General features: G+C 48.1%; 5 protein-coding genes and 1 pseudogene across 10 annotated transcripts; 4 read left to right on the forward strand and 2 right to left on the reverse strand.

Moving 5' to 3' along the window:
* The first annotated feature begins 13,431 nt into the window (after nucleotides 1–13,431).
* LOC124524725 (olfactory receptor 10H3-like) lies at nucleotides 13,432–14,385 on the forward strand. The gene has a single exon (XM_047097113.1). It carries the CDS (start codon nucleotides 13,435–13,437, stop codon nucleotides 14,383–14,385), a length of 951 nt encoding a protein of 316 aa, XP_046953069.1. The 5' UTR covers nucleotides 13,432–13,434.
* An 8,213-nt stretch (nucleotides 14,386–22,598) lies between these two features.
* LOC124524437 (olfactory receptor 10H1-like) lies at nucleotides 22,599–23,759 on the reverse strand. Its single transcript, XM_047096715.1, has one exon. The coding sequence runs from the start codon at nucleotides 23,757–23,759 to the stop codon at nucleotides 22,800–22,802; it is 960 nt and encodes a 319-aa protein (XP_046952671.1). The 3' UTR covers nucleotides 22,599–22,799.
* Nucleotides 23,760–28,104: 4,345 nt separating this feature from the next.
* Nucleotides 28,105–42,051, reverse strand: LOC124524490 (C-type lectin domain family 4 member G-like). 3 transcript variants are annotated; one of them, XR_006965246.1, is made up of 8 exons: nucleotides 41,298–42,051; nucleotides 40,857–40,964; nucleotides 40,296–40,349; nucleotides 40,110–40,199; nucleotides 37,422–37,573; nucleotides 36,448–36,551; nucleotides 29,584–29,744; nucleotides 28,105–28,318 (listed from the first exon to the last, which is right to left on the reverse strand). XR_006965246.1 is itself a non-coding variant. In XM_047096786.1 (7 exons), exons 1-7 carry the CDS (start codon nucleotides 41,377–41,379, stop codon nucleotides 29,711–29,713), a joined length of 624 nt encoding a protein of 207 aa, XP_046952742.1. In that variant the 5' UTR covers nucleotides 41,380–42,051; the 3' UTR covers nucleotides 28,780–29,710. The 3 variants fall into 3 exon arrangements, 2 of the variants coding, with proteins under 2 accessions (XP_046952742.1, XP_046952741.1); XM_047096786.1 differs by lacking the exon at nucleotides 28,105–28,318 and having other exon boundaries at nucleotides 28,780–29,744; XM_047096785.1 differs by lacking the exons at nucleotides 28,105–28,318; nucleotides 29,584–29,744 and adding an exon at nucleotides 33,831–35,038.
* A 10,215-nt stretch (nucleotides 42,052–52,266) lies between these two features.
* Nucleotides 52,267–53,211, forward strand: LOC124523038 (olfactory receptor 2Z1-like). The gene has a single exon (XM_047094781.1). The coding sequence runs from the start codon at nucleotides 52,267–52,269 to the stop codon at nucleotides 53,209–53,211; it is 945 nt and encodes a 314-aa protein (XP_046950737.1).
* A 27,342-nt stretch (nucleotides 53,212–80,553) lies between these two features.
* Nucleotides 80,554–81,502, forward strand: LOC124523565 (olfactory receptor 1361-like; annotated as a pseudogene).
* A 12,664-nt stretch (nucleotides 81,503–94,166) lies between these two features.
* On the forward strand, nucleotides 94,167–116,010 carry TPM4 (tropomyosin 4). 4 transcript variants are annotated; one of them, XM_047095388.1, is made up of 9 exons: nucleotides 94,167–94,402; nucleotides 99,804–99,929; nucleotides 105,002–105,135; nucleotides 107,231–107,348; nucleotides 107,785–107,855; nucleotides 108,749–108,824; nucleotides 110,351–110,413; nucleotides 110,499–110,568; nucleotides 111,583–111,850. In XM_047095388.1, the coding sequence occupies exons 1-9, from the start codon at nucleotides 94,289–94,291 to the stop codon at nucleotides 111,663–111,665; spliced, it is 855 nt and encodes a 284-aa protein (XP_046951344.1). In that variant the 5' UTR covers nucleotides 94,167–94,288; the 3' UTR covers nucleotides 111,666–111,850. The 4 variants fall into 4 exon arrangements, with proteins under 4 accessions (XP_046951344.1, XP_046951343.1, XP_046951346.1 ...); XM_047095387.1 differs by lacking the exon at nucleotides 111,583–111,850 and adding an exon at nucleotides 114,583–116,010 and having other exon boundaries at nucleotides 94,178–94,402; XM_047095390.1 differs by lacking the exons at nucleotides 94,167–94,402; nucleotides 99,804–99,929 and adding an exon at nucleotides 100,279–100,506.
* The last annotated feature ends 1,938 nt before the right edge of the window (nucleotides 116,011–117,948 follow it).

Raw genomic sequence — 117,948 nt, forward strand, 5'->3', positions numbered from 1 at the left:
ACAGGGCTGGAACTCACAGAACTGTGAGATCATGACCTAAGCTGAAGTTGGACGCTTAACTAACTGAGCCACCCGGGCACCCCTAAATAGACTATTTTAGAATCAGAAACAAGCCAAGGTTACTCACTGTCTCGGCTGTTCATTAGCAGGAGACTGAAAGCCAGGAGAGGTGCTTGAGGATTGTTAAAGAAAGAAGGAATACCAGGATTGGAAGCAAAGAGACGTGATCATCTACCTAGAAAGGTGCAAGAATGAAGGCAGAAAATCTTTGAGCAAAGACAGAACACATGCTGTGGAAGACAGATCAACTTCCCAAACTCATAGCATCTCCCATAGAATTGCACTCATAGTAATCATGTGAAAGACAGAATTCAAGGAAAAAGCAAGGTAACATTCCCAATAGTGACACAAACTATAAGGAGACAGTTGTCAAACATGTTGGTTGCAGTATTTCTTTTCTTTTTTTAAGTTTCATTTATTTTTGAAAGAGAGAGTGTGCCCAGGGGGAAGGGGCAGAGAGAGAGAGGGAGACAGAGGATCCACAGTGGGCTCTGTGCTGACAGCATAGAGCCAGATGTGAGGCTTGAACTCAGGAACCAAACCATGAGATCGCGACCTGAGCCAAAGTCAGACCCTTAGCCAACTGAACCACCCAGGTGCCCCCATTTGGTTGCAGTATTTCTTTATGTTAAAAAAAAACTATTGAGTCCCCTTGAAAGCTTTTGCTTGAGTGAGTTAGAACTCTCCATTCTTACTATATTAGTAATTTAAACTGAGATTCTTTGAAAATATTGAATTCTTAACCCATTCAAAAGTGCAATAATCAACCCGGGCGCCTGGGTGGCTCAGTCGGTTGAGCGTCCGACTTCAGCTCAGGTCATGATCTCACAGTTCGTGGGTTCGAGCCCCATGTTGGGCTCTGTGCTGAGCGTGGAGCCGACTTAGGACTCTCTCTCCTGGGGCGCCCGGGTGGCTCAGTTGGTTAAACGTCCGACTTCAGCTCAGGTCATGATCTCACGGCTCGTGAGTTCAAGCCCCATGTTGGGCTCTGTGCTGGCAGCTCAGAGCCTGGAGCCTGTTTCAGATTCTGTGTCTCCCTCTCTCTCTGCCCCTCCCTCACTCACACTCTGTCTCTCTCAAAAATAAACATCAAAAAAAATTTTTTTTACTATCTAGAAATTAACCAAACACATGCAATACTTCCAAGGACAGAAACTGTAACCACGGATAGATATGTGGAAGATGGTCTGGCTACATGGAAAGCTATAAATCCATGTGTACTCTTAGATGGGATGAGCTAATATAGCAGTTATGTCAGTTCCTCCCCAAATTATGCTCAGTGCAGCTGCATTTACAATTAGAGAAGTTAAATTTAAGAACTATCATAAGCCTACTTCTGAAAAATAAAGTCAGTGAAAAACTGTACAGGTCTCCTAAAAAACAAAGCACACAAGAGAGACAGAGAGATGTCCCTCATGGCGTTGAGACTCACTACCAAATCAGAATCATTTGTTTTTTTATTTTATTTTTTCCAACTAGCCATTCTTCTTCTTTTTTTTATGTTTATTTATTTTTGAGAGACAGAGTGCAAGCAGGGGAGGGGCAGAGAGAGAGAGGAAGACACAGAGTCTGTAGCAGGCTCTAGGTTCTGAGCTGTCACACAGGGCAGGGCTCAAACTCACAAACCATGAAATCATGACCTGAGCCGAAGTCAGATGCTTAACCGACTGAGCCACCCAGGTGCCCCACAGCTATCCATTCTTCTATTGATACAGCATCATTTTTTAAAGTGAGACCCTGGGGCAGACAGGTGATGTGTGTGATGCCCAGATTGGATACCTAAGAAAATATCCCTGCATGATTCAAAACTGGGAGCACAAACCAAATGAAAAAAAGGAAGGATGGTTTACTGATTTGTGGTGGGAAAACTGGTCATTTTAGGAAGCAGTGTAAATCTGAATTCTTGCCTAAGGCCCCATGCAATCTAGATGGATTTCACACATAAAATGAAATATAACATTAATAGGAGAAGGATTCAGGAGAATAACTTTGCTATGTAAGAGTGAAGAAGGACTTCTCAACCAAATCTCAAACACAAATGTTAAGGTGAAGTGGAGAAAAGGCAACCCTCTTGCCCTTTGCTGGGAATGCAAACTGGGTAGCTCTCTGGAAAACAGTGTGGACATTCCTCAAAAAGTTAAAAATAGATCTACCCTATATCCAGCATTTTCACTACTAGGTATTTACCCAAAGAACATTAAAATACCAGTTAAAATGGAAATAGGCACCCCAATGTTAATAGCAGCATTACCTACAGTATCCAAATTATAGAAGCAGTCCAGTTGCTTGATAAAGAAGATGTGGTTCATATGTACAATGGAATATTGCTCAACCATAAAAACGACTGAAATCTTGCCATTTACAAAACATGGATGGACTGGGGCACCTGGGTGGCTCAGTCGGTTATGCTTCTGACTGCGGCTCAGGTCATGATCTCGCGGTTTGTGAGCTTGAGCCCCATGTTGGGCTCTGGGCTGACAGAAGCAGTCTCTGTGCTGACAGCAGGAGCCCAATATAGGGCTCAAACTCACGAACTGTGAGACCATGACCTGAGCTGAAGTTGGACACTGACCCAACTGAGGCACTCAGGTACCCCAAATTCCATTCTTAGTACATAAATGTTAACTCCTTGGGAAAAAAATAGACATAAAAACTTCCCCAAGGATTTTGTTCAACAAAGGATATCCAGGATACATGAACAGGCAGATGGAAATTTGGGAAAGGAGCTGATGCATTGACTAAAATTGACCAGGGAATACTGTCTAGAGTAAATAAGAAACGACTCACATTAAGAAGTAGAGACTCCATACAGAAACGAGTCCAGGACATGAGCAGAGAACTTACAGAAGGGGTTACACAGGCACGTGAACAGATGTTTTTTTTTTCGCAGAAATTTTTATTTTTATTTTTTTAATATATGAAATTTATTGTCAAATTGGTTACCATACAACACCCAATGCTCATCCCAAAAGATGCCCTCTTCAATACCCACCACCCACCATCCCCTCCCTCCCACACCCCATCAGCCCTCAGTTTTGAACAGATGGTTTAAGACAAGGAAAGGGAAGGGGAAAACGACCCTGAGATTTCCCTGTACACCTATTCATTTCCCCAGATTAGGAAGTGCCCAGTGCCCACAGCTATACGGGGAGGGAGCAATCCCGCGGCCTGCGGGTGAGAACCGAGAATGGAGAAGTGCAACCTTCACGTGCACCTGAACCTCTATCTCCATGGCGCACACCTACCTGGACGGAGCCTGTGGGATGAAGCCCCGCTTGTAGTGCGGGAATGGACAAGCCTGCTTGGGAACCGGAACTGGGAAGGGGGCAGGTCCCACGGGCCGGATGCAAACCCTGGAGCCCCAGCCAGGAGTTCCATGCACACACAGCAGCATAAATGAAGCCGTAAAATGACACCGAGTGAATGAGGCAAAAGGCAGCTCAACTCTCCAGCATAATTGCATTTGGGCGCATTAAAAACAGAGCACCTGACACTATTCTGTGGGATGCTGGAACGCTGTATACATGCCACCATCCACTGCTCCAAACCCACAGGCTGCAACACAGACAGTGAGCCCTAGTGTAAATGTGGGCGGAGTTACTATAACGTGTCCTGATTGGTTCACCAGTGGAACAAACGCCCCACACTACTACCAGATTGTACAACGTTTAGCAGCATCCCTGGCCTCAGCCCTCCAGATCCCGGTAGCATCCCTCCCTCCCCATGAGCTGTGACAACAAAAGGGCCTCCAGGCATGTGCAAATATTTCAGGGGGACAAAATCAGTCCCAATCAACAATAGTGACCTAGAAGCTGCAAAGGTCACTAGGCTGAGTGAGGAACCCAGGACCCAGCAGGGGCAACCCGAGAAAAGTCCCATCAGCTCCCAAGGCTAAGAGCCTGTCTTACCACCTTTCTCCCCAGTCCTGTTCCCACCCCCAACCGGGGCTTGCTCCCCACAACTGCCTAAATATTGCCACCTACCCTGTCCCTCCTGGTCCCCTCGTGCTGGGCTGCCTCTTCCAGGAAGCAGCCAGCAGGGGAGGACAGAAGACGCTCTCTTGGGTTATTCTGTCAGCAGCACACAGGGGCAGGTGTGGGGCCAGACCTCTGGGCTCCTGGAACTGATGCTGTGTGCTTTATCCCTGCTGCAACTTCCCATCCTGCTGCTCCCCAGGGCCTCCTTGGGACACCAATCTGGAAGGCTGTCCTCAGGGTCTGGAGAGGCCAAGAGGATCATCAGAGGGCCTCTGGGGACCTGCAACCTCTATCCTTCCTCCAACTCCCCAACACAACCAAGACTCCCTGCTGTCTCTGGTGCCCAGAGAGCCCCAATCCCTACTGAGGACTAGGAGCTCCCAGTCTTGGGGGAAACAGGGCTGGAGTAGATGCCCTCAATCCCTTAGGGTCAGGGCAGGGACAGGAGGAAGGCAGGAGCTGGAGCAGCCCAGAGTGGAAATCCACTGGGAATCCAGTGGGAATCCAAGGCTCTGCCCTGGGGTCAAGGCAGCTGGAGGGCTTCCCACAATGAGGGTAATTTAGAGCTGGGTCATAGGGAGCGATTTCTCCTTGTCAGTAGAAGTGCTCACTGTCTCCTGGACACACTGGATTGCCCCACCTCGCCTCATGGTCAAGTTCGACCCTATCCCTGTCATCCTGGTGATCCGAGCCTGAGGGTCCACATCAAAATAAGCCTCTCTATGATATAACCAAGCAAATATTTGCTCTCCTGTGTTGTCCTTGTTTATTGACCACCGAGGAGAGTTTTGTATGCTCACGAGGTGACTGGTAGCTGTGGGTTTAACATTATATCACATCTTCTGCCTCCAACTCAAACATCTGGCCTCACCTTTGAGTAGTAGTTTAGATCCACAGAAAGCCCCCTTCCTGGATCCTCAGACCTATGGTTTCCCAATCCCCAGCATGGGAGTCAGACAGACCTCAATCTCCATGTGACCCTTTCCTTCACATGTTGTGTGACCTCCACCAACTGTTCTCATCTGCATAAAGGGGGTACCCATACCCTTGACCTCTCTTTGTGCATCTTGAGATAGCACTGTGCCTACAACAAATCCCCCAAATAGATTCTTCCAAACTCAGGAATGAGAAATTGATGTTTATGGAAAGTAATGTGGGGAAAAAGGGAAAAGACTTTCCATAACCTGTCAGAAAGCAAAACTCTTTTAACATGCCTTATGTTCTTATCTAAGCACTGCTCCCCCTCCCCTTTCTCTCTCTTTTCCTCCCTATTCCTCTCCCCCTCTCTTCCTCTCTCACTCTCCCTTCCCTTTCCCTTCCTCTTATGAAAAATGCCTGTTACCAACCTCCTTCTCATTCTTTATGCCTTTCCCAGATTTTGCCCTGTATGCACTTTATCCAACTTCCTGTTCAGATCCCACTAGTCTGTCTGTCTCTGTCTCTCTGTCTCTCGCTCTCTCTCTCCCTCCCCCCTTCACCTTCTGAACCAGCTTAGCATAGAAAATCACCATTAGGGTCTATTACTTCAAGGCAGTGAGGAATAATAAATAGGAACCATCATCTTGAAAACAAATGATTTGTTTTCTTTTGTGCATTTCTTATAATTAAAAAAAAACAATACTATCAAACACTGGATACAGTGCTTGATAAGACAAGGCCCAATGTTGGTGGCACTTATTATTGTTCCTACTTTTGTTTAACCACCTGATGGATGAGGGGAAAGTCTTCCCTTCCTTGTCTAGTCAAGAAGAACCATGTGCACCAGTGCCCAGACACATCCATGTGATGTCCCCCACCTGCCCATAAGAAGATAACACACTCTTAGATAGAACTGATGGGATGGAGTTCATCACACAGGGTCAAGAACAAGAGATCATGACCACTAGAATCTATGCAAGAGGGAGGCAAACAAATTGGGGAAAAACAAATACCCAGCATGCGTCCAACAGCTATGGATGTGTGTATTTTCATATAATGAATCCTTACAACAGTCCAATAGAGACAGATGTTTTATCCCCAGCCCTTCTGTCATATTTCTTCACCACCAAACTGGTTGTCAGGAGGTTAGGGAAATGAATTTTCTTTGGAAGTTCCTCCTTATGGTGTTCTTGAGTTCCTTATTCCAGAGGCCACCAGTCCAGAAACAAGACACAAGATGGGCACAGCCACAGGGACTCATGTGCACATTGTAGCACATGGGATGGCGGGTGGCCAGGTGGTGATCATAGCCCATGATGATGAGCAGAAAAGAGTGCCCTATGTGTTCATGGCACTAGGCCCTCATTTATATATATATATATATATATATATATATATATATATATATATATGAAGTCAAGTGTGGGTCAGAAGCCCAGCCTGCAATTTAGAGACTTGGGTGATACGTGGTGGCTACATTGAGACCCGAAGGGAGAGTAGGTATGATTCAGATGACACAACAGGTGGAAGACGGGCTTCCAGCAAGAGCAAAGGCTCAGGGTGACAGAGGCATGGTGCATTTGGGGCCGATGGCTGTCCAGTGCACCCTGGAGAGTTGGAGGTGGCTAGGGGGATTCTGGATTGTGAAGGCAGACAGGTGGGTAGGGCAAGATCATGCAAGACCATGGCATCCACTTAAGGAGTTTGTTCCAAGGACAATGGGGGTACTCTAAATACGTTTAAAATACATACAGAAAAGACCTGTATGGTATTCTATTATGTAAATATATTCACAGATGTTTCCACTTGGGGGTCCTATGACGTCTACTACATGTTCCTCCGTGGATTAATACTTACATGTTGTGTTGGGTCTGAAGCTAGCAGTGTAAATGCCGAGTCATAGGGGATACCCATGTTCAGCTTGAATAGATTCTGCCAAATGGCTTTCCAAAGTAATTATACCAAGAGGTACATTTTAAGCCCATGCACCATGGTCAGATTCCTGTTTGTAGGGAGTCCCCCTGGCTACTGTGAGGGAAGCAGGCTGCTGAGGGCCAGCAGGGTGGGCAGACGCAGGAAGACATGGGCAGAGGTGCGCATGGGCATCCTGGACTGGGTCGAGTGGCAGACTGGAGGTTGATTTCAGAGGCAGAATGGACTGTGTTGCTGATTGGACAGAGGGACACAGGAAGTGAGCTGTTTCTACGCCTAACACTTAAGACCGAATGGGTGAGTTCTTCCCACAACAATGAACAATTCTTCAGCTTCCCAGACACCAACCTGCAGTCCCATAATTCAGTTCACTTCTGACACGAACTACCTGGAGATGCCAGTGACAAGTTTTCAGTGTTCAGGGTACCTGCACTTTTGTCTGGTGGGACTTCACAGTTGGGGTTTCTAAATTCCCCCCTTTCATTTGGGATACTTTGCTGGAATGACTCACAGAAATCAGGAAAATGCAACACTTACTCTTCCCAGTTTACTATAAAAGACACAAGTCAGGAACAGCCAAGTGAAACAGGTGCATCAGGCAAGGTGTGGAGGAAGGACCGAGGACCTTCCATGCCCTCTCCGGACACACCACCCTCCTAGCACCTCCACGTGTTGACAAATGGGAAGGTCTCTGATTCCCATTGCTTTGGGGGTTTTTGTGGAGGTTTTGTTACACAGACATGATTGATTAAATCATTGGTCCTTGGAGATTGAATATCAATCCATAGCTCCTCTCCCCACCTGGAAGTCCCAGCTCTCTGATCTCACCTTGGCCGTTCAGGGGAGCAGCCTCCTTCCTAGACTATCCAGGAGCCCCCAACCACCACGCATCTCCTTAGCATGCAAAATCCAGTATCATCACTCCTGAGACAAGGGCTTTAGGAGCTGTGTGTCATGAAGTGGACAGAGACCAAATGTGTTATTATAGCCCAAGGATGCACGTACTAATGGAGATGTTCTGGCTCGGATCACCAGGACAACAGGGATAGGGTAGAACTTGACCAGTGGGGGGAGGTGGGGCTATCCAGTGTGACCAGGAGACACTGAAAACTTCTATTGACCAAAGGAAATTAGTCCCCAAGACCCAGCTCTAAATTACCCTTATTTTGGGACACCCTCCAGCTGCCCTGACCCCAGAGCAGAGCTCTGGATTCCCACTGTGGGCTGCACCAGCTCCTTCCTCCCCTCTGACTCTTCCCTGACCCTAAGGGATTGAGGGCATCTACTCCCGCCCTGTTTCCCCCAAGACTGGGAGCTCCTAGTCCTCAGCAGGGACTGGGGCTTAGGGCAGACAGAGACAGCAGGGAGTCTTGGTTGTGTTGGGGAGTCCAGGATGCCCACGTGTACTTCTTCCCATCTCTTTCTGTGTCTGCCCACCCCGCCGGCCCTCAGCAGCCTGCTTCCCTCACAGCAGCCAGAGGGGCTCCCTACAAACAGGAATCTGACCATGTTTCTTGGGCTTAAGACGTACCTGTTGGTATAATCACTTTGGAAAACCGTTTGGCAGAATTTATTCAAGATGAACATAGGTACTCCCTATGATTTGGCATTTACACTGCTAAATAGAGGCTAAATAGAGGAGTAGAGGCTGCAAGTCCCCAGAGGCCCTCTGATGATTCTCTTGGCCGCTCCAGACCCTGAGGGCAGCCCTTCCCAGTTGGCATCCTGGGGAGCCCTGGGGAGCAGCGTGCTGGGAAGCTACAGCAGGGATAAAGCACAGAGAATCAGTTCCAGGATCCCAGAAGTCTGGCCCTACACCTGCCCTTGTGTGCTGCTGACAGAATAAGGAGCCCTGCTGGCTGCTTCCTGGAAGAGGGAGACCAGGAGGGACAGGGTAGGTGGCAATAGTGGGACACATTTTGGGAGCAAGGTCCAGACAAGGGATGGGGACAGGTCCTGAGAGAAGGGTGGTAAGACAGGCTCTTACCCTTGGACAACTGCTGAAAGTCTTCTCAGGTACCTGTTATGGGTCCTGGGTTATTTACCTAGCCTAGTGCCTTTTGTAGCTTCTAGGTCAGTGGTCCTTAGCCCAGGGTAGTTCTGCCCCACGGGAGACATGTGGGCATGTCTGAAGACATTTTTTTATTGTCATGACTCATGATCGGTGGGGATGCTACTGACATCTGATGGGTTGAGACCAGAGATCCTGTTAAATGTTATATAATGCACAGGACAGCCGCCACCCCAGAGAATGATCATGGTCCCAAATCCCACACGTACCGAAGTTCAGAAACCTTGCATCAGGTGTGTATCTTGCCTTGGCCGTTGTATCCTGGGTTGGCTGAAGGTGGCCTTTGCTAACCTGGAGGTGATCCTTGAGGGGAGGCAGAGAGGTTGAGCTGGATTCACTCCTGGATGCAGGTGTGTGACATGAGCTCAGCACCTGTGGGTGAGCCAATCTCTGTGAGACCAGAGTAGATGAACTCTCTCCTGCACCTGCCGGAGGAGATGAGGGAGCCCAGCCCGGCGAACTGCAGCCACTCCACCAAGTGGCAGGTGGGAAGGCAGACAGAGTGAGGCAGGGGCCAGGCGAGGGGGTGGAGGTTGGACAAGACCCTAATGGAGCTGTGTTTTCAGGTCACCAGAGATCCTGAGAGCCCCAGTGGGGAGACCATGAGTTTATAATGGGACCAACTGGTGCCATCTGGTACAGACTGATGACAGAAAAGCAGCTCAGAGGACAGGGAAGATATCAGCATCAGGGATAACCCCCCATGTTAGGTAAACATGGAGCCCTTTCCATGAATCCTCTGGACCTTCTGAAGATAGTTGTCTGCTTACTCCCATTTTTCAGTTGGGGAGAGGAGGCTCAGGGCTAGAACATTCTTTCTCAGACACACATACCAAAGCTGGGGCTTGAACCCTGGCCCTGATGACTGCACACCTGGGGTGTGTTTCAGACAGTTCTCTCTGGAAGCCAGAGTGCAGTGGGAGCAGAGGAGGGGCTGGGGCAGTGAGCAGTGCAGGGAGGGAGGTGGAGCCATGCATATGGATAGGAGGAGAGCACACAGACAGCTATTTAGCAGGGGGAGAGGGTGCTGAGTGATGGGGGTTGAGGCACAGAAGGGGGCTGACACGGGTGTCTCCGTTCCTGGTCTGGGGAGGGGGTAAGGTTGCATGGTCAGAAGGCTTTATTTCCAGCTCACCAGCCCAGCCTTCCTCACTCCGGGAAAGTCCCTCCCTGTCCTGCTGGTTCAGTGTCCTCTAGGCTCCAGGTTGACCCCTATTGTGAAGGATCCTTCAGAACAACACATCAGTAAGATCAGGGGGTGCAATTATGGCTGAGTTCTGCCCCAGAGCCGAGGGTTTCAGGAGCTGTGGGTGGCATCGAGGCTCAAGTTATTCATAAAAACATTTTTGTTTTGTTTTATGGTGGACGTCAGGTGCAGAGGTTTGAGTCAATGACGTTTCTGGGTCGCTGCGCTTGACAAGCATTGGTTTTCATCACGTCCTTCTCTTATTTTGCTCACGTTCCCTTTCGACCACTTGTTCCCTCCAGTGTCAACAACCCTTCTCCCATACTAAAGGTATGCTCTTTGATTTGCATGTGCTCTTGTACATGCGTACTGTCTTCTCTGTGCATATATGTGCTGTGAATTATTTGTATCCTTTTAAATTTCATAGAAAAATTTTTACTTTTTGATTTTATAGAAATATAAGTTTGCAGGAAAACACATACTTCCTCTCTCCCTCACACTGTTTCCTCTTTTACCTCTTGGAATAGTGTATTTGTTCCTGTTGGTGAGCCAATATGGCTACAACCAGAGCCCACGGGATACATTAGGGTTCACTGTCTGTGTCGTGGGTTCTGTGGATTCTGACAGATGCATAATGGCATGTATCCACCGTTACAGCATCCTACAGGATAGTGTCAGCTGTTCTGTTTTTAATATGCCGAAAGGTTATTCTGCTGGAGTGTTCGTCTGCTTTTTGCTTCATTCATTCAACACATTTTATGGGTTCATTTATGCTGCTGTGCGTGCATCGAACTCCTGGCTGGGGCTGCAGGGTTTGCATCCAGCCCACGGGTCCTGCCCCCTTCCAAAGAATGGACAAGCAGGCTTTCCAGTTCCCCAGTAAAAGCAATGCTACAGAAATACCCTCTGACATGCTCCCCTGTAAATGCCTTTGAGCAATCACGATAGATGTTCAGGAGCACATGTGCTGGGGCACAGAGTGCGTGCACTCCTAATTTCCACTATTCTGCGCTCTCACAGGCTGTACACGAGGGTTGTGTTCTCTTGAAAACTGATCAACACCGGGGAGTTTCTAACTTGGGGCATTGAGTAGATATACACTGAATTTCACTGACGTTTCCCTTCCTTTCTCTCTCTGTCCCTCTCTCTCTTTTTTCTTATTAGTATGTTTTTATTGGCTCTTACTACACCCTCTGTGAGCTATCTCCTCATACCTTTGCTAAATTCTGTTTTATCCCTTGCTCATTTCTGTATCAAGTTTTCTGCTCTTGTACACGTAATCGGTCTCTTGTTAAATCTAGATTATATTCCCTGGTTAAATCTAGATTATATTTTTTGTAATGAAAATGATTTTTCTCACCTTTCCATCTCCCATTGACGGGATCCAGGATATTTTGTTGAATAGAAACCCATCGTGCTGATGTTTTCATGTCTTTCAAAACCACCTCATGTTTGTGCTTCTGAAGTTTGTTTAAGAAGTCCTTCTCCACTCTTACATCAACAGAAGTATTTTCTGACACCTTCTCCTATTACCTGCAGGGCATTGTGTTTCATATTTAAGTCTTGAATCCACCTGGATTCCACCCGTGTGTAAGGCCTTAGGCAGAAATTCAGATTTGCTTTGCTTCATAAAAGGGCCAGTTTTCCCACCACGGACTCCTAAACCATCCATCTTTTCTCTTGGATTTGTGCTCCCACCTGTATCAAGTTTTGAATCACGCTGGGGTACTTTCTGAGGTATGTAGCCGACTTGATCGGTGTCTGTGGCTGCTCCAGGGTCACACTTGAAAATGACAACGATGTGTATGAGGTCTATCATGGGTCTCCACACCTGCCAGGGCAGTTCTCTCCTGGTTAACCCATTTTTTTTAGAAGACTGGTATGGTTTTGCACTGACTTTATTTTCCAGAAGGAACTTAAGGAAACTTTTATCAAATGTACGTTTGATTCACTGTAGCCGAACATGCAGGTATACTGACGATGTAATCATTACCATATTCGCTCATCCACCCGAGAGAGTGGATTGTCCTTCGTGTATTCAGATAGCCATCGACATTTTTACTAATGGTTAACATTTCTGAATCTGGAGGTATTGCTTGTGTTTGATTAGTTCCTAGATATCATATAACAGAAGTTGTCAAAGTGTGATATGAGGACCCTGGGGTCCCGGAGACCCTTTCTGGGGGACCATCAGGTGCTTACTTTTCCAATGAAGGTGAGGATGTATTTTCATCATATGCTCGACTAAAACAACATGTTGCCACAGGCTGAATGAAGAAGCAGAATGAGCATCAATTGGTCTCCAATCCAAATTTGTTAAAATGTTTTTTAAAGCCACTCTTCTCACTAAATGTTAATTTTGTAAATGTACTTACTTTCTTAAAAACATGTTACTTACATTGACAGTTTGACTTATATTACAGTTTGAACAGGTTGACCTTTCTTTCTTTCCTCTCTCCCACCTTCCCTCCCTACCGCCCTTCCTTCTTCCTTCCCTCTTTCCTTCCTTCCTTCCTTCTTTTTTTCTAGGGAGAAGAGAGAGAACATGTGCAAGTGGGGAGTGGGTAGAGAGAGAGAGAGGATATCGTAAGCAGACTCAATGCTCAGTATTGATGCCAACATGGGGCTTGATCTCACGACTGTGAGATCATGACCTGGGCAGAAATCAAGGGTCAGACCATTAACCGACTGAGCCTTCAGGTGTCCCATGAATGTATCCATACTACATATTTTCAGACAATCTCAGTGTTAACTTCTAATATGGTGAGAACGGAGAGTTGTACTGCACCCAAACAGGAACCCATCAGAGTCTCATATTTTCTTGAGTGTTAAGAAATCACCAGACCACAATGTTGGCGAGCCGTGTCTTTACAGTTTGTGTCACCGTTGGGAATGTTATCTTAGTTTTGCTTAAAGCTTATACTTTGAATGATTACTGCTGGAGTAATTCTGTGAGAAATACTGAGTGTTGCGAGCCGATCTTGTCTTCTGCAGACTGTGCTCTCTATTGCTGTGGTACCTTATGTCTTCATTCTTTACTTTTTCTGGGTGAAGGAGCATGTCTCTTTCCTTCCCATCCGTACATACCTTCTTTCTTGTTCTTATTTATAGCACCGCTCATGACTTTCAGTTCCATGCTAAAGAACAGCAGAACCAGTGAGTATCTGGGTCACTTTCCCAATCCTAACATACTGTGTCTGTACTCTCCCCAGGGTATATTGTTGTATAGACTCATGATTGCCATGCTGGTCACCTTCATTCCCTTTCTGATCTCACCAGATGTAGCACCCATGGCTGGTCAGAACTATAGCATGGTGACTGAGTTCATCCTGGTGGGATTCTCTAACTTCCCAAGGCATCTCCTGCCCGCTTTCTTCCTGCTGTACCTGCTCATGTACCTGTTCACGCTGCTGGGGAACCTGCTCATCATGGCCACAGTCTGGAGCGAGCGCAGCCTGCACACGCCCATGTACCTCTTCCTGTGTGCCCTGTCCACCTCCGAGATTCTGTTCACCGTTGCCATCACCCCTCGCATGTTGGTTGACATGCTCTCCACCCACCACACCATCACTTGGGCGGCCTGTGCCAGCCAGATGTTTTTCTCCTTCACATTCGGCTTCACCCACTCCTTCCTGCTCATGATCATGGGCTACGACCGCTACGTGGCCATCTGCCACCCCCTGCGCTACCATGTGCTCATGAGCCCCCGTGGCTGTGCCCGCCTTGTGTCCTGGTCCTGGGCCGGTGGCTCAGTCATAGGGATGATGTCGACCCTGATAGTTTTTCACCTCACCTTCTGTGGGTCTAATGTGATCCACCATTTTCTATGCCATGTGTTTTCCCTCTTGAAATTGGCCTGTGGGAAAGAAACAGCCTCCGTCACCTTGGCTGTGATCCTGGTGTGTGTCTCAGCTCTGATGGGCTGTTTATTCCTCATCGTCCTCTCCTATGTCTTCATCGTGGCCGCCATATTGCGGATCCCCTCTGCTGAGGGCAGGCACAAGACCTTCTCCACGTGTGTGTCCCACCTCACGGTGGTCATTGTGCACTACAGTTTTGCCTCCATTATCTACCTCAAGCCCAAGGGCCCCCATTCTATGGACAGTAACACCCTAATGGCCACCACCTATATAGTCTTCACCCCCTTTCTCAGTCCAATCATTTTCAGCCTCAGAAATAAGGAGCTCAAGAATGCCATAAAGAAAAGCTTCCAGAGAAAATTCAGTCCCCTAAGCTCCTGATGGCCAGTTGGTGGTGGGGAAAATGACAGTAGGGCTGGGGATGATAATGTCCATCTCCATAAGACTGATGTAGGGATTCAATGTAAGAAAATACTGAGTGTGTATTGTTGGATGCGTCAATAGGTGTTGGATACCTGCTGCGTATTTGCTTTTTCCAAGCTGTTTGTGCCTTTCTTGCATAGGTTCTAACAATGATGATCTCTTGTTTAAGACCCCATGTGATGAACTCCATCCCATTCTGTTTAAGAAAGTGCTATCTAGCTATGGTTTTGAGGGAGATTCACATGGATGTGTCGGGCACTGATGCCCATGGTTTTTCTTGAATGGAGGATCAGGGGAAGACTTTCCTTTCTCTACCATAAGGATAAATAAAAATAAGCATAATAAAAAATGCCACCAGAGTGGGGGCTTTTCTTTCAGACACTGGGTCCAGTGTTTTATATACCCCTTAATATAAAAATGTACAAAAAGTAAATAAACTATTTCTCTCCAAGAAGCTGGTTGACTGTGTATAATTGCTTCTGCCTTTGTAAGGGATAGAGTCTAAGGGATATTTTCTATCTTGATCTGTGTTGAGTGAAGGATGTCAGAATGTGAAGTGAAGGGAAAGAGGAAGAGACAGAGGAAGGGAGGAAGGGAGAGGAAGAGAGAGAGGGGAGGAGAGGGTTCAGTGCTTGGATAAGAACACACAGAATGTCAAAAGGGTGTTGCTATCTGGCATCTTATGGAAATCCTTTTCCATTTTTCCCCAATTACTTTCAATAAAACATAGATTTCTCATTCCCATATTTACTTGAATCTATCTGCGGGATGTGTTGGAGGGCACAGTGCTATATCAAGATGGCACAAAGAGAGGTCAAGGGTGTGGGTACCCCTTTAGGCAGATGAGAAATGTTGGTGAAGGTCACACAACATGTGAAGGAAGGGGTTACATGCAACTTTAGGTCTGTCTGACTCCCATGCTGGGGTTTGGGAAATCATATGTCTGAGGATCCACAAGGGGGTCTTCTGTTGGTGTAAATTCTTACTTAAACTGTAGCCAGATATTTGAGCTGCAGGCAGAGGATGCTTCATAATAATAAACCTAAGGAGGGTTGTCACATATGAGTGCCTGCTGTTTGCCCAATGTTGTGTGAAGGGTTTCTGATGCATTCATTCTTCAGACTCTCAAATTATTCTTTCTCCACATTTATTTTTTTTTCAACGTTTATTTATTTTTGGGACAGAGAGAGACAGAGCATGAACGGGGGAGGGGCAGAGAGAGAGGGAGACACAGAATCGGAAACAGGCTCCAGGCTCCGAGCCATCAGCCCAGAGCCGGACGCGGGGCTTGAACTCACGGACCGCGAGATCGTGACCTGGCTGAAGTCGGACGCTTAACTGACTGCGCCACCCAGGCGCCCCTCTTTCTCCACATTTAGATATGACTCACATCTATGCCTATTCATGTTTTTGAAATGCAGAAAATGCAAATCTGATGGATAATTTGTCCCAGGCCACAATGTACATGTGTGTGCAGTTGGTGATCAGGAACCCACCTCTCAGGTGTCTACAGAGAGAAGTGAGGTCATGACTAGGAGGAGAAGGCTGTCATTAGAAGGAAGAGAACCCTTTCAGGGAAGGAGGGCAGGTGCAGCCCTAGGTACACACCCCTTTCACACAGCCAGAGGGAAACACAGACTCCAGAGGAGTTTATGAGACACTTTGTCTCATGAACACTGACAACGAGAGCTTGGCAAAACCGGCTACGGCAGTTTTGGGGTTCCATTCATTATTTTGCTCATTATCGTTGTTACTGATGGATGCCCCCACCATTCCTAAGATGTGCTTCTCCAGAGCCCGTGGCTGCGTTCCCTGACCCAGCAAGAGGGAGTGTGCAGATGAGATGCAGTTAAGATCTGAGACAGGGGAATTACCCTCATCACCCAGATGGGCTGCTATAATTGCAAGTGTCCTTATACAAGGGGGCAGGAGGGACCAGAGACAGGGAGCAGCAGGGGATGTGACACCGGAAGGAGGAATTGGAGTAGCTGAGGCAGGAACCACGAGCCAGGGGATGCGTGGTGCCCTCGAAGCTGGGAAAGCAGGAGACACATCCCTCCCCGGATCCCCCGAGGGACACAGGCCTGCTCACACACCTCATTGTGCCCAGTGCTTGCAGACCTCTGGGCCTGGGGCAGGCGGGTGCAGGGGGAGCCCAGCTTTGTGTGTGGCTATGACTGTTCCTGTGTACAGGGGTCATTTATTTCCACAGAGTGTGCGGGATGTTGCTAAGTTTGCGGGGGGGGGGGTAAACCCTTGGCTCTTGATTCTCTTAGCACTGGCACGTGGTGCAGAGACCTTGTGTGTGCGCTGCAGGGTAGCTTGTGTGAGTTATTTGTACTTAGCAGGATTGCCATACAGGACAGCACACATCGGTTCTCCTTTCCCCGGTTAACCTCCCCACTAGGATGCAAGCTCCTGGGGGCAGGGACTCTGTCTGGACACCATCACAGCTCCGCCATGCTTCGCACACAGTAGGTTCTTAATAAATGTATGTCAACTGCCTGGAAAACTCAATCTTGTGAGTAACTAATGTTCTAGTGCGATTACAATGCATTATAGATTATAGTATTATAAAATACAATATGTATTGAACTATATATATTTTATACTGTGATATTGTATATAATATATATAATATACAATATTATATGGCAAATGTCAACACAATATATAATATACTATATTAATATGGCCTATATTAACATAATATATAATATAGTATATATTTCATATATTGTATAATATATATTATATTTCCATATATAAATATAATTAACATAATTACATGACATGATAATATAAAAAATAAAAATATATTTGATGTAATAATATATTAAATAATTTAATATGTATTTTATATATTATTATTATTTTATTATTTTTATATTATTACACACTTTTAATATTAATAAATCATAGTATTTTTCATACATAATATATATACTTATGTTATGTATAAAATGTAATATAATTAAATTTTATAATTGTATATTATTATTACATGCTTTTAATATTAATAAATTATAGTATTTTTCATATGCAATGCATATACTTATGTTACATATAAAATGTAATATAATTTAATTTTATAAATGCAATGATAATATGTAATCAGTAATATATCATATAATAAAAACACAGTATATATTTTTATAATATATATGATTATATATTAATGTGATATTATATATAATACATTATCTGTTATGTACTTTATATAATGTTATATAATATATTGTACAATAATAATTTTTAAAAATGTAATGCAACATAACATATAATATCATATTACATTATATTATTGATTCACATGAAGATGTTTATTACAGGAAGAAATAAGGAACGAACCCAACATTGGTTTGGAGTTTTGGGGAAGTACTGTTCTTTTTTTAAGTTTATTTATTTATTTTCAAAGAGAGAGAGAGAGAGCAAGGTGGGAGGTGCAGAAAGAGAGGGAAAGAGAGAGAATCCCAAGCAGCCTCCACACTGTCAGCACAGAGCTGATGTGGGGCTCAAATTCACAAACTCTGATGTCATGACCTGAGCCAAAAATCAAGAGTCAGACACTTAACTGACTGAGCCACCCAGGCACTCCTAGGAGCACTGTTTTAAAAACTACACAAATTTGGGGCGCCTGGGTGGCTCAGTCGGTTAAGCGGCCGACTTTGGCTCAGGTCATGATCTTGCGGTCCGTGAGTTCGAGCCCCGCGTCGGGCTCTGGGCTGACAGCTCAGAGCCTGGAGCCTGTTTCAGATTCTGTGTCTCCCTCTCTCTGACCCTCCCCTGTTCATGCTCTGTCTCTCTCTGTCTCAAAAATAAATAAACGTTAAAAAAAATTTAAAAACTACACAAATTTATTTAACTCATGTGGATAACATGGTAGAGTTTTGTATAAAAAGTGGAAAGCCACCACACAATACTTACTAAGCTTGCACACAGCTCAGAGTTGATGTAGCATACAGGACATAGTGATTGTAAGATTTACAATATCCTTTCAAAAATGGAATGTCAACCAACACCAGATTGTTCCAATTCAACTTAAAAAAAAATTTTAACGTTTATTTATTTTTGAGAGACAGAGATAGAACACGATCGGGGGAGGGGCAGAGAGAGAGGGAGACACAGAATCTGAAACAGGCTCCTGGCTCTGAGCTGTCAGCACAAAGCCCAACACGGGGCTTGAACTCACGAACTGCAAGATCATGACCTGAGCCGAAGTCGGATGCTTAACCGAGTGAGTCACCCAGGCACCCCCCAATTCAACTTTTTAAAGATCCTAGCATAATTTTTTTTAACAAAAGACTAGACTTGGGTTTTTTCTTTATTTTTCCATTCCTACTTAGAAAAATGACTACAGGTACTAACAAGCTCTGAAGTGGGACTCAACCCAGGTGTGTCTGCACAGAGACCCTGAGCTCCTTCCACTTGGATTTTAAATAGTAGTCATAAGAATAATTATTATTATTTTGAATTCTTACTATGCACCAGGACCCGTTTACTAAGCACTTGAGGGGCATGATCTTACATAAACCCCAAGCAGCTCTGTGAAGCACAGACCATTATCATGAACAGCATGTGGCCAAGGGACTGGCCATGGCCTGGGGGGTTGAGGGAGCCCCTCGAGGAAGTCCTTCCAGGCTGGGCTCCATGGAGACCCTGAGTGATATCCACTGAGCTTTCTTCCTTCCTTTCCCAGAGGGACTGCCGTCATGCTGGGGCTACACCACAGTTCCATGTCTGAATTCCTCCTCACGCATTTCCCAGTCCACTGTAGTGGAAAATTCCAACGGAATCAATATAAAGGGGGGTGAGCTGTCAGCGAGATCACATGCCGCTAACCTTTGGCAAGTTACCAAGCCAACTAGACATTGCACCAGTAAAAGTTGGGTAATTAGGGAGAAATGGGTACTCTGCGTGAAAGGAAAACAAAATGTTCAAAATGCAGATAGAAAGTAAAATGTGAGAGAAGATTCATTTCAGGAAATGGGAACCAGAGAGATAGGTATTGCTGTGCTGATTTTTGAAGCTCCCTGAGTAAGAGTGGGTAGATCAGAGAGAGTATCAGTGGCACGTTGGAAATACCATCTACGTATTTTCTCTCTTCCTTGGTTTCCTTGCCTATAGCAAACAGGCAGCTCGTTAGAGGGAATTCTACCTGTTGCGTGGTGATGCCCCCTCGCGTTTGTTTGCTCCGCTCCACATCAGGGTGACCCAGGGGGAAGAACAATAGACTCCCAAGGCAGCAAGCCTGGTTCCTCCTGGGTCCACTTTGAAGTCAGGTCTGACCAAGGTGCATTCAGCAGACCAGTGCAGCTCAGCAAGGTCATGACAATGCCACACATTCGTGGGCAGGTAAGGAAGAAGCCTTATAGTCTATGTCACGTGGAAACTGTCTAAAACCTAACACCTGTGTTCTCTGCACCACGTTCGCGTCCAGGCTCTGAGCCATCGGCTGTCCCTTTCCCCAAAGATACCATCACTACCAACAATAGGGTCTTCTCCTCTCTCCCACTCGTTTCCCCACCCAGCGGAGCCCACAGCCCCATCAGGTGAAGCCACCGCTGCTTTCCTTGCCTTGCCTGGCTTCCTCTCTCTGTTCCACTGCTAATGTACAGAAAGAAACCTCTCTCTCTCTCTCTCTGTCTCTCCCCTCCATTCCCCTCCCCTGCCCCCTCTTGCCCTGCATCTTCACACCTAGTGCTCCATTCAGAAATAAGTTTATTCCTATGACTTCAAAGGCAGCAAGAAATTATAAATAACAAGACATTGTTTGTTGGCACAAATTGCCTTCCTCCCCCCCCCCCATTTTCAGGTTTTTAGGAGTAAAGAAATGCTATCTTAAAAGTACTCAATATAAGGGCATTAGGGTGGTTCAGTCAGTTAAGCGTCCAACTTTCGGCTCAGGTCATGATTTTCAAGGTTTTGTGAGTTCAAGCCCTGAAAAAAGCTCTCTGTTGTCAGCACAGAGCCAACTTTGGATCCTCTGTCCCCCTGCCCTCTCTGCCCCTCTCCCACTCACAGACATGCTCTCTCTCAAAAAAAAAAAAATTAAAAAAATACAAAAGTAATGAATATAGCATAATGCTCAACACATAGTATATATTCATATAGTGACTATGACTAACTGTTACCATTGCTAGACCAGCATCAGTGACAGCAGCCCAAGAGCCAGAAATAATGCTACTGTTTGCTAATTCAATCCCACACATATGCGTGGGGTGACTTCCCTTTCCCCACATCCTTATATAACCACAGGTATGGAGAACCGATGAAAGTTCACAGACATGGTCATTTTCAAGGAGATGAGCCCAGCCAAAACTAACATTCACCCCTACTTCACATTATGTTCAAAAATTAACTCCATGTGGACCAAAGACTTAAATGTAAGAACTGAAATTATAATGTTCTTAGAGACAACATAGCTGTGAATCTCCGTGACCTTGGACTAAGCAATAGTTTCGTAGACATGACACCAAAAGCGTAAGCAACAAAAGAAAATGCATAGATTGGATGTCATCAGAATAAAAATCTTCTGTCCTGCAAAGAATACCAACAGGTTCGTGAAAAGACAAGTCAGAATGCGAGACAATATTTGAAACTCACAGATCTGCTAAGGGCCTTGTAACCAGAAACTCTAAACAATTAGCCACAACTTAACAAAGAGACAAACAACCTGATTTTAAAACTGGGTGAAGTATCAAGGGCATTTCTCCAAGAACACACAGAAATGGGCACCAAGCATGTGATGAGATGCACAACGTGATTACTCATTAGGGAAATGCAAGTCAGAACAACCAAGAGAGAAACTTCACAGCACAGAGATAGCTACGATAAACAAGACAGATAATAACCAGTGCTGGCAAAGATGTGGAGACATTTGAACCCTTCTGCACTGCTGGTGAGGATACAGAATGGTGCAGCCACTTTGGAAAAGAGTCTGGAACATTCTTCATAATTAAACATAGAGGTACCATTGCATCCAGAAAACCCACTCCTTGGTATATATGCAATAGTACGAAACTATATATTCAAGCAAAAACCTTGTACTCAAACATTCATAGTGGCAATATTCAAAATAGCAAAAGTAGAAACCCTGAGATGTTCACCAAGCGATGAACAGACACATGAAGTCCAGTATGTCCACACAATGGAATAGTGTCTGGCAATAGAGGAATGAGGTTCTGGGGCGCCTGGGTGGCTCAGTTGGTTAAGGGTCGGACTTCAGCTCAGGTCATGATCTCCAAGTCCATGACTTCGAGCCTCACGTTGGGCTCTGTGCTGATGGCTCAGAGCCTGGAGCCTCCTTCAGATTCTGTGTCTCCCTCTCTCTCTGCCCTTCTCCCACTCGCCCTCTGTCTTTCTCTCTCTCTCTCTCTGTCTCTCTATCTTTCTCTGTCAAAAAAAATAAATAAATATAAAAAAAAAGATGGGGCTCCTGGGTGGCTCAGTCAGTAAGCATATGACTTCGGCTCAGGTCACAATCTCATGGTTAGTGAGTTCAAGCCCTGTATGGAGTTCTGTGCTGACAGCTCAGAGCCCAGAGCCTGCTTCAGATTCTGTGTCTCCCTCTCTCTCTGCCCCTCCCCAACTCGTACTCTGTCTGTCTCTCTCAAAAATAAACATTAAAATTTTTTTTATAAAAAGGAATGAGGTTCTGATACGTTCTACAACATGGAAGAAACTTGACATTATGCCAAGTGAAAGAACTCAGTCAAAAACATCCCCTAACATATACTTCCATTTGTAGGAAATGTCCAGAACAGGCAAAGTAGATGAGTGAGTCCTGGGGATGAAAGGTACAACATAGGGAATGTGTCAATGGTGTTGTAACAGCATTGTGTGATGACAGATGTATACAATTGGCTGAGCATATGTTGTATAATTGAAACCAAGGTAACACTGTGTGGCAACTCTACTGCAATTAAAAATTTAAAAAATACATATTTTTTTGAAAAAAAAGTGGTTTTCTAGGGCTGGGGGTTAAGGGGGTTGGGGAGGAAATGGGGAGTGACTGAATGGGAATGAGTTTCTCTTTTGGGTGACAAAAAAATGTTTCTAATTGATCGTGGTGAGGATCGCATAACTGTGAATATACTAAAACCAACTGAATCGAGTACTTTAAATAGATGAATTATACGGCACATGGACTATATCTCAGTAATGCTGTTTAATTATAAAATAAAATTAATATCCAAGACACAAACCAAGGGAGGAAGAAGCGGAAAAGTTCACATTAGTACCTGCTATGCCATGGGTGTCATCACACAAATCTATACCATTCTTACTAGGTTGGCATTATTAAGCCCACTGTACAGATGAGGGTATGGTCATCCTTCCCCTTCTTCAAAAACTGCCTCCACACTGGCCACTTAGATGCTGGAGGGATGGAGTTTTCTGAGGAAGGTCTTGGTCATGGCAGTCTTTAGCTCCTTGTTCCTGAGACTGAAGATGATGGGGCTGAGGAAGGGGGTGAGGACCGTGTAGGTGATGGCCATCAGGGTGTCTCTTTCCAGAGACTGGGGGCCCTTGGGCTTGAGGTAGATGACAGAGGCAAAGCCGTAGTGCACAATGACCACAGTGAGGTGGGACGCACAGGTGGAGAAGGCCTTGTGCCGGCCCTCAGCTGAGGGGATCCTCAAGATGGTGGCCACGATGAAGGCATAGGAGAGGAGGATGAGGAGACAGCAGCCCAGTAGGGCCATGATGCACACCAGCCCCACGCCCTTGGCCACTACTGGTACATCAGTTCCACAGGCCAGCTTCAAGAGAGGGGGCACATGACATAAAAAATGGTGGATCTCATTGGGTCCACAGAAGGTGAGGTGGAAAACGGCCGTGGTCACCACCAGCCCCGTGACCGAGCCACCTACCCAGGACCAGGCCACCAGGCAGGCGCAGCCGCGGGGGCTCATGAGCACATTGTAGCGCAGGGGGTGGCAGATGGCCACGTAGCGGTCGTAGCCCATGACGGTGAGCAGGAAGGAGTGGGTGAAGCCGAACGTGAAGGAGAAAAACATCTGGCTGGCACAGGCCGCCCAGGTGATGGTGCGGCGGGTGGAGAGCAGGTCGGCCAGCAGGCGCGGGGTGATGGCCAAGGTGTAGAGGATCTCGGAGGTGGACAGGGCGCACAGGAAGAGGTACATGGGCGTGTGCAGGCTGCGCTCACTCCAGACTGTGGCCATGATGAGCAGGTTCCCCAGCAGCGTGAACAGGTACATGAGCAGGAACAGCAGGAAGAAGGCGGGCAGGAGATGCCTTGGGAAGGTGGAGAAGCCCACGAGGATGAATTCGGACACGGAGCTGTGGTTTCGGCCCAGCGTGGCAGCCATCCCTGGGTGGGGAGAGAGCAAGGGCGGCCAGGTGGGCGGGAGCTACGGGTGTGTGCTGAGCCCAGCCTGGGAGGACTTCCCCGAGGAGGTACCCCCTCACCCCGCAGGCCATGGCCGGTCCCTCGGCCACAGGCTGCTCGTGAGGACGGTCAGCGCTCCTCTGAGCTGCACGGGGTTCATGGAAGATCCTGGGCCTCAAGTGCTTAGCGCTGGTCCTGGTGCGTGGTAAGAACTCAGTAAAAAATAATACTGACAATTATTATGACTACTGCTATTACCATTATTGACCCCATGCACAACCACCAGAACTTTCTGTCTTTGAGCATGCAGGTCACTCCATGTTCTCCCCAACTTGTGACTCCAAATCCTTCCTGATTTTAAGAGCGAGCTACTCCCTAACAGCCAGCTCAGCTGGAAGTCTCGTCTCCTGCGTATCATGGAGAGGACGTAGGCTCTGGTTAAATCTCAGCAGAATCCCTTACTAGCTCACCTGGAACATGGAATAATAATGCTTATTCCACACGGCTGCCATGGCACGTAGGTGAAGGGATGCACATTCGGTTCTTAGCTACTGTGGTTGTTGTGCGGCCTGACTTGCATGAGTCCCTCACAAGGACATGGCCTGACTGGCATCACCAGAGTCGCATTCTCTGACCCCTGCTGTATCGCTGATCATTTCGCGATGCCATTCTCTGAATACCCGCCCCCCCTTGAGTCCTAGCCACGCCACTATCCCCAACCTCCTGCTTCCTGGAGCAAGCAAGGCTCCCAGCTACAGGTTCTCCCACATCCTTCCCCAAGTGACAACAGACTCACATCTGGCCCAGCTCCCCGTGAAGGTAGCTTTCCTTCCAAACACCTGCTCCATCTGGTGTCCCCTCTCTGTCTCTCTGCTTTCCTTTCTGCCTCCAACAGGCTTGATGCAAAAACGCAACATTTTTTTTTTTAATCGCAGGATGGATCAACAGATGAGTGGGTAAATGAAAAGTGGCATGCCCATGTAAAAGGATACCAAAAGCACAACACGTGGTCCATGCTACGACACGGTTGAACCTCAAAGACATTATGCTGAGCGAAAGAGGCTAGCCACAAAGACCGCACGTTGTAGGATTTCGTTTATTAGAAATATCCAAAGGAGATAAATGCATCAAGACGGAAAGCAGACCCGTGGTTGCGGTGCGGGGGGGATGGGAGCAGGATAAGCGGAGGGTGACTGTTAATGGCTTGTAGATCTCCCTTTGTGCTGGTGACATGTATGGAACCAAACAGAGGTGCGCATGTCATGGCATTGTGAAAGTTTAAATGGCAAGGATGGAGGCACCTGGGTGGCTCAGTCAGTTGAGCGTCAGACTCTAGATTTCGGCTCAGGTGATGATCTTGCGGTTCGTGAGCTCGAGCCCCACACTGGGCTCCACACTGAGGGCACAGAGCCTGCTTGGGACCCTCTCTCTCTCTCTCTCTGCCCCCCCCCAAAATAAATAAATAAACATTGAAAAAAAGATTCTCTCTCCCTCTGCCCCTCTCCCCTACTTGTGCATGCACTCTCTCTCCCTAAAATAATAATAATAATAATTAATAATAATAAAAGAAAGCCAAGTGGGCCTTCCTTGGCCCCCTTCTACTTCTGCGCTGTCGCTCCCCTGGTTCGCAGCCCAGCCTGTCCCCAGAGAGGGAGAGGGAGGGTCTGAGTGCCCAGGGCCAGTCAGGAGCAGAAGGAGGAAGGACCCGCCACCCCCCTTATGCTTTCCTGTTCCTTCTGGCAGAAGACCCTGAGCCTCTGCCCAGGTGTGTGTGAGAGCAGAAGGGGAGGCCCTCAGGGCCGCTCTGCTCAGGGGTGGGTGGGGGGGCCTCCCGTTCCTAAGGACGGGGACCCCGGTGCCCCCTGTGTCTCACCAACACCTACACGTGGGTGGGTGTGTCCCCCCATCTCCACGTACCTGTACTCCACCTCCCGTCCCCTCCCAACCCGCACAGCGGCTGTGAGCTCTCACACCAGATATGCACACAGGGGGCCCACATGTACCTGCTGCGATCAGACCCGGGCAGTTACACAGATCAGAGACCCTGCCTGGGGAAGGACTCACGCACCCGCGGAGTCGCGGCTATAGGCAAGCCTGCAGGCACACACAGACAGACGCTCTCACAGTAGAAGCCGGAAGACGGTGACTGACGCCCGTGTCCCTGACAACCTTCACCCTAAGATCTACCGCCACAGCCAGGATGCGCATCGGATATGCGTGCTCTGTGTGTACGCGGCCAGCCTGGGTCAACAATTCGGGAATCAGAGGCCTCCGCTCAGATCCTGTTTGCCTCGGACTTCGGCTAGGCTCTGGGTCCCGAGATCCACCCCAACACTCTGATTACCCACAGTCCTTCCCCACAACCCGGGCTTGCATCACCTCCTCCGGGGAGACACCCAGGGGCACACCCTCCGTTGGCGGCCACGGGAGCACTCTGAGGGGGTAGCAGAGGGAGCCCTGGGTCTCCCCACTGATGCTCAACACCAGGAGCCCCAAAGTGGGGTAGGCAGGGCGGGAGGCTGCTCCTGCAATTTTTAAGCTCTTCTCCAAAGGCATCCCAGAGGAGACCTGTGCTGGGGTTGGGGGGGGGCGGGGGGAGGGCACCCTCAGGGCCCCAGAGTCAGGAGGGGGCCTCAGGGAGACAGCCAGAGGCTTCCCTGAGATTAGCCCACAGGGGTACATGTGGCCTCCAAACCTTCCCTGAGGCCCTCTGTGCCCAGTTGGGAGCTGGGCTGTTCTGAAACCCCGCAGAGGAGGGTTAGGTGGGGACAAGGAGGTACGAAGACGACCTCTAAGGGGACAGGGCAGGGAACACAAAAGGAGGTGATGCCCCTCCCCTTCCTTCTTAGGGAGTGTGGAGTGTGGACACTCCATTCCCAGTGCCCGAGCTCCATCCACACCCCACCAACAGGCACCCCGGGGCCTCCCAGAGAGGATGCCTCCCAGAGCAGGCTGGTGCCCACTTTGGTGAGGAAGCCCAGTGTCCCAGACGCTGGCAGTGGTCCAGAGGAGGGGCTGACGTCCGGCCTCTGCAGAGGCAGAGGCACCGGGCCAGAGATGGGCTCTCCACAGCATGGCCCTGCTCTGGGCCCAGGCTGCCCCAGGCTGAAGGACTGAGGAGGGAGGAGACAGTGCCAGGCCGCCCCAGCCACCCGCAGCCGGGCTGGCCTCGCTCTCGGGCCGCAACACAGCTCAGCCTCCACTCTCCTCCTGGATCCGTGTTGTCACTTCCGACACGCCCACCTGGGGCGGGCACGTGTAACCTGGAACATGGCACCAGCCCGTGTATTCGTTTCTTGGGGCCGGGGAGACAAATGGCCACAAACTGGGTGGCTCAAAACAACAGCGGTGTGCTGCCTCACAGTTCTGGAGGTCAGGCTTGGGCAGGGGGACCCCCTTCTGGAAGCTCTGAGGGAGGGTCAGGCCTACGCCTCTCTCCTGGCTTCTGGTGGTCACCGCACCTTGACTGTGTCACTCCAATCTCTGCCTGTGTCTTCCCATGAACTTCTCACGTCTGTATATCTTCTCCTCTCCTTGTAAGGACACCAGTCATTAGACACCAGCCATATCGGGGGCCACCACCCAGGATTTCATCTCGAGATCCTTATCTATTTACGTCTGTAAAGACCCTATTTCCAAACAAAGTCACAATTCTGAGGTTCCAAGCAGACATGCATTTCTTCTTCTTTTTTTTCAATACTGTAGTTGGGTTTTTCCTGTTTTATTAAAAAAGTTTATTTCTTTATTTTGAGACAGAGAGAGAGAGAGAGTGCGCATGTAAACAGGGGAGGGGCAGAGAGAGAGGGAGAAATAGAGAACCCCAAGCAGGCCCCATGCTGTCAGTGCAGAACCCGACTTTATCTCATGACCGGGAGACATGACCTGAGTGGAAATCAAGAGTCAGACGCTTAACCGACTGAGCCACCCAGGTGCCAAGAACACACATTTCTGAGTGACACTATTTAAACCCACTACAGCATCCCCCCTGCTTCTGTTCTCTGCTTTGGCTCTGACCTCTGCACCTGCTTCCCACACAACACCAGAGGGATCCTGCTAAACAAACCAGATTCCATCCTTCCCCTTGCTTAGAACCATCCATGGCTCCCTAGTCCCAGATGCCTCCCTGCAGCCAAAAGTCTGCTCCTTGCTAGTCCCTCCAGTTTCCTCTCAGCCCCCTCTCTCTCTTCCAACACCCACTTTGCATCTCTAAGCTAAAATGAGATGGGAGCATTTTCAATTTCTTGAATGTACCAGACTCTCACCCCAGGTCCCACCACATCCCTCATGCCTCCCTCCCATCTGCCTCAACTAACTGGTCTCAGATCACCTGCCACCTCCTCCAGGAAGCCTTTCCTGATTACCCCACTCCTGGCTGGGTCTGGTGCCTCTCTGACTCCTCGCTTCCCCTGAGATCCCCTATCATACAGTGTTGTCCTTACCTGGTTATGGGTCGCTGTCTCCCATGACACTGTGACATCATGAGGGCAGGGACAGTGCCTCACTGGTTCCGTGCTGTGTTCCCAACATCAAAAATGATTCCTGCACATAGTAAATGTTCAATAAAAATGCATTAAAGAAAACAGTGAAGGAAGGCATGCAGTGAGTGCTGTGAGACCCCACAGTGCAGGCGGCAAAGGAGGGACGTGCCACCTGAGCTGAACTCTGAAGGATGAAAAGTCTCCCGCACACGGTGCCAGGGACGGAACGGCAGGCAGAGGAACCAGCAGAGCCAAGGCATGGAGAAGTGTCCAGAACGAGCTCAGAGGAGGCTGGGGAGTCAGACTGGAGCCAAAATGTGAAGGGACTTGGAGGCACCGCAGGACCGCCCCTCTAGGGCCCAGGAGGAGAGAGTGGGCTGGCAGGAGGTGCCAGCCTGGACTGAGGTCCAGCCAACACTCTCCTCTAAGCTCTATCCCACTGGGACAGCAGAAGAGCCAGAATGTGGGGGATTTTCTGGCACAACTCAAATCGGGAAAGGCATCAGAGAAACACACGGTCAACCAAGAAATGAGCTCAGGACGAAGGAGAAATCTCTTTTATTGCTGCTTCTGGATGGCCAGAGAGGTCAGGACACCAGGCTAACATCGCACACGGGAGTCAATACCAAGCCCCAGGAGGAGTGGAGGCCAAGGTCTCAGCTCAGCTGCAGCTTGCAGCCCTGCCTGGAGAGGGCGCTGTGGCCCCGGACAAGTGGTTTGGCCTCTCTGGGCCTCACCTGCTCTTCTGTGAAATGGGCTGAATGAGGATAAGAGACACCATGTGTGCAGAGCTTGGCACCCAGTAGGTGCTTGGTCGACATGAGCCCCTCTCCCCGCTCAGCGCCCATTTCAAATGTTTTCTTGAACGATGGGCACCCTGCTTTCGTTTGTCTCACAGGTATTTCCTGCGCACCTGCTGTGTGCCCGGCAGTGAGTGTGTGGCCACCGGAGATAAACGGCCAATAACCAAAGTCGCTTTGAGCCACAGCCTTGCAGCTCTGCTCAGCCGTTCTCCGGGACAGGCCCGTGCATTTCTGGGTCTCGCCACCGGGTCTGACCAGGGGTGACCGACAAGCACTGTTCAAGTGGCTCTGTCGCCCAGACGACCATCAGCCCTTGCTGGCGCCAGAGCCTTTGCTCACAGCTGCAGACGGAGAGGTGGCTCAGACCCAGCCTGTCCCCAAGAGTAGCGCCCTGCACCTGCTTCCCTCCACCGCACCGCGCCCCTGTGTCTTCCACCTGAGCCCAGACACAAGTACAGGACGGCGCCCTCTAGTGTTGGTGGTGAGTTCACTGTCAGTGGCTTTCCTTCCTGGCTCTTTGTACCTCGATGGCTCTCAGGGAGGCCGGGGGGCTGTGGCGTCCTGGGAGTCGGTTGTATCTTCACGGCATTTATCTCCCAGATTTGAATGACCTCAGCGCTCGCTTGTCTCCCCCTCCTGTCCAGTTGCTCTTAGAGGTGGAGCTCGGGTCCAGTCACTTTCCATCTGTAGCACAAACCAGGGACACCGTGAGTGTTTATAGGACAAAACTCCCACTGCGGATTGCCCAGTTAAGTCAAGCTGAAGAAGTCTTCAAATCCTTGGTCATCGTCTTGCTTAAGAAGTCCCCCCTCATCCCCTCACGGTGCATGGCGGGAGGAAGCCTCATGCTTGATCTTCTCTTTGATAACTGGGTAAAGTCGGAACAGGGCACACCAGCTGCTTAGTCTGATAAGCATGTCCGGCCTCAGTACCCAAAGACTGTGCACGAGGTAACTCTTATCTCCAGCTCAGAGGAAGTCCAGCCCCAGCCAGCATGTGTCCAACAGCTGCGTATGCAATGCCTGAGCCCTTCGCCAGGGAGCCCACCGTGACTGACATACCTGCTCCTGTGAACATTACAGTAGAAGGGCGAGGGTGGATGATGGATAACTGAATGTAGACGAGAGGGTGAGGAGTTTGAGGGAAGGAAGGCGGTTGGCTGTAGGAGCCCAAATACCAATCCACAGAGAGTAGGGAGGGTACAGGTGGGCATAGGGGGGCGGGTTCATGGATAAAGTGACATTTCAGCTGCGACATTTGTTCCAGGGGCAGAGTGAGAGGAAAGGGTACACCAGGCCGAAGGAGCAGCATGTCCAAAGGACCTGAGACAAAAAGATGATTGTCCATCCAAGGAACAGAGTAAGGCCGACATGACAGAGTCTTGGGCAGCAAGAGGGGTGAGTGGCTCAAAATGGCCTAAAATGGCAGGTGGGGATCAGATTACAGAGTGCGTTACCCCATAACCCCAACAGGCATTAGACGACACACAGTTTACAAGAGGGAGACTGGCTGTGATGTCAGTGAATTTCAGATAAATTGGGGAATAGCTATTCACACCTCAGGGGGACCTTGCAGCACACGGACTTCCCATAGGGTTGTAGTGAGAGGCTAGTTTGTTCTCTCAGCCAGTTTTATTGAACACCTATTAGGTGCCCGGCTGGGGGGACACAATGCTAAGCAAGTTCATATTGGTCCTGCCCTCTCAGGGCTGCCAGTGTAGTGGGGAAGGAGGGGCGGTGTTGGCCAGGTAATACCCATAACTGCAGGGAGCCTGCTGCAGAAGTAGAATTGTCAGCCGCCCTCGGAGCTCTGGACACCCCCACCCGCATAGTCAGCAGCGCGGAGCGATCACAGCAGCCACGCTCGGCAGCAGGTGCTTTGCACGCTTGGGTTCTGCTGCCCGGAGCCCCAGTGTGCATGTTGTAGCATTCGGCTGTTTGCAGCTCTGGGAATCTGTGGCTTGGGGGAAGAGAATGTCACCTCAGTTGCCACTTCTGTCTCTTGATGTTAATCAAATGGCCAGGTTTGGGCTTGAGTCAAAGTCGGAAAACTATCTGGGGACCAGTTCTCCAGAGGGGGGTGAGTCCCTGGCCCTGTCTCCACCTTAGCCCTGGGCTGTGCATCAGATCTCATCTGCCTGCAGGTCTGTAGCTGATCCACAGGGACTCTTTAATCTCCACAAATGAAGTGGAGGGTGGGGAATTGTGAGCCAACTTTTAATGAGTCCCCAGCTGTCACTTGAAGTCCTGTGACTCTTTCAGTAATGAGCCCCATCTTGGCTTCCAGGGATTGGTATGCCAGGGGGTTTGGCAGGCTGTGCAGGGAAGGGGGCCCAGCGTGTTCTTTAATGCCATCGACCGACTCCTGATGAGCCTAACTCTGTTCACCTCTCTGCGTCCTCCAGGAAGTGTGCCCAGGGGCCTTGGCTGATGAGCTCTAAACGCATGGGATGAGGCTGGGGGTGGTGGGTTGAGACAATGCTTCTAATCGCCTGCTACCCCAAGACATGGCTTCCAGCGAATTCCTGGGGCTTGTCGTTTACTTCTTTCAACAAAGACTAGCTGGCCACTAGTGGGAACTGTTCAGTTCTCTTCAGGTTCTTAAACACAGATTAATAGGCAAGGACAGATCTTGTGTGTGATAACTTTGGTAGCCCTTGTGCCTCAGGGCACTGACTCACATCAGACAGACTCAGGTGGAAATCCTGGGAATGACCTCACCTCTCCGATTCTCTGTCTGAAGACGGGGAAGCTAATAGTAATAGCATCTGCCTAATGTATAAACTGTCTGGCACTTAGCACATGTTATTATTTTGTCACTCAGGGGAGCCCTGTAGGACTGTGGCCAGAAGGAACGGAGCCAGCTCACTGTTTGCCTACCTTACCCCATGCCTTTGGAACTTATCCATCCATTCATTCACCAAACGTTATTGAGAGATTTCTGCGTTCCAGGCTCTAGAAATTCAAACACAGAGCAAGAAAGATGCGGTTCCTTCTGGTGTTTACCTTCTCAGGGGGAGAAACTAGTTTATGCAAATATGAGTTAAAGAGTCCACACGAGCAAAATGCTACTTTCTTGGGTTGGCTGTAGCATCGGAGTCAACAAATAAACGGATGTTCTCTCAGAGTCAGGGTGGGCTGCGATGAAATTATTTTCCTGGATTTGGATCCTTCCCCAGTGAGGATCAGGTCCCACTGTTGCTTGTTCAGACCTCCCGTCGCGAGCACTCTATGGAGGCACATACACATGTTGTGTGTGTCCCCACAGGGTCCGCTTTGTTCAGCCATACGGCAAGGTTAACATAATTGTAAAGCAGGCTCAGGATTCCAAACTCAGTGACATTTTACTACGTGTTTAACTTGGCTTCACTCACGTCACACGAAGCAAAGCGCAAGACAAAGTCACACAACTAACAAGGCACCGCAAGGGGTAAGAAGTTAACAAAGCAAATGCGAGGTCAGTCCGTGAGCGCACAGCTGGAATGAGGCTTCAGTCTGGTCTGGGTCAGCTCCCCGCACATGTTATGTTATTATGTTCAAGTGCTGGAGGATGATCTCTGAACATCGGGCAGATGCCCTTTTCAATGCGGTTAGATGTGAAAGGGGCAGCGTCTGGAGAGTCTGACAGTTTGCTGCAAAGATACTCCCCCCTCCTTTTTTTTTAAGAAATACCTAGAGTATTTCTTTTTTTTTTTTTTTTTATGTTTATTTCTGAGACAGAGAGAGACAGAGCATGAGCAGGGAAGGGGCAGAGAGAGAGAGGGAAACACAGAATCCGAAGCAGGCTCCAGGCTCTGAGCTTCAGCACAGAGCCCGATGCGGGGCCCGGACTCACAGACTGCAAGATCATGACCTGAGCCGAAGTGGGACGCTTAACTGACTGAGCCACCCAGACGCCCCGGATACTCCCTTTTGAAAAAGAGCTGAATCAGTCTTGGGCCTCAGCAGACCTCTTTTGGCTCTGCAGGTTACCAGTTCTGGATGCCATCAGCTTGTGCTGATTTCGGTGTATGTCTTTGGCTGTGTGTGTCCCTGCTTGACATAAGTTACTGCTTGACATGAGTGACTCGGTCTTGCTCTCTACCCCTGTTCTATCAGCTCCCCCTCTGCCATAAACTACAAAGCCCCATCAAGGCAACCTGGTGACAGGTGTGTCCACCCTGGTTCTTAATCACTGTCTCTGGCATATTATAGGTACTTGTGAGTTTTTACTGAATGAATCAGTTGCAAAATGCATCCAGAGAGAGCACATGATTTGGTCCCCTTCGCCAAATCACTGTGAGATATCTGGTCAACCTGGCGACTGCATTTTTCTAATAGCTGAACTTCAGCTACACTTTCTGAAGAACAAGAGGCCACTCCTAGTTTCTGACCACTCACCTCCATGGTCCTGGAAGAGAATCACATTTTATTTTTCTCTTCTCTGCAACAGGGATACAGGCATGTATCTCATCCCCATACAGTTTCAGATTCTGATGAAAGAGATGGCAGGGACCAGACCAAATTGCTATTTTGGCCAATTCAAAATGAAACTTGTTGGAGAACAATTATTCTGACAGATCTTAACTTTCTTGTGCCATGACTATCTAGCCATGAGTGACACACGTATAAGGAAGAGAGCCTGGGCCAGGTGCAGGGAATGGCCATGCCTAATCCTAATGCCTGATCGATCCCTGCACTTTCTCACAGATCTTGGTCTCAAGAATCCAGGCTTACAAATGTGGAGGAAACTGACCTAGGTTTTGGAATTAACAGAAATGGCAAGACACAGTTAAGGGATTGAAGGATTTTTTTTTAATGGGTTAAGAATCCACTGCATTGTACAACGTAAATCATAATCACAACGTTAATAAAGGTCTCTGATAGGAAAGCAAGAGTCAGGCTCTTGAGTAGCCCATGCAGATGGTACCAGTTGATTTGGGCCCAGTGAAGGATGAGGAAATGTCCCACAGGAAGCCAGGGGCAGGGAGCATTCCAGGCAAAGAAAACTACAAGAGCAAACACATGGAGGTGTGAGGGGCATGAAGAAAGGGAAGTGGCCAGATGGTGAAGGGGCTTTGGAGATGTCTTAGAACAATCTCACTGGGAACCAGAGAGGAGACTGGCCTGGAGGGAGATGCTGAAGAGGAAGATGGAGAGGCTGGCTGAGGTAATGGTAATGTTGAATGAATGTGAGGGACCCAATCACCCCGTATCCACAAGCTTTAGGCTTTTTGTGTTAGAAGAAAGCCCTAGATCTTGGGGTTTTATGAAATGGAACTTTGTCCCCTGTATCAGTCAGCATAAGTTCAGTATGCTGCGGTAACAACTGGTGACCTCAAAATCTTAGTGGCCAATAACCACAAAAAAATTCACTTCTTGGTCATGTTTATGGGTCAGCAGAAGCTCTGCCTGAAGGGGGTCTTCTTCACTGCAGGACCACATTTGAAGGAGCTGTCCTTTCTAGGAAGAGGTGGTCTTCTGACAAGGGCAAAATGAAGATGGAAGAACCACACAAGGCTCTTAAGATTCCTGCTTAACGTGGCACATGTCAATTCCCATCACATTTCATTGGCTCAAGCAAGATCGTGGCCAAGCCTGGATTTAATGGAAGTTAAGAATTATCATTCTCCTGCAGGGATGGGCCCAGGACTGCTTCTGGAACATTCCACTCAGCAGAAATCGGGAAAGGAAATAAAGGGTGAGCAAGCCCAATGCCAAGAAAAGGACACTAGGCTTTGGAGAAATGTCCTCTATTGTTGCCTCTGTGAACTCAGAACCCAGAGAAGGCAGGGATAGGGCTTGAGGCTGTATATCAAGGGTACTGCGTCAGTCCCAGGAAGTGCAGTATAAGGGCTTGGTTAGCAGTTCTGTCGCCTCTCACAAATGAAAGCAAATCTCCCTGATTCACAAGAGAAGTTGCTCCAGTATCCATGGTTGTGTATCATCATGCAGGCGGGGGCAGTTCCATTATCATGTAGCTTCTTGGACTCCCAGTTACTGTCAAGAGATGCCCACAAATTCCTGAGTAGATGGGCCAGTGCCTGAGCCCCCTACCCTGCTCTCTATGAGTGAGGGTCTGGCCCTAAGGTTCTTGAGGCCCCAAGTGGGAATCATTTATTGAGCCCATCTTACAGTAGTCATCTGGTCAACCCCTTCCCATTTTTTTTTTTTTCCAAGTGGAGAGACTGAGCTCAAATGGGAATAGCAACAGGAAACAGTCTTCAGGGGAGCTGGGAGTCTCCAAGTTCTGGGGCCACTTTCTCTGACTCCCTCATCGCGCTGACCCTCTCCCCTTCTCTGAGGTCCATTCACCTTGAAGCCAGATTCACCCTGTCCAACTTCTAGCTCTGCCACCTGTCATCTATGTGACCAGGGCAACAGTCTTAATATCCGAGCCTCTGTTTTCCTCTTTTGCAAAATGGGAGCACATTCTGAGGATGTGATGACCAGTGCATGTAAGGTATATGGTAGGTGCTCAGGTGGCAGATGAGTTTGCCAAGGTGATTAATTATACCCTGGGCCTGGACCCATCCAGAGCAGTTTGCCAGACAGGGAAGGATGATGCTGGCAGATGGAAATGTCCAAAAGCAAAGAGTGTGAGAAGGCAGGTAACTGCCAGGAAGGTATAGTGGGTTCAGTGTTGTCCCCATTGAAAAGATATGCCCACATCCTAACCCAGATATCTGTGAGTGCGACCTTACTTGGGAAAGGAGTCTTTGCAGATTAACTTAAGTGAAGGATGCTGAGAGAGGATCATCCTGGATTGACTGAGTGAGCCTCAATCCAACTATAAGTGTCCTTATCAGGGACGGAAGAGAGAAGACACAGGGGAGAGGAGAAGGGTATGTGACCACAGAGGCAGAGATTGGAGCGATGGGCCCATGAGCCAAGGAACAACTGGAGCCACCAGAAGCTGGAAGAGGCAGGAAAAGATCCTCCCCTACAGGCATTGGAGGGAGTGTAGTCCTGCTGACATATTGTTTTGGGACTCTGGCCTCCATAACTGTGAGAGAATAAGTTTCTGTTGTTTTCACCTCCCAGTTTGTGGCTCTTTGCTACAGCGACTACAGGAAACTCATGCAGTTGGCAAAGGCTACGTTATTATACTCCTGAATAGGCACATCCAAGGCTCTGAGAAGTCCTGCAACACAGGACCAGTTTGGCATTGAATCTACTGTTTCTCAAGCATTTTAAATGGGAACACCATTCCCAAGTAATAAAATAACGATAGCTGCTATGATAGAAAGGGCTTGTGTTTTGGGAGTTGCTTCAGGTAAATAGTGAATGAATGACAGGGGAACATCCGGAGTGGTCATAAAATCGCTCTTTAAAAGCCCTGCCAGTCTCTTAGGGGAAGACTGTCTTGGGTGGTTAGAGACATCTGCATCACAGACAGGGAGACTCACGTGTAGGTGGGGGTTGAGCCATCCATCCACCTGCGGTTTCCTTTCTGGCCCTCTTTGAAGAGGCCTGTCCAGGATGTCACCTGCTCAGTTGATGTCAGGAAGTCCTAGATGGGAGAAGGCACAGTGCGAGGTAAAATTCCATCAGAGCTGAAAGGACAGAGGTTGGAGTGTCCAGGGACCGGAGGAGGGCTAAGGTGTAGAGGGGATTTGGGGTGGGCAAGCAGACAGAGGAAGCCACGCACAGCACTTTCTATCCTGATGCGAACTCCAGATCTACTATGTGCATATCGTATGGCCTCATTTAATCCACCCCTTGGTTTCTTCATCTGTATAATGGAAAGAACAGAATCTCCACTTCAGAGCATATTCTCAAGATCAAAAGAATAGACTGTGTGAGGTATGTGCACCTAGAAAGAAGCAGTGGACAAATATTGGTTGTGACTGTTTTTTAAGGTCAATGCATATCAGAGCAAGGTTTGATCTTAGGCTGTAGGAATATCTCTGGCTGGAAACCCAGCTCAAAAGACACTCTTGATGAGTTTCTTCGGGCCAAGCCTTGTTTCTGGACCAGGAGAGCCGGATATTATTTAGATCCAGCCCCACACTTACAACCCTGATGCAGTGTGAAGTTCTGTGGTGAAGGTCTCTGATGATGTCATGAGAGAATATGGAGAAGGGATGTTTGTATTGGGGTTTTGACAGGTGAGTAGGAGTTCTCCACACAGATAGCAAGAGTAAGGGCACTGCAAACCGAGGGACCTACATGAATCAGAGCTTGGAGGCAGGACCTCAGTGCACAGGGTCCATTCCCCACATGTCACAGCAGTGAGCTTGGGTTGAAGCAAGATGAAGCAGGTCTTGAAGACCATACTAGGAGTATTGTGCTAGACCCCAAAGGGGACAGAAATATGAACCCCCAAATTCTTTTATAATCCCTCTCCCAACCTGCTAAGATTCTACCTTCCGTTTCCCACCTGTTCTGCTCGGCTGTTGATGATAACCAGGTGAGCTTGCTTCTGGGCACAAGAATCATTAGCCTGGGTCCAGGTGAGGTTGTCCAGGGAAAAAAAGTAGCAGGAGCCCTGAAAGACCTTCCAGTCCAGGGGGCAAGGCTCACATGAGGATTCTGTGAGAATGGAGCCATTAGCCAAACTGGCATATCCAGTTTCCCACCCGGTGAAGGGGTGTGTCCCCCATCACCCCCTGGTCACATTCCCAATGGTCTCCACTTGAACACACCCAACAGTTGGAAGCTCACTACCTGGTAAGATGGCACCCCCCCACTATTGAACCTCATCAGATGGAAATAGGAAAATGCTATAGATAGCCTATGAGATGGGGAAAAGGGACTCAAGGAACAGTGTGAATAATATCCTACTTTAGTGTAAAATAGAGGGACACAAGTTTTGACATTCCTCATTTGCTTAAAGAAACTCTAGAGCAGTGGTCTTCAGCCAGAAGTGATTCTTTCCCCAGGGGACAATGGCCAACACCTGGAGACCTTTTTTGGTTGTCATAACTGACAGCAGGTTATCCCATCAGGTGGGTCAAGGCCAGGGATGCTACATTACACAGGACAGTTTCCCCCCCTGGAAGAATGATTCAGCCCCAAACATCAATGGCGCACAGTTGAAGAAACTGTGCTCTGAAGAAAAACATATATAACTATACAATATAATTACAGTGGTTCCTGGGGGTTAGGTGGGAACTCGGCAGTGAGGGCTCAGGAGTGATACAGAGAATTCTCACTGCATCCATCTATATCCAGTTAGTGAATGCACACACACACACACACACACACGCACAGTGGATCTTTGTTATTTGCAGGCTCCATATTTGCAAATTCACCTACTTGTTAACATTGATTCGTAACCCCCAAATCAATACTTGTGAGGTTCTCCTTGTCACTCACAGACCTGCACAGAGTGGCAAAAAGCTGGAGTCAGACAGAATAAGGCAAGTTCTGCCTTGCTGTTTCTTTTCTCATACCATAAGCAAGTGCGCCTTTGGTGGGCCATTTCGTGTCACGCGCTTCATGTTTTTATGCCTTCTGTAGGCGATTTTGCTGTTTACAAAGGCCCTCAAGAGTCGTGCTAAAGCACTGTCAGTGTTCCTACATGCGCAAGAAGGCTGCGACGTGCCTTACAGAGAAAATGCATGCGCATTAGGTAAGCTTCCTTCAGGCATGAGTTATAGTGCTGTTGGCTATGAGTTCAATGTTAGTGAAACAATATCTATTAAATATATTTAAACAGGTGAGCCTAGGGGCACCTGGGTGGCTCAGTTGGTTGAGCGTCCGACTTCGGCTCAGGTCACAATCTCGCGGTCTGTGAGTTCAAGCCCCGCATCAGGCTCTGTGCTGACCGCTCAGGGCCTGGAGCCTGTTTCGGATTCTGCGTCTCCCTCTCTCTCTGCCCCTCCCCCATTCATGCTCTGTCTCTCTCTGTCTCAAAAATAAATAAACGTTAAAAATAAATAAATAAATAAATAAATAAATAAATAAACAAACAGGTGAGCCTGGTGGCTCGGTTGGTTAAGCATCCGTCTCTTGATTTTGACTCAGGCCATGATCTCATAGTTCTTGGGATCGAGCCACAGGTCAGACTCAGTGTTAAAAGCACAGAGCCTGCTTGGGATTCTCTCTCTTCCTCTCTCTCTTTCTCAAAATAAATAAACTTTAGGGGCGCCTGGGTGGCTCAGTCGGTTAAGTGTCTGACTTCGGCTCAGGTCATGATCTCATAGTTGGAGCCCCCTGTCAGGCTCTGTGCTGGCAGCTCGGAGCCTGGAGCCTGCTTCAGATTCTGTGTCTCCCTCTCCCTCTCTCTCTCTCTCTGCCCCTCCCCCACTCGCTCTCTGTCTCTCTGTCCCTCTCAAAAATAAATAAACATTAAAAAATATTTTAATAAAAAAATAAAAATAAACTTTACATTTATACAGAAACACACAAAAACAAGGTTATGTATTGACCAGTTGACTAAATGTTATGACCAGGGGGTCAAGTAAAACTAATGCTGTTATTTCCACAATGATTCAGTATTCGCCAATCCATCATTTGCAGGGACCACATAAAACATAGCTACTTGAATAATAAGAACTAAATGTAGGTATACCGCATCTCATCCACTCACACAAAAGTTATATAAAAAGTATGTAGCACCAAGAACACTCCCTCCAGCAGCATTCGATCCAGTAGTGTTGTTTGCTTGGGGCCCAGAAATCTACACTGTAGCAAGTTCTCCAGGTACTTCTAACGTGTCGTGTGGCTAAGGACTGACCACATTTTGTAACACACTAGTGTGGTTTTTGAGAGTGGAGGCTTCCGATCCTGACAGTCTGTCTTAAAGAAGATAGTGTTAATTTCCCCCCCCCCCCCCACTTTACAGCTGAGGAAACTGAAGCTCAGAGTGGTTTAAATGGGCTGCCCAAGGTCATGCACAACCACAAGCCTAGACCAGATCTGGCTGTCTCAAAAGTCTTGTTTTCCTGGGAGCCCTCCACTCTAAGTATGATCTGATCATGTCACTTGAACTTTCTGAAAAGATCTGAGGAGCCATTGGCATCGGGGTGCCCCTCTGAGAGCCACTTGCCAGAAGCCCCACCACTGTTACAGGTGCTGTATCGGGGCACCCCTCCCTCTTCACCTCCCCTCCCCCACTCCTTACCATTGCCTGCCAGTACAGCCTTCATTTGCCGGAACATTTCACCCCGAATGAAGTCCAGGTCATGCCTGGCATGCCCCAGTCCCTGCATCACTGGGAGGCCCAAAAAGAAAGGGCTGGTCAAGGTCTTGGCAGAGAGAGGAGATATGGTGGAGAGGCAGGAGGCCGACCATGTTGAACCCCACTCACCTTTTTCATTCAGTTGAATGACTTCCTTCTGCACCTGCTGTGTCCTCTTCAAGACTGGGGAGAGGCGCAAGTAGGTGTTCTGGACCCCAGAACCTTCCTGGGGTCTCTCCTTGTTCCCCAAACCCCAAGGGGCCAAGACTTTCTCCCGTTCCCAGAGCAAGGCATTCTGGGGCTCTGAAATGCCCCACCCATTTTTCAGATGAGGAAACTGAGGCCCAGAGAGGTAAAGGTCCTTGTCTAAAGCATCCAGCTAGTAAGCGGCAAGACAGGACCTTTGTTCAGGTGTATACTTTTTAGCAGGGAGGGTGGAGTTCGAGTCCAGTTGGGGGATGAGCTTTGGGAAGACACTCACCAACAACTCAGACTGACTTGGGCCCATGCAGGCCCCCCAGCCTGTTAGACTGGTGGGGGAGTGAGCTCCATTCTGTTGCCATTATGATCCCACTAGGGACACAGACCGGCCACCCCTGCACCAGCCCTGCAGACCTGCCTTTGCAGGTTAGGAGCCAAGGTGCTTGCTTCCCTGTGGTCACCCTGTCCCCATTGGCCCAGATGCCTTACCTTTGGGCAGAACCACACAGAGGATAATGAGCATGAGAAGCAGGATCAGGGACACAGCCAGGCAGAGATATCTCCAGGTCTTATCCTTGGACGTCTGTCCCCATCGACCTGGGGGAAACCAGGTAAGCCTCCCTCTCCCCAAGGATATACACTCTCTCACCCCCTGAGATGCCTCAAACAGTCTTCAGGAAACTGCCGTATCCCCCGGGGTATTCTGGGTTCACTACCTACCAGACGGGAGGACTTAGAAAGGGCTGGAAAAAGAAGGCCATCTCTCTAGTATAAGAAGTCACGGCGGTGACGGCGGATGGGCTGAAAAGGGCCTCAGGAAGACTCAAACCTGATATTCCCTTCCTCCAACCTGTGAGGGAATCGGGGCAACCCAGCACCCAGCTCTTCCTGACATGGAAAAGGGCCCCTGGTCCCAGCTCCCTGACTCACCAGTGTTCCCCGGCTGCGGGGGGAGTTTGGCTCTCAATGCGGTAATCTCATTGGGGTTTGGGAAGTTCCTGGCTTCAGCCATGGCTACAATTCACTCAGTTCTGAGATGCCCCTGCCCTGTAGGCTGTCGGGTGACTCTACCCAGCCCTTAGAAGGAAACCCCCTCGTCCCCAACCCTCCCACATTTGTCTTCCTTCCTGGCTCAGTGTGGGGCCCCAAGATCTCTAGATGGCCTGTGATCAAGTAATCTGATGGGGGAAGGGACCCGGACACCTGGGGCAGAGGCAGTGGGCACCGAGCTTCCCCTGCAAACTTGATCTCCGCCCAAGGTGGTTAAGACACAAAACAACCCAGAACTGGATCCAAATCCCTATACTCATACCGTCACCCCTCTCTGCTTCTAACAGCTTCGTGTAAACAGTCATCCCAGGTTTGCACAGTAAGTGGTGGACATTTGGCCTTAGGAAATCACTTGTGTGACTCTTTTCTTGGCTACTGAGGCGGGTGTCACTTCCCAGCACCATTCATTCATTCATGCATTCATTCATGCATTCCTCTAGTTAGCTAGCTGCTTAACTATTTATTATTTTAAAGTTGTAAAATGTTGAATATAATGCAATGACAAAGGGAGAAGGAGTTGGTATTTACTGACTGCCCTGTTTGTCAAATACGATGAAATGCCCTTTCTTTTTTTTTTTTAGTTTATTTATTTTTGAGAGAGAGAGAGAGAGAGACAGAGCATGAGCCAGGGAGGGTCAGAGAGAGAGGGAGACACAGAATCTGAAGCAGGCTTCAAGCTCTGAGCTGTCAGCACAGAGCCCAATGTGGTCCTCGAACTCATGAACCACGAGATCATGACCTGAGCCAAAGTCAGATGCCCAACCGACTGAGCCACCCAGATGCCCCAAAATGCCCTTTCTTTATACATTCTATCCCATTTCATTTTCACAAAAAACTGTCCAAGATAGCAACTGTTCAACACAGGATAGATGAAAAGCTTGGCGTGGTGAAAACTCAAGGCTAATAAAAAGCACAGCTGGGATGTAAATCAGTCCTTTCTGACACCAAACAGTTTTCCCCATCATTCTCTGCTGTGTTACCAACATCAGCATTATGCACTTGAAAGAAAGGAAAGAAAAGTTGCCTAGCCATCTATTATGAGTTGAATGGTAACCCTCTACCCACCCCCCAAAATTTATGTGTTAGAGCCCTAACCTCCGAGACCTCAGAATGGGACTTTATTTGGAAATAGGGTCATTGCAGATGTAATCAGTTAAGAGGAAATCATATGAAGGGTAGTAGGGTGGGCCCCCTCATCCAACTTGGCAGGTGTCCTTATAAAACACGGGAACTAGTCCACAAGGAGAATACCATGTGAGGATAAAGGCAGAGGTCAAGGTGATGCTTCTACAAGGCAAGGAACACTGCAGATGGCCAGCATGCTACAAAAGCCAGGAGAGATGCTAGCAACAGATCCTTCCCTTACACCCCCGCCCCCCCCAGAAAGAACCAACCTGCTGATGCCTTGATCTGGAACTTTTATCCTCCCAAACTGTGAGACAATAAGCTTCTGTTGTTTGAGCCCCTCGGCGTGCTGTACTTTGTTACAAAAGCCCCAGGAAACTAACATACCACCTATTTTGCATATTGCATTGTAATCTTTAGCCACATGCATGCGTATTTCACACAATTATGACCATAGTGGTATATGTCAGAGAGTTTCCTCATGCTTCTAGGCAATCCTGATAACTTTTTAAATAGGAAAAAGTGCTCACATTTATTGGTAATCGGGAAAAACACAAACCAAATGACAAGGGAATATTATTACATGCATATCAGATTGGGGCAAATCTTTAAGTCCGTCAGGAAGTGTTGCTGGAGATACGGAGCGACTGGAACATTCCTACACTGCTGGCGTGAGTGTAAATTGGTGCAGTAATTCAGGGCGCCTGGGTGGCTCAGTCGGTTGAGTGTCCAATTTCGGCTTAGGTCATGATCTCACAGTTCGTGAGTTCAAGCCCCGTGTGGGGCTCTGTGCTGACAGCTTGGAGCCTGGAGCCTGCTTCAGATTCTTTGTCTCCCTCTCTCTGCCCCTTCCCCGCTCATGCTCTGTCTCTCTCTCTGTCTCTCAAAGATGAATAAACATTTAAAAAAATTTTTTTTAAATGGTGCAGTAATTCTAGAAAACAGTTGAGCACAGACGTCAAAGCTGAGAACACACATATCCTTGGAGTTGCACTTGTAGGTGTATATCCAACACAGCTGTGTGCTTATTTGCACGGGGAGGTGTGTTCAAGAATGCTCATCACAATATTTTGTAATGGCAAAAATTGAGAATAATCAAATAGAATAGAAGAATAAGTTGCAGTATATCCATATGATGGAAAACCAGAAAACATAAATCAATGAAGATGAGCCAACAAGAGCTGTATACAGCAGCTTGGATGAGTCTTTCATATTTTATTCTGATGGAAAAAAAAAACCCACACAAGATTACATAAATTATCTCCTCAGAAACTAAAGCAATTATTCAAAAACAATTTGTGCAACCCACTCTCAAATGGAAGAGCAATGAAGAGTATATGTGAGGTAGGTAGATGATAGATGATAGATAAATAGATGGATAGATAGATAGACACATGGACGGATAGATAGATAGACGGATAGATAGATAGCTCTGTAAAGTAAATATATCACAGAGTTGATAAGTGGTGAAGCTAGACGAAGGGCACACAGGTTCATTGGGCTATTCCTACAACCTTTCTGTAGATCTAAATGTTTTCAATTTGATGGGGCGCCTGGGTGGCTCAGTTGGTTAAGCGTCTGACTTCAGCTCAGGTCATGATCTCATGGTTTGTGGGTACGAGCCCCGTGTTGAGCTCTATGCTGACAGCTCAGAGCCTGGACCCTGCTTTAAGTTCTGAGTCTCCCTCTCTCTCTGTCCCTCCTCTGCTCGCACTCTGTCCCTCCTCTGCTCGCACTCTGTCTCTCAAAAATGAATAAACGTTAAAAAAATAAATACATTTTTTCAATTTGAAATTTGTGGAGAAAAAGTTCAAAAATGTGAAACACTAATATTCTTAGCAGTTTTACTTTTAATAGCCTCAAGGCTGAAATAACTGAAATGTCATCAATTTGTGAATGGAAAAGCAAATCATAATATCCGCACAATGGAACACCCCTTAGCGATGTAAAAGGGGTGAATTCCTGACCCATGCAACAACATGAATGATTCTTTTTTTTTTTATGTTTTTATTTATTTTTGAGACAGGGAGAGACAGAGCATGAACAGGGGAGGGTCAGAGAGAGGGAGACACAGAATCTGAAACAGGCCCCAGGCTCTGAGCTGTCAGCACAGAGCCCAATGCGGGGCTCGAACTCACGGACCACGAGATCATGACCTGAGCCGAAGTCGGCCGCTTAGCCGACTGAGCCACCCAGGTGCCCCCATGAATGATTCTTAAAAGCATGTTGAGGGGCACCTGGGTGGCTCAGTTGGTTGAGTATCTGACTCTTGATTTCGGCTCAGGTCATGATCCCAGGGTTGTAGGATCCACAACCTTCCATGCTGAGCATGAAGCCTGCTTCAGATTCTCTCTCTCCTTCTGCCCTTCTCCCCCGCTCACACACACTCTCTCTCTAAAGTATGTACATACATACATACACACACACATACAAGCAAGCATGTTGAATGAAGCCAGACCAAAAATACTAGCTTACTGTAGGTCTCATCTATACAGAGCTACCTATAACAACAGAAAATAGAATATAGTTGTCTGGAAATATGGAAATATTCTATATCTTGATTGTGGTGAAGGTTCTGTGCCAAACTCATCAAAATATATAACTTAAGGGGGCACCTGGGTGGCTCAGTGGATTTAACATCCGACTCTTGATCTCTGCTCAGGTCATGATCCCAGAGTCGTGAGATCAAGCACTGTCAGTGCAAAGCCTACTTGGGATTCTCTCTCTCTCCCTCTGCCCCTAACCCTAACCTATACATACATGTATATATATGTATATATCTTAAGATGAGGTCATTTTAAGTAAACTATACATCAATAGAGTTGGGTTTTTTTTTATTTTTAATGTTTTTATTTATTTTTTGAGAGAGAGAAAGAGACAGAGTATGAGTAGGGGAGGGGCAGAGAGAGAGGGAGACACAGAATCCAAAGCAGGTTCCAGACTCTGACCCGTCAGCACAGAGCCTGATGTGGGGCTCGAACTCACGGACAGCGAGATCATGACCTGAGCTGAAGTCGGAGGCCCAACCGACTGAGACACCCAGGCGCCCCTAAGAGTTATTATTTTTTTTAATGGCAAAACTAAACTATATTGTTTAGGGGTATATATATACATGGGTAGAAAACTGTAAAGAAAATCAGTACATGATTATCAGAAATTCAGGATACTGGGTAAGTCTGGAGAACTAACCCATGTGATGAGAGAGAAACATGTGGGGGGCTCTGGGTCTGGCGAGAGCACCTTTTACTGCACTTGGGTTGTAAATGTGGGAACATTTATCATATAACCATCCACTGTGCGTGTTTGTTTATACATCTTGTGTATATGCATTATGTTTCATAATGAAGGTTTAAAAATGTTGTAAAAAGGGATACAAAAATACTTTGCAAAGTTAAACTGCTATATGGTTGCTAATGGAATGAGGGACTTTTATAGTCCTCTTGCTTTTTGTGATTAAGCGTAAAAAAAAAAAAAAAAGATGGCTTTTTCAGTTTGGAGATCCATCTATCAGAACGGTATTTTCTGAGGACATATTTTAGAGGTCAGCACAACAACATTGTCTTACTCATACACAACACAGTTGGCTCCTATGTAACCACAAAGTCAGAACATTTTTATGTCTGGTATTGAGCAATGCTGCCTTCTAAACGATTCCCATAAATTCTGTTTCCACCGTCCTGGAGAGAAATTATTCAAGGAAGGTCAAGGATAAGGACACAGCCTTCCTATACCTGGATTCACTGTCTGGGAACTTGGAAGTGTTGGAGAAAGAAAAATCAAAACCCAAAGAACATGCCAATTGCTAAATACAGAATTAGCTCAGGTTACTATTGAACAAAGAAAAGGCCCAGAATGCCTGCGGTTAGCCTGTAATTGGTTACAAAGATGTAAGTGTTCAGCTCTATTTACAAGGAGCTAAAACCACAGTTGACACGCATCACCTTTTAGTAAACAGTCAGCAGTTACTGGATTTGCATTGGTATTTTGTATTAGTTGTGACTTTTTATTTTCTGATGTGTTGACAGCTGGGGTCTTGCTGATCCTGGAGAGACTAGACAATTTCTAAAGATAGCAAACAACTCATCTGGGAGCATATGTTTCATATGCACATCAACCAATCCAAAAAAGCCCATAAACCCCCAACTACCTCCTTTATCTATATACAAATTGCATAACTTATATAAACTTTATGTTACTATTTATAAATATTCATATATTTATTTTATATGTATAAAGTATTTATAAGTACATTTTAAGTTTATATTCATACATTTGTATTTAATATTAATCAAATATTTCTCCAAAGTCATCATATATGCTGTCCAAGAAACACTCAACAGATTCCAGACCATGCATACCTACCTCCGGTTATGGGGCCCTCTTGCTCAACCAAGTTAAAACCAGAAAGAGACAAGACGGCTTACCTCACACACTAAAACCCATTATGCTTATTTCTTATCGCACTTTCTCTAGGCATTGAGGAAGGTGTTTTGCAATGACCGGAACATTCCAACTGCCAGACCAGAAAAGCCCACACCCCACTCGTCCCCTTTCCTGCCTGAGATCCTCAGATCCCGTGCTGAACACAGACCCAGCCCCATCCCCCTCCACACCCTGATCACGTGCTCTCTGTCTGCTCTCTGCCTGCTTTCCTGCAGCAAACCAACCCCTCAACCTCTCCTTATAAAAATCTAGGACTCCTGGGGCGCCTGGGTGGCTCAGTCGATTAAGCATCTGACTTTAGCTCAGGTCATGATCTCACCGTTCGTGAGTCTGAGCGGCGTCAGGCTGTGTGCTGACGGCTCAGAGCCTGGAGCCTGCTTCAGATTCTGTGTCTCCGTCTCTCTCTGCCCCTCCCCCACTTGTGCTCTGTCTCTCTCTCAAAAGTAAATAAACGTTAAAAAAAAAAATCTAGGTCTCCTTCTTGTGGGCACAGAGGTTGCCACCTGCCCCAGCTGTCAGCACCCAAAATAAATCCCCCCTTCTCTTCCAAACAAACCCTCCTCTCTTGAATTATTGGAGGCAGGAGGGAGTGGGGTGGGGGGTGGAAGGAGGTGGGAGTGGGGGGTTGAAGGGGAGTGGGGGTGAGGGTGCGCTGTTGGCCTGGGCAGTGTCCTCCCATTCATTTCCTGACTTACAGACTATGATTGATCACTTGGTAACAGCTCCTGCCCTCTTTGACTGCAATGCAAATATGCATTCTGTGAGTGCCCTCAGAGAGACGGGAATTACTCTAGAATAGGTAGAATAAGTGGGGGCTATTTCCTGGTTATTCTTCTAACTCACAGCTTCATTATTTCGCTCAAAAAAATTCTCTAAAAATCAGAAATGTTAATTTTGTGTGTGTTCATGTTCATGTGTATCCATGCTTTAAAAAAGGCAGGGGGAGGGGGGATTCCCACATCCCCTTCTCTCACAAGGGGACACATAAAGACTTCTGAATTATCAGACACTATTGTTGGCCTTTAGATTCTTTGGAGGGTTCAGTTATCTCCCACAGTGCTTCCCACCTTCCTGGAATGGAGGGTTGGGCAAATGTATCTCCTGGCATAATTTCAGTCTCAAGGGCTCTAGCTCCCATGGCTATTAATTTTCTCTCTCTCTCTGACAAAAGGAGATAAAAAGAAGCTTTCTGATGCAACACAGTCCCCCAGGGCCTCTATCCTCAGACAATTTTGTCAGTCACCCCGTAGACCAAGGCAAGATTAATTAATCAAGGAATTAATTTAATGCTGGATTCTGGGGAGGTTTTATCAAGAAAGCATCCCAGTATAAGAAGTGAAATATTTGTGAGGGCCTAGAGGGGGGTCTTTCAGACCCTGGCAAGTAGAAGTGAGAGCCTGGAACCCCACTGCTTGAGGAGGTTTCTGGAGAGTAGGCATGGTTACAGAGGAGATATTGAGGGCAAGAAAGAGCCTCAGAAGTTTGTAGTTTTATATTCATTTTTATGATGGTGCAGAATTTGAGTGTATGCAGGCATTTGCAGGGACAGGGATTGTATTTGCCTCTTCATCTTCCCCGGCTCACAGGTGAGCATCTTACCATGATGCCACCAAGAGCCTGAGAGTGCCAGACCCTGGGATGTGGGGGTGGGGTGTCTATTTTAATGTCCACACATGAACTTTCATAGAAGCTGCCCTCTGTCTGATGGAGGGAGGGCTCAGCCACGCTTCCTCATAAGTGGGAGACGGTGTGAAGGTTTTACTGGCAACAGGGAGTCCACTAACTCCAGGGCCTCTTCTCTCACTTTTCATTTCAGCAAAGGGCATCAGGTCTGAAATGCAAACAATAATGAGGAAAAGGTAAGAAGGAAGGAGTTTAAAAGTCAGCTCAAAAAACTGGTTGGAGAGGTGCCTGGCTGGCTCAGTAGGTAGAGCATGCAACTCTTGATCTCAGGGTTGTGAGTTCAAGCCCCACACTGGGTATAGAGCTTACTTAAAAAAAAAAAAAAAGACTGGAGTTGGAGAGACTCTTGATCCTAAGATATGAGGGAGCTGGCTGACTTAGAACAAGGAGACAACACACCCAAAGCCAAGATTTGTTCCTGTCCCGTGCTTCCTGCTGCCTGGCTGGGGAAGGTGGGTTGAGTGGAAGGAAGCATCCTGTCCTGAAGGAAGAATGTGCACAAAGCCCAAGGCAAACAAACCATGCTAGAGGGGTTCACAGTCCTGTTGGAGAAGCTGCTTACAGGAGCTTCCAAAAGCCAGCAATGGGAGAGTGTGCTGCTCTGTGGACGTAGCATTAGCAAAGAGACCACTTGGAAATTCTGGAAGGGAAAGTGAGGTCAGGGAAACAGTGTTGAGGGTGAAGGAAGGAAGGGAGCCTTTACCGGGTAAGACATTGGGGAGATAATCATGTAGTCTTCAGAGGTAGAGGATCCAAGGTACCAGGGCAAATGGTACTGAGTTCACATCACGCTCCAGACCAATTGACACTTCTTGGAGGTAAACCAGAGTTGATCTGCATGGTTTCTCAAGGTGAAGAGTAGGGGACTGTTGACCAATCTGCTGAAAGGACCACTGTGCCAAAGCCAGGTGAGTGAGTGGGAGAGAGAGCTCCAGGGCAAGAGTATCCAAGACCATGGACCCACAGCTGGTGAGGTCCTGGCTCCTGCCCCAGGCCACACAGGTCGATAATTCTCCAACAGAAGAGAAGAACATAGCATGACTGGAGCAGGAAAGCCAAGGGTTTACCTAGAGAAGCAGGACCTGAACAATCCATTATTTTTTGTTAGAAAGTAGGATGTGAAGAAAAAACATAGGAACCCTGGAATTGCACCAGCTGTTGTTTAAAAGTTGATTCTACCACTTGTTTGCTGGGTGACCTTGGATTGGTGTATGAGTGTGTGGGGGTCACAAACTGGGTGGTCTAAAACAAGACATGTGTTCTCTCACAGTTCTGGAGACCAGATGTCCGAACTCAAGGTGTTGACAGGATTGATTCCTTCTGGGGGTTCTTTTTTTTTTAATTTTTTTTTAACGTTTATTTATCTTTGAGACAAAGAGAGAGGCAGAGCATGAACAGGGGAGGGGCAGAGGGAGAGGGAGACACAGAATCCGAAACAGGCTCCAGGCTCTGAGCTGTCAGCCCAGAGCCCAACGCGGGGCTCGAACTCACGGACCGCGAGGTCATGACCTGAGCCGAAGTTGGCCGCCCAACCGACCAAGCCACCCAGGTGCCCCCCTTCTGGGGGTTCTGAGGGGGAACCTGTCCCACAGCTCTTTTCTAGATTCTGGTATCTCTGGCAACCTTTGATGCTCCTTGTCTTTTATCTGGGGCAGTCCAATCTCTGCTTCCATCTCCACACGTCCACCTTCCCTGTGCCCGCTCTTAGAGGACACCCTGAATCCAGGATGATTTAGGCTCAAGATGCTTAACAGTTACATCTGCAAAGACCCTCTTTCCAAATAGGGACACATTCCGAGGTTCCAAGGAGACATGAATTTGAGAGAAACATTATTCAACCTAATATACTCAGCTATTGCCCTTCTTTGAATCCCTGCTCCTTCACCTATGCAAGGCAGATGATAATACCTACCAGCAAGATTAAATTTAAAAAATGCCTGTAACATACCTAAAATGATCTGGCCCAAAATGTCACTAGTGTCAATGTTGAGAAACCCTCAACTGAAACCCATCAGCCTTTCTCTGACCTTAGCAGGGTGTCTGATGCATAGTAAATGCTTAAAAGGAATTAGCTTCCTTTTCTTCCCTTTGGTGTATGGGTTGAGGGGGAGATATGGGTGAAATGAGAAGACCTAAGTACACTGTCCACTTGCAAATCCTTTGACAAGGTCCAGAGGGACTATTTGGCTATGAATTTGCCCCAAGGAATAATGATTAAAAGAATAAACCCTTCTCTATACAGAGTCATGGAAACAGTGCAGTTCTCCAAGGATTTCAGTTGGGACTAGTCTTATTAATATTTCCTTTAAAATTTATCTGGAAATTCAACTTCACAGATTAATCTCTAGGCATGCATGGGACATGAAGCTCATCCCTGTTGGATGACCAAGACAGTGGACTCAAGAGATCTCCCAGAAGCTCAGCTCCAGGTCAGAGAAGAGTTGATGGATATCAGTTGAAGGGTTTCTCGACCTTGGCATCATTGAAATTTGGGACCAAACAATTCTTTGTGGTGGGGGCCATCCTGTGCCTTATAGGATATTCAGTAGCATCTCTAACCTCTACCCACTAGATCCATTAGCACTCGTCATGGCAATCAGAAATATCTCCAGACATTGCCAATGTCCTCTGGACAGGAAAGAGGGCTAAATTACCTCTGGTTGAGAACCACTGACTTAGGGTAAGGACAGGGAAATTGTCATTTCAAGAAAGCATGACTGAGAATAAACTTGATCAGTTTTTGCCATGCAACTGGACAAGAATTATAATGTTGAATAACATCAACAAAAAGAGCTAATATTTATTGAACAGTACTACTATATCCCAGACATTGAGCTAAGTACCGGGCATACATTACCCGACTATAGCTGAATTTTTTTAATGTTTACATTTCCTTTACGATATGAGTAATAGTTGTGAACTTAAATCAAGAAATTACCACATGGTTGTCATTGTGCTGAGCTCTTTAATTCACTATCTCATTTGACACTCAGAGCTACTCTTACGAAGAGGTGTTATTTATCTCCATAGGCGGATGGGGAAACTGACTCCCAGAAAGGTTAAATAACTTGTCCAAAGTCACAAAGCTGGGACACAGCTGAGTTGGCATTTGAATCTTGCTCTAGCCCAGAGTATATTCTCTTAACTATATGCCAAACAATCCAAACACACTACATTTCTTCTCCAGCCTCATCATCTCCTATTATCTTTGGCAAAGTCTCCCTAGTTGATATCTAATCTCTTTGGAATACAACCTCTGCTTTGGCTCCAGGACATCTGGGATGGGCATATTCCAATATGGCACTGGGATTGACTTGGACTTCTTAGCTTGGAGATAGAGAGTTTACTGCAAGTACAGGTGGATAGGGCTTGCCTGGAGGGTAAAGGCAAGACTTTGCTATTCCCTACCTCCTGACCAAAGCATATATAATGAATCAATTATTTTTTTCTTACTGAGACTGTGCTCTTCATCCTTCTTGAGACTCCAGAGCAACCCTCACCAAACAATTCTATTTGGCATGCAATACAAAACTACTACCCACTGAGACTCCTTCCAAATATCCCCTTCTTCCTGCAGATGGGTGATGCCTCCTGGAGGATGGGGGAATCAAATCAGTCAGTGACCTCAGACTTCACTCTCATGGGGCTCTTGAGCCACTCGGGGCCACATCTGGTCCTATTCTCCCTGGTGGCTGTCATATTCACTATGGGCCTTCTGGGAAATGCCATCCTGCTCTTCCTGATCCACACAGACTCCAGGCTCCACACGCCCATGTACTTCCTGCTCAGTCAACTCTCCTTATTGGATGTTGGCTTTCTACTGGTCACCATCCCCAAGATGGCAGCCAACTTCCTGCAGGGAGAGGGTTCCATCTCCTTTGGGGGTTGTGCAGCTCAGATGTTCTTCCTGATGCTGATGGGTGTCTCTGAGGGTGTCCTGCTATCCCTCATGTCTTACGACCGCTATGTTGCCGTGTGCCACCCCCTGCGTTATCCTGTACTCATGAGACGGCAGGTCTGCCTGCTTGTGGTGGGCACCTCCTGGTTGTCAGGTGTGCTCGTGGCCTCCATCCAGACCTCCATCACCCTGCACTTCCCCTACTGTGCCTCACACACTGTGGATCACTTCTTCTGTGAGCTACCGGCTCTGCTGAAGCTCTCTTGTGCAGACACCTCTGCTTATGAGTTGTCGCTGTCCATCTCAGGAGTGCTGATCTTGCTTCTGCCCCTGTCACTCATCACCACCTCCTACAGCCATGTGTTGAGGGCCGTTCTCTGCATGCACTCAGCAGAGACCCGACACAAGGCCTTCACCACCTGTTCCTCTCACATCACTGTTGTGGGGCTCTTTTATGGGGCAGCCATGTTCATGTACATGGTTCCAGGCACCTACCACAGCCCACAGCAGGACAATGTGGTCTCCCTCTTCTATAGCCTTGTCACCCCCACGCTCAACCCCCTCATCTATAGCCTGAGAAACAGAGAGGTTCGAATGGCTTTGGTCAAGGTTCTTGGCAGAGCTGGCTTTATGTCAAAGAGATGACCTCATGGAGGATTCTGGGTTGTTTCTGGGACCCTCCCTTACAGCTGAGGCCTATCCTTCATTTACAATTCATGTGGTGCAAGGTATACTATATCCAACTCCCTTTCTCCTCCAAGAGTTGCTTTTTCTCTTGGGGATTTATAGAAAACAAAAACTGTGAACCCAATCGCTTAAATAAAAGAAGGATATCGGACAAAGGGCTAGTATCTAAAATCTATAAAGAGCTCACCAAACTCCACACCCGAAAAACAAATAACCCAGTGAAGAAATGGGCAGAAAACATGAATAGACACTTCTCTAAAGAAGACATCCAGATGGCCAACAGGCACATGAAAAGATGTTCAGCGTCGCTCCTTATCAGGGAAATACAAATCAAAACCACACTCAGGTATCACCTCACGCCAGTCAGAGTGGCCAAAATGAACAAATCAGGAGACTATAGATGCTGGAGAGGATGTGGAGAAACGGGAACCCTCTTGCACTGTTGGTGGGAATGCAAATTGGTGCAGCCGCTCTGGAAAGCAGTGTGGAGGTTCCTCAGAAAATTAAAAATAGACCTACCCTATGACCCAGCAATAGCACTGCTAGGAATCTACCCAAGGGATACAGGAGTACTGATGCATAGGGGCACTTGTACCCCAATGTTCATAGCAGCACTCTCAACAATAGCCAAATTATGGAAAGAGCCTAAATGTCCATCCACTGATGAATGGATAAAGAAATTGTGGTTTATATACACAATGGAATACTACGTGGCAATGAGAAAAAATGAAATATGGCCTTTTGTAGCAACGTGGATGGAACTGGAGAGTGTGATGCTAAGTGAAATAAGCCATACAGAGAAAGACAGATACCATATGGTTTCACTCTTATGTGGATCCTGAGAAACTTAACAGGAACCCATGGGGGAGGGGAAGGAAAAAAAAAAATAAGGACGTTAGAGTGGGAGAGAGCCAAAGCATAAGAGACTGTTAAAAACTGAGAACAAACTGAGGGTTGATGGGGGGTGGGAGGGAGGGGCGGGTGGGTGATGGGTACTGAGGAGGGCACCTTTTGGGATGAGCACTGGGTGTTGTATGGAAACCAATTTGTCAATAAACTTCATAAAAAAAAAATAAATAAATAAATAAAAGAAGGAGTTGTTTGGTTGTTTTGTTTTTTTTTTCAGTGTTAAACAGAAGGAAATTTTACTGAAATAATGTTAACCCAACAGCTTGTGGATATTTTGGTCACCTGTTATTGTTCTGGCTTACACCCTATTCTTATACATTTCTGCAGAGTGAGTGATGGGTCTGGGATCCCATCTCTGAAATCCGAGTAAGCCATGTTGGTTCTCAGTGGTATCTTTGTTTGAGTCATATTTTTAGGTTTCACTGAAATGGAAGACTGTCACTCACGATGACCCTGGTTGGACAGTCCAAGCATGTGTTATATTTACTATCTCAATTATTATGAAGCAGTTGTAAGATGGTGAAGACCACTCTTATCTGAATGCCCAGGCCTTCTAAGATTGGATGCTGCCATTTTTAAACTTTTGTTGTCATCACCATTGACTACAAGAGTTAAGATTACTCAATTAAGGATTTCCAGAAGAATGATACATCCCTACTCTTTGTCTTTTCAGAGATATTTACCTAATGTATCTTTGGGTTAAGAATCAGAGCTGTTATGCATACCAAGGCTGAGTTGACACGTTATCCTAAGCATTTTGAATGATGGGTGTCAATCTATGTGTGTGGAGGTATTGTGTGTGTCGAGGAAAGGAGTTATTGAGTGAGGGCTTTTAAGTATTTGAACTATGTCATCAAGCCCACATTTAAGCCCAAGTTCCATTTTCAGAGCTCTCTTGGACCAGTCAACATAGGTATCAGGGATGATACCTGTAGAATACTATACTATTTGTAGTACACAATATTGCAATATACTATCACAATTTGACTACAGTATAGTATCAGAGTAGTATAGTATGGTATTAGAGATGACCTATACTGGAATTTATGTGGGTGATAAACTTTTATTTATAAAGCCAACAGGGTTTCTATTGTCACAGCATATACCCTCAACAACCCTCTGAGTCCATACTATTATTGTCTTATGTATAGATAAAGAAACTGAAACATGGGGAGTTTAAGTAACATACCCAAAATAACCCAGCTAGGAAGTTGCTAGGATTCTTTTTTAAATTTACATCCAAGTTAGTTGGCATATAGTGCAATGATTTCAGGAGTAGTTTCCAGGGATTCATCCCCTATGTATAACACCCAGTGCTCATCCCAACAAGTGCCTTGCTTAATGCCCCTGGCCCATTTAGCCCATCCCCCACCAACAACCCTTCCAGCAACCCTCAGTTTGTTCTCCATATTTAGGGAGCTGGGATTCTAACCCAGGCTGCCCAAGTCTGTGTTCAACATATCACAGTGCTTCCAACTGGCAAATGGCTCCTGAAGACTAGAAAGGAAATTGTAAAAATCAAGGCAAGGAAATACAGCTTTCTGGTGAGAATTCTCTTGTCTCCTACTGGCCACAGTCATCCTTGGGCTGATCACTCTAAGTTCATAGGTGAAATGAAGGTCAGGAGACATGAGTGGAAGTCCCTTATAATGGTTTTGCTGCTCTCAGGACTGGGCAGGTGAGTGGGGCGGGGAGGGCATGTTTTGTGCAGTTTTACAAACCAGCGAGAATAAGCTGGCCAGGATCTTGAGTCTTCTCTATTGCTCTTCTCTTTAATGTCTACCCCCGCTCTTCCCAGACCCAGTAAAGCTTCCCTGAAGTTACAAAAAACAGACTGGATGTGTGTATATTTCTCCCCAAATTTGAGATACTTTTAAAGAAATATTCCATTGTAGAGACGCTTGGGTGGCTCAGTCAGTTAAGTGTCTGACTTTGGCTCAGGTCATGATCTCACGGTTCGTGAGTTCGAACCCCACGTCGGGCTTTGTGCTGACAGCTTGGAGCCTGGAGCCTGCTTCGGATTCTGTGTCTCCCTCTCTCTGTGCTCCTCCCCTGCTCTCACTCTGTCTCTCTCTCCCTCAAAAATAACCAAACACTAAAACAATTTTAAGAAATATTTCATTGTACTCGATACAACAAAGGTAATATAGAAAAGAGTAAGGTTCTGTGAGGCTGACTAGTTTTATTTCTTAGACTTTCATGAACATTAGCATGAGAGGCTTTAAGCAAGTTCAGTGGGGAAAATGATGCCAGGCCTGGGTCGGGCTCTTCCTCTGCCTTCACCTACACCACTGACCTTGTCAGAAGAACTGAGTCTCTCACTTCCTCTCAATCTCATCACACCCAGCTGTTATCTCTAAGAGATGAGTGGCTTCATCATAAAGTACACACATTTTTTTAAATAGATATTGCCAAATTACCGTGCAAAGATTGCCACCCACACAGGAGACTGGTCATTTCCCCAACTATGTCAACAACATTTTGAATGATAAAACTTAAAACTTTGCCAATTTCTTGGAGGAAAATTCTATGTCTTGGTTGGTGTACTTTCAATCTCCTTGATTTCTAGTGAGAGTGAGAATCTTTTCCTAAGTTTATTGGCCATTTAAGTTTCCTTGGCTATATATCTCTTATAAAAGTATGGAAAGCAAATTATGAAAATATTAATCATAAGAAAGGTGGAGTGTCTATATCAATATCAGGAAAAAAACAGACTTGAAAGCAAGGAGAATTACCAGAGATAAAGAAGGACATTTCAGGGGCACATGTACCCCAATGTTTATAGCAGCGCTTTCAACAATAGCCAAATTATGGAAATAGCCCAAATGTCCATCGATGGATGAATGGATAAAGAACATGTGGCTTATATATACAATGGAGTACAACTCAGTGATGAAAAAGAACGAAATACTGCCATTTCCAACAATGTGGATGGAACTGGAGGGTACTATGCTAAATGAAATAAGTCAGTCAGAGAAAGACAGATATCGTATGATTTCACTCATATGTGGACATTGAGAAACTTAATAGAAGAGCATGGGGGAAGGGAAAGAAAAAAACACATACAGTTACAAAGAGGGAGGCAAACCATAAGAGACTCTTAAATACAGAGGACAAACTGAGGGTTGCTGGAAGGGAGGTGGATGGGGGGTGGGCTAAATGGGTGATGGGCATTGAGGAGGACACTTGTTGGGATGAGCACTGGGTGTTATATGTAAGTGATGAATCATGGGAATCTACTCCTGAAGCCAAGAGCACACCGTATACACTGTATGTTAGCTAACTTGACAATAAATTATATATTTAAAACAAGGATACATCATAATGAGAAAAGGGTCGATTCATCAAGAAGATATAAATATAGATGTTATGGAGGAATTCCTTCCTCATCCCCATTCACGGTGAAACCCTCTTCCATGATGTGTAACCCAAACCAAGCGCTAGGGGACGCTAGTGTTTCAAAATCAGGTGGATCATTCCCAAGATTTCCCAGAGGCATATTTCACATAACTTAAGGGTCTAACGAGGCCTTTATTTCTTTCCTCAAGCTTCAAACCTGGCATTGCCCACTGGCAGTCTGCAGCATTCCAGGAGCTTCTGAACATAATTGGGACCTAGGAATGAAAACAAAATTTAAAAAAAAAGAGAAAAGCAGAGTTTTGCTCCAAAGCACAAAAGTAAAACCACAAAGTTGAAATCAATAAGTGTTTAAAGAAATGACTGTTGAGTGAAATGTTATATCAATTTCACTAATTGTTGGCTTCGGAATTTATAAAAGTGACAATACAGCCCCCCCCCCACACACACACACAAACCTGTACACAAATATTCACAGCAGCTATCATTTGTAATAGTGAAAAACTGGAAATGACCCAAATATCCTTTGACACGTGAATGCTTGAACAAACACCAGGAAACCCTACAATAGTATTCTACCCTCTGTATTAGTTATCTCGGGCTGACTGAACAAAGTACCACCGACTGGGTGGTTTAAACAACAAAAATGTATTTTCTCACAGCTCTGGAGGCCAGAGGTGTCTTCTTATGTCTTCACATCATCTTTTCTCTGTGTCTATCTTTGTGTCCAACTGTCCTCTTCTTATAAGGACATCAGTCATATGGGATTAAGGCCCACCCTCAGAGGTCACTTTAAAGTTACTAATCTCTGTAAAGACCTTATCTCCAAATGAAGTCATATTCTAAGTTACTAAGGATTAGTACCCCAACATACGAATTTGGAGTGAGAAGCATAATTCAGCCCATGACATGCCCAGTAATAAAAAAAAAAAAAAAGGAATAAAATACATACAACAACTTGGTCAGATTTCCAGGGCATTACACTTAGTGCAAAAAGCCAATCACAAAAGGTTACACATTGTGTGATTTCATTTCTATGACACCCTCAAAATGACAATTTTATCCACACCTGTGATTAAATTGCATACAACTATATAGATACATTGTACTAATGTGAATTCCTTGGTTTTGATTTTGCACTACATACTTATATACAATGTAACTACCAGGTGAAACTGAGTGGAAGGTTTGCAGAATTCTATGTACTATTTTTGAAACTTCTCGTGCATCTATAACTATTTCAAGATAAGTTTAAAAAAAAACAAAAAAAATACTTTGGTAATAAAGACTCATTCTTGGGTTAAAAAAAAATCCAGTGGAAGTCATTTATATTTTTGCTTTTTAACTTAATGGGAAAGTCCACTGATGCTCAAAGTATCCAGCTAAGGGTTAAATAAGCAATATACTCATGGTAACAAAATGATTTCAAGAGAGAAATACCCTTTTTCCTCAAGAGATCATTTCCTCCTCTTCTTTTTTCTTAAAGTTTATTTATTTATTTTGAGAGACAGAGAGAGAGGGGAGAAAGAATCCCAAATAGGCTCTATGCTGTCAGCACAGAGCCCGACGTGGGGCTCAATCTCACAAACTGTGAGATCATGACCTGAGCTGAGATCAAGAGTCAGACACTTAACCAACTGAGGCACTCAGGCACCCCTCCTCTTTTTCACAGAGAAAAATACACATATTTTCACAGATAAATATATTTTTAATATATATTGTTCTTAATGTGTCTTATAGAAGGATTGCATACTTGGTAAAGTGCACGAATGGCTTGAGTTATCCAGATTTCCATAAACCACCCTCCATGTAACAGACAAGTAACTTAAAGAACGTTCCTTGAAAATAATCTGCAGAAAAAAATTAATTTTTTAAAAAATTTTTTTTCAACGTTTTTTATTTATTTTTGGGACAGAGAGAGACAGAGCATGAACGGGGGAGGGGCAGAGAGAAAGGGAGACACAGAATCGGAAACAGGCTCCAGGCTCCGAGCCATCAGCCCAGAGCCTGATGCGGGGCTCGAACTCCCGGACCGCGAGATCGTGACCTGGCTGAAGTCAGACGCTTAACCGACTGCACCACCCAGGCGCCCCGAAAAAAATTAATTTTAACAACGCAAGCACAATACCTATGAAAGTGACTGAGGCTAGGACCCTTCACTGGGTAAAATGTGAGAGGAAAATACCGTAATCAGTGACATTGGCAGATTGCATTTTCCAAGGATGACTATACTAATATCTGCCATCACACATACTGTTCTTACAATGTGATGTTGATACTCTTCCATCGAAAAGTGAGGCGTAAATATCCTCCCCTTAAATCTGGGGGGGGGGGGGCACTGTGACTATGTCAAAGCTGAATCATTAAAGGTCATACGGTTTCTACCTGGTCCTGTTGGGATGCTCACTCTTGGAACCCAGCTGCATGTTGCAAGGAAGCCAAGGTGTAACATGGAGGCACCACCCAGAGGTGTTGCAAGCCAGTCCCAGCCGAAGTCCAGCCGACATCCAGAATACACTGTGTTCAATGATTCCCACCCTCAGTCTTCCAATGGAAGAGGTGAACTGGCCTTGCCAAGCCTGTCTCAAATTAAAATCCATAAGCAAACAAACACAGTTTTACTCCTTCCTTTCCAATTGGATGCCCTTTATTTTTTTTTTCTTGCCTAATTGCTTTGGCTAAGACTTCTAGTACTATATTGAATAGGAAAGGTGAGAGTGGGCATCCTTGTCTTGTTCTTGATCTTAGAGCAAAAGATTTCAACCTTTCACTGTTGAGTATGATGTTAGCTACAGGCTTTCATATGTGGCCTTTATTATGTTGAGGTTCATTCCTTCTATATCCAATTTGTTGAAAGTTTTTATCACAAAAAGATGTCGAGTATTGTCAGATGCTTCTTCTGCATCTAATGATGTGATCATTTGATTTTTACCTTTCATTCTGTTAGTGTTCCATATCACATTTACTTACTGTATATGTTGAACCTTCCTTACATTTCTGAGATAAATCCCATTTGATCATGATGTATGATTCTTTTTTTAATTTTTTTAACATTTATTTATTTTTTGAGAGACAGAGAGAGATAGAGGATGAGCAGGGGAGGTGCAGAGAGAGGGAGACACAGAATTGGAAGCAGGCTCCAGGCTCTGAGCTGTCAGCACAGAGCCCGACACGGGGCTCAAACTCACAAACCATGAGATCATGACCTGGGCCGAAGTTGGTCGCCTAACCAACTGAGCCACCCGGGCGCCCCATGACGTATGATTCTTTTAACGTGCTATTGAATTTGCTTTGCTAATATTTTGTTGAGGACTTTTGCATTCATGTTCCTCAGAGATATTGTCTTGTATTTCAAAAAGATATCTGGATGTTGAAGGTCATTGCAGCATTTTTCACAATAGCTAAGATACAGAAACAACCTAAGTGTCCATCATCAGATAAATGGATAAAGGAATGTGATATACAGATGGAGATTTATCGATATAGATAAGAGGGAAATAATGCCGTTCGTGACAACGTAGACGAACCTGGAGGACATTATGCTAAGTGAAATAAGCCAGGCAGAGAAAGACAAATACCGCATAATTTCACTTATCTGCAGCATCTGGGAGGGGGAAAAAAATCAAACTTATAGAAACAGAGCAGAATGGTGGTTGCCAGAATTGGAAGGGAGAGAAATGGGGAGGTGTTGGTCAAAAGGTACAAACTTTCAGTTATAAGATGAACAAGTTCTGAGGATCTAATGCACAGCGTGGCTACTATAGTTAATCCTTCTGTATCATACACTTGAAATTTGCTAAGAGAGTGGGTCTTAAGTGTTCTCATCACACAAAGAACTTTGGTAACTGCAAGAGATTATTGATGTGTTAACTCGATTGTGGTCATCGTTTCACCATGTATACACATATCAAATCATCACATTGTATGCCCTAAATATATACTGAATTATAATTCAATAAAGCTGGGGGGGGGAGAGATTCAATCTAAAAACAAAAGAAAACAAAACAAAGATATTCATAAGCAAAATAAATGTTCTTATTGATGTTGCTGTTCAAATCCACTAACTTTGGGGGTTATGTGTTGTAAAGCAATTGATAAATGCAATAGCAGGAATAGAAGTCAGCCTCCCGGCAAAAAATGTGAAAGTATCGAGAAGACTGTCTTATATACACATGTGTAAGCATTAATATTAACCATTATATGTGCCTGGACGTGTAAGCTAAGAATAATATGAAGCTGCCATAATTATAAATCTACTTAAATAGGGTTCATTTTCTTCTTGCTTTTTGTAAGTTAGCATTTGCAGGATGTGGTTCATAAAATACTGTATATTCTATCTGTAGCAGATGTATCTATTTATAAATAAGCATGAATATATGCTTACATGCTTTTTTCCTATAAAAAGCTGTGTGAAAAGAAGAAGTGTGGAGGTCCTGCTTAAGGATGGGAGCCATGGTAGGATTTTGAGCAGGAGAAGAGCACCTTGGGTTTGTCACAGGACGCAAGGGTGCCAGGGAAATTCTGCCACTTCCAGAGCCCTGGAAGAAAGTTCTCTCCAAGAAAAATGTCTCAGAGATCAGGGCCTCTACAGAAGTGGAGGAAAAGGAAAAGGAAAGGAATGCTGAGAGTTACTCACTTTCCCCAAGAGGCCACATCTAGTGGTGGTTCTATATACGGGAGACAATTATTTGGCTTCTGGATCCCTAACAAGGCACTCAGGGGCTCACCCCAAGGCAATGGGCTATGAGCACTGAAACTCCTTCCTGGGGGACCACAGACCTACCTCCCCATCACTCAAAGCCCCAGACCCCATTCTCCACGCAACCCAACTCACCACTTACCAGATACCTTCAGATCCAGAAGACAGAAGTGTATGGACCACCGTGGGCTTAGTGCCTGACATCATAGCTCACGTGCCAGGTGAGTGGGAAGGGAGGTAGAACACGTGGGAGCAGAAAGAAAGAGCAGGAGTTCTGGAGATAGCCAGACCCGCTGTGTGACCTTGGACAGGTGACTTTGCCTCTCTGAGTCTTGACTAGTCTTCATATTGTATGAATGGGACTAGAAAGTCTTCATGTGTGTAAGCCGTGCTAACCCCTGGGCTGGGATGTTTTATACGAATGGGCTTTGGAAGCAAGTAGACCTGAGTCATCTGACCTCCTTGCACCTCAAAGTCTGCTAGGGAATGGGAGTAGTCGTAACTACCTTGGAGAATCAGATACACAGAATCACTCACATAGTGAACCCTCAGTACAGGTGACCTCTTGGTAGGAAGAGCCATTGCAGGGTTGCTGGCAGGGAGGCACGAAACTTAGCACGTCTGACTCCATATTGCTCCTATTTTCCTTGCTGCTATGATCCGTAGCTTAGAAACTTCTGATGAGCCCTGCGGGGAGACATGTTAACCATCAAAGGAATTTTGCTTAGAGCTGAGATTTGCAAAAACTGCTTTTTTTAACCTGAAACCTACCTCACTTGAGATGAGAAAGCATGTACAGAAATGACTGTGCTAAGTTCAAGATTTTCAGGAACGATGTGAGCAGATTTCTGTATGCAAGGATCAGCTGACCAAGAACCAAGAAGTTTCACGACCTTCCTGGGATGTCGGTCACTTTTTGACTCCAACTTCCTCCTGTTTCCCCCTTTTGCTAACACAAAGGAAGCTCAAATTTCATGCCCAGGGAGATGGCTCTTTGGGACAGAGCCAGCCATCGTTGGCTCCCTACCCCAAACAAAGTCACTTTCCTATCCCAACATCATGCCTCTTGATTTATGGGCTTGTGCAAGGAGTTTGGACGTGGTTACAAGGTTACTTTGGGGATTGTCCAGGGGACAAGAGAGAAAGGGGAGATAATAGAGCGACCAGTGAGGGCATAGAATGGTTGTCCAGGAGAGAGATGAGAGGCAGGGGGCTGGAGAGGAGAGTAGGGGACAGGAAGGAGGGATATTTTAGGAGGTAAGAGAAGCAGGGGGTGGTGACCTATTGGCCATGGAGGTGAGGCAGCACAGATAGGGGTGACAACGCCCAGGCTCTGGTTTGGGGGTTCAAGGAATGTCAGGGAGGCTGGGAAGTCCTGGAGGATGTCCACTAGTGGATGCCCAGGAGGGCGACATCAGCCCGAGCATTGTGGTCAGAACCCAGATACGGGCCAGTGGGCCCAGTCAACTTGTTCCTGTTCCCACTTTCTTCTTTGAGAATGGAAGACAGGAACCAAGAACCTCGTCAAATGTGTGTGAGAGAGACAGACAGTCAGACAGAGACAGAGAGCGACACAGACACAGAAACAGAGACAGAGAGACAGAGACACAGAGGCACAGAGAGAGAGAGAGAGAGAGAGAGAAAGACAGAGAGAAACAGAGGCACAGAGAGAGACAGGGAAAGGAACAGACACAGACACACACAGAGACTTAGACCGAAACAGAAATACAGAGACACAGAGACAGTGAGAGACAGAGACAGAGAGAAACAGAGACATACACACGCACAGAGAGAAACAAAAAAAGAAGCATTTGGATTTCAGGCATTCAAAAAAATGTTCAATATCTTTCTTGTGGCCGGTTTCACAGGCCACATGTATGCCATTCATCGCTCGTAAGGCACACGTCAAAAAAAATAGTAATAAAAATCAAAAGGAAAAACATTTAAAGTATAGTTTACAATAAACAAACATTAACCCTCCTCACAGGGGGGTGTCACAGATGCAATTGAGACCTCGTGAGTCCCTTCCCCTGTCCCATCGTTTCCCTCCTCCAAGGTAACCACTGTTCTAAATATGGCCTTTGTCATGCTCCTACGGGTTTTACAATCTTCATATAAATACGGTCACTCTACACATCCTTCTGAAGCTTGCTGTGTTTTGCTTAGAACCATGTTTTTAAGATTTATATCAGTCAGCACACGTGGCTCTGGTTCATTTGCTTCCGGGGTGACAGTATTCTACTGTGGGAATACCCCCTCATGGATTTCTCCATCTTTCCGCTGAGGGTCATCTAGCTATTTTCTAATCTTCCACCATTATGAGAAGTGTTGCCAATGGTTTGCTTTCCAAATTTTTTCTTGTGGCTAAAATGCACATGATGTGGGGCGCCTGGGTGGCGCAGTCGGTTAGGCATCCGACTTCAGCCAGGTCACGATCTCGCGGTCCGTGAGTTCGAGCCCCGCGTCGGGCTCTGGGCTGATGGCTCGGAGCCTGGAGCCTGTTTCCGATTCTGTGTCTCCCTCTCTCTCTGCCCCTCCCCCGTTCATGCTCTGTCTCTCTCTGTCCCAAAAATAAATAAACGTTGAAAAAAAAATTTTTTTTTTAAATAAAATGCACATGATGTAACATTTACCGTCGTAAGCATTTTTAAGTGTCCAGTTCAGTGGCACTAAGTACGTTCACACCACTGCGCAGCCCTCCCCACCATCCGTCTCCGGAACACTTTTCATCTTATAAAACTGCAACTCTGTCCCCGTGAAACACTGACTCCCCATCCCCTCCCCCAGCCCCTGGCTCGCCCCATCTACTTCCTGCCTCTGTGACTGTGACTCCTCTAGGGAGCTCACAGAAGTGGAATCGACCTGTATTTGTCCTTTTGTGACTGGCTTACTTCACTCAGCATGATGTCCTCAAGTTTCATCCATGTTGCAGCCTGGGTCAGAACATCCTTCTTTTTTAGGGCTGTGTAGTACTCCATTGCATGGATATACCACATTTGGCTAACATATATTCCCTTTGTTTTTAACATTTGTATTTATTTTTAAGAGACAGAACATGAGTGGGGGTGGGGCAGAGAGAGAGGGAGACACAGAATCCAAAATAGGCTCCAGGCTCTGAGCTGTCAGCACAGAGCCCGATGCAGGGCTCAAACTGACAAACCTCGAGATCATGACCTGAACGCAAGTCGGATGCTTAACGGACTGAGCCACCCAGGTGCCCCATGCTGACGTACATTCCTGATCACAACCTCTCGTGCTCACATGGAAACACATACCCCACGCTTCCCACAGGACACATCTGTATGTCCTATATATCTGTAGGGTATAAAGCTAAGAATTACTAATCATAGAATAGTGCATTCTCAGCCTTTCCAGATACTGTCACGTTATTCTCCAAAGTGATCTTGTCCATTTGCTCTCCCCCCAGCAGTGGATAAGGGTTTCTTTGTCCCAAAGCCTGAAAAAACCTTGTTGTTGTTGCCAGACTTTTTCATCCACCTTGGGTAATGAGTGTGACACAGCATCTCATAGTGGCTTCCCGCCCCCATTACTGATGAGGTTGATCATCCTTGTGTTTTTTCATGTGGCGTCTGGGTTCCCCTGTCTGTGATATTGTTTCTTTATGTCTCTGCTGTGGGTAAGGGTGGGATCTTGCACTGGTCATCTGAGTGTCTGGTCATAGGTTTAGGAGTACCCCCAAATGAGATGCTCAATAAGGGTTTGATGAATGAATGAGGAAGTGGAGGCTGTTACAGACCCACCGGGAAGGGGAGAGAGACAGGCGGCAAGCAGAGGGGCTCATGGGGACCAGAGAGGATTTCTTCAAAGTCTGGACCAGAGAGGGTTTCTTCCTCCTCAACCGAAGGAGTTCTGCCACCGTGGCTGCCAGAGCCTCAGCCACCTGCTGATGCTACCAGGAGAGCTTCTGGCATTATGACAGCCACTTGTCTACCTCTGATCTGACTTTCCTCTAACCTTCTGGGCCTTGATGAGACACTCCTAGTGGCAGAAACTCATTGGAAGCAAGCTGGAAAGTGAGAAGCACTGACTCAGAGAAACAGAGAGGAAAATGTGAGCACTGAACCAGAATACGTCCCTCCTCACACCCTGGGAAGCACCGCATCCTCTCTGGCCCCCGTACGTAGCAGCCCCTCACACCCTCTGCCCACAGAAGCACTTGCCCAAGCAGCCTTTGCTGGCTCTTCCTCAGGACACTCCTTCCCTTGGTCTCCCCAGAAACATCCGCACATGAGATCTCCAGGTGCCCATAGAAGGAGAAAGAAATAGCATTGCGTGCTTCCTGAAACCATGAACCAGGGAGGATGCAACACGTCTGTGGTTCCTGCCAAACTATAACCTTGAATCTAATTATGACCAAATGTCCGATAAACCCACACTGAGAGACATTCCACATTAAAATCCACCAGAGAGTGCCTGGGTGGCTCAGTCGGTTTCGCTCAGGCTGTGATCTCACAGTTGGTGGGATACAGCCTGGTTGATGGGCTCAAGCCCCGTGTTGGGCTCTGCCCTGACAGCGTAGAACCTGCTTGGGATTCTCTCTCTCCTCTCTTGGCCTCTCTCTCTCAGTGTAAATAAATAAACTTAAAAAAAAAATCCACCTGTTTTCTTCAAATGTGTCAATGTCGAAACTTTGAGAACCTCTGAACCAGGGTGGCAGGCATATCAGAATTCATTGTTATCGGGGAGCCTGGGTGGCTCAGTCGGTTAAGCATTCGACTTCAGCTCAGGTCATGATCTCGCGGTTTGTGAGTTCAAGCCCCGCGTCGGGCTCTGTGCTGAACAGCTCGGAGCCTGGACCTGCTTTGGGTTGTGTGTCTCCCTCTCTCTCCACCCCTGCCCTGCTCATACTCTGCCTCTCTGTCTCTCTGTCAAAAATAAAGAAACATTTAAAAAATTAAAAATAAATAAAGAATTCATTATAAAACTCTCAATCTTTTTATCCTGTAGGAAAATTTATAATAAAAAATCAAGTATAGTTTTGCATGTTTGATGTTATGAAAGAGCAAGAAAAGCTGAGAGGCTGGTCTTTATGAAAGGAGTCAAAAGAACTAACTAGAAATGGATGCTTGACCCTGGACTGGTTCTACATGCACCTGATCCTGCTTGTACCTTCTGGATCTTGGATCACAGAAGAAAACCACTATAGATTGCAGCCATGTGGGGACAATTGGAGACATTGGAATCCGGACTAGCTATTAGATAATAAAATGTGTCTGTGATGAATTTCTTGAATTTCATAAATTTTCTGGGGTCACATAAGAGAATACCCTTCTTCTTAGGAAATTCACATAAAGTAGGGGTAGAGGGGCATTATGTCTGCAAGTGGTTCAGAAAAACCCTCAAGTGGTTCAGAAAAAAAAAATGTATATATACAGAGATGGAACTATAACACAAATGTGGGGAAAAAAAGGTTAACAATTGGTCAAAGTAGCAGAAGGACTTGGAAGAATTCTTTGTAATATTCTCACAATTATTTCATCAATTTGAATTTATTTTAATTTTATGTTATTTGTATTTTATATATTTAAAATTAGTATTATAAATCATTATAATTTTAAAAGCATGCATGTACACACCCATCAGAAGTTATCAAATTGCACACTCTAAATGTGTGCCCTTTGGGGGCGCCTAGGTGGCTCGGTTGGTTAAGCTTCCCACTTTGGTTCAGGTCATGATCTCACAGTTCATGGGTTCCAGCCCCGCATCTGGCTCTGCGCCGACAGCTCAAAGCCTAGAGCCTGCTTCGGATTCTGTGTCTCCCTCCCTCTCTCTGCCCCTCCCCTGTCATGCTCTGTCTCTCTCTTTCAAAAATAAATAAACATTAAAAGTAATAATAATAAATGCATAAATATGTGCCGTTTTCTGTGTAGCGATGATACCTCAATCTAGTTTGGAAATAAAAAAAATAAGTAAAAGAATAGAGAGGGAACTTCCTTTGCAAAGACAGAGAGGCGTAATAGGAATCTTGTGCTGTGGAGACACTTCCTTCTAATTGCAATTTGGGTTTCACGGGGCGGGGACAACTATGACAGCGGGTGGGGCGAGCTGGGTTGCAGGTTGACTTTTCACAGCCCCAGGCCGGCCAAGACCCTGCATCCTCGCAGGGTGCGTTTCCCAGTATGGGCGCTGGGGGGCGCCAGTATGCCGACACGCCAGGATATTTTTCTGGGAGTCTGAAAATGTTCAAACCTGGAAGAAAAAACTAAAAACTACACACTCTGACGTTTGAAAACATAAAAGCAAGGCTGCACAATCAAAATCAATAAACGCTTGGAGGAAATGTCTTCTTCCACTAGCATGATGTCAACACCTTTCATTGTGAACGGTAGCATTCCCCCAAAAAGTGGTTACATTTGGAAAGTTACCTGTGGGTTAGATGTTCTCTGTTTGCAAGAATCCCTGTAGAAGCACAGCAAGCAGGTGGTGCAATAATTTTCATGGCCTCTAAATAATTTCAAAAGCAAAAGTATAACAATCTTTTCTACTTTTTATTTAAGTTCATTTATTTATTTTTGAGAGAGAGAGAGCACAAGACGGGGAGAGAAAGTCCCAAGCAGGCTCCGTGCTGCCAACACAGAGCCAGAGGTGAGGCTCGAACCCACAAACTGTGAGATCATGACCTGAGCCCAAATCAAGAGTCAGACACTTAACTGAGTCACCCAGGCACCCCTACGATTTTTTTTTAACAGAGGAAGAAATGCATTTACTGCAAGTGGCTTGCTAAGATGTGTGTTATGAGGCAGAACGGGATCTTTGAGAGTGCAGGTGCCCTGGGGATGTCCTGCCTCCTGCCTTCACACCTGCTGTTCCTTTGGCCTGAATCACACTTCCCTCTCTACTTCGGCCAACTCCACTCACTTTCATTCTTCCCATCTCAGTTCAAGGCCACCTCTTCAGGGAAGCCTTCTCTGACCCCAACTCAGGCCCCCATTACCTTTGCTCTTAGCATCACATGGTTTATAGCCTCTGTCACGTTGTAACCATATATTTATTATTTGTGCAATTATTGGGTTTCTGCCTGCCTTCTCCATTCAAATGGGAACTGGACGAGGGACAAAGATGCTGTCTTTCCTCCCTTGGCCCAGGGTTTGGCACACACAGGTGCTCAATAACAATCGAATGAATGAATGAGTGAGTGAAGGAAGGCCGTCAGGAAGGTCCAAACAGGTGCATGAGAATGATAAAGCTGTTCTTGTAGGCTCTTCCCACCCAACTCAAAATTCTTATGATTTCATTGCAAAACTCTGAATATTAGCTGTCAAAATCTTCTTCAAACTCATACTTAGGGACACCTGGGTGATTCAGTCGGTTAAGGGTCTGACTCTTGATTTCAGCTCAGGTCTTGATCTCATGGTTCTGGAATCCAACCCCATGTTGGACTCTGCTCTGACAGCATGGAGCCTGCTTGGGATTCTCTCTCTCTCTCTCTCTCTCTCTCTCTCTCTCTCTCTCAATAAATAAACTTAAAAAAAAAATAAACCCATGCTTTTATTTCAACAACAGACCACTCTTCTGCTGGCTCTCTTTGCTCAGACTTGTGCTGAATACTGTTGGTGTGGCAGAGAAAGCTCAGTTCCAGACTTTGCCCTTGAGAAGTTCCAGTCTGGATACACAGACCACCCCCCCCAACCAGCACAAATGTTTAGGGATGGGTCAGAGTGAGGGTCCTGGGGGTTGATCAACAGTGAAGGAAAAATGTCCTAGAAATGAGGCTTGAACTTGGCATGGAGAACATAGTAAGTATAAAGAATCATTAGTCTGTAGAGATGGTGGCTTTCCCACATGTGCAAAGGCCCTGGGGCTTGAGAAAGCATGATTTTAGGATAGAGTGGAGATAGGAACTGGCTGTAGAGGAGACTGGCAAGGTCCACTGGAGCTAGGTTGTAAGGAATCCTATTCCCAAGCAGGTGAGGGACAACATCCCACCACAAGAGAATAGATCAGTGTCCGCTGTTGTCAACCTGGGGCAGGCAAGATGCTCCAGTGAGAAACAGACAGGACTGGCAGGAACAATGGAGTGGGGGGTGTGCACTGCACTAACCTCATGGGGGCACCATTCACACAGACAGCAATGAGAGTGGTTCACACACCCACACCCACACACACACACACACATACACACACGCCCTCCACACTGGGGAGTTCTGCTGTATAGTGGCCCTGCATGTAAGGAGAAAACAGAATAACTTTCAAGTACATTCATTTTCTCTTCCAAAAACTTTTCAAATAACAGTAATCAGAGAGGTGCCTGGGTGGCTCAGTTGGTTGGGTGTCCAACTTTGGCTCAGGTCATGATCTTGTGGTCCATGTGTTCAAGCCCCGCATCGGGCTCTGTGCTGACAGCTCAGAGCCTGGAGCCTGCTTCGGATTCTGTGCCTCCCTCTCTCTCTGCCCCTCCCCCGTTCATGCTCTGTCTCTCTCTCTTTCAAAAATAAATAAACATTTAAAAATTAAAATAACAGTACTTAGAGAAAGGACAGAAGACTTGCACACACGAACACTTCACCAAAGAGGATATACAGATGACAAAGACATGAAGAGACGTTCAACAGCACTAGCCATCAGGGAAATGCAAATTAAAGCCAAGAATGACATCAGAACACAGCTATCAGAATGGCTAAAATAAAAACTCTGACAATACCAAGTGCCAACAACCAGGACTTTCACACATTTCTGCTGGGAATGCAAAATAGAATGCCCATTCTGGAAAAGGATCTGACCGTTTCTTATAAAGTTAAATTTACACTTACCACATCATCCAACAATCTCACTCCTGGGTAAAAACCCTTGAGAAAGGAAGACTTCTGTACACGAATATTCATAGCAATTTTATTTGCAAAAACCAAAAGCTGGAAACAGCCTAACTGTCCAGTGGTCCATCCATGCAATGGAATACTACTCAGCAGTGAAAAGGAGCAGACTATTGATACAAGTGACAACCTGGATGGCTCTCAACCTGGATGCTGAGTAGGTCACATACTGCCTGATATTATTTACAACTTTCTTGAAATGTTAGGATTATGGGGGTTATAGTGACCAGATAATGGTTGCCAAGGGTTAGGGAAGGGGGGAGTATATTGACTGCAAAGGGGAGGCATGGGGGAGTTTCTTTGGGTTGATGAAACGGTTCTGTGCCCTGACTGTGGTGGTGATGGCATGACTCCATGCAACTGACAAAATTTCATAAAGCGTTTCAAAGCAATTGAGGGCATATAAAAAGTGATGCATTCCAAAAAAAGGTATTTAGTTCATAGTATTGTGCCACTGTCAATGTCCTGGTTTTTATAATTGTACCATAATTATATACTATTAAATATACAGAATATAAATCTATAATTATATATACATATATGTTATACAATATATAATTATAACTTTAATACGCTTTTCATATATAATTATATAATTATAAGAATGTTTCTGTTGGGGAAAGCTGAGTGAAAGATACACGGAATCACTTCATCTATGTTTGCGACTTTTATGTGAGTCTAAAATTATTTCCAAATAAAAAGGGCTTAAAAAGTAACAGGGAAGTGTACTTTGCTAACATTTTCTGTTTCACTAGATTGACTCTAGCTCTCAGCCTATTTTAAGGGGCATTAGTGCGATTTCTGTGCGCCAGGATGAATCGATTTACGGGTTGTATTAACCATTTTTATATCAACCCATCGTCAAAAATGAACCCCTGTCATGAAGGACAGCACATTGGGACAGTGTCAACCAGAAAATGCTGGTGGCATCATTTCTACCCCTAAAATAACCTCTGTGCCAGCCCCATTGTGACAGGGAAAGGCAGTGGCAAAGAAATTAGTTGTGATTGGAAAGAGTCTAATATTTTTCAGTTGTCAAAAAGCCCTTGTGATAAGGGTTTCTATCCACAACCTTAGCCATGAACTTGCTCCCAGGGTACCTTGAAGCATTAACCATTGTCAGGGTTAATCAGGGTGATCGGAAGTGACCAAGAGTTTATGTCATCCTCAGAGCTTCTCTTTTTTTCTTTTTTTTTAAGTTTTTTTAATGTTTGTTTGTTTGTTTTTGAGAGAGAGAGAGATAGAGCATGGGGGCGCCTGGGTGGCGCAGTCGGTTAAGCATCCGACTTCAGCCAGGTCACGATCTCGCGGTCCGTGAGTTCGAGCCCCGCGTCAGGCTCTGGGCTGATGGCTCTGAGCCTGGAGCCTGTTTCCGATTCTGTGTCTCCCTCTCTCTCTGCCCCTCCCCCGTTCATGCTCTGTCTCTCTCTGTCCCAAAAATAAATAAAAACGTTGAGATAGAGCATGAGCGGGGGAGGGGCAGAGAGAGAGGGAGACACAGAATCCGAAGCAGGCTCCAGGCTCTGAGCTGTTAGCACAGAGCCCGACGCACGACTCAAACTCACAAGCTGTGAGATCATGACCTGAGCCGAAGTTGGATGCTTAACCAACCGAGCCACCCAGGTGACCCTCTTTTTAACTTCAATTTGGGAGGAGTGTTTTATAATGCTCACAATAGTACTTTGTTTTTAAATAAATATACATGTAGCAGGGGTATGTGCCCAAATAGATTTTACCAGTAGCTATGCAAGCTCCGAAGTATTTGGAACATGAAAAGATGCACAACTGTATCATTCATGAAAGGAAATGCAAGTCAAAACCACAACGAGATAACACTTCACACCCCTTAGCAGCTATAGTAAAAAAGACGGACAATAACAAGTGTTGGTGAGGATGTGGAGAAGATGGAACTCGTATACGTTGCTGGGGGGAACATAAAGTGGGAGAGCCACTGTGGAAAACAGTTTGGCATAGTTCCCCAAAAAAGTTGAACACAGAATTGCCACATGACTCAACAATTCTGCACGTAGGGATGTACCCAAAAGAACTGAACGCAGAGACCCGAAGAGATATCAGTACATAGATGTTCACAGTGGCCCTATGCACAATAGCCAAAAGGCGGAAATACCCCAAATGTCCATGGTGAATGGATAAACAAAATGTGGCTCATTCATATGACGGAATATTACTCGGCCGTGAAAAGGAATGAGGCACTGACATACACTACAATGTGGATGAGCCTAGAAGCTGTCGTGCTGAATGAAAGAAGCCAGACACGAAAGCCCACATGCATCATTCCATTCATATAAAATGAGCAAATCCACAGGGACGGAAAGCGATTGGTGCTTGCCATGGTCTGGGGGAGAGGGACGGTCAGTGAGTACAGATGGGGGACAGCGTGTCCTTCTGGGGAGATAAAAGTGTTCTGGAACTAGATAGAGGTGGTGGTCGCACATTGTGAATATGCTACATGCCATTGAAGTGGTCGCTTCTGAATGGCTAATTCTGTCATGTGAATTTCACCTTAATTAAGAAATAAATGTCAGTAGGCTGTTGCTTCCAGCAAAGGGGAGCCACGGACATAGCCCAGAGGTGAGGCAGCTCCAGGCAGAGCTGAGGGGGCGGGGGGGGGGAGTCTGCTGGGCTCAGGCCCCACAGGGAAGGTCCCCCGAAGAGGCCCAGAGCCCCCTGCCACCTGCAGCTCAGGAGTAGAGGGAAAGGCCCAGAGCAAGCTGCAGTCGCCCTCCTCCCCAAAGAGACAGGCCAGTAGGACAGAGTGTGGAGCGGACAATTAGCACATGCCCCAGCAAGACACAGGGGACTGGGCTCAAGGAATGGGATGGAGGGATAAATCTGACTCTGTCAGGTCCTTGAGCTCCCTCTTGTGAGGCCAAAGACTTGCCTCTACATCACGTGTGGCCCACAACGCTCTCCCAGCAAAAGCTGGCTCACCTTTGGAGACACATCTCTGTGGCTAGAGGTGACACCTTCCGTAGGTGAGTGGGGAGAAAGGGAGGCAGACAGAGTCAACCACAAGCAGGGGACTGTGCAGTCTCCAGCCAGGCTTGCTGTGTGCCTCAGGGGAGTGACTTTGCCTCTCTGGGCTTCAGTTATTTGTCTGTATAATGAAAACAAAATAAAATAGGAAGTGTCCTGTGCTAAGAGGTCCTCACCGGAGAGCTTGAGGAGGTTTGGAGCAAAAGAAACTGCAAGGTGGGTGGTTGATTGTCCTTTCCAAGCTTCCTGATCCTAGAAATGGAGTAAGAGTGCCCATCTTAGAGGGTAAAGTAAGACGAAGCATGTCGAACTCCTTGCCGTGGCATGCACAGGAGGGATGTAAGAAAGGTTAACTGTTAGCAGCAGGGCAATGGGGAGCCAGTGCAGGGTTCTAAGCAAGGGAGAGGCATGTCATTTCACCGTGGCCATTATGGAGGCTCATCCAGAAGAGGAAATCTGGAACCAAAGAGCCCAGAGAAGGAGCAGCGTTGAAGTTGAAGAATGACAAGACAGGAACCTAGTAGGGTACTGGGAGGAGAGGAAGAAGAGAGGAAGCTCAGGTAGAACCTTCAGGATGCAGTGAGTGGGGCGGAAGGAGACCAGGCTACCACCCGCATCTCTGACCCAGGTGCCTGGGGGGGTCAGTGAGGCCAGTGCTAAGCCCGGGCACAGAGGTAGAAAAGGATTGGGGGTAGATGCTGAGCTGGGCTTGACACAGGGTCTGTGGGAGCCAGGGCAAGTTCAGCAAAGGTGGGGCACCCAAGAGATGTGTCTGGAGCTCAAGGGACACAGTGACCTTGACCTGAGAGTGAGGTGGAATCCATCATTTACTTACCCACCCATCTCTCCTGGTGAGTTCCTTGAAGGTATGTGGGGACCAGTATGTGTGTGCGTGTGTGTGTGTGTGTGTGTGTGTGTGTGTGTGTGTGATATTGCATAGATCATACTTCAGGCCGAAACATAGTTTGTATTCATCCTTCAGATTAAGAAGTAAAACATCCATGTACATCCCCCCCCACCATTCCCATATTCCCATACTGCCCATGTCGCTGCCCTCCCTACCCCTCTCTCTGACACACCCAACATCTACAGCTAGTGTTGATCACTCCCATACACATTTTGCACCTTTACTACAAGGGACATATCCATGAACAATCCATAGAATCATTTTGTGTGTTTTTAAACTTTACCTAAGCAACATTCTTCTTTATTTTATTTTATTTTATTTTATTTTATTTTATTTCACTTTATTTATTTATTTTGAGAGAGGCAGAGACAGTGCAAGTGGGGGAGGGGCAGAGAGCAAGGGAGAGAGAGAATCCCAAGCAGGCTCTGAGCTGTCAGCACAGAGCCCAATGTGGGGCTTGAACCCACAAACTGTGAGATCATGACCTGAGCCGAAACCAAGAGTTGGATGCTCAAATGACCGAACCACCCAGATGCCCCTTTTCTTTATTTTTTTAAATTTTATTTAAATCCAAGAAAGTTAACATACAGTGTACCATTGGTTTCAGAAGTAGGATTTCATGAGTCATCACTTACATATAACACCAGTGCTCATCCCAACAAGTGTCCTCCTCAATGCCCATCACCCATTTAGCCCACCTCCCACCCACTTCCCCTCCAGCAACCCTCAGTTTGTCCTCTGTATTTAAGAGTCTCGTATGGTTTGCCTCCCTCTCTGTTTTCATCTTATTTTTCCTTCACTTCATCTATGTTCATCTGTTTTGTTTCTTTAACTCCACATATGAGTGAAATCATACAACCTTCTTCTTTTTTAAAATGTTTATTTATTAGCCATACAGAGAAAGACAGATACCATATGGTTTCACTCTTATGTGGATCTTGAGAAACTTAACAGAAACCCATGGGGGAGGGGAAGGAAAAAAAAAGAAAGAGGTTAGAGTGGGAGAGAGCCAAAGCATAAGAGACTGTTAAAAACTGAGAACAAACTGAGGGTTGATGGGAGGTGGGAGGGAGGGGAGGGTGGGTGATGGGTATTGAGGAGGGCACCTTTTGGGATGAGCACTGGGTGTTGTATGGAAACCAATTTGACAATAAAGTTCATATATTGAAATAAATAAATAAATAAATAAATAAATAAATAAATGTTTATTTATTTATTTTGAAAGAGAGCACAAGAGCGTGAGTTGGGGAGAGGCAGGGAGAGAGGGAGAGAGAGAGAGAAGCCCAAGCAGGCTCCAAGGTATCAGTGCAGGGCTTGGGGCTCGATCCCATGAACCGAGAGATCATGACCTGAGCCCAGATCAACAGTCAGATGCTTAACCTATTGAGCCACCCAGGCACCCCATATACCACATTTTCTTGACCATCCACTGACAGATTCTTGGGTTGTTTTCCATATCTTGGCTATTGTGAATAATGCAGCAATGAACTTGGGATTGCAGATAGCTCTCAGCTATTCTGTTTTCATTTCCTTTTTAATTTTTTGAGGAACCTCCATATAGTTTTCCATAGTGGTTGCACCAGGATTCGGAATTGTACTCTACATATTATGGGGAGGGGGAATGGAATGCTACACAAAGGACAAGATTTAGTTTACTTCTGTAAAAGCTCCTCCTGCCTGCTTAACGAAGATGTTATTTTAGGGGCCAGAAGTGGAAAACAGAGCCATGTGGATATCTGAGGAAAAAGAATGTTTAAGCAGAGGGAACAGAAAGTGCAAAGGCCCTGAGGCAGAAGCATGTCTGGCTTGTTCCGGGAACATCAGTGATACCAGAAATGAGTGCAGTGGAGAGTAGGAGGTGAGATCATAAATGAGAAGGGAAAGATGGAAGGAGGTACGGTTCAAGGTGATTGTCATTAGGTCACTTGTAGCTTCAAAAAGTCAAGATTTTCTCTTAACATCAGTACCAATGTTCAAGGTGCTGAGTCCTTTCTCACCTTCTACTGAACAAACACTTCAAATTGAAAGCCAAGTCCTAGTTCTTGTAATCCTGTCTGAGATTTTTATATATTCAATACCTCTTCATGTGATTAAGCTCTAGCAATGGTTTAATTGTCCTATTTATTTGAAGAGCTTGATTGCATTAACATTTGTTCCACAGAGCTTCGCGGATACACTTTGATCAACTCTTAGGATTCCATAAATGGATTTGCTTTTACTCATGTCATCAAACAACAAATTCATTTTCATAAAATCTAGTCATGGACCTCCAAATAGTCTCCCACTCCCCGCACCTGGGGATTGATGTTTATTTTGTTGGTTTTCAGATAGCATCGTACATTTCTTCATTCTTGTAATATCTTTCACTTCCGTCTCAGTGGTTTTTTTTTTCAATTATTTTTATGTGTTCAGTTCTTTTTATGCATCAAATTACCATTAGCTTTAATAACCCAACCAAACCTTTTTTTGTAAAACCAGAGTATTGATGTCCCTCTTAGAAATGTATTTATTAAAGCCAAATCTTAACTAAAAACAAACCAAAAAACACACACCTTTATTTTCTAAAGGCTGACTCCTTTCCCACAATTTTACTGAGAAAAGGATTTACAAGACCTGACCTGATTTCCAGTCTGTTCTTTGCAGCTTTGGCTCCTCTCAGATTGTCCATTTGTGTCCAAATACGCCTCCAATTTTCACTATTTCCGTCTCCAGTTCTTCAGATACATTGGTTTATTCTCTGCATTTCCTGGATGCGTGGTGGCATATGTAAAGTTCTAAGAGACATATTTAAAGTATTCCATTTTAGTTATATCTTTTTTGACTCATTCAGCAACAACTAAACAAAAAGACTTGAATGATACCAAATTAAAACATCCAGAATGTTTTGCACACTTTGCCCAAAACTCTGGACTTACATTATATCTGTACAAACTCGCAGAAAGTCTTCACATGCATATTTTTCGTGGAGATGACATTTCTAAAACACCACCAAACTGTCACAAGCATCATGTGACCACCTTTTCAGATCCAATAAATTTGACTCTATTTTTTACTTATGTCAGATTTCGTTCAAATGTTGTTCTGAAATAAATCACACAGCCTCGTGCGATCAACCACAAACCTAAAACTACTTTCAAGGTCTTGAATTTCACTTTTAAAATAAATTACAGAAACAATTCTAGTGACACTGATCATGGTTGAGGTTTTAGTTACTTGAGGTAATTTTTCACAAAGTTGTTTTTTCTTTTCAGTAAATGGGTTTCGCCACGCACAGATCCATAGGTCTGAATGGTACTGTCATGCCCATATGGGTATTATAGTTTTTGAGGTTTTATTAATTATTTTGTTTCTGAAAAGTCTCAGTTACTTTTAACCATACATCGGAGTATTTTAAAAAGTCATATTACTTTTGGGGCACCAGGGTGGCTCAGTCAGTTAAGCGTCTGACTTTGGCTCAGGTCATGATCCCATGGTTCATGAGTTCAAGCCCCGCATCGGGCTCTGTGCTGACAGCTCAAAGCCCAGAGCCTGCTTCCGATTCTGTGTCTCCCTCTCTCTCTCTCTGCCTCTCTCCTATTTGCACTCTGTCTCTCCCTCTCAAAAATGAATAAACATTAAAAAAAATTTTTTATGGGATGCCTGGGTGGCTCAGTCGGTTGGGCGTCTGATTTCAGCTCAGGTCATGATCTCACAGTTCGTGAGTTCAAGCCCCACATTGGGCTCTGTGCTGACAGCTCAGAGCTTGGAGCCTGCTTCGGATTCTGTGTCTCCTTTTCTCTGCTCCTCCCTCACTCACGCTCTGTCTCTGTCTTTCCAAAATGAATAAACTTGAGTGAACAGCTTGTGAGCAGTATTTGGATCTAATACCTCTTTCACCTGTTACTTCCTATAAACTATCTATATTTTTATTGCTAAATAATTATTTGCCAAAAATATAAATTAGTTGTCATATTTTACAGTGAGTCTTACATCGAAGCAAAACTGTTTCAGGATGCTCTGACTTCTGCTATCATCAGATGTCGCAGGGTTACAATTCACAGTGAATAGCATTCCTCCTCTCCTCTCCCACAAATTCAGAGTACTGTTCATATTTACTAGGAACATGAAAAAGCTTATTGAAACCTTGTTGCCTTTTCATCCTGAATCCTTTTTTAAAAATTTTCTTAAATGCGTATTTATTCTTGAGAGAGAGAGGCAGAGTACGAGTGGGGGACAGGCAGAGAGAGAGGGAGACGCAGAATCCCAAGAAGGCTCCAGGCTCTGAGTTGTCAGCACAGAGCCTGACAAGGGGCTTGAACCCATGAACTGCGAGTCCATGACCTGAGCCAATGCCGGATGCTTAACCTACTGAGCCACCCAGGCGGCCCCTGGATCTTTTCTTTTTAATGTTTTATTATAAACTTGATTTGATAATTTTCCAAGCATTGCACACTTAATCACTTACGCAAAAGTTACAATGCACAAATGGTAAACGCCGAAGTAAATCTTACCTAAGACCAAAGCCCACCTCAGATTTGAGGATACTGACACACTGGTACCTCTCCTACAGTGCAGAGCATTTCATGAGCACATGACCACGCCGCTCACAGTGACAATAGCCAAATTGGCAAAAGGTTTGGCAAATATTTCTCAGATGTTGCCAATGTATCAGAGCTCATTGCAACCTTCAACAGCAATGAATTGAAGTATTGAGTTTATGTTATGATATGTATTGTTGATTAATTTTACTATTCTTTGGAAGGACTATAAGCGTATGCTCTAGCCTGTGCCAAACATTTCCGGATTTTATCAATGGACACTTGTGCTGGAACATGCTGGCTGTCTTGGAAGGGTGGTGGGGGGTCATGGCTCCTCTTGACGTGTAAGAACAGGCAATGTTTTTGAAAAGTATGGCGGTCCAGGGAAGCAGGGAAAGGGGGCAGTAGCTGGAGAGCTATTTGGGACAAAGAAGGGATTCTCTCAAAGATGGAAGGAATTCTGGAATCCTTGAGTCTTCCTTTAGATTCTCCCCACAGCAGGTTCTGAGTCAAGGACTTGAGTGCAAATAGTTTCGTTAGGAGGTAGTCCCAGGAGAGCCAATGAACGTTTGGGAAAGGGAGGCATGGATGAGCAGATTCCCACTTCGGGGCAGCTGAAGGGTGATGTTTCTAGGGATCCCAGAGAAAGCACACCTCAGCACTGCTTCACTCAGGAGTGATGAAGCCAGGGGAGTCGCCCAAAAAGCCCTGTCCTTTGCCGGCTATAAGTCACTCCAGGGAATGTTAATGCCCACATCCCCACATGTGAAGGCTGAGCTCGTGACTGTACCCAGATGAAGTCCTGGGGCATAGAGGTGAAGGGGATGAGGGTGAGAAATGGGCCCGGTGCTCGGCAGCAGTCCACCCATCTGCAGGTGGATGATGGAGAATGAACGGCGTATCACTGATGGAAATCATTCAGCAAAGCAGGTGGGTGGGCGGGGGTCCTGTTGCGGGAGAGCATGGAAAGAATGGATGAACGCCTGGAACTAGCGAGAGGGCATGAGATCCAGGGCGCGGTGCAAGGGCTGGCCGAGTCAGGACCCTGGACAAGTCCTGGGTTTCCTTTCTGATTGCTCCAAGATGGCGGTGGAAGGGGCAACTCTCACTGGGGTCTCTGAGTTCCTGCTCCTGGGCCTCTCAGGGAACCGCAAGCAACAGCAGCTGCTCCTCATACTCTTCCTGAGCATATCCCTGGTCACGGGACTGGGGAACCTGTTCATCGTCCTGTCCATCGCCACCGACTCCCAACTCCACACGCCCACGTACTTCTTCCTGGCTAAGCTGGCCTTTGTGGACATTTGCTTCACCTCCACCACCATTCCCAAGATGCTGGCCAACCTCGTGTCAGGACACAAAGGGATTCCTTAACGCAGGCTGCCTGACCCAGATCTTCTTCTTCATCTGGTTTGCTGGCATCGATAGCTTCCTTCTGATGGCCATGGCCTATGACCGCTATGCGGCCATCTGTCACCCTCTGCACTACGCTGTGTCTGTGATGCCACACCTCTGTGGCCTCCTGGTGGCTGCATCCTGGACTGCAGCCTTCAGGAACGCCCTGACCCACACAGTATTACTGACTCGCCTCTTGGTCTGCACCCACAACCGGGTTCCCCATCTCTTTTGTGACCTCAGCCCTCTGCTGAAGCTGGCCTGCTCTGACACCTTTCTCAATAATGCAATGTTGTACACCGGGGGCACCCTACCCATCATCACCCCCTTTGTGGGTATCTTGGTCTCCTACACATGCATTTTTGCCCCCGTGCTGAGGATCCCATCCACAAGAGGCAAGCAGAAGGCTTTCTCCACCTGTGGCTCTCACCTCTCTGTGGTGTTCCTGTCCTACGGGACACTCATCGGGGTTTATTTCAGCCCTACGTCCTCCCACACGGCCCAGAAGGACACGGCCGCTGCAGTGATGTACGTGATGGTTACTCCCATGCTGAACCCCTTCATGTACAGCCTATGCAACAGTGACAGGAAGGGCGCCTTGGGGGCCCTCATCGGTAGGAAGGCAGTGTTTATTCAGTGACCATAACATTGTGATGTTTCAGTGTCCAAATCCGGGGCCCATCTGTACTAAATTGCCCTGTATAGTTCCAATCTGAGATATTTCTTTCACTTCACTCTTGGTTCTCTGTTTATTACGTCATCCTTCCAACAGCTATTTATTGGACATCTATTACATTGCAGACACTCTTTGAAGGGCTGAGGGTCCAGCAGGGAACAAACAAAACCCCTGACCATGTGGTGCTCACACTGCAGCCTGAAGAACACATCACAGCTAAAAGAGAGTTCTCTCTGGGGCATCTGGGTGGCTCAGCCCATTGAGTGTCCGACTCTTGATTTCGGTTCAGGTCATGATCCCAGGGTTGTGGAATCGAGCCTCGCATCCAGCTCCGCGTTGACTGTGGAGTCTGCTTAAATTCTCTCTCTCTCTCTCTCTCTCTCTGTCTGTCTCTCTGTCTCTCAGGGTGCCTGGGTAGCTCAGTTGGTTAAGCATCTGACTTCGGCTTTGGTCATGATTGCACAGTTCATGAGTTTGAGCCCCACATCAGGCTCTCTACTGTCAGCACAGAGCCTGCTTCAGATCTTCTGTCTCTCTCTCCCTCTGCCCCTCTCCCCTGAGCTCACTCTCTCTCTCTCTCTCAAATAAAAAATTTCAAAAAAGGAAGTGCCTAAAAAAAGGAAGTGCTCTGCTGATGAGAGAGACCAGAACACAAGCCCCACTTTGGTTAAGATTCAGGTTAAGCAACTATAATAAAAAGACCCAATTGCAAAGGCTCAAGAGTTATAAGATTTTGCAGACTGCACTCTTTGTTTCTTTAACAACTTAGTTCCTTCAAAAAGCTTAGAGTAGACATCTGGTCTTGTTGTTTCCAGTGAGTTCCATTGCTAGGCACCAGATCCGATGGGCTTTTCTAGCCAGAGCTCTTGTGTTTATTTAACTTGCAATATTTGCTTCCTTGAACTACCTACACTTTTGTCACTCCCCGTTAATGGTCACCCGAAACAATAGCCTTAGGTGGGAGGCAAGATCCTTATTTACACTGTTTTGAAGGAACAGGAAGCTGTTGGCTCTTCTAACCTTGTGATGTTTCTGACTTTGAAACGTGGCCAATTCTCCTCCAAGATCATCTCTCTCTTGTGATGCCTTGCTGCAAGCGGCAAGCAGCAGCCAACTCACAGTGACATTCTAGCTCTTTCCAATCACTTCTGCAAACACAGGCTCAGGAGACATATGATCTACCTGTCAGGTTATCACCCATGGCAGTATTTCTGGACGAGGTTCTTTGGCATAACAAGGGTTACCAGCTTTCCCAGCCTGCAAAATTTGTGTCCTTAACCACCGGACCACACAGCTCATTCAACTGGTTCTTCGTTTGTGGGATGGCAACATCTCACTTCTGGTACCAGTTTCTATAGTGGTCAGGATGAACAGCTTATGGGCTGTATTAGTTTCCTGGGGATTCTGTAAAAACAAACAAACAAATAAAAAGACCAAAACCAACCAACCAAACAACCACAAACGAGGCGGCTTACACAGAAATTCGTTCTCCCACCGTTCTGGAGGCCTGAAGTCCAAAATCAAGGTGTTGGCAGATTGGCTCCTGCTGAGGCTGTGAGGGAAAATCTGTCCCGAGCCTCTCTTCTAGCTGGGGAGAAGCTGGTACTTTGCTGGCCATCTTTGGTGTCCCTTAACTTGTAGATCATGCCTTCGTCATTACATGGCATCCTCCTGGTGTGCATGGCTGCCTCCAAACACCCCCTTTTTATAAAGACACCAGTTCTCTTGGAGTAGGAACCCACCCTACTCCAGAATGACATCATCTTAACTATTATATCTGCAACAATCCTATTTTTAAGATATGAATTTGGGGAGGAGACATGAGGCAACCCATAACATTTTTTTAATGTTTATTTATTTTGAGAGAGAGAGAGAGAGAGAGAGAGAGAGAGAGAGAGAGAGAGAGAATCTCAGGCAGGCTCCACGCTGTCAGTGCAGAGCCCAACTCGGGGCTTGATCTCACGAACCATGAGATCGTGACCTGAGCTGAGATCAACTGAGATCAAGGAGATACCCTTCTGAGGAGCTCTGCAGCTGTCATAGATTTTGATTCCTCTGGTGCAAATTAGTGCCAACAGGCACAGGCAGGGGCCCTCGATTTCAAAGGAACTCTCCAGAACTCTTAGTAGGCTATTTGCTTTGAGTCAGTAACCACGCCCAAAGTTCTTTCCCAGACAGAATGTTTGCATTCCTTGATGTGCTCATGTCTCTCTAGCACATTAACGGTGGCTACTTGAGGTCATTTGAAAACAAAGGTCTTGGCAGACCTGTGTGCTGGTCTCAGCCCACTGTTGGTGATGCTCTGGCTGGGAACGCCTAAGGCACTCACCTGAGCCTGTGCTATTTGTGAGGGTGGCCACAGGCATTTCCCCCTCGACAGGAGTCAGTGTTGTGGTGGAACAGCCCTCGTGGTTCTTGCTACGATTACAGGGTACACCTCAGCAACAACTATTGAGGAATTTTGAAACAAATAAGACTCTTCTGCATATTTCTGGAGGGTACACAGCACACCTGGGGGCCACGCAGCAAGGTTATAGGGAAACAGAGAACATAGACTTCAGGCTCTGCGTTTACTAGGGTCCATGGATGAGGTGCCTTGGGTTTGGGGGGCTCACTCTCTATTGGCTAATTTAGAAATTTTTTTTTTAACATTTATTTATCTTTGAGAGACAGAGACAGAGTGCGAGTGGGGGAGGGGCAGAGCAAGAGGGAGACACAGAATCCAAAGCAGGCTCCAGGCTCCAAGCTGTCAGCACAGAGCCCGAGGTGGGGCTCGAACCCACGAACCGTGAGATCATGACCTGAGACAAGCCGAAGTCGGATGCTTAACCGACTGAGCCACCCAGGTGCCCCTGTATTGGCTAATTTAAAGCATAAGAACAAGAATTAGGGAGTTGGAAGGGGAAAGTGGGGTCACTCAAACGGTCCATTATTTAGATTATCCAGAGGTTTCTAAAAGGGGAACTTCATGCTGAGGGTTCCCTAATTCCTTATCTGGTGGGTCCATTAGTAACTGCGTCATGTTTATTCAAGATGGGTGACTTATTTGGTCATGAAAAAGAAGGAAATTCTACCCCGGGGCAGCCTGGGTGGCTCAGTTGGTTAAGCGTCTGACTCTTGATTTTGGCTCAGGTCATAATCCCAGGGTTGTGGGATCGAGCCCCGTGTCAGGCTCTGCGCTGAGTGTGGAGCCTGCTTGAGATTCTCTCTCCCCCTCTACCTCTCCCCACCTCTTAAAAAAAAAAAAAAAAAAAAAAAGGAAAACCTGCCGTTTGCGCCAAGATGGATGACTCCAGGGCATTGTGCTAATTGCAATAAGTCAGAGAAAGACAAATACTGTTTGGTCTCACTTATATGAGGAACCTAAAACAAAACAAACAAAAAAAAAAAAGAAAAAAAATTCCTAGATGCAGAGAACTGATGGATGGTTGCCAGAGGCTGAAGGGTGAGTGATAGGGAAAATGGGTACAGGTGGTCAAAAGGTACACACTTCCAGTTATAAAATAAATAAGTCATCGAGTGCAATGTCCAGCCTGGTGACTGTGGTTAATGATACTCTACCATATATGAAAGTCGCTAAGGGAGTGGATCTTAAAATTTCTCTTCACAAGAAGAAAGGAGAGTATAACCATGTGTGGTGACGGACGTTAACGAGAGGTACCGTGGTCTTTCACAATATATACAAATATCGAATCATTAGGTTGTACACCTGAAACTAAAAACAAACAAGTAAGCAAACAAACAAAACAATCTGAGTCAGGACAAGAGTCAGCGAACTATAGCCTATGGGCCAAATCTGGCTCACCACCTGTTTGGGTAAATAAAATTGGATTGAAACACATTTTTGAAAAAAATGGACACCTTGGGGTACTTGGGTAGCTCAGTCGGTTGAGCATCCAACTCTTGATTTCAGCTCATGATCGCAGGGTCGTGGGATCGAGCCCCCAGTCTGGCTCTGCACTGGGCATGGAGCCTGCTTAAGATTCTCTCTCTCTTGGGGCGCCTGGGTGGCGCAGTCGGTTAAGCGTCCGACTTCAGCCAGGTCACGATCTCGCGGTCCGTGAGTTCGAGCCCCGCGTCGGGCTCTGGGCTGATGGCTCAGAGCCTGGAGCCTGTTTCCGATTCTGTGTCTCCCTCTCTCTCTGCCCCTCCCCCGCTCACGCTCTGTCTCTGTCTCAAAAATAAATAAAAGACATTTAAAAAAAACAAAACAGGGGCGCCTGGGTGGCGCAGTCGGTTAAGCGTCCGACTTCAGCCAGGTCACGATCTCGCGGTCCGTGAGTTCGAGCCCCGCGTCGGGCTCTGGGCTGACGGCTCAGAGCCTGGAGCCTGTTTCCGGTTCTGTGTCTCCCTCTCTCTCTGCCCCTCCCCCCGTTCATGCTCTGTCTCTCTCTGTCTCAAAAATAAATAAACGTTGAAAAAAAAAATTAAAAAAAAAAATGGGGCGCCTGGGTGGCGCAGTCAGTTAAGCGTCTGAGTTCAGCCAGGTCACGATCTCGCGGTCCGTGAGTTCGAGCCCCGCGTCAGGCTCTGGGCTGATGGCTCAGAGCCTGGAGCCTGTTTCCGATTCTGTGTCTCCCTCTCTCTCTGCTCCTCCCCCGCTCATGCTCTGTCTCTCTCTGTCCCAAAAATAAATAAACGCTGAAAAAAAAAAAAAAGATTCTCCCTCTCTCTCTCTCTCTTTCTCTCTCCCCCCATCCCTCTCCCTCTCTCCCCTGCTCATGCTCTCACTCACTCTCTCTCTCTCTCAATCTCAAAAATAAGATAAAACAAAATAAAATGGACATTTTTTGAAACAGATGCCTCTTACCCTGCAGACGGCAATGCCCTGCTTAACCACGGGTTCCAAAATCAGGATCATGGGGTTTCTCCAACCCTTTGAGGACTCTCATCTGTGGACTTTTCTATCTCTATGCACCAACTCTTGTCCCCTGAGTCCACATCTTTCTTGTAATACTTTGCAAAACTCAGCAAGGAGCAACCAATTCACAATGATATTCTTGCTCCTTCTTTTTTAAATTGTTTTAATGTTTATTTATTTTTGAGAGAGACAGAGACAGAATGCGAGCGGGTTAGGGGCAGAGGGGGAGGGAGACACAGAATCCGAAGCAGGCTCCAGGCTTCGAGCTGTCAGCACAGAGCCCGATGTGGGGCTTGAACTCACGGACTGCGAGATCATGACCCGAGCCGAAGTCGGATGCTTAACCGACTGAGCCACCCAGGTGACCCTGTTCTTGCTCCTTCTAATCCCTCCATATAGAGATGCAGGCTTTGTAACCGCTTGAACGATCTTCCAAGTTCTCAACGATTATAGTTTCATCTTGGCCGTGACCTGAAGAGGATGCCCAGCTCTAGCCTGGGGTACCATGTCCTCACAACCCAGCCACTAAGCTAATGCCACCTACTGCCATGGCAGCACCCCACTTCCAGGACCGGCTACTCTATTTGTTAGGACAAAAGTTTAAAGCTCCAGCAAAAAGAGAGAATCCCAAAATGCAGTATTTCAACCAAGACAGAAGCTGATTTTTCTCTGAGTCCCGGGTCGGCAGGAAGCTCTCTCTTCATCCAGCCGTTTTAGGTACCAATTTCCATCCATCCCTAAGACACTGGGGTTGTTTGCAAGCTGGGTCAGAGGCATGTCCAAATTCCAGCTTGCAAACAAGGGGCCAAAGAGCACGAGGGAGGGAGGTCTTCTGTCCTCAGGCTTTAGCCCAGAGGGCACACACATAACTTACATTCACATCTCAGCAGTGAGGACTTAGCCACCAATGTGGCTTAACCACAAGGCAGACTGGAAAAGATACTGCAACTACAAGGTCACAATTCCATGTTATAGAGGAGGGGAGAATGGAAGCCAGCCTTTTCCTTCCCACGTAGCCTTGGGCCAGCCTGAGTTTTCTCTTATGTAAGATAAAGGTATTAACCCGTAAAGCACAGGAATGTGAGCAGGGTGACACAAGATAAGGTGTGGCATCCATGACGGGCAAGATCCTTGTTTTGGGGTCTACTTTTAGGGAAACCCAAAGTAAGACATGCACAGGAAGGTAGAGGTGATATAGGAATGACTGAAGTTTGTAAATGCTGAGACATTGCATCTAAAACACTCAGTGCCTGGCACATAGTAAGTGTTCAACAAATGCTATTAATTGTTACTTCTAAAAAATGTGGTAAGGGGCACCTGGGTGGCTCAGTGGGTTGAGCGTCTGACTCTTGATTTCAGCTCAGGTCATGATCCCAGTGTCGTGGGATTGAACTCCAAGTTGGGCTCCACCCTGAGCGTGGAGCCTGCTTGAGATTCTCCCTCTGCCCCTTCTCCCCTGCTCATGTTTTCTCTCTCTTTCTCAAAAAAAAAAAAAAATTAATTAATTAAATTTAAAAAATTAAATTAAAAAATAAAAACAAATAAAAAATAAATAAAAGACCACTCACCTGTGGTCTTTATATATGCAACACCTGTTTCTACCACCCCACCTCTCAGTCGTCCTTTAGACCTCACTTCAATGCCACCTCCTTGGGGAAGGCTTCCCTGACTTCCACCCAAGGCTAATCAAGTCCCCATGTTGCATATTCCATGGTAAAATACACATAACACTTAACATGAAATTTACCATCTTCACCATTTTTCAGTGTTCACTTCAGTGGCATTAAGTACATTCTTGTGGTTGTGCAACCATCACCACCGTCCATCCCCACAACTCTTATCATCTTGAAAAACCGGAACTCTGTCCCCATTGAAACACTAACTCGCCATCCCCCTCCCCCAGCCCCTGGCACCCACCATCCTACTTCCTGTCTCTATAAATTTGACTCCTCTAGGGACCTCCTATAGGTGGCATCAGACAGTATTTATGCTTTCGTGACTTGCTTCTTTCACTCCGCATGACATTGTCAAGGTTCAACCATGTTACAGTGTGTGTCAGAATTTCCTTTCTGTGGAAGGTTGAGTAATCCATTGTATAGATATGACACATTTATCTTTATCCATTCATCCATCAGTGGATACACGGGGTGCTTCCAGCTGTAGGCTATTGTGACTAATGCTGCTATGAACATGGGTGGGTGCACAATGTTGTTACTTTTTATCATTAATCCATTCATTCAAAGTCCCAGGAATTCTGATATGCCAGTGTTCAAACTGAGGGCATTTCAGGAATCATTTCCATATAAATGTGGGAGTAGAAAGATGTTGATCCTTCCTAGAAGGAGTGATTCTCAAGAACAATTTAGCTTGCCCCCCCCCTCCCAGGGGACAGTTGGCAATGTATGGAAACATTTTGGGGTTGTCATGACTGGGGGTGGGGTGCTCATGGCATCTAATGGGTAGAGGCCAGGGATGCTGCTCCACAGTACCCACTGCACAGGACGGCCTTGAACCATCACAGAACGATCTGGCCTGAAACATCAGGAGCACCAAAGGTGAGAGATAAACCTTAAAAGGATTGCATGCTTTAACTCTTCACCACTCCATTCTGCACCAGCTCAGAAAGGCAACAGCAAAGGTGAGAGGATAAAATCCAGGATCCCATGAGAGACACCCTGGTGACACGTGGCATCAGAGAGAGCAAATAAGTATCAAGAACTATGAAGGGTCTGGGTTGTCACCCTCCCTGCAAGCTGACAATTTAACCTGATACAGTTTTGGATGCTGGCAGAAGACACGAGACTCCAGGATCAGAGACAAAAGACTTTATTACTTGCAGTGCAGGTGGCATGAACTTCCTGTTTGTGCCAGTTCTTCCGAAGTCCCACAGGGAGCATTCAGGTGATCCCAGGTAGGTAATGGACACAAAATGTGCTTGAACCACAGCCGGGGAGCTCTACGCTGAGAAATCCCAGACTTTTCTAGTAGATTACACACAAACCTGCTCCACCTTTATCTCAGAGGGAGGCATTATCGTTATCATAGGGACAGCAAACAAACCTGCTCTCTGCTCTGCAGGAAGAAACTACCTTCCATGGCTGTTTGCTATACAAACATCCTTGAAAAGACAACCAAAAAAACCTTGCCCATGCCACTGTTTGCAAGTTGTACAGAAATGCCAAACACTCACAAAGATTGTTTCCCAGTAGTGGTGGCACTGACACCCAATGGGTGGTGGCTACTGTTTGTAAGGGTAATTGGGGCTGAAGGTCAAGCACAAAAGTCTGCTCAGGGTACAGTGCAGTGGTTCAATGAGTAGACTCTAGAGTCAGACCACCTGGGTTCAAATCCTGATTCTGTTACTTTTTAGCTGTGTCACCTTGAGCAAGTCACTTGACTTCTCTGTGCTCCAGTTTATCCTGCTATATGATGGAAATAGTAATAGCCTCTATCTCAAAGGGTTAGGTGAAAATTAATATATGAGCTTATGTATGCAAGGCACTTAGAAGAGCATGAGCTGATTGGGAGCCATGTCAGTGTTAACTATAATTATCATTAATTATCATGACGGTGCCACAGAGCTCGTGGTCATGCCTGCTTTTCGGCATTTGTGGCCAAGCTCTGTAACCCACACAGTTCCCCTAGAGTCTGTCTCTGAGATTTCTAGGAGGACACAGGGCCCTTTGCTTCCTCCACCCCACACTGGCTTAGTAAACACGGCAGTGGGGCTGGAGCGGTGGTGGTCTCAGGTCCCAGGGTATCAGACAGACTCAGGTTCAAATCCTGGCTTTGGCACATGCCAGCTGGGTGACCTTGGTGAGCATTTCCCTTGTGGGCGTGCGGGGGTGGGGGGCTCCAAGTTCTTACTGAACAAGGGTCTGGGTGAAGGGTCAGCGAAACTCCCCTCACACAAATACTACACACGCAGCATGTGACCCACCAAGAAGATAATCTGGATCATCCGTAGCCAGTGCCACTTTGATGGCCATTGTTGTCATGTTATTCAATCAGCAAGACTTCACAGGATGTCAGAGGAGGAGATCTTTGCTCTCGTCCACCAACAGTAAGTTCACTCTGGCTCCCTTGGTCTCTCTGGTGCCTCAAACTCCAGGAGACACATCGAGGGCCCCCCCCCCATACTCTCCTCTGTCATCTGACCCTAGTGTCCTCATTTCCCACCTACCACACTCTTTCTGCCCATCTCTCCACAGTCAAGGCATGCTCACCTCCTCTAGGACTCTCTCACCTGTGGTCTTCATATATGCAACACCTGTTTCTACTCCCCCCCACCCCACCCCACCCTCGGTCCTCTTTCAGACCTACTTCGATTGTCACCTCCTCCGGGAAGGCTTCCCCGACTTCCACCCAAGGCCGATCATGTCCCCACGTTGCATATTAACATTAAGTGTTAAAATTAACATTTCACCGACATGCTCAGTGCCTACCCAGGTGCCCTCGGCTCCCACTGCTCCCCCTGGCACAAAGGGTTTCCTTCTTTCAGCACCTGAATGGGGTGGTGGATTGGGGAAGGGAAGGGTGCCCCACGCAAGGGCAGGCCAGAAGTGCTGGCCAATCAACACCCCCCATATACACAAGCATCCTTCAACCAAGGAGGATGGGGATTGGTGCATAAATACCAGCCTACCACGCCCTCAGCCCCTACAACTCCGAGGAGCGTGTTCTCTGCTGCGCCCCCAGAGGCCCCCAGTGGGACTGCGCCTCAGTTGTCCAGAGAGGTAACTGGCTTCATCCAGGCGGCCTTTTACGGGCCTCCTTCCCTTCTCTGCCCCACCTCCCCACCTGCTACCCATGTCTCCTCGGGTTGCCTCCCAAATAAATCACTTGCCCTTGAATTCTTGTCTCAGGGTCTCCTTCTCGGGGAGCCCAACCTAAGACGGCAGTTTAGCCTACTATGAAGAATTCCCTAACTGTAGTTATTGGTCACCTCTCTCCCTGGGCTGAGTCGTGTCCACCACCATGTCTTCAAGGCCCACACAGTGCCTGCCATGTAGTAGATGCTCAATAAATGCCCCCAAGTGTCATGGCTGTGAGGTGGCCAGGGTGGCGATGGGTCCCTCTGTGCTCACCACCATCCTCAGAAACCAGTGTCGGGAGGCGGGGGTTCACACCTCCGGAGGGATAAATGGTAGTTTCCACCCGCCTCATGCCCCACAGCCTGGACAGCTGGGCCAGGGCCCCCAGGAACCCTGGCCGACACTCCCAGCCCTGGTCAGCACTCCTCGGGCGTCCCTGGGGCAGGTACACAGACAGGGCACAAGTCCCAAGGCTACAGGGCAGGGGGCAGAGCAGAGCTTTAATGCCATTCCTAGCCTCCTTCTCCTCTCCCCAGCATCAGATTCCACTCCGGGAGCTCCCTGAACAAGAGGACATTCCAGTGACAAGGGTCTACCCTACAAGGCCACCGAGCTAGCTAGCCAGCTAGCCCGCAGCTCCTGGGGGAGGGATCCCTTTCCTGAGCTGGTGGTGTCAGGCCTGGAATTAGCCTCACCACCTGTGGAGAGGCTGGTCCCAGGGACTCCCAGGAGGCAGGGGTGGGGCAGGGGGAGGGAGTGGAGGGAGCTGACCTCTGATGACTTAGTCTGAGACCATCAGAGGACAGGAGAAGGGGCCCAGAGAGACACGGTGGGGGTCTCAGGACCTCTCTCCAGCTCTGTTCTAGAGGGAGCTGGGTCAGGTTTCTGCTCTGCCATTCACAAGCAGGGTGACCCTCGGGAGGCGACTCAGAGCCTCAGCATCCTCCTCTGTAAATGGAAATAAATACAGTTTTCCACCTCTTAAAGTTCGGGGAGGCTGAAGTGAGGTGCTCTGAGTGCAATGCTCAGCATGGCTCCTGGCACCAGACTCCACTCTTTTGATCACTGACTTTTGTAGAGAGGCAATTATGATGATTTGCTTAGATCATAAGAGGAAGGGGGGTCTGCACAACCAGGATGTGGGAAGGGGTGAGATAAGGGAGAGTGATGGAGAATGGAGTTGAGGAGAGATCTGGGCAGAGTCCCCTTGATTCCTGAACATGGGGAGAAGCCAGTGGCTTCTCCCCAGTGTCCTTGGGGCATGAGAAAGCTTCCAGAATGTTCAGTTTGCTACCGTTTGGGCCCCCATGCTGATGGGGGGTGGGGGATGGGAGTTCTCCACATGACAAAGAAAAGGAAGCTGGCTTAAGGGGGGGGGGGTGGTAGAGGGAAGCAATGACTCTATATCTGAGCCTGACACCCGTGCTCCCCAGTGGTGCTGGCCACTGCCCAGTCTCCCTTTATCCCATCCTTCTGTGGTCTTGGGCAGGAAACACAGAAGCCTCACTCCTTCTACTTCATCCCACACAGAAGCTTTGATGCTGGGCTGGAGGCCCCGGGGCTCTCTGTCTAGGAGTCCAGGAGGGCTTTCTGGAGGAGGAGCCATCTGATCTGGACTTTAAAGGATGAATACAAGCTTTCTAGTCCTAGAATGTGTGTGTGTGTGTGTGTGTGTGTGTGTGTGTGGAGGGGGGTATAAGTGTGTGGGAGGGAGTGTGTGAATGTATAGGGGGTTAGTTGTTCACTTTAATTAACAAGGATTTTCTGATCTTCTGGAGGCCGGGTACTCAGGAAGCCACAGATGATGCTTTGGAGCAGCTCACAGTTCCAACCTGATGATCAAATAATAACAATAATAATAATAGCCCCCATATTCTGTGCTTATGCTGCTGGGGCTCAGCATGGGCAAGGCCCTCTGTGTTCATCATGTGAATGAATGGATGAATGAATGAATACACCTTTCTGAAGGCAGGAAATCTTACCCCAGGTTGCTGGAGGACAGAAGGGACGAGCATGGCAGGGGGTTGGGGGGATGCCCACACATGCCAAGGCCTGAAGGTGGGGAAATGGCAGCCCTCCTGGGAAGCAGTGTTGGGGACAGCTGGGGAGCAGAGGGCAGGAGTCTTGAGTGACAAGCTGAGAAGCTAAGGCCACCTCCTTTCCAGTGGTACTGAACGGAGCAGGGAGGGCATCAGGGCCTGGTCTGGGCCTGCCTTGGCTTCCAAGAATTCCCAAGAGATGACCCAGGTCACTCTTGCCCTGGTGGTGCCGGCCCACAGGGGCAGAGGAGCTGACAGAGAAACACAGGAGGAGGCAGAGATAGAAAGAAGGGCAGGGAAACCCTAAAGAGAGAGAGAGAGAGAGAGAGAGAGAGAGAGACAAAGAGATCCAGAGGGAGTCTGAGAAAACAAGACCAAAAGAGATGGGGAGACAGACACAGAGATAGAGAGAGACACTCATTGGAAAAGAGACAGAGGGAGAAGATGATGCGTCAGAGACTCACCAGAAAGCGGGGGTGACCCAGGGAGCCCCTGGGGCAGAGCGGGAGGTGGGTTGGAGTCCTGACCCCATACCTGGAGGCTGGACCAGAGGGGAGGAGAAGGGAGGATGGGCGCCACCCCACCCCACCTGGCCCCTACCCTGCACCCACGCACAAGCCCTCTTCCGTGCTCCCCAAGCACAGATGGGGAAGGTGAGGCCGGCCCGGCAGGCCAGGCCGCCAGGATCCTCCTGAGCCAATGCTGTGCCCGCACACCCACAAGGGACCTGTGTCAGCAGGTTAAAAACGGAAACGGGTCGGGCTCTTTCTTTTTTTTTTTTTTTCCTTTGAGAAAATCCTAGGCCCAAATAAGGCGAGGGCTGCGGGGAGGCTGGTGAGCTGGCCAAGTCCTCCTGAGCAGGCGAGTGGCGGCCGGCCCGGCGGCCTGGGCTTGGGCCTCCTCCAGGACTCGCCCGGCAGCGGGGCGGTGCGCCCGGAGCCTATAAGGGCCTCGCCCCCGCCGGGCCGCTCAGTCCCGACCCGCAGCGCAGCCCCCACCCCGCAGAGTCCTCTGCGCCCGCACCCGCCGCCCAGCCATGGAGGCCATCAAGAAGAAGATGCAGATGCTTAAGCTGGACAAGGAGAACGCCATCGACCGCGCCGAGCAGGCCGAGTCGGACAAGAAGGCCGCCGAGGAGAAGTGCAAGCAGGTGAGGCCCCGACGGCTGGGCCGCGTCCGGCTGCCCACTGCCGTCTCTGGGCTGCTCCCAGCCTGGAGGCCAGGTGCTGGGCCGGGGTTGGGGGTGGGGGTGGGGGGACTCTCAGAAGCCTTGGTCCCCGGAGTCAGGAGGGGGACAAGGGGCGATGCTCTGGCTGGGAGCGAGGGGGACCACTGTCTTTCCAGGGTCCCTGAGCTGGGAGAGAGAGGTGGCCCCAGCAGGGCCAGTGTGAGCAAAGTGAGAGAAAGAGACAGACGGAGACAGAGACAGAGAGACAGAGAGAGGGCGAGCGTGAGCACGAGCACAAGGAAGGGGTCTTTGCGCCGGACGCGTGTGCAAGCTGGTGCGCGTAGGTGTGTTGGGACGAGGGTGTGAGCGTGGAAGTGTGTGCTAGGAGGGGGTGTGGCCGACACCGTATGTGAGGGTGTGTTTGTGAGTCTGCCAGCGTGTTGGTGGTGGTGTCACCGTGGGCTTGTGTGTGCGGGCGAGAGGCCGTGCTCTTGTGCCAAAGTTGACATGACAGCAATGGAATGTGTGTGTGTCGGGGAGAGCGTGTGTGTGTTCAGGTGACTCTATTTGTATTGGCGTGTGTGTGCATGTTGGGGTGATTGTTTCTATCGGTGTGTATATGTGCGTGTGTCAGGGTGTGGAGCTGTGCGTGAGTGTGGGTGACCCTGGCCCCGTGTCAGCGCATACCCAGGTATGTGTGGACCGTGGGTCCACACTGGTGACCGCCCAGGAAGGGTGGCCGAGTGTGGGTGCGTAGTGGGGCCAGCTGTGTCCAGCTGTTGGGGGAAGCGGGTGAGAGTCTGGGGACTGGGCTAGTTGGAGACTCGAGGGTGAAGCTGAGAATCTCCATGCATCTCTGTGTATCTCAGGTGCCCCTGACGTTGCTGCTGTGAACCCAGAAGGGAAAGGTGGGGCGACAGTGACAGGCAGTGGCCTTGGACTCAGAGCTCCAGAGACGAGCTTTCCAGGACGCTCTGGCAGTAGGGGTGCATCGGGGAGCTAATGTGGCCAGTGGGCAGGGGTCTGGGCTGGGCAGTCCCAAGGCCAGGGCGTGGGGCAGAGCAGAAGTCATTTGTCTGGGTCTGGGCGGCCAGATCAGCCAGAGGGAGGAGGGAAGGGGGTGCTGCTCCCTCCATAGCACCCTGCCCCCCACAGGGCTCATCCACTGCCCCAGGGTCAACCGTCCAGCCCTCAGGGGCATCAGGGTCTCAGATAAGTCCCGGGAGCCACCCAGGACAGTGACACTACACTCCTAGCCCTGCCCAGCCCATATGCCAGGCCAGCTTGGCAGGGAAAAGGGCAGGCTGTGAGCTCAGGCTGGCCCTGTTTCACAGCTCGGTCACGGGGCGCCCTGGAGGGAAGGCCTTCTGTGCCTCAGTGGCCCCACATTTGAGACAGGAAAGTGAGCGTGGTGCTTCCCTCATGACCATGGGAGGATGAGAGGTGACTGCAGGTGGAGCCCTTGTCCCGGTGCCCCGCACAGAGTAAGCACTCAATAAATGCAGGATTATTTCCTGCTCCACCCTACTTCCCCTTTGGGCCTCCCCATCCCCCAGTCTCCCCGGGCTTCCCTAAGAGTCTGTGACACATTGGGAGAGGCCAGCCCCGCCCCAGCGCTCCCTGCCATACTCCCTTCCTCCCTCCTGGTTCCCCTCCCTGGCAGATACAGCCGCCCCTCTTGTGCTGGCCCTGAGCTGCCTGCTTCCATCCATCATTTAGCCCTTGCCATGAGATGCTTAGCTGGGGATTCAGAGAAAAGCGAGTTTGTGGCTCTAATTTTCACTAAGGTGTGGGTGACTGATACAGCATAATCTCCCCAGGCAGACACAAATTCAAAAGGAAAGGCTTCTCAGAGCCTTCAGCCAGCTGTACGGCCCCAAAGCAGGGACAGGTTCTCTCACCTTCAGCTGGATTTTTATTCTGTTCTTGTCTCTCCACGAAGCCACCCACTGGGGTGGGCTCGTGCTTGAATCCAGGCTGGATCTTCTTCTAACTTTGACTCAGGACACACTGCTGCCCCTCTCTGCACCCTCAGTGTTCTTATCTGTGAAATGGGGCACAGGCTACCTTCTGATGGCCAGGCATGGAACCCAAGATTCCAGAGGCCCAAAGCAGAAGCCACATTCCCATGGGGCGGATGGCCTGTCCTGCCTGGGAACAGAGGCAGGAGGCAATGAGGGACTCAACTTACCTGGAGAGCCTTATGCTTCAGGAGGCCAAAGAGCGTGGGCCGTGGGGCCTGCCTGACCCTTGGGGACCCTGCAGCAAAATCCCAATTCTAGGCCCTGTTTGTCCAGTGTGGGAAAAGGACCAGGAGGCCCAGCCCCCCCTGCTTCCTGCCCGCTCCCCTCCCAGGGCAGTGACATCCGCCACAAGTGGCCTTTGACCCCACATCCTGCCTCAGCCCTGCCCTAAGGCCCCATTTACACAGACTAAGGTGTGCAGTCCATGACCCTCCCAGCTGTTTTACAGGCAGGGAAACTGAGGCCCAGAGACGGAAGTGACTTGTCAGAGACCTCCCAGAGCCAGGCCAAGGCCACGCACCCCCCCCCCCGCCCCCCAACCCCAGCAAGGTGCATACACTAGCACACACTCTGTGCTCAGAAACCAGACAGACGGAAAGAAACCCGGTTTGTCAGTCTTATTTATTTTTCATACCTGGCTCCAACCACTGAAGGGTTTGGGGTTGTGTCATTGATTCATTCCGCGCATTTCCCCTGGGGTTCCGCGGGGAGCCCTGGGCCCGGTGCCATGCTGAGTGATACTGGGGCTCAGAGGGACCTCAGCCCGAGGCAACTCCAGGGGAGCCCAGGCTGGGAGAGACAGAGCCAGACATGGAGGGACGCTCCCTGCCTCAACAGTCAGGGTGGGCTAGAGGGAGGGACAGGGGCTGGGAGGGTCCAAGGTGGGCACTAAGGCTCTGCCCAGGGCAGCAGGGCAGGCTGCTCAGGGCAGGGGGCATCGGGGCAGGATGTGGAAGGTAGGCAGGAAGAGGGTGCACTGGGCAGGGGGCATGGGTAGCCTCCAAATCAAGCGAAGCAGCTGTGGAATCAGTCACCCCTATCTGTACGGCCCAGGGACAAGTCCCTTCCTCATTCTGGGACTCAGTTTACCCTTCTGTGACATGGAGCTTTAGTGAAACAGTACTTGTAGTGTGCCTGGCACATTCTATGAGAGAATGCATGAGGGAGGGGCAGAAAGAAAGGGAGAGAGAGAACCTCAAGCAGGCTCCGCACCATCAGCACAGAGCCCAACATGGGGTTCGAACTCTTGAACTGTGAGATCATGACCTGAGCCAAAATCAAGAGTCCGACGTTTAACCGACTGAGCCACCCAGGCACCTCAGTGTGCCTGGCACATTCTAAATGCCTCATAGCGCCCTGCCCACATTACCCCAGTCCCCGCCCCTTGTTGTCCAAATGTTGCCGGAAAATGTTGTCAAACACCCAACCATCTCAGCACCTGGATGAACCCAATGCTACAGAACTTGCTCTCACTCTTTCATGTTAAGAGAGCGCTCCGCTGGGCACATAGGTGGCACTTACGAAATGCTGCACCCCACAGCTCCTTCCAGAAGGAAGTCAGGTGGATGCTGGGTCACGCTGACCTGTCTTTAAGGAAATTGGCTCATTTTCTCAGTCAAGGCAAAAGTTTCACAGCAGCTACTGGGGCACTCGGAGAGCACCACATCAAGGCTTCCATTTTACAGATGAGGAAACTGAGGTCAGAAAAGGGGACATGGTATCATAGAGCTGGGATTTGGAGCCAGGCTTTTGGGCTTATTGCCTGAAGGTCCTTCCTTCCACTCCCCTCCCCACTCCCTAGCTCAGCAGCAGGACACTCAGTGGCCCTGAAGACGGGACAGGGGGCCTTTTAAGAATCTGCACAGGTGCCCCCCCCCACCCCCAGGCAGTTCAGTCAGTTGATATCCGCTCAGGTCATGATCTCACGGTTTGTGAATCGGAGCACAGAGCCTGCTTGACATTCTCCCTCTCTGTCCCTCCCCCACTTGCGCGCACGCTCTCTCTCTCTCAAAATAAATAAATGAACATTAAAAAAAAAATTTGCACAGGCACACACACACACACGCACACACACACACAAAGCATCTGGCACATTTTAGACATCACCTCGGGGGTGAGTGTGTAACCCAGATCAGATTCAGAGCTTGACCTAGAAGTCACATCAGCGTTTCTAACATACCTTCTTCGGGAAGTTAGAGAAAAGAAGGAAGTCAGAAAGGGATGCAGGAAAGCAGGCCTGGCCTAAGGGCCTGTTCAGAAGTGGATTCAAATCCTGTGCTGTGTGTTCTGGAGAAAGTCATTCTACCTCTCTGGGCTTCCTGCTGGGAAAAGGAAGCAGGAGGATGAAGTGAGGGCCTCCCGCCCACCCTGGGAGCATGGACAGGACCGGGGACATATGTCAGATCAAAGCACGAGCTGGACGGGCCACCCCAGACCAGAGTTAGGGGTAGGGGAGGGAGGTACAGCCTGGAGGTGATGGAGAAAGCTGACTCTTAACTGGTGTGGTGGAGGGCGATGGAGAGGGAGAGGTGAGGGGGTCTGTGGTTTGTATCCCACAGACTCGAACTTTTCACACTGGGAGTGCCCAGAGAGCAGCAAGTCTCCAAGGTAAACAAATAGAACTGAAAATTGGGGGGAAGTAGGGGACATTTTAATTAAAATGAACATAAGCCAGATGTGCAATAATTTTAAAGGTTTAACTTCTGCCTTCGAAGAAAATGGTCTTTGTGGGGGCATCTCTCTTCTGGCCAGGACCCCCAAGTACAGGAGTGGAGCGAGTCTGAGCCCTTCAATCTTTCAGAGTATTTTGTGAGACAGTCTGAGAACCACTGTCTTGGGCAATGGGGAGCCACAGTAGTTCTAGGCAGGGGGAGGGCAAACATAAACTTTCTAAAATTTTTTCTGGCTGCCAGTGTAGGAGGCAGAACTGGGGGGGGGGGGCACAGGCTGGGGCTTGGGGGACAGTCCAGGCCCAGAGTATGAGAGTCCTATTTCTGCCTAACCGGGGATCACCAGCAGGCCGCACCCCTGAAACTGGGATGCAAACCTGAACGTGTGTTCCTGGGAAATGGTTTCAGGCCTTGTTTCCCAAAAGCTGTGATTGATTCCGAGAGAGCATCTGGGACCCCCCTCCCGCCCCAAAAGATAAGCACAGCTGGTCCCAGGAGGTGGGAAGAATGTGAAAAATCCTATTAACAGGTAGCATTAGAGTGGTGCCTAGTGTTGTTATCTCTGTTTTGCAGATGAGGCAACTGAGGCTCAGAGGGAGAGAGAGGGCTCTTGTGAATGGGGGGTGGGGGGCGCCCCTGCACCTCGGGCACGTGGCCCCCAGGCTGACGCGTCCCCCCATCTGTCCCCAGGTGGAAGAGGAGCTGACGCACCTCCAGAAGAAGCTGAAGGGGACGGAGGATGAGTTGGACAAATACTCCGAGAACTTGAAGGACGCACAGGAGAAGCTGGAGCTGACGGAGAAGAAAGCCTCCGACGTACGTGCGCAGTAATGGGGACGCCCGCGGCTGGGCCGGGCAGGAGCCCCGGGGCCGGACGGGCTGGCGGGCGGGCAGCGCCAGGAGGAAGAGGAGGAGGAGGAGGAGGAGGAGGAGGAGGAGGAGGAGGAGGAAGAGGAGAAGGCGGTGCCTCCCGGCGCTTTCTCCAAATAAGTCCCGAAAAGGGGCACTTTCCAGCAGCTGTGGCCAGCGGTGCCGACGTCAGGCCCTCCCCCAGCGGTGCTGACGTCGGCGGCCGGGCCGGGTGACCTCATCGCCCCGACGGCGGCCGGGCCGGGGGCGGGGAGAGGCGGGGGCGGCCCCGGCGCAGGCAAAGGCTCGGGGGGCCGGGGCGCGGCTGGTGCAGCTTTCGCCGGAGCCGGAGCCGAGCCGAGCGCCCGCCGCTGCCCGCCGCCCGCTGCGTGCGCCTCCGCGCCTCCGCGCCATGGCCGGCCTCAACTCCCTGGAGGCGGTGAAACGCAAGATCCAGGCCCTGCAGCAGCAGGCGGACGAGGCGGAGGACCGCGCGCAGGGCCTGCAGCGGGAGCTGGACGGCGAGCGCGAGCGGCGCGAGAAAGTGAGAGCCCGCGCCCCGCGCCCCCCGGCCCAGCGCGCGCTCCTTTCTCCCCTTCTCCCCGCGCCGCCCGCTTCCCGCGCTCCCCGGTCCTCCCCCCCTCCCCCACACCAGCCCGCCTTCGCGCCCTCCGGCCTGGCCGCTCCGGGATCGTGGACCCGCACCCCCCCCTCCCCGGGCGACCTGCTGAGACCCCCTTCCTCCGCGGTTGTCCGGCCCGGGCCTGGGGCGGGGGAGGGGGCGCCGCCTCCGGATCGGGCGTGGCTGGCCCGGCGAGTAATAGGGGGATGGGGCCGGGGAGGATGCGCGATCCCGGAGTGGGGAGGGGATGTGGGGGGGGGGGGGGCGCCGCGCTGCCATCTGACTCCGGGCTGGCGCCGGGGTCCCGGGTAGGGGGTGGGGTGGGGGGACCGGCGACTGGACCCAGGAGCGGGAAGTGAGAGTGGAAACATTGAGCTTCCATTGTCTGGGGTTGGACTGGCCGACACGGACTCGGGGGAGGGGGGTGAGGGGCCGTCGCACTTTCTCCCTTCTTACGCGGCTTCCCGGCTCCAGCTGAACTTTCCCAGCTGTTCCCAGGGGCGCGGCGACGACGTGTCGGCTCCTGGCGGGGGGCGGAAGTTCAGCCCAGAGCCGCCGGCCTTTCCCTCCCCAGCTGGTCCCTGCGGGAACGGCCGCCGAGCGACGGCCGCGGGACCCCGCCTTCCCAAAGGATCCTAGGAATGTTAGCTCGGGGCCCTGGACCCGAGACGGTTTTGTGTGCCTTCGCTCCACGCTGCGGGGCCGGAGACAGATAATGGGGCAGAACGAGGAGGCGCCCTCTTCGCCCTCTCGGCTTCCTCTGACCGCCCCTCGGGGCAGGACAGATGGTGGCAACTCCTGGGGCTGGGGAGAGATCTGGATTCTAACGCCGTCAAGTACTTAACCGCTAGGAACGCGTCTCCCCATCTGTAAAGCAGCGGGGACAGTACCGACCCCCTAGGAGAGCTGGGAGGGTCCCAGGAGTACAACCTCCCTGCAGAGCACCCGGCGCCGAGTAGGTGCTCAGTTCCTGGGCTTATTTTTCCCCTCCCTGTAACCTCAGAAGAGCCCACAGTCTGATGGAGGTGAGGGGTACAAACAGGGCTGGTTAGCCTACCCGAGGGGTTCAGTGTTCTGTTGTGGGAGCATCACAGGGAAGCCGCCGCTCGGTGGGGTAGGCTTCAAAATGGAAGTTGAGCATTATTCTAGAATAAGGCTTTGCTGGGAAGAGGGACTTAGGTGTGCAAAAAAGTTGGGAGAGGGCCCAGGGCCCCTGAAAGCTGGAGTGTTGAGAGGAAGGATGAGGACCCCAGAAGTGGAAAAGGTGTCATGTGTATTGTCAAGGCTGGAGGCGAGCCCCAGGCGGCTTCAGTGTTGGCCTGAGTGGAGGTGTTTAATCCTGTAAGTTGCTCTGGCGTGAAGAGGCCTCAGAAACCTGGTGCAAGCCTCAAACAGTAGCTGGTTTGGCCTCTTTCACACAAGGAACCGGCATAACCCTCCCTCTGATCTCATCCCAAGTCATCTCGCTGGAGGACGATTACTTCTGCTTAAAAATGGCCCTCAGCCTCGAGCCAAGACATAGGAGGAGGACAGTCCAGTTGGGAGGAAAGATGTTTTTGGAAAGTTGTGGACTTCTTAAAAAGTTTGCTTTTCAGAGCATGCGCCTCTTGGTCAGGATGGGGAAGTCTGAAGAAAAGTTCCTGGGCAAAGGAACTGAGCCCAGAGAAGGGAAGAAAAACCCAAAAACACACAACAAAAAACCTTTCTCAGTCTCTTGTGGAGAAAACCAAGAGCCGGCGTGTGGCAGACTTCTGGGTCTCCTCCCGACAGCTGGTTTCGTTTAGATTTTTGTGTGATTAACCGACATCTTCCTGTTCCTTTGCCACATGTATCTAGCAAGCCTCTTTTACCTTATAAGGGAAATCCTTTGTAGAGTGTAGAAGCTTTGATTGCAGGAAGGGGTGGAGCCCAAAATGACTAGCAGTGACTAGCAGTTTTTCAAAAATACATATATATGTATGGATGTATATCCTCCTATGTACCAGCGTTCTTTCAATTCCAGGCGGTTGAAAGTGTGCCACAAGCATGGTTATCAGGACTCAGAATTCCCCACGTAAAGAAAGCCTCGCTTTTATTTTTTTGAAGACAATTCATGAGTCAGGCACCTTTGTTTGATGTTAAAAAGCAATTCCTTGATTGCTGGCGGGGATGGGGTTTCTTTTGGGGGGGGTGATGAGAATGTTCTGGAATTAGGTAGTGGTGCTGATGATGAGGTTTTGCTAATGTGCTAAAAAACTGTTGGGGGAAAAAAATCAATTCCTGCCCTGTTGCTGAAGGAGTTAAAGAATCATATCATCAGAAAGAATAAAAGGCACCCACTCATTGGAAGGGGTGGGTGAGTTTCTTAAAATAGTTCATCGGTGGTTTTAACAGAGGAAGTTGCGATCAGAGACACCTGTGGGAGTTTTCTCTCCATCTGCTGCTAAGACTCTGGAGCTGAGAAAAGTTTCCTGATTCTCTGTGTTTTTCAGCATCTCTGGCCTCATTCTTTTACTCCATTTTTTTTTGCTGTATAAATTCAGGGGGCAGTGGGGGGGAGCCTGGGTGGCTCAGTCGGTTGAGCGTCCAACTTCAGCTCAGTTCCTGATCTCTCAGTTCGTGGGTTCGAGCCCCGCGTCAGGCTCTGTGCTGACAGCTCCCAGCCTGGAGCCCGCTTCGGATTCTGTCTCCCTCTCACTCTCTGCCCCTCCCCTGCTTGCGCTCTGTCTCTCTTTCAAAAATAAACAAACATTAAAAAAATTACTAATCAAATAAAACCAAATCTAGCACAAACTGATAGAAAAATATTTTTTAAAAATTCAGAGGGAAGGCAGTGGTTTCCTGCTGATTTTTATGGCTTTCCCCATTCAGAGATTATTTGTCTTGATATGAAGAAGCCAGTGTAGCTTAACACGTCTTCCCTCAGTTGAGTCAAATCTCACCAGCTCTTTAGTATTTCTTCCTGAGGGTGGCTGGCCTCGAAGCCCCAGAGGACTCGGGTTTAACAAGGGAAGATCTTGCGGGGGGGCTGGCGTTCGTGAGACCATTTCTCACCAGTTCTGTGACATTGAACAGAATCACTTCACCTAACTGAACCTCTCAGTTTCCCCACCGTAAAATGCTGGAGGATTTTTTTTTTTTTTTAAGTTATTTACTTTTGAGAGAGACAGTGAGAGAGAGTAAGGAAAGGGCAGAGAGAGAGGGAGAGAGAGAATCCCAAAGTTCTCACTGACAGCGCGGAGCCCAACGTGGGGCTCGAACCCACGAACCGTGTGATCGTGACCTGAGCAGAGATCGAGAGTCGGACACTTAACCGGCTGAGCCACCCAGGTGGCCCTATAACACTAGAGGATTAAGTGAGGTGAAATCATGGCGGTAAGAGCTGTCCTTTTGTGGGACTTCCCACATGCCGGGTAGAGTCACTGCCACACCCTTCAGTTATGGGTCTTCATGGTGCTGGGACCAGGGTGGGGGTGGTTCAGAGCAGTGAAGCAACCTGCCCGATGCCACATGGCTACGCATCGGCAGAACGGGGATTCTGACCTAGCACTTTCTGAGCCTGGAGTTTGTGCTTTTATGTATGCCACCATTTTCCCTTCCTTGTAGGTGAAAATAACTTGAAAAGCCAGTTTCCCTGTTCAGACATCCCTCTCGTGCCTGTAACCAACTTTTCTTTCCTTCCTTCCTTAACATCTGTCTGTCCCGTCATCTCTGGGCCAGACCTTCAAGGTTGTGTTTGGACCCTGCTGCCCTCCTCCTTCACATTGTGTGGCCAACATTTAACTGAAGCTTCCATATTCTTGCATTTATCTTGCCGTGGAGGTGACTGGGAGCAGAGCTTTTTATTTTATTTATTTGTGTATTATTTTTAAAGTTTGTTTATTTATTTATTTGGAGAGAAAGAGCACGCATGGAAGGGGCAGAGAGGGGAGAGAGAGAGCCCCAAGCCGGCTTCAGTCCACCAGCAGGGAGCCAGACGTGGGGCTCTAACTCACGAACCGTGAGATCATGACCTGAGCCGAAGTCGGCTGCTTACTGGACTGAGCCATCCAGGTGCTCCCCCCCCCCGGAGCTTTTTATGGGACAGGGTGGAGCCAGGGCACTGGTGGCCTTACTGTCTAGGCATCCCAGAGAGGCCAGCACCGTCTTCTCACCTCCTGTGGTATATACTCTTCTCTCTTCCGTGTTGACTTGGCTGCCCGACCCGTCCTGGGATGCACACCTTTGTCACCGAGCGGTGGAAATTCCCGAACATTTTCAGGGAAGGTCATACAGAAATCTCCAGATGGGAGCGTGAATCCCTTAACCGCCTGCACTCCCGGGTGGGCTTTGTCAGGGGAGGCGTGGTAACCGAGGGACGAGTGCCGTGTGCACTGGGGACTCCTGGTGCCGTCTGGCCTTTTCCTTCTTAACCCAGCTGCACCTCTCATCTCCCCAGGCCGAAGGGGATGTGGCCGCTCTCAATCGACGCATCCAGCTTGTTGAGGAGGAGCTGGACAGGGCTCAGGAGCGACTGGCCACAGCCCTGCAGAAGCTGGAGGAGGCAGAAAAGGCCGCGGATGAGAGCGAGAGGTGAGGATGCTTCCAGCCTGGCGGCTTCGGCATTGGCTTCTCGGAAGCGGGGACTGTGCCGCAGGGCTGACACCCCAGAGCCGGGGTGAGACCGAATGCGGGTGGTGTGGACGCGCGTGCACACACAGACCATGCACGGCAGTGCCTTGTCAACTGCCACGCCGCGTAGGGGCGTTTGTCGTCCTGGTGGTTGTGAAGGAAACTCCCGCTAGAGAAAATTTAAAAAATGGGTAGATGTAAGACTTGCACGTAGGACTGTCACCGGAGACCGGTGCGCAGAGTGCCACTTCATGTGTCCTCTGAAAGCCACTATGCATCTCATCTCGCTGGTCACCTCCAGATATCAAGTTCCGGGGGGGATGGGGGGGGACGGGCCACCCTCGAAATGGGCCGTGTGCATGGATGCTGGTTAACCGTGCCGCCAGGCAGGCTTCAGGCTGCTGGGCAGTGACAACTGTACGTCAGGGACGCATGCAAACCACCTCTGTGGCATGCATTCGGGGCTCTGGCGGGATGCTCTTTCCTCCGGAGCAGGCTAACTCTGCACGCCTCGGCGCGGGCTCTGGAGGACTGAGGGCAGATTGTGTAATTCACAGAAGCAGCCGTCTCTGCGCGGTGGAAAATGGGTCCCTTGTGCGGTGATGGTGTGGGCCGGGCCAGTGGTCATTCTGTATCTGCCACACGATCGCAGCAGGGTTCTCGTTTGGCCGGTCCACGGTGGTTTCCTGGTATAAACCCCTCCAGGGGATTCGTTTCGGATGGTGCTGTTGTGGCCCATATACCGGAGATTAGAAACTACTTGGGGAGTCTTGGAAATTGACTCTGCCGGTTCCCCAGACGGGAACTTTGGGCACCCTCGCGGAGGCTATGCTGCGGCCGCCAGGAAGGGTGAAGGGCCCGGCCACAAGTTGCTCGGGGCTGTGCCTGGGGCCTGGGTTAGCCGCTGCCCGCGTTCACAGTCAGACCAGCCTGGCCAGATGTCTCCCTTCCAGGAGTTGACCAAACCCACCTACTTGTGTCATGTCACCAGAGGCCTTTGGTGACCCCCTTGTTGGAGATGGCTAGTTTTGATAGAATTCTGTACGTGGGAATTGGAGGGTCTAGATTCCAGTCCTTCCACAGCCACGTACTAATCGTTGGGCAAGCCACTTTGATCTCTCCAGAGCTGCAAAGGTTTTCCAAGTCTGCCCGTCCACGGAGGTTAAGGCTCTGTACAGATGGGAAGGGCGTTTTGAGGAATGGAAGAGACAGCCCGAATGGAAGTATTTATTAAACAGCAAGACGTATACGGTCCTCCACTCTGGGCAGGCATGACGCGCATCAATACGTTGTCCTGGGTTGGCCTCTTTCGGGGTATCTGAGCTGCCCTAGTGCGCTCCGAGCAGTGCCTGCCAGAGTGAGCTCGTTTCCTGGTAAGCCAGCTGCGTTGCAGATTTCCAGCTGTCCCCGGGACACTGTCCTTTCCAAATTGGACGCATCCACTTCCGATCGGGCCGTCCTCACCCCTCACCTTGTTGGTACCTGCCTCTTACCTCGTCTTCCCGTTCCTCTTTCTGGCTTCCATTCGCTCCTGCTTTTGAAACGCTCCTGGGGTTCCCCTGTGTTCTCTTTTGGAAAGCCTCCCAGGACGCATACACACCTCCTCCCCCAGTGCAGCAGAACTCATCATTCCCACAGCCGCGCTGGCCCAGACCCCTCATCCCATTGTGGTAACCGTTGGCGTGTCCGCGCTTCTTGTTACTAGTCGGTGAGGGGCCGTAGAGGATGGGAGCTGGGACCCTGGAGCCAGATCACCAGGGTTCGAGTCCTGGCTCTGCCACTTACTAGCTACGCAGCCTTGAGCAGGTTACTTGGCCTCCCTGTGGCTCCGTTTCTTCCTCTGCAAAGTGGGGGATGAGGTTCCTGCCTCGTGGGGCAGTTGTGAAGGTGAAGGCCAAGGTGAAGTGAAGAACACCTCTGCAATCTTCTGTGCGGAGCACAGGTTCTTGGTGGGCGTCAGAGAGGTGCTTGGATGAGCAGGTGTCTGGAGGTATACGAGGGTGGTAATCTGGTGGGGGGGGGGGGGCGGCGGTAATGACAAGGTTGCTCCTTGCAGAGGAATGAAGGTGATAGAAAACCGGGCCATGAAAGATGAGGAAAAGATGGAAATCCAGGAGATGCAGCTCAAAGAGGCCAAGCACATTGCCGAGGAGGCCGACCGCAAGTACGAGGAGGTGAGCAGGACAGCCCCGGGGCCGCCTGAAGGAGGCGCCTGGTTGGGGCAGCTGTCCTTCTGCGTCCACGTCTGTTCTTCCGGAGATGTCCACTCGGCTAGGAGACAATCTTCCGCAATGCCAGAAAGTCCCGGGGAACTCTGTGGCACTTGTCTGACTTGGTAGGGAGACCCACTGGTCAGATCACGTTTTGTCCCGCAGCCGGGTGCTTTGGCACAGTTTGACTGACATTGGGAATCCTGTGGGTCTGGGGACCTTGAAAGTTCTGTTGCTCTCCTGCTGGCCTCCATGGTCAGCTTCCCTTCCTGTCTGCCTCCCTCCGGGGCCAGAGTCTTCACAGATGGTCTGGGGAGGGGCCTCACCGTCTGCAAGCGGGGAGGGGGGCATCCTCCTAGACGCGGTTGTTGGGGTCCCAGTTGGTCCTTTCTGTCCGCAGGTGGCTCGTAAATTGGTCATCCTGGAGGGCGAGCTGGAGAGGGCAGAGGAGCGCGCAGAGGTGTCCGAACTGTGAGTGGCAGAGCGGGACTGAGAGGGACGGAGCGGGAGGGAGTTGGTTGCACTGGGAATTGACTCCGACTTGGTAAGGCCAGTGCTCAAGCCAAGTGGAGGGGCATCTGGGACTCAGAGCTCAGCCCCTGCTTCTCGTCCCCGTGGCTGACAGGGTGTCTGTTCTTACTGCCCTGGGAAGCACTTGCCTACGTGTTGACTCTTCCCACAAAGGTATTGGGAAATAGGAGTGAGACAGGCAGGAGCAGAGAGGCCGGGAAGTCCTATTTTCCCAGAGAGGATGATCTCAGGAAGCTGTGCCTTCTTAAGAGAACATTTGCCTCTGAAAGGCAGGCTTCCCTGTCGTGTTTCACTGCCTTGTTCCTGATGTCATTGTTTGGCTGGGACACATTCCTGGGGGAGGAAAGGTGAGAAGCTTGACCACAGTCACGCAAGCTCGGGGGGAACAAGAATGTCTCCCCTTGGTCTTGGGTGAGGAATCCCGCCGCGCTGAGAGAGGGGAATCCGGCAGATCGTTCTCGAGCCTGCCTCCCGGAGGGTCGGGTGCAAACCGATTGCTCTCTCCTCCCGTGCTCCATGGCATTGTTGCACCTTCTGGAGTCAGCCTCATAATTCACAGATTTCACAAGTCCCAGTTGCCTCGCCCCTGGCGAGAGCCCAGGAGTGCTTTACAAACCTTCCAAATACTCCTCGGCCTGCTGTGCCCTTGCCAGGCACGACAGGGTTTTGATAAGTGCACGGCACTCCGGCTCAGAAAAAGCCATTAACATTTTTCCCCCGCATTCCTTCTGGGGGCCCTAGGCAGCGGGGATTCCTCCTTTTTGAAAACCTTGACGGGAATTGCCTGCTATGAGGGTGGATAGGGCGCCAGATTCCTTTGTCTCTCTGCACAGAAAATGTGGTGACCTGGAAGAAGAACTCAAGAACGTCACGAACAATCTGAAATCACTCGAGGCTGCCTCTGAGAAGGTTGGTGGCTGGCTTGAGTTGGTGATTTGTTGGACTTTCTTTTCTTCCCCCCAAGGAACACGGGAGCATGCCCAGGGTCTCAGGGATCTGACCTGTGTTTGCTAACGGTAGCTTTGCTGCCCAGCCACAAGGTTTTTCCCTCCATAAAAAGAGATGTCCAGTGGCTAGACTGGACATCTCCATAAAAAGAGATGTCCGAAGTCCTTCTTCGGTGGGGTCTTGGTGCCATCTTCGTCCCCACCTTCTACAAGGGTGGAGATGGAATATGAGATTGGTACCTGGTCAGGCACTTCCTAGGGAGAGCTGAGCATAATTGTATAAATGCAGAGCCTCACTCTCAAACGATTCCCCTGGATCCCCCAGAAATGCACTCTCACAGGTCAAGCAGCAGATACGAGAGGTGGAATTGGGCTTTTTAGGCTGCAATAGTATCCAAAGCAGTCATTACCAGAGAGAACCGCATCCGGAACAATGAACACACCCCTCCGTGGCCTGCCCTGTGAATTCCCCATCTTTATTTCTTCCTCACCCTACCCCCCGCCCCCCGCACCCCAGGGCCCTCCAGTTGCACTGAACATCTAGGTTAGGGGTTTCTTGGCTGTATAGCCCCGCCTACTTCTTTTCCTATCGTGTGGTTCATCGTGTTGGTCATAATTAACTCAATTAACGATATGCCTTCCTCGCCAGATTGTAAGTTTTAAGGACCGGGAGTATATCTGTCTTGTTTAGCGCCGTGTCATTAGTACTAACATGGATACTAAGATATTTGATGAGCAAATGTAGCTTATGTGTGCGTGCCAAATGCTGTCCTGGGCCATGGGGATAGATGTAACAGCGATGATATAGCTTCTGCTCCTCAAGGGCTCAGAGTCTAGTTGAGTTGAAGAGACTGGCCCTGTAATACAGTGCTTGAAGACTCCAACAGAGGGACCTTGGAAAGTTGGGAAATGTGTTACAAGCAGGTGACGTGTCAAAGGGCTATAAAGCATGATGATTGCCAGGAGCTCAGATTCCAGAGTCAGGTTCCAGTCATGGCTTGGTCACTTCCTAGCCATGTGACCCTAGACAAAGTACTTAACCTCTCTATGACTCCTTACTCATCTGTAAAATGGGATTGGGGATATCTGGCAACGGAGCAAGCAGCTATAAAGGTTAGCTAGTGCTGATCTGAGTTGAACCTGGCGAAACAAAAATAATTTCTGACATGTAGTGACGGGGAAAGGAGCATTCCGTGCTGGGGCAGGGGGCGATCTCAGGCCTGAGGCTGGGAGACTGGAGAGTGCGCAGGTTCCATCCCAGAGGGCTCCCCTACAGATGCGCTCCTCAGTTTTGTGCCCATCTCTTCTGCCCGGAAAGGTGCTGCTGTATCCACTCGGCCTCCTAGGTGTGTTCGTGGTGCTTCAAGCACACACTTTTCTCTGAGGAGCAGAGAACCTACATTCTTTTCTTTTTTTTTTCTGTTTCCTTTCTTTCTTTCTTTTTTGGTCCCCCCCTTTTTTAAAGTACCCCTTTGGTTTCTCCCGCAGTATTCTGAAAAGGAGGATAAATACGAAGAAGAAATTAAACTTTTGTCCGACAAACTGAAAGAGGTGAGCGTGACCGTACCCGGCTAGTTCGAGTTTCTCTTGCGGCTGGTCTCGAAGCCATCATAGTGACTCCTTTCTTTTCCTCCAGGCTGAGACCCGTGCTGAATTTGCAGAGAGAACGGTTGCAAAACTGGAAAAGACGATTGATGACCTGGAAGGTATGACACTGCCATGTCATTGCATTTTTTCTGCCTCCCTCTGCAGGACAATCTCCTGGCAAGTGGGAGGAGTCTGTGGAGGGACTGAGCTGGGCTTTGTTCCTCTTAGGAAAGTGAAGTGCAGGGTGAGGGCACAGCAGGAGGTCAGAAGCACCGTGCAAGTCAAATTCAGACTTGGGTCGCCACTTCTCAAGAAGTAAAAGATCTCATGCTTAATTAGCTCCACATGTGAATACGGAGGCCCAAATATGGCTGATTTTAAAAGTCTTCAGAATTTCCTTCAATTTGCTCATTCCTGAGAGACGCCTTGCATTTTTAAAATGCCTTACATTTTTACAGAAGCTCTCTCCCAGAGCGCTCAAGAGTTTATCACAGTATGAGAAAATGGAAGCATAGAGAATGTAGAGACTGAATAAAGACTCCAGTCTGCAAGTCTGGTGCCCACATATCCCAGAATTTCTTGAAGAGTTCCAACTTAAAAAAAAAAAAAAAATTCTGTCCCGCATTCTTCATAAAATAACCAGGAGATTCCAGAATCTTGGGATTCAAACATCTCCTAAAACCATCTGTCCCACCCAGAAAGGGTACAGAACTTATTCCCCAGACTGTGTGTCCAGTGTTTGGTTTGGGAGGTGAGGTTTCCATATAAGGGAAAATCCCCCCGTTCCAAAGTATATATAACCTTTGGACTGGGTGACATCACTGAAAGTCAGAAATAACCTGGGGCGGGAGGTTGGGGGTAGACGCTGTGTTCATTTCTAGTCTCCATTCTTTCAAAGGTTCATTATAGCTAATCCCCTGCAGGGCCCCAAACCACTTGGAAACCTCTCCGTTGATCTTTTGTTTTCTCATGTGTTTGACATAGGACACAGCTTTCTTTTAGTTCATGCTTTCTTTTCTCACTTTTGTTTCCTTCCTGTCATTGTTCATCTGTGGCACTCCACTCCGACCCTCACGTTCTGTCCCCTGTACCTCTTCTTCCGAACTGTCTCCCTGGGGACCTCCGCCCTCTAGATGAGCTATATGCTCAGAAGCTCAAGTACAAAGCTATCAGCGAGGAACTGGACCATGCTCTCAACGACATGACCTCTCTCTAAGAGGGAGCTGGGGTGCCGCCCTCTGTCCTAGCAATACTGAAGTTTGCCTTCTCACTGTGGTGCCTACAGTCCCGTGGGCTTCTCGAAGCTCCAGTGGTCTGCCTCCTGGTTTGGTCTTTCAAGCCTTCCTCTGCTGTGTCTGTGACTGTGTGACTGTGTGACTGAAATAAAGACAGGCCTCCTCATGTCCAGGCCCTCTTCATTTTCATGTTCTTCCCTTGCCGCTTTTGAGCCGTAGCTGTGATGCCCTGGACCGTGGCTACAACAGAAAGTGGGTGGTTCCAATGAAGAGCTCATTTCAAAAAGAAAGTTATGCCCACATGATTCTTTTCCGACGATACGAAAACAAACGCCAATTTGGCATGAGCTCTCAAATATGTTGCTAGCGAACTATATCTGCGTGCCGATAGCAGTATTTCCTTAAATAGAAATTGTTTTTGAATGGAGACTCATCCGACCTCTTAAGCAGCTTAATAGAGTCAGCAGAATGTGCAAAAACTGGCAGGCTCGTGTCTACAAAGAGGCTACTCTTGAGCGGGTTTTGATCTACGGATTCAAAAAGCGGCAATGGCATTTTGTGGTCTCTTTATTCCGCCTTTTCACACGTGTTCTCTGTGTTACTCTCTGAGAACGGTGTCTAGGGTCCCCTATATCTTCATTGTTCACGGGACATCTATCCAGCCCTCCCAGTCCTGGGAGGAAGTTCACCAGGGAACCTCACCTCTATACCCTGCCCTTAGAAGACAACTATACAAGGAATTAAAGAGCATCCCATTAGCAGGGAAAGGGAGTGGAGGCTGCTGGAAAGCCAGACAAAGAGAAAGGATGCATTCCTGAGTTCCAAACAAAGTTGCCTGAGATGCTAACATCTCCTCATACTTGATTTAACTAGAACCGAGAACCTTGCCTTGGTTTGGTGAGCACTCATAAAGTTAGCCTGTGGGTATATTAAAAAAAAAAATTAGCCTGTGGGTATTAAGAGGTCACACTGAAAGTGACCAAAAGCTCATACATTTTTCCATAAGAATGCACATTTCAAATATTTTTATCCACTTCCCTGTACCCACCCCCAAATTATCCCAGAAACACTGACATGTTAGTGTCAAGTCTTGTAGACTGCCCCTTGGACCTGGGAGTGGCAGGAAAATCTCCAGTTAGATCGATTTTTTTGTCACTGTAGCTTATTCCTCAGCCGGTAATTTCTTATTCAGGTGGGTTCTTTGTATTCACCCCTCCAAAGTCCATCTCCCTTAAACGACCCACACCCTTCTACTCCCAGCCTCTCCCTGGTGTCCTATCATCCCCCCCTGAATTTTTGCATAAGCCACTCCCCTCACACACTGCCATACTTACGCCCCTGGGAAAATTAGCCTATGAAGGGGTGTGGGTGTTTTTTGTTTTCTCTCTGTGTATATTTGTTCCTGGGACTTTTCCAGACCTAGGTATCCTCCACCCTTTGAAATAACTGCAGCCCTGCTTATCCAGTCGTTCAGCTTAACTGAGCAACTAGGTGGAGCCTCATGTACAGAGATTAGGGCTACAGAAATCTACGACTACCTGTTATTTTATCTGACACCTACCACAAAGTAGATGCCAGGGAATCTAAGTGGTGAGTTGAGGTCAGCATCTGTAGTGGGGAGACCTGGGTGTGAATCCCAGCCCTGCCATTTCAGCCGTGGGACCCTGAATGAGCCGCTTCACTTTTCTGCAAAACGAAAGCGATGTCTTGGTTGGTAAAGATTAGGAGAGACCATGGAGACATTGGCTCACGCCGAACTGGCGCCGTCCGTCCAGATTAGTCGGGCCCGGGTCACTCTTCCTTTCTGACAGAATCCGCCCAGATCGTAGCAACTTGAGGTTCTAAGGGCCTCATCGGATGAAAGGCCCAGCGGTTGTAGTTGAAAGATTGCCACCTTCGCAGCCTTTTTTTTTTTTCCTTTCTGAAAATGTCCAAGCTGATCCTATCACATTTTTAGGAGGCATTTTGCTTTCCTCCAGTATTTTAATGATTCTTGGCCTAGTCCTCTTATCAGCCATCACTCACTGCAAACCGGTTCTGTCCTGAGCTCTGTCACGCATAGCTCTAAATGGCATCTCACTGTTTTAGTTTTTAAATTTTTTATTTTATCAGCTCGGTCATTTAATAATTCACCCGTAATCTTAGATTTTAGTCATGCTGCATTTCTCTGGGGTTTGACTACATTGCTGTGGACACACGGACACAAAAACACAATTATGCCTGGAATTTAAATGGCCGTTCGCAGAAGCTCCAAAGGAGAAAACGGGTTTCAGGATTATAGTTTCCTACCAAAGGCCACCAAACTGGCACTAGGGGAGAAATGTCCTGTTTCCCAGATCTGATGTTTGTGTAGCACTTCAGAAGTTCTGTAGGGTGTCTCATTTATTATCTCCTTATGATAATTCCCACACCACACATTGTTGTCGTTATCCTTGACAGATGGGGAAACGGAGATGTAGCAAGATTAAATGCCTTATTTCAGAGGGACGGCTGGGGCTTACATCCAGGTGTTCTAACTCTAGACTGCCAGATTTACCAAGTTAAAACACAGGACACCCAGTTAAATGTGAATTTCAGATAGGCAATGAATAATTTTTTGGCCTAAGTATATTTCATGCAACATTTGGGATAGACCTATACTATAAAATTGTCGTGTGCCTGAAATTCAAATGTAGTTGAAGACTCTGTGTTTTATCTCAAAACCGTATCTGACTCCCGTATTTGATACTCAAACCCTGTTATTAGATGGTGTTCTGCTATAATTAAATGTGGAGTACTTTCTCCGCTATGACTTTCACTCCGACGGTGTGGGGTTTTAGAAGCTTTTTTTTTTTTTCTCTTAACAAAATTTTAGATGCTTATTAATTTATTTTTCCCCCCACTCTTAATCCTCACCAGAAAAACTTGCCCAGGCCAAAGAAGAGAATGTGGGCTTACATCAGACACTGGATCAGACACTAAACGAACTTAACTGTATATAACCAAAACAGAAGAGTCTTGTTCCAACAGAAACTCCAGAGCTCTGTGTCTTTCTCTTCTCTTGTAAGAAGTTTCTTTTGCTATTGAAATCTTCGCTTTGCTGGAAATGTCAAGCAAATTATGAGTACGTGACCAAATATTTTGTATCAGAGAAGCTTTGAGCACCCCGTTAAATCTCATTCCTTCCTTTTTTCAAATGGCACCAGCTTTTTCAGCTCTATTTTTATCTTTAAGTTGCATTTATTCATAAGGTAGGCAGGGTATTTCATACTGAGCATACGCCTATAGAGACTGCGGGCGTTTGGTTCCTGGGAGAATAGACAACCTTATACTTTCAAAAACCAACTCTAGTCACAGGTAAACTTAAAAGGCCGCAGAATACATAACCTTCTGGGCCACTGTTGGTCACACGACAGGTAGCCAGGGACCATCCCATTAAAATGGGTAGGGATTTTCCATCCAGAGCATAAAAAAAGGGAGGAGGGGGAAAAGGGCTTGCCTTGTGGGAAGTCATAAACCATAGATCAACCTTATCATCCTGGCTCTTTCCCACACACCACCATGCAGAACAAACATCCTCTGGGCAGGTAGCATGAGAATGCTTGGGAAATTATCGTAATAATTACCCAGATATTTTCTGGATAGATCCTATGTTCCTCTACAGGTTTCTTTCATTCTGAAGTTCTCTGAGGAGCAGATCTCTTATTCCAATAATGACCCATGCTTGTCTGCTCTGATCTGAGACCATCTGCTTAGCAGGAATGAATGTGGCAGAATTCAGTCTCATTCAGAGAAGTCCTATCAAAAAGACTGCGAGCCATCAATAATTGAGCAATGCTGACAACTACTGGGCAGAAGGGTCCTCTCTGACAGCAAAGTACAGATAGAGCAATGGGCCTCGCTTCCTCTCCTGTATACTTCCGGGAATAGCAAACTGAAGATTTACTTATGTAGGACTTTAATTCCTGCTTCAGGACCAAGTTAATGAAAGACCAAGAAACTCCTGATTAAACTGGATATGGAGCATTTTGTAGGCACAGCTGCATTTTGGCTTTGTTGTCTTTCTGCTTTCTGGGGTAACATCTCAGAGCTGAAACATTCCACATTCCCCAGCAGTGTGGGGGCCAACTCAAGTTTACAATTCTGACAAAATCACCCTGCTTCTAGCTTATCCAAATTCTCTGCCCCTCACTCCTATTTATTAAGCATCACACTACCCAGAAGGTACACTAGCAAATTGTGCAATTAAATAAAACGCACACCTTTCATTTAGATTCTTGCAACTGTATCATATGTAATAGTATCACTTTTTCTACATTTTGGTCAAATAAATTTTTACATAAACTATCATTTGTGTGAACTTTAGAATGTGTTTGGGGGTGGGGGGACACGTAAGGCATTCTGGTTCAGCGAACGTTAGTAGGATGGAAAGATTACTGTGCCAAGATGATTAACAAACGTTATTTGCTTTATACCGTGACTTCATGATAGGATTATTACCTCTATATTCAGGTGAGAGCACTTGGCCTCATTAATTCATAAGCTCCTGTCCTTTGTTATATACCCAGTCCCGCCTAAGCCAGGCTGTGAAGAATAACTAGGATTTTAATAGATGAGACAGGAGCAGGGAAAATGGTCCCTGTTGCTTGAGTCAGGAAGGCACAAGGCCTGCCTGCGTAAGGCTTCTGTGTGTTGCGTATATAAAGGAAGGAAGGAGGAAAGTTGGAAGGCAAACTGGTCCATAGTGATGAGAGCCCCAACTTAATTTGGTCAGGAGTGGAGAGCCGCTGAAGACTAATCAACAAAGAAACACATTAGGAAAATCCACTTAGTCATTTTCAGGAAGGACTAGAATGGGGGGGGTAGACTAGAGGCGGTGTGGCCAGTTAGGAAGTGGTTTCAGTTAATCCCAGATAGTGCTTGCCTGGGAATGAAAAGGAAGTGATCTGGAGGAAGATAACTTGAGACAGCTGACTGGCTGGCAGGTAACTAGAAGAGAGTGTCAAAGGTGACTGCAGTTTCATTACCAGAATTGCTTTGATACTGGTCTCACGATCTGATGGGATAAGGAGTCAAAGAGAATTGAAAGCCAAACATTCGTGTGTGTAGACAATTTTTTGCTCACCAAGTGCAATTAAAAACATTTCCTTCATATTCAACATTTGGCGGACGCTGTGAGCTTGTTTCGATGGCAGAAGCGGAATGTCAATGAATAAAGTATCCTCCCCTTCTCTAGGTGCCCTACCATCACTAGATTGAAGTTCCTTCTCTCCCTCCTGCCCACTCCCTGGGGCTGCAGTCTAAAATCCAGATACCGTTCTAGTCCATCTGGAGTCTCGCATTCAACAGAAGTATTCAGTGTTTGTTAAATTGATCTCAGGTCTCAGGGAGCTTCCCAATCCCATGAAGTGTATGCGGAACCTAGGGCATACCTAGGTATAACGTAGGTTAAGGCCAGATGGCAATGACTTGATCCCAACCGACCACCAACGGGTAGTGGATAAGTGTTTTAGAACAAACATACCACAGAGTGAAATCTGGATTGGAGAATAATCCAGGAGACCAGTGCAGAGAAGAGCAAGATTCAACAACTACTAGAACCCACATGTGAGGGTGAAAGAGAAGTGTCTGAGCCGGCTTCCGTTTCCCTCGGAAGGTAATTCAGGCCTCGCCCGTCTGAGTAGAAGTTGACACGTTCGGTTGTGGACCTGTCAAAGTACCTTTGCCAAGTCCACAAAGCAGCTGGACACAGAAGGATGGCCGGGCTATGTGGATTCCTCCAAGAATCACCTGTGCGGAGATCTCAGCAGCCACAGTATTGAAGGAGATCACCCAGAGGGCGGAACAGACCTAGAACCGCGAGGAACTCCTAAGGGGCATGCGGAAACCCCAAAGACTGCCATGGGATCTGAGCAGCAGCATGCAGGGAAGGGAGGCGTCGCGGCCGAAGAAACCAGCCAGTAGAACGGTCCAAGTCCCAGGAAGGTGGTCGGTAGCGCCCAACGTTACAGACGCCAAAGCGGCTCTGCTTGAAGCTCTCCCCCGCCCCCCGCCGCCCCCCAGCAGCCAGATCAGCGGGGCTGGCCCTAGAGGGAAGCAGGAAGGGCGGCCAGGGCCGGCTTGGGCAGGAACCTTATGTGAGTCTAGACGCCTTCCCAACGCCCACCTCTTACAAGCAGGACACCACCCGGATCTCAGGCCTCCAAGGCTGGCGTGTCCCAGCTCAAAGCCACCTTCCCACTCTGGAGCCCGGGAGGGTCCCTTAAGCTCTGGCCTCGGTTTGCT

The sequence above is a fragment of the Lynx rufus genome, unplaced genomic scaffold (genome assembly GCF_022079265.1).
Source record: "Lynx rufus isolate CCGP_SWC_20201006 ecotype Redwood Valley unplaced genomic scaffold, mLynRuf1.p SCAF_4, whole genome shotgun sequence".
Lineage (NCBI taxonomy): Eukaryota > Metazoa > Chordata > Mammalia > Carnivora > Felidae > Lynx > Lynx rufus.

Coding starts and splice junctions, on each gene's coding strand:
- LOC124524725 (XM_047097113.1), top strand. CDS start 13,435: ATGGCTGGTCAGAACTATAGCATGGTGACTGAGTTCATCCTGGTGGGA.
- LOC124524437 (XM_047096715.1), bottom strand. CDS start 23,759: ATGGCTGCCACGCTGGGCCGAAACCACAGCTCCGTGTCCGAATTCATC.
- LOC124524490 (XM_047096785.1), bottom strand. CDS start 41,379: ATGGCTGAAGCCAGGAACTTCCCAAACCCCAATGAGATTACCGCATTG. Junction 40,200..40,295: donor CATTCAACTGAATGAAAAAG/GTGAGTGGGGTT, acceptor TGGGCCTCCCAG/TGATGCAGGGACTGGGGCAT. Junction 37,574..40,109: donor GGCTGTACTGGCAGGCAATG/GTAAGGAGTGGG, acceptor CCATTCTCACAG/AATCCTCATGTGAGCCTTGC.
- LOC124523038 (XM_047094781.1), top strand. CDS start 52,267: ATGGGGGAATCAAATCAGTCAGTGACCTCAGACTTCACTCTCATGGGG.
- TPM4 (XM_047095388.1), top strand. CDS start 94,289: ATGGAGGCCATCAAGAAGAAGATGCAGATGCTTAAGCTGGACAAGGAG. Junction 107,349..107,784: donor CCGACCGCAAGTACGAGGAG/GTGAGCAGGACA, acceptor TTCTGTCCGCAG/GTGGCTCGTAAATTGGTCAT. Junction 108,825..110,350: donor TCGAGGCTGCCTCTGAGAAG/GTTGGTGGCTGG, acceptor TTTCTCCCGCAG/TATTCTGAAAAGGAGGATAA.